The sequence below is a fragment of the Phyllobates terribilis genome, unplaced genomic scaffold (assembly GCF_046119375.1).
Source record: "Phyllobates terribilis strain yellow unplaced genomic scaffold, ASM4611937v1 Scaffold_12__6_contigs__length_324123572, whole genome shotgun sequence".
Classification (NCBI taxonomy): Eukaryota; Metazoa; Chordata; class Amphibia; order Anura; family Dendrobatidae; genus Phyllobates; species Phyllobates terribilis.
The window spans coordinates 258,310,327-258,454,505 of record NW_027362772.1 but is presented as its reverse complement, the minus strand read 5'-3'; positions in this window follow the sequence as shown (position 1 = coordinate 258,454,505).

Sequence of the window (144,179 nt, the reverse complement as noted above, 5' to 3'; positions counted from 1 at the left end):
AACGACCCTCAGCTAGAAACCGGAGGCTGTGACATTTTATGTGGCGCAGCCCCTCGCTACACCCGCTAGGAAGGCACCACATAGGGTCAGGGAAACTGGCGCCAAGTTTACCAAGAGGAGGCCCGAGGCAGCCGGACAGAAGTGTTGGTAAGAAAGGCCAGACAAAGGACACACAAATGGGGTCCTGTGAAGCGCTCCAAACTTATCTGGGAGTTGTCTGAGCCCCTCACCTGGTGAGCACTGTACGACATGGGCAACCGTTACCTGCAGACGTGGTCTGGATAATAAGAACTGTGAGTAAAGGCCCTGGACTGCATCACTGACTCCGTGTCGTTACTGCTGCTGCCCTGCACCATCACCCCCATCCTCCGCATACACTGCCCTGAGGCTATACTCCTCCCGTGGGGAGTTATGCTACGCTGTGCTGCACCCACAACAGCAGCCTCAGCGGTCTGCCCTGGAGCGGCGGTTCACTCTGACCGCAATCCACGGGTGGCGTAGTCGGACATTTAAACATCAAAACCACATAAATAGTTCCGCCACTGGTTTGACCGCCCTGAGCCACGGAACCGGGTCGCCGCCACGTAGACTACAACCACCAGCATCCACCAAAAAGGGTCCGGCTCCGGGTGTCCCAAGGCCCAGGGGGCGCGTCAGAACATTTTCATCACCTTTCACAATCACCAATGGGACAAGGCAGGGATGTTCTCTGTCCCCTCTCTTATACATCCTAGTGACGGAGCACCTGCTCTCATCAATTTGCCATAACCCCAATTTTAGGTGGATTGAGGTGGGAGGCACCGAGTACAAGTGCTCTCTATTTGCTGATGATGTCCTAGTATATATCACTCAATCACATATATCCATCCATGCTGTTATGGCTGAAATAGATCACTTTGTTACATGGTCAAATTTTAAAATCAATGCAGCGAAGTCTGAGGCCCTCGATGTCTCCCTCCCCAAATCCATATAGGATTCCATCCAGTCCAACTTTCCCTTTGCCTGGCCCTCACAGGGTATCAAATACTTAGGAATTCCTATTCATAGAGACCTCTCCCATCTATGTTATCTTAATTTTGGGCCCTTTATTGAACAACTCCATACAGACCACGGTTGGCAAGTTAGAACTGTAAGATTCACTACGTGAACCACTGGTGTTTTGTGGAAAAGCACATGTACACTGTGATCCAAATTATTATGCAAAAAGTGTTTAGGAGTGATAAGGGAAGAATTTGTTTGTTTGTCAGTTAAACTCATTGATGGTGATGTGTGTCAGGGCTCTTTATATCACTGTAAGCAATTGCAGACACCTGTGCAAATTAGTTTGGCAGGTGTGTCCAATGAAAGGCAAGACTACTTAAGAAGGCTGTCTCACATTATTAAGCAGCCTACATTTTCTGCCAAAATGGGAAAGAAAAAGGATGTGTCGGCTGCTGAGAAGCAACAAATTGTGGAGTGTTTAGGTCAAGGCATGACTACAATCAACATTGTGCAATGATCAGGATGAAGTGTCTTGGCAATCAAGAAGTATGTAGCTGATTCACAGTACACACGTGTGCGTGCTGATAAGGGCAAATTGAGGACTCTTTCCTACAAGCAATTACGTCAGGTTAAAAGAGCAGCGGCAAAAAAGCCTTGTCATAGCAGCAGACAAGTTTTTGCCTCCAACGTCCCCCGAACAACAAGATGCAGGGTCCTTCAGAGGTTTGCAGCTGTGCATACGCCATCCTGTCGAGCTCCTCTATCCACTTCACACAAGCAGAAACGGCTCCAGTGGGCCAAACATTACATGAAGACTGATTTCAAAACTGTTTTGTTCACGGATGAGTGCCGTGCAGCGCTCGATGGTCCAGATGGATGGAGTGGAGGATGGCTGGTTGATGGACACCCCACGCAAACACGGCTACAGCGCCAACAAGGAGGAGGTGGAGTAATGTTTTGGGCTGGAATCATGGGGAGAGAGATTGTCGGCCCCTTTAGGATCCCTGAAGGCGCTAAAGATGAACTCCATAATGTATGTGGATTTTCTCAAACAGCACTTCCTGCCATGGTTCAAGAAGAAGAACCGTGTATTTCACAGCAAGATCATTTTTTTGCATGATAATGCACCATCTCATGCTGCACATAAAACATCTGCATCTCTGGCTGATATGGGCATAAAAGGGGACAAACTTATGGTGTGACCCCCATGCTCCCCTGACCTCTACCCCATTCAGAACCTCTGGAGCATCATCAAAAGGAGTGTCTATGATGGCGGGAGGCAGTTCACATCTAAGCAACAGCTCTGGGAGGGTATTCTGTCCTCATGCAAAACAATTGAAGCAGAAACCATCCAAAACCTGACAAATTCAATGGACGAGAGAGTTCAGAAGCTCCTTTCGAACAAGGGGTCCTATGTGAAAATGTAACATCACCTAGAATAAAGTTTTGAGTTGAAAACTGTTTGATTTCAGTTTCTAATAACCTGCTAATGCTTATAATTTCAAAAATGACCATTTTTTTGGTCTTTATTAAAATGAAAAGGTTGATCGAAAAGTTTGGCGGATCTAAGAGTGTGGCAACCCAGTAGTCATGATTACTTCGAATTCTGACAATATGAGGGTCATGTTGCAGGTAGTGCAGCAAGAAGGCACTTATGTGTCTTGCGCATCTCGGAGCCCCAAAATTATTTTCCGAGCTAGATGCAGATAAAAATTATTATTAATTTTAAATCTGGTGGAGCTTAGTATAGATGGCCTAATAGGATCAGTGCTGCACACTGCTACAAAGCCCAAATTATTTTCCAGCCAAGATACAGATAAACATGATTAGTAATTTTAAATCTGGTGGAGCTTATTATAGATGGCCTAATAGAATCAGTGCTGCACACTGCTACAAAGCCCAAATTATTTTTCCAGCCAAGATACAGATAAACATGATTAGTAATTTGAAAGCTTAAAACGGTTGGTAGGGTGATTTTAACCAATCATCCATCTTTTACTCTCCCCAGGATGACACAGGGGTAGAAAAGTCGTTTCGGATCCATGATTTGTTCATCTTTATGAACGTGAGTCTGTCTACATTATCAGTGGAGAGCCGCGTGCGCTTATCTGTCAGCACACCACCAGCAGTGCTGAACACACGTTCAGACAGAACGCTGGCTGCGGGGCATGACAAGATCTCCAAGGCGTAAGTGGCTAGCTCCGGCCATTTATCCAGATTGGAAGCCCAAAAAGAGCAAGGGTCCAGTGACACAGTCATGGCTTCAATGTTTACTTGGAGATACTCCTGTACCATCGTCTCTAGGCGTTGACTATGTGTCAGACTTCTTGTCTCCTGTGGCCTTGCAAAGGATGGGCTAAAAAAGTGGTGAAATGATTGCGCAAAATTGAAGTTACCAGCAGATACTGTGGTTCTGTTATGGTTTGAGTGCTGAACACTTGACGATCCCACGGTTGGCAAGTTGGAACTGTGAGATTCACTACGTGCACCACTGGTGTTTTGTGGAAAAGCACATGTAAGATTCTGCAACAGTCTCTGCTGATACTCCTGCATGCGTGCATCCCTTTCTATGGCAGGAATAATTTCTGCAAATTTACTTTTGTACCGGGGATCTAACAGTGTGGCAACCCAGTAGTCAGGATTATTTCTAATTCTCCCAATTCGAGGGTCATGTTGCAGGTAGTGCAGCAAGAAGGCACTCATGTGTGTTGCGCATCCAGGAGCACCAAGTCCCTGTTGTGTTGGTGGCGAGGTAACAATCATGCTTCCTTCCTCTGTCCTCTCCCCCCAACCTCGCACAACAGAAATGTGATCAAGGTCTCCCTCATCTGATGAGTCTTCCATCAGTTCGTCCTCCACTTCTTCCTGGGATCCTGCACCTTCCTCACTAGTTTGGCTGCTACCATGCGCCCTGCTAAAACCATCTCCCCCACCCTCACATGCCTGCCGCCTTGGTGCTGCCGACCGTCTGGACCTTGCAGATGTTAGACCTTCCGCATACAACTCCTCCTCCTCTACTTCCTCCACCTCCTCTTGTGCCACCACCTGACTCCGAATTCTGTTTAACATGTGCTCCAGCATGTAAATCACCTGAATAGTCATGCTGATAATGGCATCGTCAGCATTAAACATCTTCGTCGCCATTTCAAAACTGTGCAGAAGGGTGCATAGGTCCCTGATCTGAGACCACTCCTCCAGCGTGATTTGCCCCACGTCTGGATCTCGTTGGCCCAGGCTATACGTCAGAACGTATTGCACCAGGGCTTGTCGGTGCTGCCACAGTCGCTGCAACATGTGCAGAGTTGAATTCCACCGGGTAGGCACATCGCATTTTAGCCGGTGAAGTGGCAGGCCCAACGACTTCTGTAGAGATGTAAGTCGCTGAGCTGCGGGATGCGAACGGCGGAAGTGAGCACACAGCGACCGTGCCCTCTGCAGAAGGCCATCTAGTCTGGGATAGTGGGCTAAAAATTGCTGGACCACCAGGTTCAACACATGAGCCATACAAGGCACGTGTGTGACATTGCCCCGGCGAAGGGCCGCACCCAGGTTTGCAGCATTGTCGCACACGGCCTTCCCTGGTTTCAGGTCCAGTGGAGACAACCATTCATGAAATTGGTTCTCCAGAGCTGACCAAAACTCCTCAGCTGTGTGACTCACATTTCCCAGACATTTCAAAGTAAAAACCGCCTGATGACGTTGAGCCCTACTGCCAGCATAGTAAGGAGGTGTGCAGGATCCCTTCTGCGCAGTTAGAAAGCTTGTGGCATGACCAGACAGGCTTTGGGTGCAGGTGGAAGACCGAGAGGAGGTTGAGGAGGCAGAAGCAGTGGAGGAACTTTGACATAAAGAGGATTGACGCACAACTCGTGGGGACGGCAAGACTTGGACAGCAGCCCCTTGTCCTGCTGTCACCATAGTTACCCAGTGCCCAGTCAGCGACATGTAACGCCCCTGTCCATGCCTACTCGTCCAAGTGTCTGTGGTGAAATGCACCCTGTCACACACAGAGTTTCTCAAAGAAGCGTTGATGTTGTGTGCGACATGCTGGTGGAGCACAGGCACACCTTTCTTTGAGAAGTAGTGCCGACTGGGCATCTGGTACTGGGGCACTGCGACGGACATAAGGTCTCGAAAATCCTCTGTGTCCACCAGGCGGAAAGGCAGCATTTCTGTAGCCAAGAGCTTGCAGATGGTGAAATTCAACCTCTTAGCTTTCTCATGGCTAGGAGGAAATGGTCTTTTACTTGTCCACATCTGAGGGACCGAGGGCTGGCTATTGTGCTTAGACGGGTTTGATAAGGGTGTCCCCGGCAAACTGCCGGTCTGTGAGGAAGATGCAGGCGGACATGTTAGGTTGCCTTGATCCAAAGGTGGTGCTATCGATGTCGGACAGCGCTCAACACCAGCTGGTGTTACCACCTCCAAAGAAAATGATGATCTGCCAATCACGCTGGCTGTTGCGGGTAAAGAGGTGGCAGGTCTGCGCCCCAAAACAGGTGTGACTGCTGTCCCCCCAGTCACAGAGGATGAAGAGGCCGCGGATGCACAAGATATGGCAGACGGTGGTTGGCCCTGCCGGCTAGGCCACATTGTAGCACAATGAGCTTCCCACTGCAACTTATGCTTCATGTCCATGTGCCGATTCATGCATGAATGACTCAAACTATGTATTTTTTGGCCTCTACTTAGCTTTTGCTGACAAATGTTACAGATAACACGAGTTGGGTCATCTTTATCGATCTGAAAAAAAGCCCAGGCTATGCAAGGCTTAGCACCCATGCGACCTGAAGAGCCACCACGACTTGTGGTGAGAGGCAGAGTTGTGTTTGAGGATGCAGTTGTTGACGTGCTTCCAGTACTACGTCTCTGTCCAGGAAGGCGCAACCTGACCTCGTCGTCACTAGCATCTTCCTCCACCTCCTCTGCTGACCTCATCTCTTGGCTGACTGTGGGTTTACAGTAAGTGGGATCTCCAACCTCATCATCATCACCCTGTGCGTTATCACACCCGTCGTCCTCAGAGGCAACCTGTTCCTGCCCTGACAAAAAACTAAAGTTGTCGCTCCAATCAGGTATTTGAGTCTCATCATCTACTTCCTCATTGTCTCCACCAACAGGAGTTACAGTTTGGGAATGAGGGTCTACATTATGGTCAGAACCTTCTGCGTCTGGTCCTGGATCCGACTCATAAAGATTCTGGGCATCAGTGCAGATCATTTCCTCGTCTGGATTCACAGAAGCGCTGGAGTCGACCTCTGATTCCCAGGCTATAGTATGAGTAAACAGCTCTGCAGACTCAACCATCTGTTCTACCTCATACTCAGACGGGCAGCTGGAGATTTGGGAGCTGTGAGGAAGCAAGTGCGATTGGGGTGACACCTTTGAGGACTGGAGTATTTGTGATGTTGAAGTTGATGTGGAGGAGAGCCCACTTAAAGGAGCACTTGATATCCGCTGAAGCACCTGCTGTTTTTGTGCCTCATCTGGAATTTGTAGCGATTGGCGTGGCCGTAAGAAAGGGATCTTATCACATTGTCCGCTAAAAGAAGTAGACATTTTAGTTTGGCTGGAAGATGGTCTTTCTTCTGCAGATGTTACTGTTGCTTTAACACCTACCCCACGGACACAACCTTTTTTCCCCTTCCCAACACGCCTATTCCCCTTTCCACCAGCAGCAGGCCTTTTTCCACTCATTTTGGTGGTTAACTAATTCACAACTCTGGAGTTGTTTGCACAAAAAAACAATGGATGGGAACCGAGCAGAGCTGAGTGGCCAAACTGTGGTATTAGGCCAAAACTATTGGCTGGGTTAGATGCAGAAAAAAATTATATTCAATTTGCAACCTGATGGAGGTCAGTATAGATGGACTAATAGAACAAGTCCCACACACAGCTAGAAGCCCAAATATTTTTCAGAGGTAGATGCAGAAAAAAAAATATTCAGTTTGCAACCTGATGTAGGTCAGTATAGATGGACTAATAGAGAAAGTCCCACACACTGCTAGAAGGCCAAATATTTTTTCAGAGCTAGATGCAGACAAAAAATTATTTAGAATTTGCAACCTGATGGAGGTCAGTATAGGTGGACTAATAGAACAAGTCCCACACACTGCTAGAAGGCCAAATATTTTTTCAGAGCTAGATGCAGAAGAAAATATATTCAGTTTGCAACCTGATGGAGGTCAGTATAGATGGACTAATACAACAAGTCCCACACACAGCTAGAAGCCCAATATTTTTTCAGAGCTAGATGCAGAAAAAAATTATATTCAATTTGCAACCTGATGGAGGTCAGTATAGATGGACTAATAGAACAAGTCCCACACACAGCTAGAAGCCCAAATATTTTTTCAGAGCTAGATGCAGATAAAAATTATTTTTAATTTGCAACCTGATGGAGGTCAGTATAGATGGACTAATAAAGAAAGTCCCACACACTGCTAGAAGGCCAAATATTTTTTCAGAGCTAGATGCAGAAAAAAATTATATTCAGTTTGCAACCTGATGGAGGTCTGTATAGATGGATTAATAGAACAAGTCCCACACACAGCTAGAAGCCCAATATTTTTTCAGAGGTAGATGCAGAAAAAAATATATTCAGTTTGCAACCTGATGGAGGTCAGTATAGATGGACTAATACAACAAGTCCCACACACAGCTAGAAGCCAATATTTTTTCAGAGCTAGATGCAGAAAAAATTATATTCAATTTGCAACCTGATGGAGGTCAGTATAGATGGAGTAATAGAACAAGTCCCACACACTGCTAGAAGGCCAAATATTTTTTCAGAGCTAGATGCAGAAAAAAAATATATTCAGTTTGCAACCTGATGGAGGTCAGTATAGATGGACTAATAGAGAAAGTCCCACACACTGCTAGAAGGCCAAATATTTTTTCAGAGCTAGATGCAGAAAAAAATTATATTCAGTTTGCAACCTGATGGAGGTCAGTATAGATGGACTAATAGAGAAAGTCCCACACACTGCTAGAAGGCCAAATATTTTTTCAGAGCTAGATGCAGAAAAAAATTATATTCAGTTTGCAACCTGATGGAGGTCTGTATAGATGGATTAATAGAACAAGTCCCAAACACAGCTAGAAGCCCAATATTTTTTCAGAGCTAGATGCAGAAAAAAATATATTCAGTTTGCAACCTGATGGAGGTCAGTATAGATGGACTAATACAACAAGTCCCACACACAGCTAGAAGCCCAATATTTTTTCAGAGCTAGATGCAGAAAAAATTATATTCAATTTGCAACCTGATGGAGGTCAGTATAGATGGAGTAATAGAACAAGTCCCACACACTGCTAGAAGGCCAAATATTTTTCAGAGCTAGATGCAGAAAAAAAATATATTCAGTTTGCAACCTGATGGAGGTCAGTATAGATGGACTAATAGAGAAAGTCCCACACACTGCTAGAAGGCCAAATATTTTTTCAGAGCTAGATGCAGAAAAAAATTATATTCAGTTTGCAACCTGATGGAGGTCAGTATAGATGGACTAATACAACAAGTCCCACACACAGCTAAAAGCCCAAATATTTTTTCAGAGCTAGATGCAGATAAAAATTATTTTTCATTTGCAACCTGATGGAGGTCAGTATAGATGGACTAATAGAGAAAGTCCCACACACTGCTAGAAGGCCAAATATTTTTTCAGAGCTAGATGCAGAAAAAAATTATATTCAGTTTGCAACCTGATGGAGGTCTGTATAGATGGATTAATAGAACAAGTCCCACACACAACTAGAAGCCCAATATTTTTTCAGAGGTAGATGCAGAAAAAAATATATTCAGTTTGCAACCTGATGGATGTCAGTATAGATGGACTAATACAACAAGTCCCACACACAGCTAGAAGCCCAATATTTTTTCAGAGCTAGATGCAGAAAAAAATTATATTCAATTTGCAACCTGATGGAGGTCAGTATAGATGGAGTAATAGAACAAGTCCCACACACAGCTAGAAGCCCATATATTTTTTCAGAGGTAGATGCAGAAAAAAATTATATTCAGTTTGCAACCTGATGGAGGTCTGTATAGATGGATTAATAGAACAAGTCCCACACACAGCTAGAAGCCCAAATATTTTTTCAGAGCTAGATGCAGATAAAAATTATTTTTAATTTGCAACCTGATGGAGGTCAGTATAGATGGACTAATAGAGAAAGTCCCACACACTGCTAGAAGGCCAAATATTTTTTCAGAGCTAGATGCAGAAAAAAATTATATTCAGTTTGCAACCTGATGGAGGTCTGTATAGATGGATTAATAGAACAAGTCCCACACACAGCTAGAAGCCCAATATTTTTTCAGAGGTAGATGCAGAAAAAAATATATTCAGTTTGCAACCTGATGGAGGTCAGTATAGATGGACTAATACAACAAGTCCCACACACAGCTAAGCCAATATTTTTTCAGAGCTAGATGCAGAAAAAATTATATTCAATTTGCAACCTGATGGAGGTCAGTATAGATGGAGTAATAGAACAAGTCCCACACACTGCTAGAAGGCCAAATATTTTTTCAGAGCTAGATGCAGAAAAAAAATATATTCAGTTTGCAACCTGATGGAGGTCAGTATAGATGGACTAATAGAGAAAGTCCCACACACTGCTAGAAGGCCAAATATTTTTTCAGAGCTAGATGCAGAAAAAAATTATATTCAGTTTGCAACCTGATGGAGGTCAGTATAGATGGACTAATAGAGAAAGTCCCACACACTGCTAGAAGGCCAAATATTTTTTCAGAGCTAGATGCAGAAAAAAATTATATTCAGTTTGCAACCTGATGGAGGTCTGTATAGATGGATTAATAGAACAAGTCCCAAACACAGCTAGAAGCCCAATATTTTTTTAGAGGTAGATGCAGAAAAAAATATATTCAGTTTGCAACCTGATGGAGGTCAGTATACATGGACTAATACAACAAGTCCCACACACAGCTAGAAGCCCAATATTTTTTCAGAGCTAGATGCAGAAAAAATTATATTCAATTTGCAACCTGATGGATGTCAGTATAGATGGAGTAATAGAACAAGTCCCACACACTGCTAGAAGGCCAAATATTTTTTCAGAGCTAGATGCAGAAAAAAAATATATTCAGTTTGCAACCTGATGGAGGTCAGTATAGATGGACTAATAGAGAAAGTCCCACACACTGCTAGAAGGCCAAATATTTTTTCAGAGCTAGATGCAGAAAAAAATTATATTCAGTTTGCAACCTGATGGAGGTCAGTATAGATGGACTAATACAACAAGTCCCACACACAGCTAGAAGCCCAAATATTTTTTCAGAGCTAGATGCAGATAAAAATTATTTTTCATTTGCAACCTGATGGAGGTCAGTATAGATGGACTAATAGAGAAAGTCCCACACACTGCTAGAAGGCCAAATATTTTTTCAGAGCTAGATGCAGAAAAAAATTATATTCAGTTTGCAACCTGATGGAGGTCTGTATAGATGGATTAATAGAACAAGTCCCACACACAACTAGAAGCCCAATATTTTTTCAGAGGTAGATGCAGAAAAAAATATATTCAGTTTGCAACCTGATGGATGTCAGTATAGATGGACTAATACAACAAGTCCCACACACAGCTAGAAGCCCAATATTTTTTCAGAGCTAGATGCAGAAAAAAATTATATTCAATTTGCAACCTGATGGAGGTCAGTATAGATGGAGTAATAGAACAAGTCCCACACACAGCTAGAAGCCCAAATATTTTTTCAGAGGTAGATGCAGAAAAAAATTATATTCAGTTTGCAACCTGATGGAGGTCTGTATAGATGGATTAATAGAACAAGTCCCACACACAGCTACAAGCCCAATATTTTTTCAGAGGTAGATGCAGAAAAAAATATATTCAGTTTGCAACCTGATGGAGGTCAGTATAGATGGACTAATAGAGAAAGTCCCACACACTGCTAGAAGGCCAAATATTTTTTCAGAGCTAGATGCAGAAAAAAATTATATTCAATTTGCAACCTGATGGAGGTCAGTATAGATGGACTAATAGAATGATGCTATGCCCAAAAGATTTTACTTCACTAGGTGCAGTAAAAAAATTGGTATTCTATACACAGGTGGTATATCTTGCAACACAGATAGGCTACTCCACTGACTAACACACTCTGCAATAGGCCAAAAAGGATTAGCTTTGCTAGATTCAGCCAAATGCTGTGAAAAAAACTTGCACAGCACTGGCACAGACCTGCCTGGCAAAAACTGATAGGAACTGATGTAACCTAGTCCTGAAAAGGACTCCAATTACAATTAGTCTTTACTCCCACAACCTATCTATTTAAGAGCACAGACCTGCCTGATAAAAGTCGTAGGAAATGCTGTAACCTAGTCCTTAAAAGGACTGCAATCACAACTATTCTCATCCTATCTCTATCCATCCTCCCAGTGGATGGCCATGGAACAATGAGGTGGAATAAGATTCTACAGGTGAACAACTGGCTACGTCGATGGTGCCGTCAACAAGGATTTGGATTTCTGGATCACGGAATGAATTACCTATACGATGGACTACTTGCTAGAGATGGGGTGCACCTTACGAACACTGGAAAACGTGTATTTGGAAGTCGCCTTGCTACACTCATCAGGAGAGCTTTAAACTAGAACAATGTGGGAAGGGAAGCAAAAGGCCAGAAAAAGCCATACAGCTGACAAATACTATTGAGATCTCTGCTACTGGAAGTGGAAAGGAAGAACAAAGACAAAACAATTTAAATAATAAAAATATGGGAGGAAGAGAAACCAATCACAAACTAAAATGTTTTTATACAAATGCACAAAGCATGGGCAACAAACAAGGAGAATTAGAACTACTAATGCAGGAAAAGGAATATGATGTCATTGGAATCACTGAAACTTGGTGGGACGATACACATGATTGGAATACAAGGCTAAAAGGATACAACTTATTTGCAAGAAACAGACTTGATAAACGAGGAGGAGGTGTCGCATTGTATGTTAGAAAAGCGTATATCTGCACAGAGATTGAAGCTTCAGAGACTGGGAGTTCTGTGGAAACTGTTTGGGTAAGAATACAAGGAGAGAACAACGGAAAGGACACCATTGTAGGCATTTACTACAGGCCACCTGGGCAAGCTGAAGATATGGATGAACTCTTTATGCATCAAATGACCAAGTTCTCCAAAAAATATGACGTAGTGGTCATGGGAGATTTCAACTATCCAGACATTTGTTGGGAATCTCTCTCAAGTAAAACTAACAGGTCAAGCAAATTCTTATCCTCTCTTGCTGACAACTTTATCTTCCAAAAGGTAGGGGAGAAAACAAGGGGATCTGCTACTTTGGATCTAATCCTTATAAACAGGGAGGAAATGGTTGAGGAGGTAAAGGCGGCTGGGACCCTAGGAGGCAGCGATCATGCTATTATAGAATTTTGGATAACTAGAGGAGGAAGACATGTGAAGACTCAAACTTCAAGGTTAGATTTTAGAAAGGCAGATTTTAAGAGACTCAGAAAGAGAATAGGAGGGATCCAATGGCTGGATGTCCTTAAGGACAAAAATGTCCAGGAAGGATGGGAAATTTTTAAAAATGAGATTCTCAAAGCACAATCGTTAACAATCCCGAAAAGTAGGAAGAATGGGAAGCATTTAAGGAAACCAGGATGGATGAACACAGAACTTAAACACATGCTAAAAAGAAAGAAAGAAATGTTTATTAAATGGAAAGAGGGAGGCATATCTAAAGAAGATAATAATGCAGTCTGCAGATCCTGCAGGGCACGTATCAGGTTAGCTAAAGCTGACAATGAATTAAGGCTTGCAAGAGATGTCAAAAGCAATAAAAAAGGATTTTGGGGGTATGTCAAAAGTAAAAGAAAAGTCAAAGATGCTATAGGATTTTTACAGGATGAAAATGGAGAAATGGTAAGAGAGGATGTTGAGAAGGCCGAACTTTTTAACTCCTATTTTGCATCTGTTTTCTCTCAGAAAGAAAATGTAACATCAACTAATCTTCACTGTCCTTTTAAAGGAATAGAGGAATCCAAGTTATCTGTAAACAGAAAGATTGTGAGGGAATATTTAGCTAACATAAATGAGTTCAAGTCTCCAGGTCCAGATGAATTACACCCCAGAGTACTGAAGGAGATCGTAGAAGAAATTTTAGAACCACTCTCCATAATCTTTGAAAATTCTTGGAGAACAGGAGAAGTCCCAGAAGACTGGAGAAGAGCAAATGTTGTTCCTATCTTCAAAAAGGGGAAGAAGGTGGACCCAGGGAACTATAGGCCGGTGAGTCTGACTTCTATACCAGGAAAGATCTTTGAACAAATTATTAAACAACATGTATGTAAGTACCTGGATAAGAATGAAGTGATTAACCAGAGTCAGCATGGGTTTGTAACTAACAAGTCATGTCAGACTAACTTAATTTCCTTCTATGACAGAATCACTGACTGGGTGGATCAGGGAAATGCTGTAGATATAGTATACCTTGACTTCAGCAAAGCATTTGACAAAGTATCTCACACCATCCTTATTGAAAAAATGACCAAGTATGCAATGGACCAGGCAACTGTTAGGTGGATTCATAACTGCCTTAGTGATCGGACTCAAAGGGTGGTTGTAAATGGCTTCACATCCAGCTGGATGAATGTCTCAAGTGGGGTACCACAGGGCTCCGTCCTGGGACCTGTATTGTTCAACATCTTTATCAATGATTTAGATGAAGGAATTGAGGGTAAACTGATTAAATTTGCTGATGACACAAAGCTAGGAGGGATAGCTAATACTAGAGAAGAGAGAGGGAAGATTCAAAAAGACCTAAATAAACTGGAGCAGTGGGCAGCAACCAACAGAATGGTTTTTAACAGGGAAAAATGCAAAGTACTACATCTGGGCAATAAAAATGAAAAAAGCATATACAGAATGGGAGGAATAGAGCTAAGCAACAGTACATGTGAAAAAGACTTAGGTATACTAATAGATCATAGACTGAACATGAGTCAACAGTGTGATGCAGCAGCAAAAAAGGCAAATACAATTCTGGGATGTATTAACAGAAGCATACAGTCTAGATCACGTGAAGTCATTATCGGTCTTTACTCCTCTTTGGTCAGACCTCATCTGGAATACTGTGTACAGTTTTGGGCACCACATTTTAAAAAAGACATAGACAAACTGGAGCAAGTTCAGAGAAGAGCGACCAGAATGGTGACTGGTCTGCAAACCATGTCCTATGAGGAACGGTTGCAGGATTTGGGAATGTTTAGCTTACAAAAAAGAAGACTGAGAGGAGACTTAATAGCTGTCTACAAATATGTCAAGGGCTGTCACATTGTAGAAGGATCATCTTTATTCTCATTTGCACAAGGAAAGACTAGAAGCAATGGGATGAAACTAAATGGGAGGAGACACAGATTAGATATTAGAAAAAACTTTTTGACAGTTAGGGTGATTAATGAGTGGAACAGGCTGCCACGAGAGGTGGTGAGTTCCCCTTCAATGGACGTCTTCAAACAGAGGCTGGACAGAAATCTGTCTGAGATGATTTAGTGAATCCTGCTTTGAGCAGGGGGTTGGACCAGATGACCCAGGAGGTCCCCTCCAACTCTACCATTCTATGATTCTATGATTCTATTCCCTACTCCCAAGCTATCTGTAGATTTGTGCGAAAATTGGCTTGAAATTAACAAGGTATAGCGCACACAGCAACAGCGGTGCCGTCTAATACGCAGCTGCAGCAGTGAGAAAATGGTGGCGACGGGGAAAATGGCTGGGTCTTATAGGGCAAGGACATGTGACATACACTGCCAATGACACATGCCCTTGCTTGTGTGAAAAAAAGCACTTCGCTCCGTGTGTGCGCTGCTGATAGGCTCTCAGATTGCACCTCCCCACTGTAAATGCGGGAAAGAGAAAAAAAAATGGAGATCTTCATTATTCCTGCAGAGATCCATCCCCTGCCCCTCCCCCCACCCCGCTGTACACTCAAACTGCGTATTAACATTAATTTTCATCATTACTGAGAAAAAATCCAGTTATGATTTTGGTGCACGAACAGTTATCGAACATAACCTCGAACAGCCGAATTTTTCTCAAATCGTTCGTGTTCGCCGAACGGCTCGAACACCGCCCAAAACAGCTCGAATTTGAGATTGGCGAACAGTTCGAGTAGAACAACGCTCATCTCTAGTGAACACCGTCGGGCCGTATGAGGCCTGCTTTATCTCCTTCCAGTTGTCGGTGTCGTATCACTACACTGCCTCTATCTCTTCTAAATTTTGCCATCCGAATATTTATTACCCGCCTTGTCCGTTCGATGGCCGTGTTGTCTCGCGCACCTTCCCATACCGCTATCGGCACAATCTCTGACCATACTATAGCTGTTATGTTCTGCTACCAGAGCTAAGGAAAGAGAGGAGATCTGTCCCCTATCCAAAGCTGCAATACGCCCGTTACAACACTTGTCATAACATTTATGGCTCCAGGATTTAATTTCACTGGTAGACCAATCCAATACAGGATTGTGAAATTTTAACCAGGGCAATCCCAATATTACTGGAGAAGGCAAGTTATTCAAAACTACCAAATCCAATTTCTCATGGTGAACACCATTAATAGTGAGAGGAAATTCACAGACCTTGAGAGTAATATTCTTCAAAGGGGAACCATCCACAGAAACCACAGCAATGGGGGATGATAAAGGTTCGGGTTTTAAATTGAGTCTTTCCAAGAATCCCCCATCAATTACATTCAGAGTAGACCCACAATCAACAAACACCCGAAATTCCATTAATTTTTCCTGAGCAATCGTGGAAGCAGCTAAAAATACACCCTTGGAATTTAAACAGGCAATACGGGCATGACTGACCATTTTTTTTTCTTTCTTCATACGAAGCTCACAGCCTTTAATCAAATGACCAGATTTTCCGCAATAGAAACACAAGCCTTCAGAAAATCTACGGTCTTTTTCTTGAGAGCGAGGTGCCACCGATCCAATCTCCATCGGTTCACGACTGTTAGTACACACATTCTCATAACCAGAAACTGACATAGCAGAGGATTTGCTCTCATTAACCCTTGCACGCAGTCTCCTATCCACCCGTATAGCTAATTGCATAGCCTGTTGCAAATCTTCAGGTGTAGGATAAGCAATTAGCAGGTCTTTTACCCTTTCATTGAGCCCAGCAAGAAATAGACTTTTCAGAGCAGAATCGTTCCACCCTGTTTGAGTAGACCAACGACGGAAATGAGTACAATATTTTTCCACATTACCTGATCCCTGTCTCAAACGTCTCAACTCAGTCTCAGCAGATGAGATACGGTCAGGATCATCATATAATAGCCCCAAAGCAGAAAAAAAACTATCCACTGAACTAAAGCATGTATCACTAGGTTGCAAAGAAAAGGCCCACTCCTGAGGCTCTTTGCGCAAAAGTGACATTATGAACCCTATGCGCTGGGATTCATCCCCAGAGGACTTGGGTCTCAAACGAAAATACAATAAGCAAGCATTTTTAAATGAAAAAAATTCTCGGTGTTCACCAAAAAATAAATCCGGCAAACATACCTTAGGCTCCAAGAAATGTGCTCCAGGACAGTTACTCACGTGCTGACGGAGCTCGGCCACCTCCAGAGAGAGTCCCTGCAGGCGATGAGCCAAATCCTGAACCGACACCATGATGGAACAGAAAAATCTTTCCTTAGAGAATTTGCAGGCTGGACTTACTGTTATGTTCTGCTACCAGAGCTAAGGAAAGAGAGGAGATCTGTCCCTACGATAGAACTCAGCTTAATCCCTATGATGTAACAGGGGACCTGATCCTGCGATCAGACCTGCTAAACTCCTAAGCTAGTCTGTACGGAGACCTATAGATGTGGGGAAGGAATCCCTACAAGTACTAAGGGCTGGGAGGAAAATGGGACACCTCCTAACAGAAATAGTAGCAGACAGACGAACAAACAAAATATATAGAACATAGAGGTCCGCAGACCAAGCAAACTAACAGAGTTAGATACAGAGCACAGGCTAGCTAGAAAGTAGTTATACAATGAAGTCCAGCAAAGCCAGAAGGGCGGAGCAGGATTAAATAGGCCAACAAGGTCATGTGACCAGCAAAGGAAAAAAACCTAAGAGCAAGGTTCTAACAATAGCTAGTTTTGTGAAAAATTCTCTGAAGCGCTCAATGTCTAGTTTCATTATTGCCATTAGTTATGCGCTCTTGTGATGACCTAGGTTGTTTCCCCCGGCCTGTATAACTAAGATGACCAGACCTCTTGCCTCTCTCCCAACCTTGATTACCTCCATTAGTACCTGTGGCCATAGCAGGCCTCTAATACCTCTCCAGTTGAAATATGTGTTATGAAACTCTAATTTCCTACCGCCTGGGCGGACTTTCGCCCTTTTTTCTGCCCAATATATATACGAGTGGCCTATCACCCACACTGTTGGCTTAGCGTCACCTGTAAAAGAAATAAACCACGTTAGGATAACAAGTCCGGTCTTATGTATCTCGCCAAACACGTGGATCGCCATCTCCCTATCCTCTGAACTTCCGTTTCTGACAGTCCTGCTCTTGCTGCTTCCGTGGCCGCGCCTATGCGGAATGAGTGTGTCCCGTAATCTTTGGGGTGGTTCCCTGCCGATGTTATGCATTTATTAAATATAGCTTGTAACTGGTATCTTGATAATGGCGTTCCATCAATGTGTGATAGGAAGAAATTACTTTGTGATCTGATGGTTAGATATGTTTTTACTATTGTTACCCGACTCAGTGTACCGTTTGTGGGTTGTAGAAGTACCCAAGTGCCCCTGCCCGCTGGAACCGTTTTCGATTGGCTTATGCGTAGACTTATTGCATTATTGGCTATGACTAGTTGACTACGTCCTGGTGTAATAAGCCTCCACTGGTGGTAATTTTGGATTGAGGGACTAATTCGCTTATGCATAGCGCCCCGAAGAAGGCGATCACAAATGCAGTAGACAGTAGTGTTGCTTCCAATTGTTAGTGTCATGTTAATGGTGTTAGGGATATGATGTGAGAAATCAGTTTTAGTGACACGGGATGGGACGTCTACACTCCTGACTTGGCTGACCCCTTTTCCACCCTTTTATGGATTGTCTGATGATGATTCTTTGTCACATCTCCCCAATTCAGTAGTTGGAAGTGAAATGCTACTCCGGTCAGACATCGCTGCGCTGACACCCCTGATATGCCCTTCATCATTAGCTGGTGGAGAAATTCTATGGTGACTTGTGATCTGGCTTGTTCACATTGGTCAACCCGTCTGCCTGCTACTAGTCGTGTCCACTCTTCCCATGCCTTACTGTATGCTTGCCACGTCGATGGGGCAACTGACGCTCTGATTAATGGCATCAACTATTCGCCACTAGATCCCATAGGGAGGGTGGGCAACTATTGCCCGATGGGTGTGCGTTGGGGAAGAGCTCTGTGAAAATCTGCCAATTGAATTGTTATAAAGCTTTAGCAGCAGCTTTAGACCTCTCAGCATAGTGGCTAGCGCGGACCCATACATTGTGTTTTAGGCACAGGAATGCTAGCCGGCGTAGTAGGCCTAGCACTGGGAGAGACGATGATGCCATCTTATTAATGCAATGCGCTAGGCTGGTGTTTTTTGTTATGAAGCGTATATTTCTGTTAGCCAGGCGCGCGCCCCATATTTCTATTGCTACCACTATTGGGAAAAAAAATTATTTTCAGGGCTAGATGCAGCAAAAAATTATTATTCATTTCAAAGCTGGTGGAGTTTGGTATAGATGGCCTAATACATTGAGTACCACACACTGCTACAAGCCCAAATATTTTTTCAGAGCTAGATGCAGATAAAAATTATTTTTAATTTGCAACCTGGTGGAGGTTAGTATAGATGGACTAATAGACCAAGTCCCACACACTGCTAGAAGCCTAAATATTTTTCAGAGCTAGATGCAGAAAAAAATTATATTGAATTTGCAACCTGATGGAGGTCAGTATAGATGGACTAATAGAACAAGTCCCACACACTGCTAAAAGCTGAAATATTTTTTCAGAGCTAGATGCAGAAAAAATTATATTGAATTTGCAACCTGATGGAGGTCAGTATAGATGGACTAATAGAACAAGTCCCACACACTGCTAGAAGCCTAAATATTTTTTCAGAGCTAGATGCAGAAAAATATTATATTGAATTTGCAACCTGATGGAGGTCAGTATAGATGGACTACTAGACCAAGTCCCACACACTGCTAGAAGCCTAAATATTTTTTCAGAGCTAGATGCAGATAAAAATTATTTTTAATTTGCAACCTGATGGAGGTCAGTATAGATGGACTAATAGAACAAGTCCCACACACTGCTAGAAGCTGAAATATTTTTTCAGAGCTAGATGCCGAAAAAAATTATATTGAATTTGCAACCTGATGGAGGTCAGTATAGATGGACTAATAGAACAAGTCCCACACACTGCTAGAAGCCGAAATATTTTTTCAGAGCTAGATGCAGAAAAAATTATATTGAATTTGCAACCTGATGGAGGTCAGTATAGACGGACTAATAGAACAAGTCCCACACACTGCTAGAAGCCTAAATATTTTTTCAGAGCTAGATGCAGAAAAAAATTATATTGAATTTGCAATCTGATGGAGGTTAGTATAGATGGACTAATAGAACAAGTCCCACACACTGCTAGAAGCCTAAATATTTTTTCAGAGCTAGATGCAGATAAATATTATTTTTAATTTGCAACCTGATGGAGGTCAATATAGATGGACTAATAGAACAAGTCTCACTCACTGCTAGAAGCTGAAATATTTTTTCAGAGCTAGATGCAGAAAAAAATTAAATTGAATTTGCAACCTGATGGAGGTCAGTATAGATGGACTAATAGAACAAGTCCCACACACTGGTAGAAGCCCAAATATTTTTTCAGAGCTAGATGCAGAAAAAAATTATATTGAATTTGCAACCTGATGGAGGTCAGTATAGATGGACTAATAGACCAAGTCCCACACACTGCTAGAAGCCTAAATATTTTTTCAGAGCTAGATGCAGATAAAAATTATTTTTAATTTGCAACCTGATGGAGGTCAGTATAGATGGACTAATAGAATGATGCTATGCCCAAAAGGTTTTACTTCACTATGTGCAGTAAAAAAATTGGTATTCTATACAGGTGGTGTAGCTTGCAACACAGATAGGCTACTCCACTGACTAACACACTCTGCAATAGGCCAAAAAGATTTGCTTTGCTAGATTTAGCCAAATGCTGTGAAAAAAACTTGCACAGCACTGGCACAGACCTGCCTGATAAAAACTGATAGGAACTGATGTAACTTAGCCCTGAAAAGGACTGCAATTACAATTAGTCTTTACTCCCAACCTATCTATTTAAGAGCACAGACCTGCCTGATAAAAGTCGTATGAAATGATGTAACCTAGTCCTTAAAAGGACTGAAATCACATCTCTTCCCTACTCCCAAGCTATCTGTAGATTTGTGCGAAAATTGGCTTGAAATTAACAAAGTATAGCGCACACAGCAACAGCGATGCCGTCTAACATGCAGCTGCAGCAGTGAGAAAATGGTGGCGACGGGGAAAATGGCTGGGTCTTATAGGGCAAGGACATGTGACATACACTGCCAATGACACATGCCCTTGCTTGTGTGAAAAAAAGCAGTTCGCTCCGTGTGTGCGCTGCTGATAGGCTGACAGACTGCACCTCCCCACTGTAAATGCGGGAAAGAGAAAAAAAAATGGAGATCTTCATTATTCCTGCAGAGATCCATCCCCTGCCCCTCTCCCCGCCCCGCTGTACACTCAAACTGCGTATTAACATTAATTTTCAGCATTACTGAGAAAAAATCCAGTTATGATTTTGGTGCAGGAACAGTTATCGAACATAACCTCGAGCAGCCAAATTTTTTTCAAATCGTTCGTGTTCGCCGAACGGCTCGAACACCGCCCAAAACAGCTCGAATTTGAGATTGGCGAACAATTCGAGTCGAACACCGCTCATCTCTATTTATAAGCTTCATTTTGTTAATTTTGTTTATATATTTCCACCCTCAGATGTCTGAACAGTTGGGACCCAGGTCCTGCCCTGCTCTTATCTGTTTTCACGCCTGCTGACACATAGTGAGGTGAACTAAAAGAGGTAGGTACCATCCCGATTGGGTCACCTTGTCGTGGTGGGATGGATTTTTTTTTTTTTTCATCAAAACAATGTTAACTATGTACCCTATGTTATTAACATGTACTATTACTATTTATTTATTTTCTACAGGGTATTTTCTCATTTTGTTTCAGTATTTATAAGTTGTAGCCACTATTTCATAACACTGAGAATCACCATTATATCCTACAGTCGATCAGCAGCAAATAATTGATTATTCAAAAACTTGATTCTAATTATCGCTGCGCTGACAAAATAATGAAAAGCAAAGATTTACAGAAGTTCGATGTAAAGGCACATATACATGAAAGACAAAAATCGTATGTATAAAGCCTCTACAAATATTCACAGTAGGCAGATCTGTCACCTGCAGATGTTTCACACTATCTATGTTTCATCAGAGCACAACAGTCTTATCAGAGAACTTTCTCTTGGGCTATATAACTGTGTTAATTGAAGTTCACAACCCTACACTAAATCACGCAAAACAGATATATCGAGAGAAAAAAAAAACAGCTAAAAGAACAAGCGTGCATGTAAAGTGCAATAGATACAATGCTAGGATAGATACAATATAACATAACATCATCACACTAGAAATATAGAGTCCAAACTAATTATGTAGAAACCTTCCCTGGAGGGGTTCTAAATAAATCTTAGGGCATGAAGTTGTGGTATCCAACAAGCTGTAGCTAAACCACAAATTAGAGCAAGTGGCTGCTACCTGTAATTAGTTAGATAGGTCCAAGTTTAAGTTTGAGTAGGAAGTGTCTGTGAGCAGTGGTGCCGTTTTGGGTGAACTATAGAAAAGGAGACTAAGGGACAAGGGAGAAGCGCGACCTTGAAGTGACCGAAGAGAAAGAGTGGCCTTCCACAGAAAAGTGGTCTTTGGAGAGGATGACGTGTCACTAGAAGGCTTGAGCTTGCTAAAGGCCGAATGTAATGGACCTAAACAGGACTTAGTTTGTGGGACTAGTCGGGGTCCCGAGCGGTAGATCCAGGGCGCCAGAAGTGGAAGAATTAGGACACAGAACCGCTGAGCGAGTAAGGAGACTTACTGATCAGAGCAGTGGCAACAAGCTTGGCTGTGACGAAGTAGGGCGAAGCAGTGTGCTTCACCGGCCCTGGAGTAGACTACAGTGGAAGGAAACTGTGTGTATGAAAATGCTTTATACTGCAATGGAAACGTCCATAAGAATTTGTACCTGCTACCCCTTGTACTTAACCCTTACCAAGTTACCGTTCAGTAAAGACTGTGTGTTAGAATGGGAGTCTCCTTTATTGAACTGTGGAACCTATGGTCCTCGCCAGCCAACACCATCGGATATAGGCGGCCTGCATGGGCGCAAGACCCTCACAGCACAAACATCAACACCCAGCCAAGACCCACTCTATCATGTAGTGCGCCAAGGCGAGAAAAGAAGAGACCAGTGCCTCGCCCGCAGCTGCCGCCCAGCGCCTTTCTATAGTGGGACCAGTCTGTTGCAGATTCTAGCTTTCAGCAGAATCATCGGCAATAATACATTATGGGAGATTGAACTGTTTCACTTAGGGCATACAGCAAACATTATCTTATTATTTTTATTTATTATGCTTTGCTTATATAGCGCCATCATATTTTACAGAGCGCTTCACAGACATTATCATTGCTGTCCCCATTGGGGCTCACAATGTAAATTTATGCTATCAGTATGTCTTTGGTGTGTGGGAGTAAATAGGAGAACCCTGAGAAAATCCAAGCAAACCTGGGGAGAACATACAAACTCCTTGAGGATGTTGTCCTTGGTGGGATTTGAACCCTGGACCCCAGAGCTGCAAGGCTACAGTGCTAACCACTGAGCCACCATGCTGCCCAGAATCATCATGATAAGGAGAATTACAGGAAAGAACTGACATAAACAAAACACTGAGAAATCATACAGTATGATATAGAGAGGAACTAGAACATATATCAATTAACTACCATGTTCAACACAGTGATCCTTATTTTCCACTCAGTATAAAGCCCCCGTCTCACATAGCGAGATCGCTAGCGAGATCGCTGCTGTGTCACGGTTTTGGTGACGCAACAGCGACCTCACCAGCGATGTCGCTATGTGTGACACTTTGCAACGATCAGGCCCCTGTTGTGAGGTCGCTGATCGTTGCAAAGTGTCCTGGACCATTTTTTGGTCGCTGCTCTCCCGCTGGTCAGCACACATCACTGTGTGTGACCAGCGGGAGCAGCGATCAGGCTGGTAACCATGATAAACATCGGGTTACTAGGGGCACACGCGCACCTAGTAACCCGTTGTTTATCATGGTTACGAGCCTGCTAAAGCTGTAGCAGAGTGGTAACCATGATAAACAACGGGTTACTAGGTGCGCGTGTGCCCCTAGTAACCCGATGTTTACCATAGCTACCAGCCAGCTCCTGCTTCTGCAGGCTCGTAACCAGGAGCAGGACATTGTGGAAAGATTCTTTCCATGATGTCGCTGCTCCTCTGATCGTTGGTGAGCCTGCCTGTTTGACAGCTCACCAGCGACCACATAGCGACGCAGCAACGATCCCTGACAGGTCGTATCGTTGTCGGGGTCGTTGCAGCGTCGCTAAGTGTGACGGGGCCTTTAGTCTGCAGCTGTTGTATATTCCAACAGACACAACCATCTATTGTTTATGGAGGCCGACCAACTCTCTCCCTTTGATGATGTCAGAGAAGATATGGATCAGGTAGTTTGAATCCACACACCTGATTCCTTTGTTCTGTCAGGCTATGAGCTATCTCTACAGGTGTCTGGCAGCATTTTACTCTGCTCTTAAAGGGATTGTCCAGGCTTGAGGTTAAAATCTGCATTGACTCTATGCAGTGCACACTCTGTGAGGATTCTCCGATGCTGGAGCTAAGAGCAGGCGATCATATGATTGCAAATATGTGATTTGCCTACATGCCGTCACGTGCCGACTAGACGTGCCTGGCTTTGTTCAATACAAGTGAATGGAGTGAGGCCAAGCATGTCTAGTCAGAATGTGACCGGAGGGATGAAAAACGCATAATTGTAGGCATGTGACCGCTCTCGTTGCTGGCACAGTGTGCAAGTAGCTCGACCCGAGCAACGAGCCCAATGTTAGTCTATGGGAGACCCGAGCATTTTTGCGGCTGCATCCCCGGCAGTCTGTAGAAAGCCTAAAAAGTGCCCAAAACGATAGTGACAGTGCTCAAATGACATGGGGACAGCATGGGGATCGCCCCAGGAAGCATTTCTGACCCCCAGGTCACTGCTGTCAACAATGTGGTCAGAGGTATTAAGCCACTTTTACGGGCTCACAATAAAACGTTCAAAAACGAAACTGAAATGGTTTTCCTGTGAAATATGTTAAGGAACATCCTTTCCAGGGTAAAGACTTGTGTATAAGGTAAAATAAATAACCAAAAACAAAAATACTCCTCCACACCTTGGGCTATGTTCACAAGTAGCATTTTTTATGCGTTTTTGCACTTTTGTATTGCTTTAAACCGTGACAAATGCATTCACCGGGAAATGTCATTTTAACATTTTACAATCTTATCTGGCCATGTGCTGTGTGACTCATGCATACAGTGCTGAAAAGACATGGGAACAGCATGGGGAAGACCCCTGGAAGCATCTCTGACACCCAGGTCACTGCCTAAAAGTGTGCCCATCAGAAGTAATCCTTTCCGCATCAGAAGATGCAGACTTGCAACTATCACCGTGCAAGTCCTTGTCCCAGGGCAGTTTTCAATTGTACCTCCCCCATTCCTTGCAATGCAAGCGCAAGTATGCAGCCTGCCACCCACCCACCCACCCCCAGGCTGCAATACCATACTGCTTGCTTGCTTGCACTTGAAATTGGGCCTTTTAGGCATGTGGAGGCGGAATCTGGCCACCTCTTCATGGCTGCTTTGGCGGCCTGGTATCCATACGCAGTCCCCAGCCGCCCGGTGGCCGGGTGTCCACGCTTGGTCCCCAGCTGCCTGGGGGTGGCCGGGTGTCCATAAACGGTCCCCAGCCGCCCCTATTTGTCCCGGTGCGCCTTATACACAAGCGTGCATACCAAAACATTACCTTTGCCCTCCCCAGTGCATTTAGTGGGAAGGACAGCCTAACCACAAGCACGTGGACAAGTGAGTGTGGCCAGGGATGGTCCATCTCACTGACGCCTTCACACTGGGTTAATATTGTGGAAGCCGGAACACAGTTGGACACTGGGATGCAACACGTCCTCCAGACATATCTGCCATATGCTGTGTGACACATGCAAACAGTGCTGAAAAGACATGGGAACAGCATGGGGAAGACCCCTGGAAGCATCTCTGACACCCAGGTCACTGCCTAAAAGTGTGCCCATCAGAAGTGATCCTTGCCGCATCAGAAGATGCAGACTTGCAACTATCCCCGTGCAAGTCCCTGTCTATCTGGGATGGATATTAGTCCTGAGAAGAACTGTTTGTTTGAGTTTGCAGGCTTTAGAGACCCTACACTACCTATTTTGCAGTATAAATCTCTCCCTAGCTCAGCAGCACTGACCCTACACTGTCTGATCCTGAGCAACTGTGTCCAAGATGGCGGCGTCCGGTTTTAAATAGGCGAGGTGACGCTGTGCGGCCAGCCAATAACTGTAATGCCCACAACCAATATGGCTGTGGCATTACAGTGACTGGCTGGCAATCCCTGCATGTTCATTGGCTCTGCAAAGAGCGCCAAACATGCAGGGTGGAGACCCGAGCTCCCGCCCGAGTAACCCGAAAATGCTCGGTGCTCGCCGAACATCCCGAGTAGTGAGATGCTCGGGCGAGTACCGAGCAGTGTCGAACATGCTCGCTCAACACTATGTGCAAGCTGTGAGGATTTGAAAATCTGCAGTCACACAGAGTCACAAGCCTGGACAACCCCTTTAATATAGAGAACACATGAATGATCTGCCAAGATTCATGTGTATGAGGAGTCAGGAAATAGCTCACTTCTATTAAATGTATATGGGCACTTCCTGCATGCAATCATGCAACATTCCAATACTAAGTCATAGATCTATCCATACTATATCTCATATAAGTCTGAAAATGATATTTGTGGGGTCCCAGAATTTAGGATTTGTGCCAATACCTTGAAGAAGGCTGGGTTGTGGTTCTGTGTCGTTTTGCTATTGATTTTTCTCATTACAACCCATTGGTTACTATTTAGGAAAAATTGCCAAGAATATATATCCATACCCAAACTGAATATCCGACCCATCAGTCTTGTTCTTATAATTGGCCAACGCTGCAATGTTGCCTTTCTCTGAAGAATGAGTATAGAATTCTTATTATAACTTCTCCATAAACAAAATAACCTCTGAGTATCAAAACGTAAACGGTTTATTCAAGTTTATCAGAGTGAAGAATACATTGCCGAGTGTTACTATAGTTATCTATGCAAAACAAATGTCGAAGAACAGAATCTCCTTTGTAGAAGCAGGGCTAATGGACAGACTGGATAAAGAGAACTGCGCATTGTAGCCCCAGTGGTTGCCCCGTGTGCTTGAAAATGATTTTAACATGGATATAAAGGACATCATGGAGGTCTTTTGGCTTGATTCGTTTGGCATAATTTTTTTGCATCTGATGCACTGCTAAAACAACAATAATAAAAGAAAAGCAGAAAAAAAAAGAAAAGAAAAAGGGTTTATTGAGAGCCAAAATTTAAATGAGAAAAGGGGAATTGACTGAATGAACTTGGCCTCATGCCATTTACTTGGAGGTGATAGAAAAAGACTACTGTTACAATGTGAGGCCATATGGATAGATAGATTACACACTTAACCCATTGGTATGAAAATGCTTTCAGCGTTACGCTTTGCCAATAATGAAAACCCCTTTTTTTCAACAATCTAGTGTCCGAGTAGGAAAAGCTTGAAGTGCAATCGTTCCTACATTAAGTGAATATATTTGAGGTCTCTTACATTTGTAAATCTTTAAAGTAAACTCTTGGCACAACTGACGGTAGGATAGATAATTCTGATACTTTCTTAAATTTTAAAAGGGTTATCTCATCAAAATAGGCCTTTACATGGACATCATAGACTATAAAGTTATCACAGTGGGAGTCCCCCAAGAGCACCTTGCCATAGTGGTCATTTTGGACAGCTGGTAACAAAGATGGTCAACATGTAGTACTACCTACCAAAGGTTTCTGAAGCTGAACCAATGGGAGCTGATCATTGGTTCTTCTTCAACCTAAGATGAGGTTGTCTTGATGAGATGATTCCATTAATAGTAATAGAAACAAAGCGTTTTTGCTAACTCTCATCACCCATTAGGATCAAATACAAATTATACAAGCTGCTTTTTCCTTTGCTCATTGTCAACCTTCTATAGTCTAAACATACAAAACCACCTTTGAGAGATTGACATCCAGAAGTTTTGCATCTTTAGGCACTAATGATTAGCTCCAAGTATCCAGCTGGTCTTCTAGATCAGGGTTCCCCAACTCCAGTCCTCAAGACCCACCAACAGACCATGTTTTCAGGATTTTCTCAGTATTGCACAAGTGATAATTCCATCACCTGCACAGGCAATAATTCCATCACCTGTGCAATAGTAAGGAAATCCTGAAAACATGATCTGTTGGTGGGCCTTGAGGACTGGAGTTGGGGAACACTGTTCTAGATCATAAGTAGTGTTTATTGGTCTGGTTCTCCAGCCAGTTTTTGGTTCTCATTGGTTTTATACCGCAGATTGTAAAGCCCCCATGCATATTAGAATATAGTTAGCCAAAATTGATGATTTCTGTGGGACTGATAGAACTTCTGATGCATGGAGGCCTCACGATTCCTGAGCTAAGAAACATCAGTTTGATTGTGAGACATCAGATTCTTCAGTTCTCTAGGTTGATAAGCTGCTAACAGATGAGTATGTTAGTGACTTACTCCATTCTCACCATAGAGAATACATCAATGCTCAGTCAAGAGTATGGGGTTGTTTAGAGGTAGCTGTCAGCTCAACATACGTTAGGCCAACACTCATATACGGTCTATGGGCATCTTTACTGCCCAGCTGATACGTGTTTCAAGCAAGTGATATGTTACTCCTTGAAATCCCTTATTGTCACATATTTGATCAAGGCTGATAAGTTTAGATGAAAATATGGTGTCTCAGGAGTTGGCATTCTGGCCTATATTTTGCCTATTTGTGTATCATGTGTATCAATTGTCTACCCACATCTCTTGGATGCTCTATCTGTTCATGTGTTCGTAAACCAAACAGGTTCCATAAATTACATACGTTAACTTTTAATACTTTCTTTGTAAATTGATGCTTTGCATTATATACTATGGATAACACAAGGTTCAGACATGGTTTTTGAATTCGATCAACGTATAACATCTTGTAGTCCCATGCAAGACTACAGAGATAATGCTCATAAAGGGCAGACAAATTCGCCTTTATTGTCTTCACCGTCATTGACTTTTTGGCAGCGTCTTAGGTTAGAAAATGATAACCCCACCGTAAACATAATAAGGACATAGTAAATAAGGCTGTTCACATTTTTTGTACAGCAGCAGTATGAGCCTCCTCCACATCTGTCTTCATCTCCATGGAAGTTAGTCTGCAATGCCTTTCTGGGACCTGAAAGAGACAGCTAATGAATACTGTCATTAAGAAAGGTCTCTTCATTGAAACAAATGGATTAGAAAGCAGGCTTCTTCTTTTGTATATGGAGAATAGCTCCAGAAATTGTGTTTCTATAAAACAGAACAATAATAATATATAAATTAATCATGGAAGGTCATATGTTCTTCATAATCCACACATTCAAAGGGGCTTTTACCAGAGAACTTGCCTTGCTCAAATACTTGCCGAAATTTAGCTATAGGATTCAGACCCCAATTTGCGGTATATGTGTTGTTGCCATTTATTGGAGAATATTGCTATTGTTGAACCAGGTCAGCATTTCCACTTGTTTTGCCAACTCTATGATTCCATTAATGTTTATAATTAGTGTTGAGCGAGCACTAAAATGCTCGGGTGCTCGAAGCTTGGGCCGAGTTCACCATGATACTCGGGTGCTCGACCCGAGCAACGAGCCCAATGTTAATCTATGGGAGACCCGAGCATTTTTGCGGCGGCACCCACGTCAGTCTGTAGAAAGCCTAAAAAGTGCCCAAAACGATAGTGACAGTGCTTAAATGACATGGGGACAGCATGGAGATGGCCCCAGGAAGCATTTCTGACCCACAGGTCACTGCTGTCAACAACGTGGTCAGAGGTATTAAGCCACTTTTACGGGCTCACAATAAAACGTTCAAAAACGAAACTGAAACTGTTTTCCTGTGAAATATGTTAAGGAACTTCCTTTCCAGGGTAAAGACTTGTGTATAAGGTAAAATAAATAACCAAAAACAAAAATACTCCTCCACAACTTGGGCTATGTTCACATTTTTTAATGCGTTTTTGCACTTTTGTATTGCTTTCAACCGTGACAAATGCATTCACCGGGAAATGTCATTTTAACATTTTACAACCTTATCTGGCCATGTGCTGTGTGACACATGCATACAGTGCTGAAAAGACATGGGAACAGCATGGGGAAGACCCCTGGAAGCATCTCTGACACCCAGGTCACTGCCTAAAAATTTGCCCATCAGAAGTGATCCTTGCCACATCAGAAGATGCAGACTTGCAACTATCCCCGTGCAAGTCCTTGTCCCAGGGCAGTGTTCAATTGTACCTCCCCCATTCCTTGCAATGCAAGCGCAAATATGCAGCCAACCACAAACCCGCAGGCTGCAATACTATACTGCTAGCTTGCACTTGAAATGGGGCCTTTTAGTTTGGAGGAGACCAAAGCTGGCCACTACCTCATGGCTGCGTCGGAGGCGAGGTCTCCATACTCAGTCCCCAGCCGCCACTATTTGTCCCTGGAACCTTCCCCACACTTTTCTTAGCCTGGCCTGCTTTAGGGAAGCATTGGACAAGCCCACCAGACAACCAGACTCCTCCGGTGGGCCCCGGCTTCTCCATCAGGGGAGTTGAGAGTGCCAAGGTGAGGAGCATGATGATGATGATAGAAGTTAGCATCTGCTTTGTTTTCTTGGAATGCAAGAGTAAGTGTGCAGCCTGCCACCCACCCACTCCCAAGCTGCAATACCATACTGCTAGCTTGCTTGCACTTGAAATGAGGCCTTTTAGGCTTGTGGAGGCAGACGCCGGCCACCATGTCATGGCTGCGTTGGCGGCCTGGTATCCATAATCAGTCCCCAGCTGCCTGGCGGTCGGGTGTCCACACTCGGTCCCCAGCAGCCCCAATTTGTCCCGGTGCGCCTTATACATAAGCGCGCATACCAAAACATTACCTGTGCCCTCCCCAGTGCATTTAGTGGGAAGGACAGCCTAACCACAAACACGTGGACAAGTGAATGTGGCCAGGGATGGTCCATCTCACTGACGCCTTCACACTGGGTTAATATTGTGGAAGCCGGGACACAGTTGGACACTGGGATGCAACACGTCCTCCAGACATAGAGGATGTGGTCAATCAGGCTTCAACACAAAGTTCAGAAGGTAGACAGCAGCAGTGGTCGGCCTCCTACACAATGAGTAAATTATTCATGATCGTGAGGCCATCCATCTCCTTAGCTTTCTGTTCCTTGGAATGCAAGCGCATGTACGTAGTAGCAGCTAGGCCTGAGGTGTTCAGAGTTTTGGCGCATATCCTACCTCCTCCGAGGATTGCTGGATGTTTTCCTGCTACTATCCCAGTTCTATGACTCCCATTAAAACAAAGCTTCAGGTGATGAATGATGGATGAGGTGGTGGCAAAGGAGTAAGAGCAGGAGGAACAGGGACCATTCACATCAATATCAGGCCAGTCAACCACACATGTCATGTAGGATATGTTTCTGTACCAAAAGGAGCGGTTCAGCTACCAAAAATTTTGAGGCACTGCAATGCCCCTTGGAAGTGACATGGGGGTCAGAGGGCCTTAACTAAACCGTTTTTTCCATTTATAGCAACTGGGTCTCCTGTACACTGTTGACCTAAGCAGTGAATGGAAGGCTTTCCAAAAATTATGAGGAACTGCAATGCCCCCTGAAACAGACATGGATTACAGCATACTAAAAACCTTCTACCCATTATTGAGGAGTGGTTCTCCCTTAGTGTTCTTTTTAATATAGACAGTATAGGTACAGTCCCAATTTAGGGTCACCTTGTCGCTGGTAGGACGGCTTGCATACTTTTTTTGATCAAAAATAGTTCACTAAGTACCCTATATTTAATATGCAACTTTGCTTTACATTTATATATAATGATGGTAGGGTATGAGATATATTTTTTGTCTTTTGTAGGTTTTGCTTCTTTTTGCTAGTGTGAACATGCTCCTATTTCTTGCATGTGTACCATCTTAGACCTCAGTTCACATTGCTTGGTTTTTTGTCTTGTTTGCATTCTGTGCAAATTAAGGGTGTGGCATCCCCTTTGTTGAGCTGATTAGTATATATGTAGCTTACCACGGGCCTAGGTGGTCTGAAGTTGGGACCCGGTCCTATTTGTCTACCCTTTTATATGCATTACTTCAACTTTGATATACAGTAAGGTTTTTAATATAGACAGTGTAGGTACCGTCCCAATTTAGGGTCACCTTGTCGCTGGTGGGACGGCTTGTATACTTTTTTTGATCAAAAATAGTTCACTAAATACCCTATATTTAATATGCAACTTTGCTTTACATTTATATATAATGATGGTAGGGTATGAGATATATTTTTTGACTTTTGTAGGTTTTGCTTCTTTTTGCTAGTGTGAACATGCTCCTATTTCTTGCATGTGTACCATCTTAGACCTCAGTTCACATTGCTTGGTTTTTTGTCTTGTTTGCATTCTGTGCAAATGAAGGGTGTGGCATCCCCTTTGTTGAGCTGATTAGTATATATGTAGCTTACCACGGGCCTAGGTGGTCTGAAGTTGGGACCCGGTCCTATTTGTCTACCCTTTTATATGCATTACTTCAGCTTTGATATACAGTAAGGTTTTTAATATAGACAGTGTAGGTACCGTCCCAATTTAGGGTCACCTTGACGCTGGTGGGACGGCTTGTATACTTTTTTTGATCAAAAATAGTTCACTAAGTACCCTATATTTAATATGCAACTTTGCTTTACATTTATATATAATGATGGTAGGGTATGAGATATATTTTTTGTCTTTTGTAGGTTTTGCTTCTTTTTGCTAGTGTGAACATGCTCCTATTTCTTGCATGTGTACCATCTTAGACCTCAGTTCACATTGCTTGGTTTTTTGTCTTGTTTGCATTCTGTGCAAATGAAGGGTGTGGCATCCCCTTTGTTGAGCTGATTAGTATATATGTAGCTTACACGGGCCTAGGTGGTCTGAAGTTGGGACCCGGTCCTATTTGTCTACCCTTTTATATGCATTACTTCAGCTTTGATATACAGTAAGGTTTTTAATATAGACAGTGTAGGTACCGTCCCAATTTAGGGTCACCTTGTCGCTGGTGGGACGGCTTGTATACTTTTTTTGATAAAAAATAGTTCACTAAGTACCCTATATTTAATATGCAACTTTGCTTTACATTTATATATAATGATGGTAGGGTATGAGATATATTTTTTGTCTTTTGTAGGTTTTGCTTCTTTTTGCTAGTGTGAACATGCTCCTATTTCTTGCATGTGTACCATCTTAGACCTCAGTTCACATTGCTTGGTTTTTTGTCTTGTTTGCATTCTGTGCAAATTAAGGGTGTGGCATCCCCTTTGTTGAGCTGATTAGTATATATGTAGCTTACCACGGGCCTAGGTGGTCTGAATTTGTGACCCGGTCCTATTTGTCTACCCTTTTATATGCATTACTTCAACTTTGATATACAGTAAGGTTTTTAATATAGACAGTGTAGGTACCGTCCCAATTTAGGGTCACCTTGTCTTTGGTGGGACGGCTTGTATACTTTTTTTGATCAAAAATAGTTCACTAAGTACCTTATATTTAATATGCAACTTTGCTTTACATTTATATATAATGATGGTAGTGTATGAGATATATTTTTTGTCTTTTGTAGGTTTTGCTTCTTTTTGCTAGTGTGAACATGCTCCTATTTCTTGCATGTGTACCATCTTAGACCTCAGTTCACATTGCTTGTTTTTTTGTCTTGTTTGCATTCTGTGCAAATGAAGGGTGTGGCATCCCCTTTGTTGAGCTGATTAGTATATATGTAGCTTACCACGGGCCTAGGTGGTCTGAAGTTGGGACCCGGTCCTATTTGTCTACCCTTTTATATGCATTACTTCAACTTTGATATACAGTAAGGTTTCTAATATAGACAATGTAGGTACCGTCCCAATTTAGGGTCACCTTGTCGCTGGTGGGACGGCTTGTATACTTTTTTTGATCAAAAAGAGTTCACTGAGTACCCTATATTTAATATGCAACTTTGCTTTACATTTATATATAATGATGGTAGGGTATGAGATATATTTTTTGTCTTTTGTAGGTTTTGCTTCTTTTTGCTAGTGTGAACATGCTCCTATTTCTTGCATGTGTACCATCTTAGACCTCAGTTCACATTGCTTGGTGTTTTCTGCCTTAGTGTTCGCCTATGCATTGAAAAGCAAAAGCTGACTAAAATTAGGAGGAAATGCAATGCCCATTGAAAGAGTCGTGGAGGTTAGAGGTAATTAAAAACAACATTTCAATGCCCCTTGGAAGAGCTGTGGAGTTCAGAGTGGTTTAACAAGACGGTTTTAATGCCCATTGGAAGAGAGGTGCAGGTCCCAGTGGAATAAAAAGACAATATCATTGACCCTTGGAAGAGACGTGGTGGTCACAGTAGCTTAACGAGACGATTTTAATGCCCCTTGGAAGAAACGTGGAGTTCAGAGTGGTTTAACAAGACGGTTTTAATGCCCCTTGGAAGAGACGTGGAGGTCCCAGTGGAATAAAAAGACAATATCAATGCCCCTTGGAAAAGATGTGGAGGTCACAGTAGCTTAACAAGATGATTTTAATGCCCCTTGGAAGAGACGTGGAGTTAAGAGTGGTTTAACAAGACAATATCAATGCCCCTTGGAAGATTGGTGGAGGTCCCAGTGGAATAAAAAGACAATATCAATGACCCTTGGAAGAGACGTGGAGGTCACAGTAGCTTAACAAGACGATTTTAATGCCCCTTGGAAGAGACGTGGATTTCAGAATGGTTTAACAAGACGGTTTTAATGCCCCTTGGAAGGGACGTGGAGGTCACAGTAGCTTAACAAGACGGTTTTAATGCCCCTTGGAAAAGACGTGGAGTTCAGATTGGTTTAACAAGACAGTTTTAATGCCCCTTGGAAGAGACGTGGAGGTCCCAGTGGAATAAAAAGACAATATCAATGACCCTTGGAAGAGAGTTGGAGGTCACAGTAGCTTAACGAGACGATTTTAATGCCCCTTGGAAGAGACGTGGAGGTCACAGTAGCTTAACAAGACGATTTTAATTCCACTTGGAAGAGACGTGGGGTTCAGAGTGGTTTAACAAGATGGTTTTAATGCCCCTTGGAAGAGACGTGGAGGTCACAGTAGCTTAACAAGACGGTTTTAATGCCCCTTGGAAGAGACGTGGAGTTCAGAGTGGTTTAACAAGATGGTTTTAATGCCCCTTGGAAGAGACGTGGCGGTCACAGTAGCTTAACAAGATGGTTATAATGCCTCTTGGAAGAGACGTGGAGTTCAGAGTGGTTTAACAAGATGGTTTTAATGCCCCTTGGAAGAGACGTGGAGGTCCCAGTGGAATAAAAAGACAATATGAATGTCCTTTGGAAGAGACGTGGAGGTCCCAGTGGAATAAAAACACAATATCCATGCCCCTTGGAAGAGTGGTGGAGGTTGCAGTGGAAAAAAAAGACAATATCAATGCCCCTTGGAAGAGTGGTGGAGGTCCCAGTGGAATAAAAAGACAATATCAATGACCGTTGGAAGAAACATGGAGGTCACAGTAGCTTAACAAGACAATTTTAATGCCCCTTGAAAGAGACATGGAGTTCAGAGAGATTTTAACAAGATGGTTTTAATGCCCCTTGGAAGAGACGTGGAGGTCAAAGTAGCTTAACATGACGGTTTTAATGCCCCTTGGAAGAGACGTGGAGTTCACAGAGGTTTAAAAAGACGGTTTTATTGCCCCTTGGAAGAGACGTGGAGGTCCCAGTGGAATAGAAAGACAATATCAATGTCCCTTGGAAGAGTGGTGGAGGTCCCAGTGGAATAAAAAGACAATATCAATGACCCTTGGAAGAGACATGGAGGTCACAGTAGCTTAACAAGATGGTTTTAATGCCCCTTGGAAGAGACGTGGAGTTCAGAGTGGTTTAACAAGATGGTTTTAATGCCCCTTGGAAGAGACGTGGATGTCACAGTAGCTTAACAAGACGGTTTTAATGCCCCTTGGAAGAGACGTGGAGATCAGAGTGGCTTAACAAGATGGTTTTAATGCCCCTTGGAAGAGACGTGGAGGTCCCAGTGGAATAAAAAGACAATATGAATGCCCCTTGGAAGAGTGGTGGAGGTCGCAGTGGAATAAAAAGACAATATCAATGCCCCTTGGAAGAGTGGTGGAGGTCCCAGTGGAATAAAAAGACAATATCAATGACCCTTCGAAGATACATGGAGGTCACAGTAGCTTAACAAGACGGTTTTAATGCCCCTTGGAAGAGACGTGGAGTTCAAAGTGGTTTAACAAGATGGTTTTAATGCCCCTTAGAAGAGATGTGGAGGTCACAGTAGCTTAACAAGAAGGTTTTAATGCCCCTTGGAAGAGACATGGGGTTCAGAGTGGTTTAACAAGACGGTTTTAATGCCCCTTGGAAGAGACGTGGAGGACCCAGTGGAATAAAAAGACAATATCAATGTCCCTTGGAAGAGTGGTGGAGGTCCCAGTGGAATAAAAATACAATATCAATGACCCTTGGAAGAGACGTGGTGGTCACAGTAGCTTAACGAGACGATTTTAATGCCCCTTGGAAGAGACGTGGAGTTCAGAGTGGTTTAACAAGACGGTTTTAATGCCCCTTGGAAGAGACGTGGAGGTCCCAGTGGAATAAAAAGACAATATCAATGCCCCTTGGAAAAGATTTGGAGGTCACAGTAGCTTAACAAGACGATTTTAATGCCCCTTGGAAGAGACGTGGAGTTAAGAGTGGTTTAACAAGACAATATCAATGCCCCTTGGAAGAGTGGTGGAGGTCCCAGTGGAATAAAAAGACGATTTTAATGCCCCTTGGAAGAGACGTGGATTTCAGAGTGGTTTAACAAGACGATTTTAATGCCCCCTGGAAGGGACGTGGAGGCCACAGTAGCTTAACAAGATGGTTTTAATGCCCCTTGGAAAAGACGTGGAGTTCAGAGTGGTTTAAGAAGACAGTTTTAATGCCCCTTGGAAGAGACGTGGAGGTCCCAGTGGAATAAAAAGACAATATCAATGACCCTTGGAAGAGACGTGGAGGTCACAGTAGCTTAACAAGACGATTTTAATGCCCCTTGGAAGAGACGTGGAGTTCAGAGTGGTTTAACAAGATGGTTTTAATGCCCCCTTGGAAGAGACGTGGAGGTCACAGTAGCTTAACAAGACGATTTTAATGCCCCTTGGAAGAGAAGTGGAGTTCAGAGTGGTTTAACAAGATGGTTTTAATGCCCCTTGGAAGAGACGTGGAGGTCACAGTAGCTTAACAAGATGGTTTTAATGCCCCTTGGAAGAGACGTGGAGTTCAGAGTGGTTTAACAAGATGGTTTTAATGTCCCTTGGAAGAGACGTGGAGGTCCCAGTGGAATAAAAAGACAATATCAATGCCACTTGGAAGAGTGGTGGAGGTCGCAGTGGAATAAAAAGACAATATCAATGCCCCTTGGAAGAGTAGTGGAGGTCTCAGTGGAATAAAAAGACAATATCAATGACCCTTGGAAGAGACATGGAGGTGACAGTAGCTTAACAAGACAATTTTAATGCCCCTTGAAAGAGATATGGAGCTCAGAGAGATTTTAACAAGACGGTTTTAATGCCCCTTGGAAGAGACGTGGAGGTCCCAGTGGAATAAAAAGACAATATCAATGTCCCTTGGAAGAGTGGTGGAGGTCCCAGTGGAATAAAAAGACAATATCAATGACCCTTGGAAGAGATGTGGAGGTCACAGTAGCTTAACAAGATGGTTTTAATGCCCCTTGGAAGAGACGTGGAGTTCAGAGTGGTTTAACAAGATGGTTTTAATGCCCCTTGGAAGAGACGTGGAGGTCACAGTAGCTTAACAAGACGGTTTTAATGCCCCTTGGAAAAGACGTGGAGTTCAGAGTGGTTTAACAAGACAGTTTTAATGCCTCTTGGAAGAGAAGTGGAGGTCCCAGTGTAATAAAAAGACAATATCAATGACCCTTGGAAGAGAGTTGGAGGTCACAGTAGCTACACAAGACGATTTTAATGCCCCTTGGAAGAGACGTGGAGGTCACAGTAGCTTAACAAGACGGTTTTAATTCCACTTGGAAGAGACGTGGAGTTCAGAGTGGTTTAACAAGATGGTTTTAATGCCCCTTGGAAGAGACGTGGAGGTCACAGTAGCTTAACAAGATGGTTATAATGCCCCTTGGAAGAGACGTGGAGTTCAGAGTGGTTTAACAAGACGGTTTTAATGTCCCTTGCAAGAGACGTGGAGGTCCCAGTGGAATAAAAACACAATATCCATGCCCCTTGGAAGAGTGATGGAGGTCGCAGTGGAAAAAAAAGACAATATCAATGCCCCTTGGAAGAAAGGTGGAGGTCCCAGTGGAATAAAAAGACAATATCAATGACCGTTGGAAGAGACATGGAGGTCACAGTAGCTCAACAAGACAATTTTAATGCCCCTTGAAAGAGACATGGAGTTCAGAGAGATTTTAACAAGATGGTTTTAATGCCCCTTGGAAGAGACGTGGAGGTCAAAGTAGCTTAACAAGACGGTTTTAATGCCCCTTGGAAGAGACGTGGAGTTCAGAGTGGTTTAAAAAGACGGTTTTAATGCCCCTTGGAAGAGACGTGGAGGTCCCAGTGGAATAGAAAGACAATATCAATGTCCCTTGGAAGAGTGGTGGAGGTCCCAGTGGAATAAAAAGACAATATCAATGACCCTTGGAAGAGACGTGGAGGTCACAGTAGCTTAACAAGATGGTTTTAATGCCCCGTGGAAGAGACATGGAGTTCAGAGTGGTTTAACAAGATGGTTTTAATGCCCCTTGGAAGAGACGTGGAGGTCACAGTAGCTTAACAAGACGGTTTTAATGCCCCTTGGAAGAGACGTGGAGATCAGAGTGGCTTAACAAGATGGTTTTAATGCCCCTTGGAAGAGACGTGGAGGTCCCAGTGGAATAAAAAGACAATATGAATGCCCCTTGGAAGAGTGGTGGAGGTCGCAGTGGAATAAAAAGACAATATCAATGCCCCTTGGAAGAGTGGTGGAGTTCCCAGTGGAATAAAAAGACAATATCAATGACCATTGGAAGAGACATGGAGGTCACAGTAGCTTAACAAGACAATTTTAATGCCCCTTGAAAGAGACATGGAGTTCAGAGAGATTTTAACAATATGGTTTTAATGCCCCTTGGAAGAGAGGTGGAGGTCAAAGTAGCTTAACAAGACGGTTTTAATGCTCCTTGGAAGAGACCTGTAGTTCAGAGTGGTTTAAAAAGACAGTTTTAATGCCCCTTGGAAGAGACTTGGAGGTCCCAGTGGAATAGAAAAACAATATCAATGTCCCTTGGAAGAGTGGTGGAGGTCCCAGTGGAATAAAAAGACAATATCAATGACCCTTGGAAGAGACGTGGAGGTCACAGTAGGTTAACAAGATGGTTTTAATGCCCCTTGGAAGAGACGTGGAGTTCAGAGTGGTTTAACAAGATGGTTTTAATGCCCCTTGGAAGAGACGTGGAGGTCACAGTAGCTTAACAAGATGGTTTTAATGCCCCTTGGAAGAGACGTGGAGATCAGAGTGGCTTAACAAGATGGTTTTAATGCCCCTTGGAAGAGACGTGGACGTCCAAGTGAAATAAAAAGACAAAATGAATGCCCCTTGGAAGAGTGGTGGAGGTCGCAGTGGAATAAAAAGACAATATCAATGCCCCTTGGAAGAGTGGTGGAGGTCCCAGTGGAATAAAAAGACAATATCAATTACCCTTGGAAGAGACATGGAGGTCACAGTAGCTTAACAAGACGGTTTTAATGCCCCTTGGAAGAGACATGGAGTTCAGAGTGGTTTAACAAGATGGTTTTAATGCCCTTTGGAAGAGACGTGGAGGTTACAGTAGCTTAATAAGATGGTTTTAATGCCCCTTGGAAGAGTCGTGGAGTTCAGATTGGTTTAACAAGACGGTTTTAATGCCCCTTGGAAGAGACGTGGAGGTCCCAGTGGAATAAAAAGACAATATCAATGTCCCTTGGAAGAGTGGTGGAGGTCCCAGTGGAATAAAAAGACAATATCAATGACCTTTGGAAGAAACATGGTGGTCCCAGTAGCTTAACGAGACGATTTTAATGCCCCTTGGAAGAGACGTGGAGTTCAGAGTGGTTTAACAAGACAATATCAATGCCCCTTGGAAGAGTGGTGGAGGTCCCAGTAGAATAAAATGACAATATCAATGCCCCTTGGAAAAGATGTGGAGGTCACAGTAGCCTAACAAGACGATTTTAATGCCCCTTGGAAGAGACGTGGAGTTAAGAGTGGTTTAACAAGACAATATCAATGCCCCTTGGAAGAGTGGTGGAGGTCCCAGTGGAATAAAAAGACGATTTTAATGCCCCTTGGAAGAGATGTGGATTTCAGAGTGGTTTAACAATACGATTTTAATGCCCCTTGGAAGGGACGTGGAGGCCACAGTAGCTTAACAAGACAGTTTTAATGCCCCTTGGAAAAGATGTGGAGTTCAGAGTGGTTTAACAAGACAGTTTTAATGCCCCTTGGAAGAGACGTGGAGGTCCCAGTGGAAAAAAAAGACAATATCAATGACCCTTGGAAGAGACGTGGAGGTCACAGTAGCTTAACAAGACGATTTTAATGCCCCTTGGAAGAGACGTGGAGTTCAGAGTGGTTTAACAAGATGGTTTTAATGCCCCTTGGAAGAGACATGGAGGTCACAGTAGCTTAACAAGACGGTTTTAATGCCCCTTGGAAGAGACGTGGAGTTCAGAGTGGTTTAACAAGATGGTTTTAATGCCCCTTGGAAGAGACGTGGAGGTCACAGTAGCTTAACAAGACAATTTTAATGCCCCTTGAAAGAGACATGGAGTTCAGAGAGATTTTAACAATATGGTTTTAATGCCCCTTGGAAGAGAGGTGGAGGTCAAAGTAGCTTAACAAGACGGTTTTAATGCTCCTTGGAAGAGACCTGTAGTTCAGAGTGGTTTAAAAAGACAGTTTTAATGCCCCTTGGAAGAGACTTGGAGGTCCCAGTGGAATAGAAAAACAATATCAATGTCCCTTGGAAGAGTGGTGGAGGTCCCAGTGGAATAAAAAGACAATATCAATGACCCTTGGAAGAGACGTGGAGGTCACAGTAGCTTAACAAGACAATTTTAATGCCCCTTGAAAGAGACATGGAGTTCAGAGAGATTTTAACAATATGGTTTTAATGCCCCTTGGAAGAGAGGTGGAGGTCAAAGTAGCTTAACAAGACGGTTTTAATGCTCCTTGGAAGAGACCTGTAGTTCAGAGTGGTTTAAAAAGACAGTTTTAATGCCCCTTGGAAGAGACTTGGAGGTCCCAGTGGAATAGAAAAACAATATCAATGTCCCTTGGAAGAGTGGTGGAGGTCCCAGTGGAATAAAAAGACAATATCAATGACCCTTGGAAGAGACGTGGAGGTCACAGTAGGTTAACAAGATGGTTTTAATGCCCCTTGGAAGAGACGTGGAGTTCAGAGTGGTTTAACAAGATGGTTTTAATGCCCCTTGGAAGAGACGTGGAGGTCACAGTAGCTTAACAAGATGGTTTTAATGCCCCTTGGAAGAGACGTGGAGATCAGAGTGGCTTAACAAGATGGTTTTAATGCCCCTTGGAAGAGACGTGGACGTCCAAGTGAAATAAAAAGACAAAATGAATGCCCCTTGGAAGAGTGGTGGAGGTCGCAGTGGAATAAAAAGACAATATCAATGCCCCTTGGAAGAGTGGTGGAGGTCCCAGTGGAATAAAAAGACAATATCAATTACCCTTGGAAGAGACATGGAGGTCACAGTAGCTTAACAAGACGGTTTTAATGCCCCTTGGAAGAGACATGGAGTTCAGAGTGGTTTAACAAGATGGTTTTAATGCCCTTTGGAAGAGACGTGGAGGTTACAGTAGCTTAATAAGATGGTTTTAATGCCCCTTGGAAGAGTCGTGGAGTTCAGATTGGTTTAACAAGACGGTTTTAATGCCCCTTGGAAGAGACGTGGAGGTCCCAGTGGAATAAAAAGACAATATCAATGTCCCTTGGAAGAGTGGTGGAGGTCCCAGTGGAATAAAAAGACAATATCAATGACCTTTGGAAGAAACATGGTGGTCCCAGTAGCTTAACGAGACGATTTTAATGCCCCTTGGAAGAGACGTGGAGTTCAGAGTGGTTTAACAAGACAATATCAATGCCCCTTGGAAGAGTGGTGGAGGTCCCAGTAGAATAAAATGACAATATCAATGCCCCTTGGAAAAGATGTGGAGGTCACAGTAGCCTAACAAGACGATTTTAATGCCCCTTGGAAGAGACGTGGAGTTAAGAGTGGTTTAACAAGACAATATCAATGCCCCTTGGAAGAGTGGTGGAGGTCCCAGTGGAATAAAAAGACGATTTTAATGCCCCTTGGAAGAGATGTGGATTTCAGAGTGGTTTAACAAGACGATTTTAATGCCCCTTGGAAGGGACGTGGAGGCCACAGTAGCTTAACAAGACAGTTTTAATGCCCCTTGGAAAAGATGTGGAGTTCAGAGTGGTTTAACAAGACAGTTTTAATGCCCCTTGGAAGAGACGTGGAGGTCCCAGTGGAAAAAAAAGACAATATCAATGACCCTTGGAAGAGACGTGGAGGTCACAGTAGCTTAACAAGACGATTTTAATGCCCCTTGGAAGAGACGTGGAGTTCAGAGTGGTTTAACAAGATGGTTTTAATGCCCCTTGGAAGAGACATGGAGGTCACAGTAGCTTAACAAGACGGTTTTAATGCCCCTTGGAAGAGACGTGGAGTTCAGAGTGGTTTAACAAGATGGTTTTAATGCCCCTTGGAAGAGACGTGGAGGTCACAGTAGCTTAACAAGATGGTTTTAATGCCCCTTGGAAGAGACGTGGAGTTCAGAGTGGTTTAACAAGATGGTTTTCATGTCCCTTGGAAGAGACGTGGAGGTCCCAGTGGAATAAAAAGACAATATCAATGCCCCTTGGAAGAGTGGTGGAGTTCGCAGTGGAATATAAAGACAATATCAATGCCCCTTGAAAGAGTGGTGGAGGTCCCAGTGGAATAAAAAGACAATATCAATGACCCTTGGAAGAGACATGGAGGTTACAGTAGCTTAACAAGACAATTTTAATGCCCCTTGAAAGAGACATGGAGTTCAGAGAGATTTTAACAAGATGGTTTTAATGCCCCTTGGAAGAGACGTGGAAGTCAAAGTAGCTTAACAAGACGGTTTTAATGCCCCTTGGAAGAGACGTGGAGTTCCCAGTGGAATAAAAAGACAATATCAATGTCCCTTGGAAGAGTGGTGGAGGTCTCAGTGGAATAAAAAGACAATATCAATGCCCCTTGGAAGAGACGTGGAGGTCACAGTAGCTTAACAAGATGGTTTTAGTGCCCCTTGGAAGAGACGTGGAGTTCAGAGTGGTTTAACAAGATGGTTTTAATGCCCCTTGGAAGAGACGTGGAGGTCACAGTAGCTTAACAAGACGGTTTTAATGCCCCTTGGAAGAGACGTGTAGATCAGAGTGGCTTAACAAGATGGTTTTAATGCCCCTTGGAAGAGACGTGGAGGTCCCAGTGGAATAAAAAGACAATATCAATGCCCCTCGGAAGAGTGGTGGAGGTCCCAGTGGAATAAAAAGACAATATCAATGCCACTTGGAAGAGTGGTGGAGGTACCAGTGGAATAAAAAGACAATATCAATGACCCTTGGAAGAGATGTGGAGGTCACAGTAGCTTAACAAGATGGTTTTAATGCCCCTTGGAAGAGACGTGGAGTTCAGAGTGGTTTAACAAGATGGTTTTAATGCCCCTTGGAAGAGACGTGGAGGTCACAGTAGCTTAACAAGACGGTTTTAATGCCCCTTGGAAAAGACGTGGAGTTCAGAGTGGTTTAACAAGACAGTTTTAATGCCTCTTGGAAGAGAAGTGGAGGTCCCAGTGTAATAAAAAGACAATATCAATGACCCTTGGAAGAGAGTTGGAGGTCACAGTAGCTACACAAGACGATTTTAATGCCCCTTGGAAGAGACGTGGAGGTCACAGTAGCTTAACAAGACGGTTTTAATTCCACTTGGAAGAGACGTGGAGTTCAGAGTGGTTTAACAAGATGGTTTTAATGCCCCTTGGAAGAGACGTGGAGGTCACAGTAGCTTAACAAGATGGTTATAATGCCCCTTGGAAGAGACGTGGAGTTCAGAGTGGTTTAACAAGACGGTTTTAATGTCCCTTGCAAGAGACGTGGAGGTCCCAGTGGAATAAAAACACAATATCCATGCCCCTTGGAAGAGTGATGGAGGTCGCAGTGGAAAAAAAAGACAATATCAATGCCCCTTGGAAGAAAGGTGGAGGTCCCAGTGGAATAAAAAGACAATATCAATGACCGTTGGAAGAGACATGGAGGTCACAGTAGCTCAACAAGACAATTTTAATGCCCCTTGAAAGAGACATGGAGTTCAGAGAGATTTTAACAAGATGGTTTTAATGCCCCTTGGAAGAGACGTGGAGGTCAAAGTAGCTTAACAAGACGGTTTTAATGCCCCTTGGAAGAGACGTGGAGTTCAGAGTGGTTTAAAAAGACGGTTTTAATGCCCCTTGGAAGAGACGTGGAGGTCCCAGTGGAATAGAAAGACAATATCAATGTCCCTTGGAAGAGTGGTGGAGGTCCCAGTGGAATAAAAAGACAATATCAATGACCCTTGGAAGAGACGTGGAGGTCACAGTAGCTTAACAAGATGGTTTTAATGCCCCGTGGAAGAGACATGGAGTTCAGAGTGGTTTAACAAGATGGTTTTAATGCCCCTTGGAAGAGACGTGGAGGTCACAGTAGCTTAACAAGACGGTTTTAATGCCCCTTGGAAGAGACGTGGAGATCAGAGTGGCTTAACAAGATGGTTTTAATGCCCCTTGGAAGAGACGTGGAGGTCCCAGTGGAATAAAAAGACAATATGAATGCCCCTTGGAAGAGTGGTGGAGGTCGCAGTGGAATAAAAAGACAATATCAATGCCCCTTGGAAGAGTGGTGGAGTTCCCAGTGGAATAAAAAGACAATATCAATGACCATTGGAAGAGACATGGAGGTCACAGTAGCTTAACAAGACAATTTTAATGCCCCTTGAAAGAGACATGGAGTTCAGAGAGATTTTAACAATATGGTTTTAATGCCCCTTGGAAGAGAGGTGGAGGTCAAAGTAGCTTAACAAGACGGTTTTAATGCTCCTTGGAAGAGACCTGTAGTTCAGAGTGGTTTAAAAAGACAGTTTTAATGCCCCTTGGAAGAGACTTGGAGGTCCCAGTGGAATAGAAAAACAATATCAATGTCCCTTGGAAGAGTGGTGGAGGTCCCAGTGGAATAAAAAGACAATATCAATGACCCTTGGAAGAGACGTGGAGGTCACAGTAGGTTAACAAGATGGTTTTAATGCCCCTTGGAAGAGACGTGGAGTTCAGAGTGGTTTAACAAGATGGTTTTAATGCCCCTTGGAAGAGACGTGGAGGTCACAGTAGCTTAACAAGATGGTTTTAATGCCCCTTGGAAGAGACGTGGAGATCAGAGTGGCTTAACAAGATGGTTTTAATGCCCCTTGGAAGAGACGTGGACGTCCAAGTGAAATAAAAAGACAAAATGAATGCCCCTTGGAAGAGTGGTGGAGGTCGCAGTGGAATAAAAAGACAATATCAATGCCCCTTGGAAGAGTGGTGGAGGTCCCAGTGGAATAAAAAGACAATATCAATTACCCTTGGAAGAGACATGGAGGTCACAGTAGCTTAACAAGACGGTTTTAATGCCCCTTGGAAGAGACATGGAGTTCAGAGTGGTTTAACAAGATGGTTTTAATGCCCTTTGGAAGAGACGTGGAGGTTACAGTAGCTTAATAAGATGGTTTTAATGCCCCTTGGAAGAGTCGTGGAGTTCAGATTGGTTTAACAAGACGGTTTTAATGCCCCTTGGAAGAGACGTGGAGGTCCCAGTGGAATAAAAAGACAATATCAATGTCCCTTGGAAGAGTGGTGGAGGTCCCAGTGGAATAAAAAGACAATATCAATGACCTTTGGAAGAAACATGGTGGTCCCAGTAGCTTAACGAGACGATTTTAATGCCCCTTGGAAGAGACGTGGAGTTCAGAGTGGTTTAACAAGACAATATCAATGCCCCTTGGAAGAGTGGTGGAGGTCCCAGTAGAATAAAATGACAATATCAATGCCCCTTGGAAAAGATGTGGAGGTCACAGTAGCCTAACAAGACGATTTTAATGCCCCTTGGAAGAGACGTGGAGTTAAGAGTGGTTTAACAAGACAATATCAATGCCCCTTGGAAGAGTGGTGGAGGTCCCAGTGGAATAAAAAGACGATTTTAATGCCCCTTGGAAGAGATGTGGATTTCAGAGTGGTTTAACAATACGATTTTAATGCCCCTTGGAAGGGACGTGGAGGCCACAGTAGCTTAACAAGACAGTTTTAATGCCCCTTGGAAAAGATGTGGAGTTCAGAGTGGTTTAACAAGACAGTTTTAATGCCCCTTGGAAGAGACGTGGAGGTCCCAGTGGAAAAAAAAGACAATATCAATGACCCTTGGAAGAGACGTGGAGGTCACAGTAGCTTAACAAGACGATTTTAATGCCCCTTGGAAGAGACGTGGAGTTCAGAGTGGTTTAACAAGATGGTTTTAATGCCCCTTGGAAGAGACATGGAGGTCACAGTAGCTTAACAAGACGGTTTTAATGCCCCTTGGAAGAGACGTGGAGTTCAGAGTGGTTTAACAAGATGGTTTTAATGCCCCTTGGAAGAGACGTGGAGGTCACAGTAGCTTAACAAGACAATTTTAATGCCCCTTGAAAGAGACATGGAGTTCAGAGAGATTTTAACAATATGGTTTTAATGCCCCTTGGAAGAGAGGTGGAGGTCAAAGTAGCTTAACAAGACGGTTTTAATGCTCCTTGGAAGAGACCTGTAGTTCAGAGTGGTTTAAAAAGACAGTTTTAATGCCCCTTGGAAGAGACTTGGAGGTCCCAGTGGAATAGAAAAACAATATCAATGTCCCTTGGAAGAGTGGTGGAGGTCCCAGTGGAATAAAAAGACAATATCAATGACCCTTGGAAGAGACGTGGAGGTCACAGTAGCTTAACAAGACAATTTTAATGCCCCTTGAAAGAGACATGGAGTTCAGAGAGATTTTAACAATATGGTTTTAATGCCCCTTGGAAGAGAGGTGGAGGTCAAAGTAGCTTAACAAGACGGTTTTAATGCTCCTTGGAAGAGACCTGTAGTTCAGAGTGGTTTAAAAAGACAGTTTTAATGCCCCTTGGAAGAGACTTGGAGGTCCCAGTGGAATAGAAAAACAATATCAATGTCCCTTGGAAGAGTGGTGGAGGTCCCAGTGGAATAAAAAGACAATATCAATGACCCTTGGAAGAGACGTGGAGGTCACAGTAGGTTAACAAGATGGTTTTAATGCCCCTTGGAAGAGACGTGGAGTTCAGAGTGGTTTAACAAGATGGTTTTAATGCCCCTTGGAAGAGACGTGGAGGTCACAGTAGCTTAACAAGATGGTTTTAATGCCCCTTGGAAGAGACGTGGAGATCAGAGTGGCTTAACAAGATGGTTTTAATGCCCCTTGGAAGAGACGTGGACGTCCAAGTGAAATAAAAAGACAAAATGAATGCCCCTTGGAAGAGTGGTGGAGGTCGCAGTGGAATAAAAAGACAATATCAATGCCCCTTGGAAGAGTGGTGGAGGTCCCAGTGGAATAAAAAGACAATATCAATTACCCTTGGAAGAGACATGGAGGTCACAGTAGCTTAACAAGACGGTTTTAATGCCCCTTGGAAGAGACATGGAGTTCAGAGTGGTTTAACAAGATGGTTTTAATGCCCTTTGGAAGAGACGTGGAGGTTACAGTAGCTTAATAAGATGGTTTTAATGCCCCTTGGAAGAGTCGTGGAGTTCAGATTGGTTTAACAAGACGGTTTTAATGCCCCTTGGAAGAGACGTGGAGGTCCCAGTGGAATAAAAAGACAATATCAATGTCCCTTGGAAGAGTGGTGGAGGTCCCAGTGGAATAAAAAGACAATATCAATGACCTTTGGAAGAAACATGGTGGTCCCAGTAGCTTAACGAGACGATTTTAATGCCCCTTGGAAGAGACGTGGAGTTCAGAGTGGTTTAACAAGACAATATCAATGCCCCTTGGAAGAGTGGTGGAGGTCCCAGTAGAATAAAATGACAATATCAATGCCCCTTGGAAAAGATGTGGAGGTCACAGTAGCCTAACAAGACGATTTTAATGCCCCTTGGAAGAGACGTGGAGTTAAGAGTGGTTTAACAAGACAATATCAATGCCCCTTGGAAGAGTGGTGGAGGTCCCAGTGGAATAAAAAGACGATTTTAATGCCCCTTGGAAGAGATGTGGATTTCAGAGTGGTTTAACAAGACGATTTTAATGCCCCTTGGAAGGGACGTGGAGGCCACAGTAGCTTAACAAGACAGTTTTAATGCCCCTTGGAAAAGATGTGGAGTTCAGAGTGGTTTAACAAGACAGTTTTAATGCCCCTTGGAAGAGACGTGGAGGTCCCAGTGGAAAAAAAAGACAATATCAATGACCCTTGGAAGAGACGTGGAGGTCACAGTAGCTTAACAAGACGATTTTAATGCCCCTTGGAAGAGACGTGGAGTTCAGAGTGGTTTAACAAGATGGTTTTAATGCCCCTTGGAAGAGACATGGAGGTCACAGTAGCTTAACAAGACGGTTTTAATGCCCCTTGGAAGAGACGTGGAGTTCAGAGTGGTTTAACAAGATGGTTTTAATGCCCCTTGGAAGAGACGTGGAGGTCACAGTAGCTTAACAAGATGGTTTTAATGCCCCTTGGAAGAGACGTGGAGTTCAGAGTGGTTTAACAAGATGGTTTTCATGTCCCTTGGAAGAGACGTGGAGGTCCCAGTGGAATAAAAAGACAATATCAATGCCCCTTGGAAGAGTGGTGGAGTTCGCAGTGGAATATAAAGACAATATCAATGCCCCTTGAAAGAGTGGTGGAGGTCCCAGTGGAATAAAAAGACAATATCAATGACCCTTGGAAGAGACATGGAGGTTACAGTAGCTTAACAAGACAATTTTAATGCCCCTTGAAAGAGACATGGAGTTCAGAGAGATTTTAACAAGATGGTTTTAATGCCCCTTGGAAGAGACGTGGAAGTCAAAGTAGCTTAACAAGACGGTTTTAATGCCCCTTGGAAGAGACGTGGAGTTCCCAGTGGAATAAAAAGACAATATCAATGTCCCTTGGAAGAGTGGTGGAGGTCTCAGTGGAATAAAAAGACAATATCAATGCCCCTTGGAAGAGACGTGGAGGTCACAGTAGCTTAACAAGATGGTTTTAGTGCCCCTTGGAAGAGACGTGGAGTTCAGAGTGGTTTAACAAGATGGTTTTAATGCCCCTTGGAAGAGACGTGGAGGTCACAGTAGCTTAACAAGACGGTTTTAATGCCCCTTGGAAGAGACGTGTAGATCAGAGTGGCTTAACAAGATGGTTTTAATGCCCCTTGGAAGAGACGTGGAGGTCCCAGTGGAATAAAAAGACAATATCAATGCCCCTCGGAAGAGTGGTGGAGGTCCCAGTGGAATAAAAAGACAATATCAATGCCACTTGGAAGAGTGGTGGAGGTACCAGTGGAATAAAAAGACAATATCAATGCCCCTTGGAAGAGTGGTGGAGGTCCCAGTGGAATAAAAAGACAATAGCAAGGACCCTTGGAAGAGACGTGGAGGTCACAGTAGCTTAACAAGACGATTTTAATGCCCCTTGGAAGAGACGTGGAGTTCAGAGTGGTTTAAAAATACGGTTTTAATGCCCCTTGGAAGAGACGTGGAGGTCACAGTAGCTTAACAAGATCGTTTTAATGCCCCATGGAAGAGACGTGGAGGTCACAGTGGAATTAAAAGACCATATCATGTCCCTTGGAAGAGAGGTGGAGGTCCCAGTGGAATAAAAAGACAATGTCAGTGACCCTTTGAAGAGACGTGGAGGTCACAGTTGCTTAACAAGACGATTTTAATGCCCCTTGGAAGAGACGTGGAGTTCAGAGTGGTTTAAAAAGACGGTTTTAATGCCCCTTGGAAGAGACGTGGAGGTCACAGTAGCTTAACAAGATGGTTTTAATGCATCATGGAAGAGACGTGGAGGTCACAGTGGAATTAAAAGACAATATCATGCCCCTTGGAAGAGAGGTGGAGGTCCCAGTGGAATAAAAATACAATGTCAGTGACCCTTTGAAGAGACGTGGAGGTCACAGTTGCTTAACAAGACGATTTTAATGCCCCTTGGAAGAGACGTGGAGTTCAGAGTGGTTTAAAAAGACGGTTTTAATGCCCCTTGGAAGAGACGTGGAGGTCACAGTAGCTTAACAAGATGGTTTTAATGCCCCATGGAAGAGACGTGGAGGTCACAATGGAATAAAAAGACAATATCATGCCCCTTGGAAGAGACGTGGAGGTCCCAGTGGAATAAAAACACAATGTCAATGACCCTTTGAAGAGACGTGGATGTCACAGTAGCTTAACAAGACGATTTTAATGCCCCTTACAAGAGCCATGCAGTACAGCATATTAAAAACATTATTCCCATTATTGGGGAGTGGGTCTCCCATAGTCTTTGCCTATGCCTTCCAAGCAAAAGCTGCCAAAAATTAGGATGGAGGAACTTGCAATGCCCCTTACAAGAGCCATGCAGTACAGCATATTAAAAACATTATTCCCATTATTGGGGAGTGGGTCTCCCATAGTCTTTGCCAATGCCTTCCAAGCAAAAGCTGCCAAAAATTAGGATGGAGGAACTTGCAATGCCCCTTACAAGAGCCATGCAGTACAGCATATTAAAAACATTATTCCCATTATTGGCGAGTGGGTCTCCCATAGTCTTTGCCTATGCCTTCCAAGCAAAAGCTGCCAAAAATTAGGACAGAGGAACTTGCAATGCCCCTTACAAGAGCCATGCAGTACAGCATATTAAAAACATTATTCCCATTATTGAGGAGTTGGTCTCCCATAGTCTTTGCCTATGCCTTCCAAGCAAAAGCTGCCAAAAATTAGGACGGAGGAACTTGCAATGCCCCTTACAAGAGCCATGCAGTACAGCATATTAAAAACATTATTCCCATTATTGGGGAGTGGGTCTCCCATAGTCTTTGCCTATGCCATCCAAGCAAAAGCTGCCAAAAATTAGGACGGAGGAACTTGCAATGCTGGCAACACAGACAATGGTCACCCTGGTGGTATAGTGGTGGTGGAGGCTGAGGATAAGGAGAAGAGCAAAAAACAGCCGAAATGAGGAAGCGTATACCCATGTGTGGGTGTGAAGCATGGGAACGCACCTCCCGAAATAACACAGTGGATTTGACTTTATGTTACTCTGCTGTCATTTGGTGGCGATGAGAAGTTTGGCCCAATCCAGCCCTTGTTCATTTTGATAAGGGTCAGCTTGTCAGCATTGTCAGTTGACTGGCGAGTGCGCTTATCAGATGTAATTCCCCCAGCGGCACTAAAAACACGCTCCGATAACAAGCTAGCGGCAGGGCAGGCCAGGACCTCCAATGCGTACAGAGCGAGTTCATTCCAAGTGTCCAGCTTGGATACTCAATAATTAAAAGGCACAGAGGAATCACGGAGGACGCTAGTACGGTCGGCAAGATACTCCGTCACCATCTTTTGAAACTTTCCACTCATTGTGAGAGTACCCCGCGCCTCAGGGCCTGTAAGCTGGGCGAGTCTCAGAAAACTGTCCAGGAACGTTGACAGTGCTCCCCTGCCTCTGCTGGATTGGAGTTGCGTCTCTCTCGCATGTACGCCTTGGTTGGGCAACGAACTGTGACCTCTGCCGCTAGCGTGTTCAGATGGGAATTTTTTTAACAGTTCTGCAGCAAGGGCCTTCTGGTACTGCCCCATTTTTGTAGACCTCTTCACCTCAGGAATAAGAGAGTGAAAGTTCTCCTTGTAGCGGGGGTCTAAAAGTGTCACCAACCAGTAATGACTGTCACCCAACATTTTGACAACGCGAGGGTCACGGTTAAGGCCGCGTAACATAAAGTCAGCCATGCATGCCAGACTGGTAACAGGCAAGACTTCCGTGTCCTCACCAAGATGACGACTGACCATGCTCTCCTCCTCCTCCTCCCCCCTGTCCCCAGGCCACCCACGCTGAACCGACGGTATGACAGTTGTATAGGTACTACCGTCTACAGCGCATGATACCAGCTCCTGTTCTTCTTCCTCCTCATCCTCCTCTCCCTCAGTCCCCCAATGCACGTTGGGTTGAGATGAGGCTGGGCTGTGTGTAATCGCCCGCTATGGCTTCTTGATCCATCTCATCATACTCTGGCTGCAATGCCTCCTCTTTAATTCTCTGCAGTGAGCATTGCAAAACACAGACAAGTGGGATGCTGATGCTAATGATGGCGTCATCGCCACTCACCATCTTGGTGGACTCCTCAAAGTTTGTCAGGATGGTACACATGTCAGACATCCAAGTCCACTCCTGAGGTCTTATGTGTGGAGTGTGACCTGAATATCGATGGCCTTGTTGCAGCTGGTACTCAACAACTGCTCTCTTCTGCTCACAAATCCTTTGCAACATGTGGAGGGTAGAGTTCCAATGTGTGGGGACATCACACACCAGTTGTTGTGCCGGAAGCTGCAAACGCTGCTGCAACACAGCAAGGGCGGCGGAAGTTGTAGCCGACTTCCGAAAATGAGCAGACAGGCGGCGTACCTTGATGAGCAGATCTGGCAACTCGGGATACGATTTAAGAAACCGCTGAACCACGAGGTTAAGCACATGAGCCAGACATGGTACGTGCCTCGCCTCAGAGCCGCCACCAGGTTACGGCCATTGTCACACACGACCATGCCTGGATGTAGGTTCAACGGTCTCAGCCACATATCTGCTTGCTATTTCACAGCTGTCCACAACTCACAAGCAGTGTGAGGTTTATCACCTAAGCTTATGAGTTTCAGCACAGCCTGTTGCCGCTTGGCTGAGGCAGTACTGCAGTGCTTCCAGCTTGTAACTGATGTGGTGATATCTGAGATGGAGGCTGAACATGAGAAGAAGGAGGAGGATGATGTGCAGGAGCTGTACACTGTGGGAGAAACTCTGACTGACATATGGCCCGCAATCCTCGGTGTGGGGAGGATGTGTTCCGTCCCAAGGTCCGACTGGGTCCCAGCTTCCACTATGTTTACCCAGTGTTCCGTCAGCGAGATGTACCGTCCCTGGCCACAAGCACTTGTCCACGTGTCTGTTGTCAGGTGGACTCTCCCAGTAACTGCGTTGTTGAGGGCATGGCAGATGTTTTGGGACACGTGCTTGTGTAGTGCGGGGATAGCACACTGGGCAAAATATTGTCGGCTGGGGACCGAGTACCGAGGGACGGCCACCGCCATAAGATTGCGGAAGGATTCCGTCTCCACCAGCCTAAAAGGCAGCATTTCCAACGCAAGCAGTCGTGAAATGTGCGAATTTAGGACTGTGGCCTGTGGGGCGTTGGCTGCGAATTTGCGCTTTCGTTCAAAGGTCTGGGATATGGACAATTGAATGCTGCGGCGGGCCGTGAACGTGGACGTTGATGTTGTTTCTTGAGAAGCTGCCATAACAAGTGAAGACTGAGAGGAGGGGGCATCTGTGCATGCAGTATGGACAGGGGATTGTCTTGCACCCACAACAGGGGGTTCTCTTACACGCACCACAGCGGAATAAGCAGTGGTGACTCCCGCTGACACTGGTCGTGGACCCTGGGGTTCGCCCCACAAAGTCGGGTGCTTTGCTGACATGTGCCTGATCATGCTGGTGGTGGTCAGGCTGGTAGTTTTGTCACCCCTGCTGATGCTGGCCTGGCAGGTGGTACAAATGGCCTTTTTGGGGTTATCAGCAGAGTGTTTAAAAAAATTCCAGACTCTGGAAGACCTACAGGCTGTACTGGCAACGTCCCTCGTGTTACGGGGAACGGTTGTCCGCCTTCTGTCTGCGGCCACCACACTGCTTCTTCCTGCCTGTTGGGGTACTCTGCCTCCCTCCCCCTGTGTGCTGCTGGCCTCGCTCTGCGTGTTCTCCTGCCACGTTGGGTCAGTTACTAGATCATCCACCACCTGCTCCTCTTCCACTTCCGCACCACGGTCCTCCTCCTCACTTCGTGGCAATTGTGCCTCGTCAACGTCCACCTCTTGTGACAAATTGCCAGCGTCGCCTTCCTGTGGCTGTGGCTGTTCAAATATTTGGCCATCGCTACATGGGATCTCGTCTTCCACCACTTCAAGCGGAGCAGGCGTGGGGCACAAATATGGAAATGGACCAGTGAACAGCTCTTCAGAGTGTCCAACTATGGGATCAGTTGCTGTCTGACGACATTCGGCATGGTGGGAGGAAGGAGCATCAGGGTGAGGAGGAGTATGCGGTCGAGACTCACGGCTACTAACACTTGACCGTGTGGAAGACAGACCGGAGGTGGTGGTGCCCAGGTGACTGGAAGTATTATCTGCTATCCAATTAATAACCTGTTCACACTGATCAGTTCGCAATACTGGTGTTGTTGTGTGCTTCCCTAGTAATTCGGTCAAGAACTGGGAGTGAGAAGATGTGGCTGCTGGTAGTGGCACATTTTCACCTTGTCCACGGCCCCATCCTCTGCACGCACCATCACCAGAACGTCCAGTTACATGTGCCTTGCCACGCGCCTTGCCCATTTTAAATGAAGTAAAATAGCTTACACTCGAACTATCAATGGCAAAAGGGTAATAAAGAGGAGATTAGAACCATGGAAGAGGAAAACCACAGTTCTATTTCTCTGGCCTGCACCAGAATCTTTTAAACAGATATATTTCTGTCTGAACAGTCAGCGAGACACTCAAATTGTTTTTTTTTATGTAAAAAGGGCAAAAAGGTGGATTACACCCAGATTTGAACCGTGGAAGAGGAAAACTACAGTTCTAGTTCTCTAGCCTACACCAGAATCTTTTAAACAGATATATTTGTGTCTGAACAGTCAGCGAGACACTCAAACTGTTTTTTTATGTAAAAAAGGCAAAAAGGTGGATTACACCCAGATTTGAACGGTGGAAGAGGAAAACCACAGTTCTATTTCTCTTGCCTACACCAGAATCTTTTAAACAGATATATTTGTGTCTGAACTGTCAGCGAGACACTCAAACTGTTTTTTTTTATGTAAAAAACGCAAAGAGGTGGATAACACCCAGCTTTGAAACGTGGAAGAGGAAAACCACAGTTCTAATTTCCTGGCGTATAGCAGACTTTTTTAAATATATATATTTTTGTCTGAACAGTCAGCGAGACACTCAAACAGTTTTTTTTTATGGAAAAAAGGCAAAAATGTGGATAATACAGAGATTTGAACCGTGGAACTGCAAAACCACAGTTCTAGTTATCTTGCCAAAACCAGACTCTTTTAAACAGATATATTTGTGTCTGAACACTGACAGACACACTCCATTTTTTTTTTTGGGGGGGGGGAATACCAAAAGGTTAATAAGACGGGTATTTGTACAGTCTGACTGAGGGAAAAAAAAGAGGATTTAGATGAAAAAAAAAGGATTTTTCCTGGCCCCTGAGACCTGGGGCTAAGTCTAGCAATTTGAGCAGCAGCACACAGGACTGTAATGCAATGTTTGTTGGTATAACCACTGCATACAGCCTGCCTGCCTGCCTGATATCTGGGATGGATATTAGTCCTAATAAGAACTGTTTGTTTGATTTTGCAGGCTTTAGAGACCCTGCACTACATATTTCGCAGTATAAATCTCTCCCTAGCTCAGCAGCACTCTCCCTACACTGTCTGATCCGAAGCGACTGTGTCCAAGATGTCGGCGCCTGGTTTTAAATACTTGAGGTGACGCTGTGCGGCCAGCCAATCACTGTAATGCCCACAACCAACATGGCTGCGGCATTACAGTGACTGGCTGGCAATCCCTGCATGTTCATTGGCTCTGTAAAGAGACCCAAGCTCCCGCCCGAGTAACCCGGAAATGCTCGGTGCTCGCCGAACATCCCGAGAAGTGAGATGCTCGAGCGAGTACCGAGCAGTGTCCAGCATGTTCGCTCAACACTATTTACGATGAATTTATACATTCTGATTACCATTGTGAGATTATTTTTTGCATTTTCTATTACTCGTATCTTTTATTGCTCCTTCTGTCATTCACCTTCTCTTTTTCTTTCTATGTAGTATCGTAGTTGTATTCTCTAAACATTTTGTTTTATTTTTTTTATTGACTTCTATTATGTGTATCTGTAAGGGGGAAGACCGGGTGTAAGTACTTTCAGAACAAGGGATCCGGAACTGCCGCGGCTGTGCCTCCGGTTTCAGGGAGAAGACAGACTGCGAGCACGGGAGTCAGGTGACCGGAAAGCTGGGGGCGTGTCCAGAGCGAGAGCTCAAGAGTCAGGTGACCGGGGAACTGGGGGCATGTCTACGAAGAGGGATAAAAAGGAGGTTTGCGTGGGAAAGCAGGCAGTTGACAGTTGGAGTCAAGCCCGACTAGAGGGAGAAGAGACGCAGGGTCCGTGGAGCCGAGCAAGTGAGGTGCAGAGTTATGGACTAGGGGCCCAGCTGGTCAAACTGGAGACTGCCCGCTGCTGCGAGAAGACGGAGCATTGTTTAGGCGGGGAAGCCAGAAGAAAACAACACCGGCATCAGCCGCCAACTGCCTTGTGGGGAACAAGAGTCAGCTAAGTGTAAAACTGCCGATTACAACTGTTTCGACTCTGCTACATCTAGCCAAACTGTGGATTGTCGGCTATAGCCTGTTACCTGCTACTTCCCTTGTTGTCCCCATATTTCCCCTGTTACTCCCTGCGAGGAGATTGACCCTGTTACAATAAATCTCCCCTGTTTATTAACCCTGTACTGGCTGCTCTGTGTTTCTGTGTCACTGCATGTAAAGTACCTGTGTCGCATATCTACCCAATGTTAGATCGGGTTTTCTTCGAGAGATGTTAGAGATGATTTTGAGACCTACCTTTCATTTGTGCAAATCATGTAAATGTTGATCTGTTGTAAAACAACCCATAGTATATAGTTTCTTGTAGCAAGAAATTGGTTTTAAAGTCAGTTCCAAGTTGGGTTGTTCTCTGCAGACCTCTGGGCCTTTTTGCACTTCACAGCTTGGCAGAGCGCTGTTCTCTTTTCAACTTTTATTTCACATATTTTCTTTTATTCTCTGTTTTCTCATCTATCTTGTCTCCCTCTTCTGTATCAACTTGTTGACCATCTAATGGGAATCGGGACCTCCCAACATTCCACTGAAATATGAGGTCAGGAGATGTCCAATTCTTTTGTTTTCAGGCAAGACAAGATTCTGGAGGTGTTTGGCAGTAACTTTCTCCTCTCTTTCACTTAAAACACATGAATGTTCAGCCGAGCTGAGTTTTCCTGTGTACTGGGGAGTCGGGAGAGATAGCTGTCTGTTCTACCAACAGTTATCTCATGCATATGGCCAGATTAAATACACAGCAAATACACAGCAAGGTTCAGAAGTAGGACTTTCCTATTTCACAATTTTGAAACTATCAAAAAATGGTCAAAAGAGTATATAATATACTTTTGTAGAGCATCAAGCAAGCGTGAGGAGACGTATAGGCCATGCAATGCTCCTCTGGGAATTGAAAGAGGAAGCGGTCCAGTCTTCTACTCCGAAGAGGCTATTTGCATAAGTACCATATTTTGTGGATTATAAGACTTTTTTTTTTAAATAAAATGGTGCGCCTTATAATCCTTTTCACCTGGGAGGCAGCGGTGGTGGAGCAGGGGTCACACATACCAGAGATTGGCGGCGGAGACAGGAGGCGGATAATGCTGTGGGCCCCATCCTCCGAAGTCGGTGGAGAGTGGAGGTAGGTGGCGGCTGCGGCGGTGGCTGGGCGATGCTGCGGGCCCTGGTGGTGGTGGGGTGATGCTGCTGGCCCCGGTGGTGTCGGGGCGATGCTGCGGCCTCGTCCTCAGAAGCCGGCGGTGGGCGGAGGAAAGGTTCCCTATCCCGTACATAGCACTGTTTTCCGGTAAAATGGCCGCACCCCCCAGGTAAAACTGTAAGTTCGCATTATAAGATGCACACCCTTTTTTCTCCCAAATTTTTGTCACTGCAATAATTATACAAAAGCCACCAATTTTCCATATTGGTGCAATCATCAAGGCTTATGAATTGTAAATGTAAGACAATCGCATTTACCAATATTTGCAATGATGGGGATAATTTTTAGGCCTTCCTCAAACGTTTTGTGCAATGACGTCAATAAATTTTAGGTTCTGCTCAAATGTTTTGTACAATGATGGTGATAATTTTTAGGTTCTCCTCAAACATTTTGTACAATGATGGCGATAATTTGTAGGTTCTCCTCAAACATTTTGTACAATGATGGCGATTATTTTTAGATTCTCCTCAAACATTTTGTGCATTTCACTAGCTATCGGAGCTAGGCAGAACAAATGCTGATCTTGGAAGAAAGCAGCCATGCTTTTATAATCCTGTACAACTCCTTTCCATCAGGTGAATTAAATTGCACACACACAAGAGAACATTTGTGCAAATGCTGCACAATGCAACCTGGCAGAAGTGTGTAATACCTGTGGGTCAGCAAGGAGCCCGCAACCATTGTCCCCAGGGGTCTAGACTGTGCTCACTTCAATGCTGCTCTTTTTCTATTGTATAATGCAAATCACTGCCATATACTGTATTTTGATTTTTTCCATTCACTTTGCCTCTGCATTGTTAGCGTATAGCTAAATGGAATTGGTTATTGTGTTGAACAGTCATAAACAATTTCAGGGAACTGTACAAGCAGCATAATTTGAATTTTGCATTAGGACATTACATTTATTGTATCTGTGTGGTTAGTAAAATGAAAGCCAGCAGTCAATAACTCGATGGATAAACACAACATATGTTATCAATTTTGGTGCCTCACTGGTTTGGAATGAAGAATACCACTGGATGTTTTATTGATATTCGTTATTTTTCTTTTCTTATTTTTGCTGAGTTTACTGCATACAAGACATATTTTTTGCTGATGATATTTTGGATGAAGTTCACTACAGAACAATGGACTAGTGACTTACTGCCAGAGCCACAAACCTTTACACCCACCATATAAGCAATAGTTACGTTATAATACAATTACCGAAGTGTCTATGTGTTTCTTAAATATATCTACACTTACTGCTCCAAGACTCTGTCATTTCACAACTGAGCTGTAAGAAAAAAAATGGATGGATTAAAAATGAGTGCAAAGTCATGGAGTCATCCATGGAAATCTGCTTAGCAAAACTGGTGGTTATAATCTGATTGCTAGCTGCCGGACACCACTGCTTGATTTGCATTCTTTTTTTTTTTAAAGCACCACTCTTTTTTTTTTTTGATTTCGGCACTGGAGTGGTGCCACTAATCTAAGTTCTCTGACCATAGTATTATATTCACCAGCTGCCGTCTTCAGCTGTTCCCAGTGCCACTTCGGTTTATCACTGTCATCTTGTGATCGCAACTTCCGATTCACCGGAATTCAGAGGTAACAGTCACAAGATCTCAATACAAGTCTATAAGAGCCTTATTCTGGCCTCATTCTGGCTCTCATAGACTTATATTGAGTTGTGACTTTCAGGTCGCCCAGCAAACACTGGAGCGATCCAGCAGGTCACGAAGTGGAGAAGACTGACCGGAGTGTCAGCGATAGAAGGTGAAGACTTCGGCTGGTAAGTATAAGACAAGATGTAGGGAATTTAGATTAGTTGCGCCACTCCAAAAAATACTGGAGTGGTGCTTCAATTAGTGGCAAGTCTGAGGTAAGAAAAATGCACTTCCTAGAATGCAAAAACATTAGGGATTTGTCAGTCTGCATTTACCATAAAAGTAAACCATGCTGGGGCCTGGCCATGGTTTGTCTGAACCCCTTTGGTACTGGGCAACAGGAACCTGTGCAGGACTCCACTCTCCAGAATAGTGATGAGCAAGGACTAAAATGCTTGGGTACTCATTGCTCGGGTTGAGCAAATTGGAATACTCGGGTGCTCGACCCGAGCAACGAGCCCAATGTAAGTCTATGGGAAACTCAAGTATTTTTCAGGCGGCTCCCCACGGCGGTCTGCAGATGGCCTAAAAATTGCCCAAATCGATGGGAACAGTTTTCAAATGACATGGGAACAGCATGGGGAAGACCCCTGAAAGGATTTCTGACTCCCAGGTCACTGCTGTTAACAACGTTGTCAAAGTATTACGCTACTTTTACAGACTCACAATAAAACATACCAAAACGAAACCAAAATGGATTTTCCTGGGAAATATGTTAAGGAACATCCTTTCCATGACATGTACAATGTATATAAAGCAAAATAAATAACTAAAAACAAAAACACTCCTCCACACCTTGGGCTATGTTCACACGTAGCGTGTTTGATGCGTTTTTGCACTTTTGCATTGCTTTCAACCAAGACAAATGCATTCACCAGGAAATTTAATTTTAACATTTTACAACCTTATCTGGCCATGTGGTGTGTGACACATCATCTGACACATGCATACAGTGCTGAAAAGACATGAGAACAGCATGGGGAAGACCTCTGGAAGCATCTCTGACTTCCAGGTCACTGCCTAAAAGTGTGCCCATAATAAGTGATCCTTGGCGCATGCGAAGATGCCTCCCGCCATGCACCTGTCGTTGCAGACTTGCAACAATCACCGTCCATGTCCTTGTCCCACTGCAGCGTTCAGTTGTTCCTACCCCATTCCTTGGAATGCAAGCGCAAGTATGCAGGCAGCCAGCCACCCACCCACAGGCTGCAATACTATACTGCCAAATTTTTGACAGCTGCTTGCACTTGAAATGTGGCCTATTAAGCTCGTGGAGGCGGAAGCTTTTCACAACCTCATGCCGGCGGCGGCCGGGTGTCCATACTCGATCCCCAGCCGTCACTATATTTCCCGGTATCGCCTCCGCCTTCCACAACCACGGGTCCCACAACATTACCCGTGCCCTCCCCAGTGCACTTACTGGGAAGGACCGCCTAACCACAAACACGTGGACAGGTGAATGTGGCCAGGGACGGTACGGAGCCAGTCCACAACTTTTTTTTGCTGACAGTTGTATTTAGCTTTGTGAAAGGACTGGCATAGAGGGAAACCCTATCTACCGTGCGTGTCATTTCTCACAGGAAGTCCTGTAATGCAGCTTGTTGCAGAAGCAATGGCAGCCCATCCAACATCAACTCGCCCTTGTCGGTGGTGCTTTGATGCACACACACATCTTTCTTTCCGCATTTAATTTCTTGAATACAGAGATGGACAATGGCCTGATCTGTAATGCGGTTTGAGAAATAACATGCAAAAGCATGGCCGATCCACATTAAAAAAGCAACCATAGAGTGTCCGGGAACCTTCCCCCACACTTTTCTTAGCCAGGGCTGCTTTTCGGCAGGGTTGGACGGGCCCACCAGAGAACCGGAGACTCCTCAGACGGGCCCTGGCTTCTCCTTCAGGAGAGTTCATAGTGCCGAGGTGAGGCCATGATGATGATAGAGGCCACCATCTGCTTAGTTTTCTGTTACTTGGAATGCAAGTGCAAGTATGCAGCCAGCCACCCACCCACAGGCCGCAACATTAAACTGCCAGATTTCTGGGCAGCTTTTTGCACTTGAAATATAGCCTTTTAAGCTCGTGGAGGCGGAAGCTTTTCACAACCTCATGCCGGCAGCGGCCAGGTGTCCATACTCGGTCCCCAGCCGCCACTATATTTCCCGGTATCGCCTCCGCCTTCCACAAGCACGGTTCCCACAACATTACCCGTGCCCTCCCCAGTGCACTTACTGGGAAGGACCACTTTTCGTAACCCAGGACTGCTTCTCGGCAGGGTTGGACGGTCCCACCAGAGAATCCTCTGGTGTGCCTTGGCTTCTACCTCAGGAAAGTTCATGATAACGCTAACTTTGCAGCTGTTATGGGGCTCTTAAGCGGGGGAGAAAGGTTAGCCCTCAGAATCAAATCCTCTGGTGGGCACAATGTTTTTCAATATGAAACAGCTTCTCAGTGGGAGTCGTATTTTACCACAGCCATATTCTTTAGCTCGGTGAAAGGACTGGCATAGAGGGAAACCGTATCTACCGCGACTGTCATTTCTCCGTCACCAGGTTCCGCCCATTGTCACACACGACCATGCCTGGCTGTATGTTCAGCGGTGAGAGCCACAGATCAGGCTGCTGTGTCACAGCTTTCAACAACTCGGCATCGCTGGGCGGTGTGTCAATTAAGCATTAAGCATGTTATCTTCAGCACAGCCTGTTGCCGCTTGGCCAAGGCAGTGCTGCAGTGCTGTCAGCTTGTGACTGATGTGGTCATTTCAGAGATGGAGGAGGAGGTGCATGAGCTGAACAATGTGATTACATTGTTGTTAAATTGGTGACGCTGTTTTTTATACTAAAGAAAGATCCAATTGTTTTGTTTTTTTTTTAAGACAAATGCATTCACCGGGAAATATCATTTTAACATTTTACAACCAATGTGGTCATCAGACACTTCCTGTTTTATTTATGATGGAGGGACTCTGAAAGTCATAAAGCCTATTTTTATAGAGACATCAGACGACCCTTACTATTCTTAAAAGGCCGGCAGTCGGCCCTAGCTATTGTTAGAGAGCCATCAGCCGGCTATGCTTTGTTGTTCCCATTATTAACAAGTGGGTCTCCTATACTGTTATTGCGTATCCAGTGACTGCAAGGGCTGCCAAAAATTTGGACGCAACCCAATACCCCTTTGAAGAGACATAGAGGAGGGTCTCAGTAAAAAAAATGTTCCCATTATAAAGGAGCGGGTCTACTATAAGTGGTAATGCCCATGCTGTGACTGCAAGGGCTGCCAAAATTTGGGAAAAACCCCACTAAGAATTTAAAGACACACAGAGCAGGGCCACAGTAACAAGATACGACATGTTCCCATTAGAAAGGAGAGAGTCTGCTATACAGTTATAGGGTATGCAGTGAGTCCAACGGCTGACCAATTTTAGTAAAAACACCACTAAGAATTTAAAGACACATGGAGCAGGGCCACAGTAACAAGTACGACATGTTCCCATTAGAAAGGAGAGGGTCTGCTATACAGTTAAATGGTATGCAGTGAGTCCAACGGCTGACCAATTTTAGTAAAAATACCACTAAGAATTTAAAGACACATGGAGCAGGGCCACAGTAACAAGTACGACATGTTACCATTAGAAAGGAGAGAGTCTGCTATACAGTTATAGGGTATGCAGTGAGTCCAACGACTGCCCAATTTTAGTAAAAACACCACTAAGAATTTAAAGACACATGGAGCAGGGCCACAGTAACAAGATACGACATGTTCCCATTAGAAAGGAGAGAGTCTGCTATACAGTTATAGGGTATGCAGTGAGTCCAACGGCTGACTAATTTTAGTAAAAACACCACTAAGAATTTAAAGACACATGGAGCAGGGCCACAGTAACAAGTACGACATGTTCCCATTAGAAAGGAGAGGGTCTGCTATACAGTTATAGGGTATGCAGTGAGTCCAACGGCTGACCAATTTTAGTAAAAACACCATAAGAATTTAAAGACACATGGAGCAGGGCCACAGTAACAAGTACGACATGTTACCATTAGAAAGGAGAGAGTCTGCTATACAGTCATAGGGTATGCAGTGAGTCCAATGGCTGACAATTTTAGGAAAAACCCCACTAAGAATTTAAAGACACACAGAGCAGGGCCACAGTAACAAGGTACGACATGTTCCCATTAGAAAGGAGAGAGTCTGCTATACAGTTATAGGGTATGCAGTGAGTCCAACGGCTGACCAATTTTAGGAAAAACCCCACTAAGAATTTAAAGACGCATAGAGCAGGGCCACAGTAACAACAAATTCCCATTAGAATGGAGAGAGTCTCCCATAGTGTTGGCCTATGCAGTGAATGCAAGGGCTGCCAAAAATTTGGAGGCACTTCAATGCCCCTTGAAAGAGACGTGGAGGAGGGCCTCATAAAAAAATGTTCCCATTAGACTTGCAATGCCCATGCACTAAGTGTATGGACTGACAAACATTTACCCCAGGGGGGTATACAGTACAGACCAAAAGTTTGGACACACCTTCTCATTTAAAGATTTTTCTGTATTTTCATGACTTTGAAAATTGTACATTCACACTGAAGGCATCAAAACTATGAATTAACACATGTGGAATTATATACTTAACAAAAAAGTGTGAAACAACTGAAAATATGTCTTATATTCTAGGTTCTTCAAAGTAGCCACCTTTTGCTTTGATGACTGCTTTGCACACTCTTGGCATTCTCTTGATGAGCTTCAAGAGGTAGTCACCGGAAATGGTTTTCACTTCACAGGTGTGCCCTGTCAGGTTTAATAAGTGGGATTTCTTGCCTTATAAATGGGGTTGGGACCATCAGTTGTGCTGTGCAGAAGTCAAGTGGATACACAGCTCATAGTCCTACTGAATAGACTGTTAGAATTTGTATTATGGCAAGAAAAAAGCAGCTAAGTAAAGAAAAACGAGTGGCCATCATTACTTTAAGAAATGAAGGTCAGTCAGTCTGAAAAATTGGGCAAACTTTGAAAGTGTCCCCAAATGCAGTTGCAAAAACCATCAAGCGCTACAAAGAAACTGGCTCACATGAGGACCGCCCCAGGAAAGGAAGACCAAGAGTCACCTCTGCTTCTGAGGATTAGTTTATCCGAGTCACCAGCCTCAGAAATCGCAGGTTAACAGCAGCTCAGATTAGAGACCAGGTCAATGCCACACAGAGTTCTAGCAGCAGAAACATCTCTACAACAACTGTTAAGAGGAGACTTTGTGCAGCAGGCTTTCATGGTAAAATAGCTACTAGGAAACCACTGCTAAGAACAGGCAACAAGCAGAAGAGACTTGTTTGGGCTAAAGAACACAAGGAATGGACATTAGACCAGTGGAAATCTGTTCTTTGGTCTGATAAGTCCAAATTTGAGATCTTTGGTTCCAACCACCGTGTCTTTGTACGAGGCAGAAAAGATGAATGGATGGACTCTACATGCCTGGTTCCCACCGTGAAGCATGAAGGAGGAGGTGTGATGGTGTGGGGGTGCTTTACCTGGTGACACTGTTGGGGATTTATTCAAAATTGAAGGCATACTGAACCGGCATGGCTACCACAGCATCTTGCAGTGGCATGCTATTCCATCCGGTTTGCGTTTAGTTGGACCATCATTAATTTTTCACCAGGACAATGACCCCAAACACACCTCCAGGCTTTGTAAGGGCTATTTGACCAAGAAGGAGAGTGATGGGGTGCTACGCCAGATGACCTGGCCTCCACAGTCACCAGACCTGAATCCAATCGAGATGGTTTGGGGTGAGCTGGACCGCAGAGTGAAGGCAAAAGGGCCAACAAGTGCTAAGCATCTCTGGGAACTCCTTCAAGATTGTTGGAAGACCATTTCCGGTGACTACCTCTTGAAGCTCATCAAGAGAATGCCAAGAGTGTGCAAAGCAGTCATCAAAGCAAAAGGTGGCTACTTTGAAGAACCTAGAATATAAGACATATTTTCAGTTGTTTCGCACTTTTTTGTTAAGTATATAATTCCACATGTGTTAATTCATAGTTTTGATGCCTTCAGTGTGAATGTACAATTTTCATAGTCATGAAAATACAGAAAAATCTTTAAATGAGAAGGTGTGTCCAAACTTTTGGTCTGTACTGTACATGAACATACTGTATCAAAAAAATTTTTTTTACGGGCATCATAAACACCCTTTAAAAAAATTAGGTGGGTGTTGCATCACGGACCACGGTCACCCTGGTGATATGGTGGTGGAGGATGAGGAGAAGGAGGAGGACAAGAGCAAATAGCCAATATCAGGAAGCATATACCCATGTGTGGGTGTGAAAAGGTGCATGGGAATACACCCCACAAGAAAAGACACTGGATTGGAGTTTATGCTACACTGCTATCATTCGGTGGTGTTGAGAAGTCTGGCCCAATCCTGCCCTTGTTCATTTTTATAAGAGTCAGCCTGTCAGCATTTTCAGTTGACAGGCTGATGCGCTTATCAGTTATAATTCCACCAGCGGCACTAAAAACCCGCTCTGATGAAACGCTGAGGGCAGGGCAGGCTAGGTCTAGAGATGAGCGGTGTTCGACTAGAACTGTTCGCCAATCTCAAATTCGAGCTGTTTTGAGCGGTGAACGTGAATGATTTGCAAAAATTCGGCTGTTCGACGTTATGTTTGATAACTGTTCGTGCACCAAAAGTGTGTGCTGCATGTCTGGCGCTTATTTAGAGCACCAATCATGCAGGGATTGTCTGCCACTCACTGTAGTTCCACAGCCATGGTGGTTGTGGCATTACAGTGGTTGCCCAAATCGATGGGAACAGTGCTCACATGGAACATGAAAAGCCGGCAATTCAGCAGCGGCATACACCGGTACCCGACAATTTAGAACAGAAAGAATAGAGCATCACACATAGATTAGATAGATATAAACATGTCAGTCACATATATAAGAAGTACAGTGTCAGTGTTGGTTACTGTACTTGTCATTTAGTGTTAAAGGATTTATTAAAAAAAAAAAATAGTGTTTTCATGCACCGTCTCTTTAAAAAAGCCGGCCGGCAATTCAGCAGCGGTACCCGACAATTTAGAATAGAAAGAATAGAGCATTACAGATAGATTAGATAGATAGAAACATGTCAGTCACATATATAAGAAGTACAGTGATAGTGTTGATTACTGTACTTGTCATTTAGTGTTAAAATAAAGGATTTATTAAAAAAAAAATTGGCGTGGGGTTCCCTGTAATTTTAGTCTCTAGCGGAGGTTAAGCAGATGGCTGGGGCAGATGTTTGAAGCCTGGGAAGGGGGTAATACCCACTGAGCTTCCCAGGCTACTAATATCAGCCCCCAGCTGAATACCTAGCCTTTACTAGCTATTAAAATGGGGGACCCCCCAAAAAATGACGTGGGGTCCCCCCTATTTTAATAGCTATCAAAGGCTAGGCAGACAGCTGGGGGCTGATATTAATAGCCCAGGAAGGGTGCCATGAATATTGGCCCCCTCCCAGGCTAGAAACACCAGCCGTCAGCCGCCCCAGAAATGCCGCATCCGTAGGATGCGCCAATTCTGGCACTTTGCCTCGCCCTTCCCACTGCCCTGTAGCGGTGGCAGTGGGGTAATAGGGCTGGGGTTGATGTCAGCTTAAAATGCCAGCTGACATCAAGCCCAGGTTAGTAATGGAGAGGCGTCTATAAGACACCCCCATTACTAACCCCATTGTCAAAGTTGAAAAAAAAAAAAAAAACACAGAGAATAAAGTCCTTTAATTGAAATAAACACACAATTCTTTATTGTTCTAAATTAAACCATACTTACCATCACGCTCATTCCAGCTGAAGCCAATGTCCTCTGCAATAAAAGTAAAATAATAAACCAACATCACCCTTACCTTTCCATGGTTCCCACAACGGCTCCAGCTCTGCTACATTCACATGACAGGCTGGATCGCAGTCGAAAGTTGCCATCCAGCTTGCCATGCCGCAGACACTGAGAAGCGCAGGTGACGCGCCCCCTGGGCCGAGTGTACATGCGTGTGGGATACCCGCAGCCGGGTCTATGGGGGTTGTAGTCTCCGTGGCGGCGACCCGGTCCCGTGGCTCAGGGTGGTCAAACCAGTGGCAGTCTTTCAGGGGTTTTAGGTTAATTGTCCGACTACGCCACCCGTGGATTGCGGTCAGGGTGTACCGCCGCTGTGAGGCAGTCCGCTGAGTCTGGTGTGGTGTACGCAGCAAAAGATGGGATAACTCCCCACGGGAAGAGTGTGGCCTCAGGGCAGAGAATGTGGATGATGGGAGTGATGGTGCGCGGGTGTCCCAGTACTAATAGTGCTATATGCGGCGAGAAAGCAGGAACGACTCAGAGTCTTTGCAGTGCAGTTCAGGGTCTTTACTGATGATATTAAGGCAGACCCTCCCGGGAGTACTGGCTAGCATACGGGGCCTGGTCAGTCTGCGAGCAAGCAGGAGTTCCCCTGGCCAGGTGGAGTTGTAGGCCTCCCCGTCTATTTGCACTCTTCCTGGCTACCTTGCTGTAAGCGAGTGGAAGTAGCCAACGTCCCTGAGTATACCGTGCGGTGCTCACCCGTATGGCTGGTGACTTGGGGCCTTCTGATAGCCTCCGCTCCTCGATGGCGGTGCTGCTCCCTTCCTTGTGACTGAGCCTCTGGGCTTCTATGGCCAGAGGACCTGGAATCCCCTGCCGGCTGGGTTCTGCTGCTGAGTGAATATACGTCCCCACAGCCTCGGACTCCGGTGTCCGGTACTTGGATTCTTCTGCCAGGGCGAGCTCTGCTCAGCTCCAGCCCCTGGTCTTCAGCTCCTGCTCCTACAGAGCTCCTGCTGTAACTCTCCCTGTGTCTGAAACTGTCTCCAAGCTCTGACTGACTAACCCCGCCCCAGACCCAGTTTATAAGGGCAGATTCCTCCCCTCCCAGGTCTGGGCAGTAGGTGTTGCATGCTTAAGGGCTCCTGACCAGGAAACCTCCCACTTGCTCTCAGACGTAATATTTCTATTACTGTGGTAACCAGACCCCTGGGGTGCCACATTCCCCCCTAGTAAATTTTAGTACTCCGGGACTAAACACATTTTTATGAAAACACAAGTACAGGGTATAAACAATAATACAACAACATATGTACAAGAAGCTTTAGTCTTTAGAGGTAACGGCGTGTCCGTATCCAGGTGTCCATATCACTCAAGGTGAAGTTTTTAAGCAGAGTAGGGGACCTGTCCAAAGCAAACCCCAAACGTTGGCCCTGGGCGTGGCTGCAAGGCTGAGGCTAGCTACTTTGGGCCACAAGGAGGCCACGCCAGACTGGTTTTTCTCTTCCGCGGCCATCTTCGCAAGAGGCACCAAGGTGCAACTATCTACAATGTAGTTCCTGTTACTCAGCGTCCATAACCTGTCAGTCCAAATAAACCTGAAGGGCAACTAGAGAAACATAACTAGTAACCAGGTAACAAAAGCATAAACCTTTTTCAACATTTACGTATGTACAGGTAAATATATACTTGGCATTAGATTCTCCAGCGAGCGGGCATCTGTCCTCTAGTGCTCCTGGTGGACCTACGTAACCCACTATCTGGTTCAGCACTACAGGGTGTAGAAGGTGTTACAGGCAGGCCTGGCAGCTTTCTGCGTACTCTTTGGATCACTAGGGGCACGGCAGGCTCACTACTAGCAGAGGGTTGATTCTCCTGGGCTGTTGGTATGGATTCTTCTGCCCCTTGGGCCGGCTGCTCTTCTGACACTACCTGTTCTTCTGTAGGCCCTAGAGGGGCTGGCTGGAGAAAGGTGAGGACGGGTACCACGACTGCGTTGTTGATTTGAGTCCAGGACCGGGGAAAGTCTCCGAGTACGGTACTGATCATTTCTTCCCTTTTCTCTGCGGGTTGAGTGTTCTCTTGATCTTCATCAAGGCTTTGCAGCTGCTCGGAACACTTTTTCAGGTGGTCTCTGGAGACAATGGCTGTGGTCTCTCCTCCATCCTTACTGATTACACAGACTTTTGGGTTATCATGACTTGAAGGCAGTACTGTGTACGGGTCCTTCTCCCACTGGTCGTCCAACTTGTGGAGCCGCCTCTTTCTCTTCAAGACCTGCTCTCCAGGTACCAGGGGAACAGCGGGAGCATGCTGGTTATAAGTCTTCTCTTGCCTTTCTCTTGCTTGAGACAGACTTCGCTCGACGCTCTCCTGTACTTTCCGATACTGCTGCTGCCGTTCTGTATCCCAGTCTGCCTCTGGCGAGGTGTCCTCAGGTGTCAGGACTCCCATATCCAGGTCAATAGGCAGCTTACCAGGTCTTGCTCTCATTAGGTAAGCCGGGGTACAGTTGGTGGAACCTACAGAAATGTGATTATATAAGTCCACCAGATCAGGCAGTTTTTCAGGCCAGAGACTGCGTTCTTCCAGGGGCAACGTTTTTAGCAAGTCTATCACCACCTGGTTCATTTTCTCACATTGTCCGTTGGTCTGAGGGTGATAGGGAGTTGTTCTTATCTTCCTGCAGCTATACAGATTGCAGAACTCTTGGAAGACCTCCGCTTCGAAGGCTGGTCCTTGGTCCGTCAGCACTTGCTCCGGATACCCGTGTGGACGGCAGAAGTGCTGCTGGAAGGCTCTAGCTGCTGTTTGAGCCGTTAAGTCCTTGACAGGGACCACCACCAGGGACCGGGAGTAGTGATCTACGATGGTGAGGGCGTAGACGTACCCAGATTTGCTTGGAGCCAGTTTCACATGGTCCAGAGCTACCAGTTCCAGTGGCTGTCTGGTGATGATGGGCTGCAGGGGAGTCTTCTGGCTGGCGCGGTCCTTCCTTCTTGGTTGCACGGGCCACAGTCTCTACACCACCTCTCGATGGCTCCTCTCATGCCTACCCAGTAGAACCGTCCACGCAACAGTAACTCCCGCTTCTTCCATCCGAAGTGTCCTGCTCCGTCATGGTATGCCTCCAGAACCATAGCCGCGTCTCGTCTTGGGACCACTACCTGCCAGGTCAGCTCATGTGTTCTAGAGTTGACCATTCTCCGCCACAGCTTCTCTTTGTAAAGAAACAGTCTACTTTTCTCCTTCCACAGTTGCTTGGTCTCCTCCGGAGCATCTGGGTCAAGACGGGCATCAGCCTGTGTCAGCATTTCCTTCACCAGACGGACTGCGGGATCACTGTCTTGAGTCTCCACCCAGCTGTAGTGGGGTAAGGGATTGAACGTGGCAGAGCGCCTGTCCCTTACACAGTGGGAATACAGGGTAATCCCATGACGGTGGAACGCAGGGAGTTCGACTTCTTCCAGTTCTTCTGGATCTTCTCCTACGTCCGGTAAGTTTGGCATTCTGGACATGGCTTCCGCGTTGGCATTTGAGCGTCCCGCCCGGTATTTGATGGTGAATTCATAGTTGGACAGGCGGGCCATCCATCTCTGCTCCAGGGCACCAAGTCTTGCAGTATCCAGGTGTGTCAACGGGTTGTTATCCGTGTACACGGTGAACTTGGAAGAGGCAAGGTAATGCTTGAAACGTTCGGTCACTGCCCACACCACTGCCAGGAACTCTAGCTTGAATGAGCTATAATTTTCAGGGTTTCTCTCTGTGGGCCTTAGTTTTCGGCTGGCGTAAGCGATTACCCATTCTTTCCCCTGCTGGATCTGGGACAGTACGGCTCCTAGCCCGATGTTGCTCGCGTCCGTGTAGAGGATAAAGGGCTGGCTGTAGTCAGGGTACGCCAGGATTTCATCCCCCGTGAGGGCCATCTTCAGCTGGCGGAAGGACTCTTCTTCCAGCTTTTCCCATCTGAAGGGCGGCTTCTGGTTTTTGGCCTTCCTGGATTGACCTATCAGGAGGTCCTGCATAGGAGCTGCCATTTTGGTGAAACCGGGAATGAATCTTCGGTAGTAGCCTACCAACCCGAGAAACTGCCGCACTTCCTTTATGCTGGAGGGTCTCGGCCAGTCTTTAATCACGGTGATCTTATCGGGGTCGGGAGCCACTCCGTCAGCACTCACCACGTGTCCCAGGTACTGCACCTTTGGTTTCAGCAGGTGACACTTGGATGGTTTCACCTTTAGGCCGTAGCTTGCCAGGGCGTCAAACACTTCTGCCAGGTGTTTCAAATGGTCCTCGTAGGTTTTGGAATAAACGATGACATCGTCCAGGTATAACAGGACCGTCTCGAAATTCCGTGTCCCAGACAGCATTCCATCAACCGCTGGAAGGTTCCTCGTGCGTTGCAGAGCCCTAACGGCATACAGTTGAATTCGCTGAGACCCATCGGGGTGGTGAATGCAGTCTTCTCCTTGTCTGCCTCTGCTACAGGAACCTGCCAGTACCCGCTAGTAAGATCCAAAGTGGAGAAGAAGTTAGCAGATTTTAATGCAGCTAAAGATTCTTCTATTCTAGGTAACGGGTACGCATCTTTGTGCGTGATACGGTTGACCTTTCTGTAGTCTACACACATTCTCATTGTGTTGTCCTTCTTTTTCACTAGAACTAGTGGAGCTGCCCAGGGGCTATAGCTGTCCCTGATTACCCCAGCCTCCTTCATGTCCCGCAACATCCCCTTTGCATGCTGATAGTGTGCAGGGGGTACAGGTCGGTATCTTTCCTTTATGGGTGGATGGTCTCCTGTGGGGATGTGATGCTCTACCCCCTTTACTCGCCCGAAGTCTAGCGGGTGTTTACTAAAGACTCTTTCATACTCCTGAACCACCCGGTAGACTCCCTGTTTTTGGTGTGAGGGAGTGGAGTCAGTACCCAAATGCAGTTGCTGACACCAGTCCTCCATTTGTTTCTTAGAGCCGTTACCTTCCTCTGGTTGAGATGGAGGCAAGGGTTCTACGGCCTTTACAGAATTTTGGTTTATGGTGAACAATTTGGCTAGCGTGGCATACCGGGGCAGGTGTACTTCTCTCTCCCCGATATTTACGATGCGGACAGGTACCCTCCCATGGCGTACATCGACCACCCCCCGTGCTGTCAAAATGGTGGGCCTACTGTCTGAGTAGACGGGCTCTACCATTGCTTGGTAGTCTCTACCTCTCAGACCAATAGCTGCCCGGCACCATATCATCATCTCACTTTTCGGGGGCATGGCAATAGGGAACGGGTCACACATTCTCACGCTACCAATTTCACCACCAGATAATTCCACCTGTTGCCGTTTCATCAGTGCCCGGATTTCTTTTTGGAGGACACGCTGCTGGCTGGAACTGGCGTTCTTGGCAACCTGCTGTAAAATGAGAATCACCTCTGCAAGACAATTTTCAATCATGTTAGTGCCCAAGGTTATTCGTGGGTGACTCTCATGACGGTCAATGTCCACAATAATCAGTCCTTGTGCCGCCAGTTCGACTTTACCGATCTTAATGGTCACCTCTTTGAATCCCACCTGGGGCACGGGCTGACCATTGCTGGCGATGATACTCAGGTCGTCATCTGGGTAGCGGGTTATGTCCGAGTCATTCCAGTACCGCTTAAAGAACACGTACGGGATGGTAGTCACCTGTGACCCAGTGTCTAGTAGGGCACTCATAGGAATGCCATCCAGTACCACAGGCAAGACCGGACGTCCCCCTACGTATTTATCACGCCAGTTCGATGGGCCTGATGATCTTATGCCTGGGGGTTGGCCCTCTGCCCCAGGTTGTGCCCGTTTAAATGAAAGTACCTTGCCATATGTCCAGGTTGATTGCAGCGGCGGCAGATGGGTTGTTCGTCCTCGTTGTATCTGTCGCTGGGTCTTCCTCTGGACGATGGGATCCTCCTGTGTCGGTGCCACGGGACGTCCTCCGGACTGGTGGCTAGCTTGATCCTTCCTGGAGGAGAGACCTGTAAAGAGTGCACAGTTCGGGTTAGCGCGGCTACGCTTTTAGTTAGCTCTTGGACCTGATGGTGCAGGTCTGTAGCCGGGTTGTTGTCCAAAGCCTGCGCACCAGCTCCTATAGGCTCTGCAGACAAGGGCGCCGCCTCTTGATGATAGGTAATAGCAGGGCACCGGTGGGTTACAGCGCTACCCGGTGCCAGTTCTCGAAGCACCCGGATGGCCCTGTCTTTGAACTTTGCAAAGTCTAAACCAGGGTTCTGCAAGGCCATTGCACGTAACTGGGTTCAGTGGGCGTTGGACAGCAGACCCTCAATGAATTGCTCAGTTAACAGTTCATCTGCATTCCGCACACTGTCAGGGTCTGCCTGTTTAATGGCTCCCAGGGCCTCTTGCAAACTCAAAGCATAGTCTCTTATACTGTCTTGGGCCCGCTGCTTGCACCCATAAAATCTCATTTTGATCTCGGCTGAGGTGCGGGTGTCAAAAGTGTCCTTCAGACGGGCCAAGATCTCTTTTACGGTCTCCTTGTCCCGGACTGACCAGGACTTTACTTCACGCTGGGCTGCGCCTGTTAACTGGCCTATCAATATGCTCACTTTCTGTCCCTCCGTCAGGGGGTATACTTTAAATAGGCTGTACAGTCTCTCTTTAATGTTGCTTAGGGTATGCGACTTCCCTGAGTATTGGGGCAGCCAGGCCGCTCCAGGGATGTATGGCATTGTGAACGGCATTACTGCGGCAGTGGCCGCGCTGGTGGTAGAGGGTCCCTCCGTGTCCGTCATCTTCCTCCCCCCTAGTTAAGTGTGGCCTACCTTCCGACGATCCTCTTCTGTAGGCCGCGGCTCCGCTGGTGCTGCTCCGGACGAGGACCTTGCGTCGCGTCCTGGTGACGTCAGCGTCGCTCTCTCTCCCTTCCAGGACCTTGCGCAGCGTCGGTGCGTGGGGCGGAGCTTCGGGTCTCGTGCGCTTTCGGCGTCCACGCCCCTCTTCTTCCCGCGCAGCGTCCCGAAGATGGCGTCCGATGGCGGGAAAACGACTGCGGATGGCGGGAAAACATCTGCGGATGGCGGGAAACTTCTGAAGATGGCGGGAAACGGCTCCGGATGGCGGGAACCTTCACCATGGCAGGTATGACAGTCTTTTGAAGGCACGCAGTACCCGGTGGTTGTGGGCACGAAATCCTGCCGACTACGCCAAAGTTGACGCGCCCCCTGGGCCGAGTGTACACGCGTGTGGGATACCCGGAGCCGGGTCTCTGGGGGTTGTAGTCTCCATGGCGGCGACCCGGTCCCGTGGCTCAGGGTGGTCAAACCAGTGGCAGTCTTTTAGGGGTTTTAGGTTAATTGTCCGACTACGCCACCCGTGGATTGCGGTCAGGGTGTACCGCCGCTGCGAGGCAGTCCGCTGAGGCTGGTGTGGTGTGCGCAGCAAAAGATGGGACAACTCCCCACGGGAAGAGTATGGCCTCAGGGCAGGGAATGTGGATGATGGGAGTGATGGTGCGCGGGTGTCCCAGTACTAATAGTGCTGTATGCGGTGAGAAAGCAGGAACGACTCAGAGTCTTTGCAGTGCAGTTCAGGGTCTTTACTGATGATATTAATCCAAAGGCGGTGAAGGTAGAGATATACGTCCGCGCCGCTGAAAAATCCTCAAATCAGAAACATATAATAAAATCCATGTTTATTGGTAAATGCCTACGCGTTTCTGGGTGTTCCACACCCCTTCATCAGGGCACCAACAGATATATCAATGTATGCACTGAAACACTCCATTTATATACAGACATAAAGTGAAAAAAAAAAAAAGTGTGTTCAAAAAGGAAGAGCAGAAAAAAACAAAATAAACTTTGCACCTGAGGCCGTGTGCAAAAAACTTTCAACAAAACTTTATCAATGAGTGTCACCAATATAAAAAGTGAGTATCAAAAACATGTATTAAGACACGTATTACAAATAATGTAGTGAAGAGATGTATAAATAATCAATATACAGAATAGTCAAATGTATCAGTCAAATGGAGTAAATACATGAAAGGAATATTACTTACTAATAAGTAAGCGTTCACATTAGGTAAGAACAATATAAATATATATATAACATTAAAATCTCTAATGAGAATTCACCCATCAGCTGTCGTTCCATAAAGGGAGATAGAAAACGAAGGAACAAAATAAAAATAAAAAGTACCCCCATGTAAAAAATAGCCCGTAATAACCTCTATCAACGGAGGAATGGTACAAGGAACAGGTTATCTGACCTATATCATGTAGTGACATAGAGACCTAGTGTGTAGTAATAGGACCCAAAGAAAACGCCGCGATGTAGTGCAAAGGCTGTGGCACAGATAAAGGAGATACACAAACAGGTAGTGAATCACCTGATGTGCGGTGGCGTAGAAGGAGAGAGGTGTGTGATTGTAGCAACCAGCAGAGTGCTGCGATGTGGGTTCGAGTTGTACTGGTCCAAAAAGGAAACCATAAAAGAGGGAATATTTATAATAGCGTGCAGGATTTTAGAGGAACACAATATGTGTGTCAGTAAAAACTATGATAAATGTAAAAACACAGATTTATGTGTGTATATATAAAAAACAATATTAACTATTCAGACTGAATACTCTTAAACCCTTTGGTCTGAATGATGTCTCTGAAGTTTTTTTTATAGTTAATATTGTTTTTTATATATATACACACATAAATCTGTGTTTTTACATTTATCATAGTTTTTACTGACACATATTGTGTTCCTCTAAAATCCTGCACGCCATTATAAATATTCCCTCTTTTATGGTTTCCTTTTTGGACCAGTACAACTCAAACCCACATCGCAGCACTCTGCTGGTTGCTACAATCACACACCTCTCTCCTTCTACGCCACCGCACGTCAGGTGATTCACTACCTGTTTGTGTATCTCCTTTATCTGTGCCACAGCCTTTGCACTACATTGCGGCGTTTTCTTTGGGTCCTATTACTATACACTAGGTCTCTATATCACTACATGATATAGGTCAGATAACCTGTTCCTTGTACCATTCCTCCGTTGATAGAGGTTATTACGGGCTATTTTTTACATGGGGGTACTTTTTATTTTTATTTTGTTCCTTCGTTTTCTATCTCCCTTTATGGAACGACAGCTGATGGGTGAATTCTCATTAGAGATTTTAATGTTATATATAAATTTATATTGTTCTTACCTAATGTGAATGCTTACTTATTAGTAAGTAATATTCCTTTCCATGTATTTACTCCATTTGACTGATACATTTGACTATTCTGTATATTGATTATTTATACATCTCTACACTACATTATTTGTAATACGTGTCTTAATACATGTTTTTAATACTCACTTTTTATATTGGTGACACTCATTGATAAAGTTTTGTTGAAAGTTTTTTGCACACGGCCTCAGGTGCAAAGTTTATGTTGTTTTTTTCTGCTCTTCCTTTTTGAACACACTTTTTTTTTTTTTTTCACTTTATGTCTGTATATAAATGGAGTGTTTCAGTGCATACATTGATATATCTGTTGGTGCCCTGATGAAGGGGTGTGGAACACCCAGAAACGCGTAGGAATTTACCAATAAACAAGGATTTTATTATATGTTCCTGATTTGAGGATTTTTCAGCGGCGCGGACGTATATCTCTACCTTCACCGCCTTTGGATTTATTCTGGTCCTGTGGGACACCTATTGGAGATCCGCTGCAGCTGCCTTTTATATGTTATGGTAGTTGTGTCCTCACACAACCCAACCAGGTGAGAACCACCATTTTACTATTATTCCCTATGTCTACAGGTGTAACCCTATTGGGCGTTGCGCTCTCTATCTCTCTCTGATGATATTAAGGCAGACCCTCCTGGGAGTACTGGCTAGCATATGGGGCCTGGTCAGTTTGCGAGCAAGCAGGAGTTCCCCTAGCCAGGTGGAGTTGTAGGCCTTCCGTCTATCTGCACTCTTCCTGGCTACCTTGCTGTAAGCGAGTGGAAGTAGCCCACGTCCCTGAGTATACCGTGTGGTGCTCACCCGTATGGCTGGTGACTTGGGGCCTTCTGATAGCCTCCGCTCCTCGATGGCGGTGCTGGTCCCTTCCTTGTGACTTAGCCTCCGGGCTTCTATGGCCAGAGGACCTGGAATCCCCGCCAGCTGGGTTCTGCTGCTGGGTGAATATACATCCCCACAGCCTCGGACTCCGGTGTCCGGTACTTGGATTCTTCTGCCAGGGCGAGCTCTGCTCAGCTCCAGCCCCTGGTCTTCAGCTCCTGCTCCTACAGAGCTCCTGCTGTAACTCTCCCTGTGTCTGGAACTGTCTCCAGGCTCTAACTGACTAACCCCGCCCCAGACCCAGTTTATAAGGGCAGATTCCTCCCCTCCCAGGTCTGGGCAGGAGGTGTTGCATGCTTAAGGGCTCCTGACCAGGAAACCTCCCACTTGCTCTCAGACGTAATATTTCTATTACTGTGGTAACCAGACCCCTGGGGTGCCACACAGGCATGCTTGTACTCCTCAGTGTCTGGCTGGGACGGCATCCAGATGAGCCGAGTTCATGTCCAATGAACTCAGCTCACCTCATGCACGTCACTGACAGCGTGGGAAAATTCTCCTGCGCTCAGCGCTTCAACAGGACAATTCTCCCACGCTGGGATGGCATTCAGATGACAGGCTGGAACGAAGCTGAACGCTGCCATCCAGCTTGTCATCCTTCAGAGACACTGCAGAGCGCAAGCATGCCTGCGCTCTGCAGTGTCTATGAAGGATGGCATGCTGGATGGCAGCACTCAGCAGCGATCCAGCCTGTCATCTCAATTCCATCCCAGCGTGGGAGAATTCTCCTGCTGAAGCGCTGAGCGCAGGAAAATTTTCCCACGCTGTCAGTGACGTGCATGAGGTGAGCTGAGTTCATTGGACATGACCTCGGCTCATCTGGATGCCGTCACAGCCAGACACTGCAGAGCGCAAGCATGCCTGTGCTTCTCAGTGTCTGCGGCATGGCAAGCTGGATGGCAGCTTTCGGCTGCGATCCAGCCTGTCATGTCAATGTAGCAGAGCTGGAGCCATCGTGGGAACCATGGAAAGGTAAGGATGAGGTTGCTTTATTATTTTACTTTTATTGCATAAGACATTGGCTTCAGCTGGAATGGGCGTGATGGTGAGTATGGTTTAATTTAGAACATTAAAAAATTGTGTGTTTATTTCAATTAAAGGACTTTATTCTGGGTGTTGTGTTTTTTTAAATACTTTACTAGAAATTCATGGCGGTCATGTCTAATATTGGCGTGACCCCATGAATTTCGGGCTTAGGGCAAGCTGATAATGCCAAGCTGGCCCTAACCCCTTATTACCCAGTGAGCCACCGCACCAGGGCAATGGATGAGTTGGGTACAGCACCAGAAGATGGCGCTTCTATGAACGCACCATTTTCTGGGGTGGCTGCGGACTGCAATTTGCAGCGGGAGGGGGGCCCAGAAAGCTTGGGCCTCCCTGTGCTTCGGATTCCAACCCCCAGCTGCCTAGATGTACCTGGCTGGACACAAAAATAGGGCGAAGCCCCACGTATTTTTTTTTTAAATTATTTCATGATATTCATGAAATAATTTAAATATAAAGGGCTTCCCTATATTGTTGTGTCCAGCCAGGTACAAATAGGCAGCTGGTAGTTGGGGGCAGCCCGTTCCTGCCTGCTGTACCTGGCTGGACGCAAAAATAGGACGAAGCCCCACGTATTTTTTTTTAAATTATTTCATGAAATTCATGAAATAATAATAATAAAAAAAAAAGGGTTACCTATATTGTTGTGTCCGGCCAGGTACAAATAGGCATCTGTTGGTTGGGGGCAGACCGTTCCTGGATGCTGTACCTGGCTGGCATACAAAAATATGGCGAAGCCCACGTCAAAATTTTTGGGAAAAATTAATTAAAAAATAATAAAAAAAAATAATAATTTAGGGACTGGATCTTTATTAACCCCTTACTTGGAGGGGTTAATAAAGATGCAGTCCCTAAATGTGTTTTTTTTTTTTTTTAAATTTATTGAATTTTTCACCAAAAATTTGATGTGGCCTTCACCATATTTTTGTGTCCAGCCAGGTACAGCAGGCAGGAACGCACTGCCCCCAACCCCCAGATGCCTATTTGTACCTGGCTGGAAACAAAAATACAGGGAAGCCCTTATTTTAATTATTTCATGAATTTCATGAAATAATTTCAAAAAAATTGCCGTGGGGCTTCGCCCTATTTTTGTCTCCAGCCAGGTACACCAGGCAGGAACGGGCTGCCCCCAACCACCAGCTGCCTATTTGTACCTGGCCGGACACAACAATATAGGGATGCCCTTTTTTTTTTAATTATTTTATTGAATTTCATGAAATAAAAAAAAAAAAATACGTGGGGCTTCGCCCTATTTTTGTGTCCAGCCAGGTACATCTAGGCAGCTGGGGGGCTGTAATCCGCAGCGCAGGAAGGCCCAAGCTTTCTGGGACCCCCCCGCTGCAAATTGCAGTCCGCAGCCACCCCAGACACTGAGGAGCACAAGCATGCCTGCACTTCTCAGTGTCTGTGGCATGGCAAACTGGATGGCAGCTTTCGGCTGCGATCCAGCCTGTCATGTGAATGTAGCAGAGCTGGAGCCGTCGTGGCAACCATGGAAAGGTTAGGGTGATGTTGGTTTACTATTTTACTTTTATTGCAGAAGACATTGGCTTCAGCTGGAACGGGCGTGATTGTAAGTATGGTTTAATTTAGAACAATAAAGAATTGCGTGTTCATTTCAATTAAAGGACTTTACTCTGGGTGTTTGTGGGTTTTTTTTAACTTTGACTATGGGGTTAGTAATGGGGGTGTCTTATAGACGCCTCTCCATTACTAACCTGGGCTTGATGTCAGCTGTCATTATAAGCTGACATCAACCCCAGCCCTATTACCCCACTGCCACCGCTACAGGGCAGTGGGAAGAGCGAGGCAAAGTGCCAGAATTGGCACATCCTATGGATGCGGCATTTCTGGGGCGGCTGACGGCTGGTGTTTCTAGCCTGGGAGGGGGCCAATATTCATGGCACCCTTCCTGGGCTATTAATATCAGCCCCCAGCTGTCTGCCTAGCCTTTGATAGCTATTAAAATAGGGGGGACCCCACGTCATTTTTTTGGGGTCCCCCATTTTAATAGCTAGTAAAGGCTAGGTATTCTGCTGGGGGCTGATATTAGTAGCCTGGGAAGCTCCGTGGGTATTACCCCCTTCCCAGGCTTCAAACATCTGCCCCAGCAGTCTGCTTAACCTCCACTAGAGACTAAAATTACGGGGAACCACACGCCAATTTTTTTTTTTAATAAATCCTATATTTTAACACTAAATGACAAGTACAGTAATCAACACTATCACTGTACTTCTTATATATGTGACTGACATGTTTCTATGTATCTAATCTATGTGTGATGCTCTATTCTTTCTAATCTAAATTGTCAGGTACTGATGCTGAATTGCCGGCCGGTTTTTTTAAAGAGACGGTGCATGAAAACACTATTCTTTTTTTTAATAAATCCTTTAACACTAAATGACAAGTACAGTAAGCAACACTGTCACTGTACTTCTTATATATGTGACTGACATGTTTCTATCTATCTAATCTATGTGTGATGCTCTATTCTTTCTGTTCTAAATTGTCAGGTACTGATGCTGAATTGCCGGCCGGCTTTTTTAAAGAGACTGTGCATGAAAACACTATTCTTTTTTTTAATAAATCCTTTAACACTAAATGACAAGTACAGTAAGCAACACTGTCACTGTACTTCTTATATATGTGACTGACATGTTTCTATGTATCTAATCTATGTGTGATGCTCTATTCTTTCTATTCTAAATTGTCAGGTACTGATGCTGAATTGCAGGCCGGCTTTTTTAAAGAGACGGTGCATGAAAACACTATTCTTTTTTTTTTAATAAATCCTTTAACACTAAATGACAAGTACAGTAAGCAACACTGTCACTGTACTTCTTGTATATGTGACTGACATGTTTCTATCTATCTAATCTATGTGTGATGCTCTATTCTTTCTGTTCTAAATTGTCAGGCACTGATGCTGAATTGCCGGCCGTTTTTTTTAAAGAGACTGTGCATGAAAACACTATTCTTTTTTTTAATAAATCCTTTAACACTAAATGACAAGTACAGTAAGCACAATTGCTGGCCGGCTTTTTTAAAGAGACTGTGCATGAAAACACTATTTTTTTTTTTAATAAATCCTTTAACACTAAATGACAAGTACAGTAAGCAACACTGTCACTGTACTTCTTATATATGTGACTGACATGTTTCTATGTATCTAATCTATGTGTGATGCTCTATTTTTTCTATTCTAAATTGTCAGGTACTGATGCTGAATTGCCGGCCGGCTTTTTTAAAGAGACGGTGCATGAAAACACTATTCTTTTTTTTTTAATAAATCCTTTAACACTAAATGACAAGTACAGTAAGCAACACTGTCACTGTACTTCTTATATATGTGACTGATATGTTTCTATCTATGTGTGATGCTCTATTCTTTCTGTTCTAAAGTGTCGGGTACCGGTGTATGCCGCTGATGAATTGCTGGCTGCTTTTTTAAAGAGAGTGTCTTCTGAGCAGTTTGTAAGCTTTTGGACACCTTTGAAGGTGTTTTCTATGTGTTTTCTATGTGTTTCTATGTGTTTTTGTTTGCCTGCCATTTGTTTTAACGGTGTTCGACGGTGTCCTAAGGTGTTCGACGAACAGTTCCACGAACATTCCAGTGTTCGATGAACGGAACCGAACCCGAACACTAGGGGGTGGCTCAACACTAGCTAGGACCTCCAAGGCATAGAGAGCCAGTTCATTACACATATCCAGCTTGGATACCCAATAATTATAAGGCACAGCGGAATCACGGAGGACGTTGGTACGGTCGGCAAGGTACTCCCTCAGCATCTTCCCAAACTTTGCACTCCTTGTGAAAGTACCCCGCACCTCAGGGCCTGTCCGATGGGAGGGTCTGAGAAAACGCTCCCAGAACTTTGACAATGTTCCCCTGCCTCTGCTGGATTGAAGCTGTGTCTCTCTCGCCTGTACTCCTTGGTTGTCCAACGAAGTGTGCCCTCTGCCGCCAGTGTTTTCAGATGGGAAATTTTTTTAATAGTTCCGCAAGAAAGGCCTTCTGGTACAGCCCCATTTTTGTAGACCTGTCTGCCTCAGGAATAAGAGATATAAAGTTCTCCTTGTAGCGTGGGTCTAGAAGTGTCACCAACCAGTAATGGCTGTCACCCAAAATTTTGAGAACTTGAGGGTCATGGGAAAGGCAGCATAACATAAACTCAACCATGCATGCCAGACTGCTAACAGGCAAGACTTCCGTGTCCTCACCAAGAGGATGACTGACTCCTCTTCCTCATTGTCACCCAATCCACGTTGGGGTGAGATGAGGCTGGGCTGTGTGTAATCACCCTGTATGGTTCCTTGCTCCATCTCATCGTGCTCCGCCTGCAATGCATCCTCTTTGATTGTGAGCAGAGAGCGTTTCAGAAGACAGAGAAGCGGGATGGTGATGCTAATTATGGCATCATCGCCGCTCACCATCTTGGTGGAGTCTTCAAAGTTTTGGAGGAGGGTACATATGACTGACATCCATGTCCACTCCTGAGGTCTTATGTGTGGAGTCTGAACTGAATACCGACGGCCTTGTTGATGCTGGTACTCAACAACTGCCCTCTTCTGCTCATAAATCCTACCCAACATCTGCAGTGTAGAGTTCCAACGCAAGGGGACATCACACACCAGTATGTGAGCCGGAAGCTGCAAACGCTGCTGAAACACTGCAAGGGTGGCGGAAGCTGTAGCTGACTTTCTAAAATGAGCACACAGGCGGCGTACTTTAACAAGCAGATCCGGCAGCTCCAGGTAGGATTTGAGAAACTGCTGAACCACGAGGTTAAGCACATGGGCCAGGCATGGTACGTGTGTGAGCTTGCCTCGCCTCAGAGCCGCCACCAGGTTCCGGCCATTGTCACACACGACCATGCCTGGCTGTAGGTTCAGCGGTGTGAGCCACAGATCTGCCTGCTCTTTCAGAGCTGTCCACAGCTCTTCAGCATTGTGCATTTTTTCACCTAAGCATATTAGCTTCAGCACAGCCTGTTGCCGCTTGGCCGAGGTAGTGCTGCAGTGCTTCCAGCTTGTGACTGATGTGGTCATTTCAGAGATGGAGGCTGAAGAGGAGGAGGAAGTTGAGGAGGATGAGGTGCAGGAGCTGTAGACTGTGGGGGCAACCCTGATTGACCTAGGGCCCGCAATCCTTGACGTCGGGAGGACGTGTTCCGTCCCAAGGTCCGACTGGGTCCGGGCTTCCACTACGTTAACCCAGTGTGCCGTCAGCGAGATGTACCGTCCCTGCCCACAAGCACTTTTCCACGTGTCCGTGGTTAGGTGGACTTTACCGGTAACTTCCTTGTTGAGAGCACGGCTAATGTTTTGGGACATGTGCTTTTGTAATGCGGGGACGGCACACTGGGAGAAATAGTGGCGGCTGGGGACCAAGTACCGAGGGATGGCCGCCGCCATCAGGTTGCGGAATGCTTCTGTCTCCACGAGCCTAAAAGGCAACATTTCGTGAAATGAGAGAATTTAGTAGTGTGGAATGTGGGGCGTTGGCTGCATATTTGCGCTTGCGTTCCAAGGACAGGGGTATGGACAACTGAACGCTGCGCTGGGACAAAGACATGGACGTGCTTCCTGATGCTGCTACTTGAGAGTGTGAAACGATAGGTGCAGGGCAGGAGGCATCTTCGCATGCACCATGGACAGGGGATTGGCTTGCATCCACAACAGCGGAAGAAGCAATGGTGCCACCTGCAGACACTGTTCCTGGACCCTGGGGTTCGGCCCACAAAGTCGGGTGCTTTGCTGCCATGTGCCTGATCATGCTGGTGGTGGCCAGACTGGTAGTTTTGCCACCTCTGCTGATGATGGCCTGGCAGGTGGTGCAAATGGCCTTTTTAGGGTTATCAGCAGAGTCTTTTAAAAACAACCAGACTCGGGAAGACCTAACAGTTGTATTGGCAACTTCCTTCGTGTTGGTGTTACGGGGAATGGTCGCCTGCCTTCTGTCTGCGATCACCACACTGCTCCTTCCTGCCTGTTGGGGTGCTCTGCCTCCCTCCCCCTGTGTGCTGCTGTCCTCGCTCTGCATGTCCTCCTGCCAGGTTGGGTCTGTTACTATATCGTCCACCACCTCGTCTTCCATTTCCGCACCCTGGTCCTCCTCCTGACTTTCTGGCAATTGTGTCTCATCATCGTCCACTTCTTGTGACACTTTCCCACCGTTGCCTTCGTGTGACCGCGGCTGCTAAAATATTTGGGCATCGCTACACGCGATCTCCTCTTGCCCCGCTTCAAGTGGACCGGGCGAGAGGCCCGAATCTATAAATGGAAAAGTGAACAGCTCTTCAGAGTGTCCAAGTGTGGGATCAGTTGTCTCTGGGTACTCGGCATGGTGGGAGGAAGGAGGATCAGGGTGAGGAATGCGGTCCAGACTCACGGCTACTGAGACTTGACCGTGTGGAAGACAGGGTGGTGGTGGTGGTGGCTAAGTGACTGGAAGCATTATCCGCTATCCAACCAACAACCTTTTGACACTGCTCTGGGTTCAATAGTGGTGTGCTGCGGTCACCTAGAATTTGGGACAGGAAGGTCAGGCGAGAAGATGTGGGTGTTTGTTGTGGCACAATTTCGGCTTGCCCACGGCCTTGTCCTCGGCCTCTGCATGCACCATTACCATTACGTCCAGTTCTCCGTCCCTTGTCACGTGCCTTGCCCATTTTAAATGGAGGACAGTATCTTCCACGCTCACTACAAATGACTGAGTTTGGAGCGAACTTATATGTGATCCATGTGACGGAGAAAACAGAGTTTTAAATACCTGGCCTGTAGGTAAGTAGTTTGAACAGCAAACTGCTGTGAATTGCTTCACTGACACACTGAAAACATTTTTTAATGGAGGCCAGAAATGGCAGTATTTTCTGAAAACGTATATATGATCCATGTGACGTAGAAAGCACAGTTTTAAATACCTGGCCTGTAGGTAACTGTTTTGAACAGCAAACCAGTGTCAAAAACTTTGCTGACACACTGAAAGAAATTTTTAATGGAGGCCAGAAATGGCAGTATTTTCTGACAACGTATATGTGAGCCGTGTGGCGAAGAAAACACAGTTTTAAATACCTGGCCGGTAGGTAACTATTTTTAACAGCAATCTGGTGTCAATTGCTTCACTGACACACTGAAATTTTTTTTTAATGGAGGCCAGAAATGGCAGTATTTTCTGACAACGTATATGTGAGCCGTGTGGCGGAGAAAACACAGTTTTAAATACCTGGCCTGTAGGTAACTATTTTGAACAGCAATCTGGTGTCAATTGCTTCACTGACACACTGAAATTTTTTTTTAATGGAGGCCAGAAATGGCAGTATTTTGTGAAAACGTATCTGTAATCCGTGTGACAGAGAAAACACAGTTTTAAATACCTGGCCTGTAGGTAACTGTTTTGAACAGCAAACCAGTGTCAAAAACTTTGCTGACACACTGAAAAAAAAATTTAATGCAGGCCAGAAATGGCAGTATTTTCTGACAATGTATATGTGATCCGTGTGACGGAGAAAACACAGTTTTAAATAGCTGGATTTCTAGCGCTGTAATATGGAAAGGACCTGGCTGTATTCTGCAGTGCCAACAAGCAAATGGCGCAGAAAAACAGTGTTCTCTGGATTGCTTTTTAAGCAAATAATGAGGATTAAGATCCAAAAAAAATTATTCCTGGCCCCTGAGACCTGGGCCTATTTCTAGGAATATAACAGCAGCAGAAGGCAAAACTGGAATGGAGCCTGTTGTCCTATGTGCACTGCAGTCTGTTATATACCCTGCCTGCCTGCCTATATACACTGCCTGCCTGATCTCTCTGCAGATGGATTAGTTAGTCCTCAAAAGGACTGTTTGTTAAGATGGATATGTGTAATGTACGGTTTTTCTCCCTACACTACCTAATACACGATTAAATCTCTCCTTGACACAGCAGCAGCTCTCCCTACACTGTCTGATCCAGAGTGACTGTGACGAGCATGGCGGCGCCAGGTCTTATATAGACCTGATGACGCTGTGCGGCCAGCCAATCACTGTAATGCCCACAACCAACATGGCTACGGCATTACAGTACATGGCAGGCAATCCCTGCATGTTCACTGGCTCTCTAAAGCGCGCCAAACATACAGGGAGGGGACCCGAGTTCCCGCCTGAGCAACCCGGAAATGCTCGCCGAGCGCCAAGCTTGTCGAGCACCATGATGCTCAGGCAAGTACTGAGTAGTGGCGAGCGCGTTCGCTCATCACTACTCCAAACAAAACTACATTGATAGCAAAAATGTAGGATGTAGCAGTGTTCCGAAAGTCAACAAAGGGTTGTGAAGGGGAAAACAAAATGCCAGGTCCTACTGTCTTGGATGGGTCACAGCTAGAGATAGACGAATATTTTAAAATTCAAAATAATCACCATCTTCGCTGAATTTTCCCCCAAAATTTAATTTGTGGCGAATAAATTTGTACGTATTTCAATTCTCAAAATCTTGCAATTGCTTGTAAAATACATGAGGGGGAGGGTAAATGTGGCGCCCCTGTGGGTTCAGTCGCCACAGAGGTACTGCATCTCACCCAGAGGTGTGGTATCTCACTCTCAGGTAAGGAAGGAGTACTGCCCGGGACCCTAACACCTGCATCCAACACTACACTACTCCAGACCAGCAGGAGGAGCAAGATGCGTCGCTTCCCTGCTGAGCCCTAGCCCTGGCTGGAGTGGGGGGAACCAAAGTAGGGGGAACCATGTAGTGGGTGTGGGTGGAGGAAGAAGATCAGGGGAGCATCGAAAGAAGTGATATAAAAAGGGGAACCATCTTGAAAGGACAGATCAGTCTGAGAGGAGAAGTAAAGGGAGCAGGAGCTCTGTAGGAGCTCTGCTCGGGAGGAGGAGGGCCTAGCCAGAGAGGCCCGAGACTGAAGAGAGAGAGAGGAGCAGGAGAAAGGCTCCAGGAACGTGGAAGGGACCCCAGGGGTACTGGTAGTGCTGGAGGCCACCCGTACCCCCGAATCTGCCAGGAGGTGGAGGGGTCAGGTCGCACAGAGGGGCCCGGTCCCTAAACTAGCAGAGTTCTTAAGCCTCAACTAGGAAACCGGAGGCTGCAGTATTTCAGGTACTGCAGCCAAAAAGCCACATCTAATCACCAGAAAGGTGGCCATAGAGGACCCAGGGGACAGAGAAGACGTCGCCCGGCAAGGTCCGCGGCCACTGGCCTGAGACACTGGGTGTGAGGTGCAGGGAGACGACCGGAGGGAATACACAGAAGGGGGTCCCGTTACGTACTCCGGAGAGACCTGGGAGTTTGCTGAACCCCTCCCTGAGTAAGCACAGGACACTGTGGGAAGTTACTCTAGTACTGGTAACTGGAAGTCTAAGAAACCGTGAGTAAACGCTGAGGACTGCACCTTACTGTCTCTGTGATCATTATCTGCGCCATCCTCTGCACTACACCATAACAGCAACATCTACACTGCCCTGGAGCTAAGCTCTACCTGTGGAAAGCTAAACCAACTCTGCTGCATTCACACCAGCTCCAGAGGACCTGCTCCGCAGTGGCGGCTCCCTTTAGCCGCATACCACAGGTGGCGTCACGAACTGTATATAAAACCTATAAATCCCCTGTAAATATCCCCCTTTTGATTGACTGCCCTGGGTCACGGACCGGGTCACCGCCTCTGTGACATCTCCCCTAGCAATGACCGGTCCAGCACCGAATACCCCATGGCCCAGGGGGCGCGTCAGAAAGAGAGGGGGAGGGGAAAGAGAGAACTTTGCTGACCTTAAGAGCTTACAATTTACAGGCAAGAGAGAAAGAGGATCCTGTTCAACATGAGAGATCACAGTCTATAGCCAGTGACTAAAAAATCACTCTGCCGTACAAACTGTGCTCCACAGGGAACCGCAGATTTCTCATGTCCGGGGCACTATCCACCACTATACAAGCTAGATGTCGTAGCTGCAGGGTATAATGTGGGACGCCCACCGGCAATGCAAAATGACGTTTGCCTCCTCTGTGATGCTTCAACAGTGTGGAAAATGGTGCCGTCAAGTTTCAGCTCATCTCTATTCACAACCAAGCATCATAATGGCAGGCCCATCTATCGAGTGGAAGAATGGAGTTATAATACCGTAGCTGATAACACAGCGACGTTAAATCTTCAGTCAAGGTTTGTCGGTAATATCATGTCCTGAGAAGCCATGGAGCCAAGCTGAGTACTGACTGCATTTCTGGTATTCTTGGAAATATCTATAGGGAACTTATTGTTTGCAACTTTTACTAAGAGGTCATATGGTGGCACATGCCTTCTAGAACAGGTCTCAAAGCGTTGACACTAGTGTAGATTGGACTTGAACAGTGAAAGTCCATACTTGGACTTGGCCCCATTTGTATTAAAACCTTTTCTTAAATGAGTTTCCTCCTTTTGGGATACAATCCTTAGATTGCAATGGGTAACGGCAGGTCCTCAAGGACCCACATAAGTAATGATGATTTTTATAATATAGCTGACCTCATATGATAATCAAGGTCTGAGAGAGTAGACTTAACCCTTGGGGATTCTATGTGGTAGTGGGTTGCTTTAGCTGCTACCCACAAAGGCAAAGTTGCCCAAATCGGGATGGTCTGCTGACACATAGTGAGGTCAACTACAAGAGTTAAGGACCATCCCGATTGGGTACACCTTGTCGCTGTGGGATGACATTTATGCTTTTTTTGATCAAAACAGTGTTAATCAAGTACCCTATGTTATTTACATGTACTATTGCTATTTATTTCCTTCCTACAGGGTATTTGTTCATTTTGTTTTTATCTTAGGTTCTTCTTGTTAAATGGCCACAGTGTGAATGCACACCTCTGTATTGCGCTTATACCAACATATGCTTTGGCTCATTTTTGGGGGTTTTGTTACAGCTTAAAAGCAAAAACATAATGATGTGCTTAATAGCACAAGTCAAGGTTTTGAACAAGTGAATAAATGGACTTTGTTGAACATGCTTGTTGAGTAAGGGATCTTCCTGGTGTGATGTAAGAGCTGTCTTATGTGCTCTTAGCCATTTGCACGTGTCCTCCCTGCTGCTCTTCCTCCCCTCTCACAGCATGCAGTTTCAAACACTCACAGTAAGGGAAAGATACTGCAATTATTTCATGTGAAAATCAATGTTAAGTTATCTAGTATAACACAGCAAATCTTGAACTTAGGCTTGAGCGGTATTACATGGGTATAGCATAGACATAAAATCAAATACTGTTCTGTATTCCCCTAAGGCGTACTCAAAAAAAGAAGACTACTGATACTGACTACTGTATATGTCTTTTACGAGCTATATTGGCTTTTACAAGCTCAGTATGTTGCAACTTAAACTATTATCCATGTCCTCTACGTTAGCAAATCTTACCCCATCCATAGTAACATCCCCCCATGAGTACAAAGCTGTCAGCCTACAGCGAGGATCGTCTTCTTTACAAAACCATGCCGATAAAGATACCTCTGATTTCTTAGTGAATGTTATTAATGTCTATTATTTCTTCCAGAAAACCTGGCTTTTCTGCTATTTTCTGCTGTGGAAAACATACATAATATTCTTCAATCACCCTGTTCAATATTCATAAGCTTTAATGGAAGTAGAAGAAGAAAAAAAGATTAGCAACCTATACTTTACAGACTTTACCAAGTCTGTAACCTTGTTGTACTTACATAAAGTAATTTCATTTTGATTGCCTATTGAGTAAGTCTGATTATTCTTTAAGAGTCACTTTGGAATGGAGCCTGAAGGTACAATATAAAATAATTGAATTGAGTGTTAAGTCCCAGCTGGTGACCTTGTCTGCCATTTGAACAAAGATCCAGTTACCTGGTTGCAACGAGCTGTAGGATGATGGGGATCCATAGTCTAATATTTACTTCTCGGGACTGTCCATTCCCTTCCGGCTCCCCATTTGTCTTGCTTTAATCAACCGGCTTGTTACATTCGTCCCGTTGCCTTTGTATTTTTTAAGATAAATAAAATGTTGCTTGAAGTGATGCATTTTTTACATAAGTGTTTTGCTTTCTATGACACATTTTCAGGATGAATGTTCTCTTTTATTTATTAGGGTTGTTGAAATCTTTCAAAGATCCAAGACCTCTACTGCGCTAATTTCACTAGGTATTCAAATTGTGTTCCTACTGCCAGAATTGTGACTTTTGCATTGAAGATGATATTTTTTTTCCAATCTATTCATTGGAGCCGGATTTATAAGTAAAGTAAAAGAAATGTGTTTTTCTCACTATTATTGTTAAAAAATAATCTCCTATTTAAATAAGGATATAATTTAGAGGTCTCATTAACAATAAGCTTCTTTCTTCAAATTTCTTCTATTTAGGAGCTTTAAAAAGTTTGTCCACTACTTTTATCATTGATGATCTATTCTTTGGGTAGGTCATCAATGTCTGTTCGGTCAGACATTGATGACCCGGTGTCTCAGTGTCGGCGGCAGCGGCTGCTAGTCGGAAATGCTCCATTGTGGAACTACTCCATCATCTGAGTACTACAGCTATGTACTGCACATCACACAGAGAACAGCTGATCGACGGGGGTGCCGGGTGTCAGACCCCGACCAATCAGACATTGATGACCTATCCTAAGGATAGGTCATCAGTGATAAAGTTGTGGACAACCTCTTTAAAACCACATATTATATGCTAAGCAGCCCAACCTGTACCAGGTGCCATCACTGTCCCCATTGGGGTTCACAATCTACATTCTCTATCTGCATGTTTTTGAAGGGTGGGAGCAAACCAGAGAACCCAGAGGAAACCCACGCAAACACGGGGAGAACATACAAACTCCTTCCAAGTGTTGTCCTTGATTTAAACCGAAGACGCCAGTGCTGCTAAACAATAGTGCTATCCACTGAGCCACCATCCTGACCATTTTTATGGACTTTTATGGACTTTCTCACCAGTTTATCAGTGTAGGGATCTGCATTGGATCGCACTGATGCTTGGCATCTCTTTCTAAGTCTCCTGGTGCAAAGCAACATGGGCAGAGTATGGTGGCATCTCTATATACAGTGGCACAGCAAGAAAGAAGCACATACACTCAATTTTTTTTAAGTAAGGTCAATGGGGGGTGGTAGATGCCAACTTTGTAATTTTTTTCTAGGAACACTTTAGCTTTGACCAGATGTGTTTTATGGTAGTGTGGCTTGTCATGTGGTTCATTGGGGCGTTACTTGCTGTAAGATGGGGTTTGCCACAATATTTTTTTCCAATGTTCCCTGTATATTGTCCTCATGGCAAGGAGGTTCTAGAGGAAAGGATTTTCCCACCACAATGATTTCCAACACTATTTACTGTAAAAGTTAAACCTTTTTAAAGCCTTAATTTAGACCTCTGATTAAGCCCCAATTTTAAGACTTTTTAAGACTTCAGACCATAATTTAGACTCCAATATAAAAGAAAATACTCAGACGCCAAATCCATTCTCCATAACCCTAAGTTGCCATTTCTCTGGGAGGGACTTATACGCCCAAGACCCAACTGCCATACGTTAGTTTCCATTCACCTAGCACAAAGCAGATTCATTGGGGGAATGAGTCCAGAGTCCCTGCAACAGTAGGACTTATTATAGGATGTTACATTTTGGATTAATCCAGTATGTAACACATATAGCCAATTAAATTACCAAACAAAAAGGAAAGAAATAAAACAATGTCACCCTGGGACTGTAGACAAATATGATGTTATAAAAATAATCCATTGGGTCAGGGGCGGGCAATGACAACTTGGGAACCCAGGGAAAAAATACGTCTGGGCCCTCCTCCCTGCCCGACATACACAGATAATGAAGAGAGCAGAGGCCAAGCATGCACAACTCTGCTCCATTCAGGACGACACTGCAGACCACTGTTCTCAGAATCTCTGGGGACCCAGTGGTTGGATCATATGGATTGGATATACCTTGATTATTTGGTGAATAACCCTTTAAAGAGTCTTGTTGATTTTCCTATCCTTTACAATTACAGTGTCATGCATGAACCAAAAACAAAATATGTTCACACATACATACATATAAAAACACACACATATACATACATGCACACACATACATACATACATACACTCATATACATACATGCATAAGCACAAACATACATACATACACATATACATACACACATACATAAACACATACATAAACATACGTGCATAAACACATACATACATACACACACATGCATAAACACATAGACCCATGCATAAACATACACATACATACACACATGCATAAACACATACACACACACATTCATAAACTCATACATACACAGACAAACACATGCATAAACACTATTGTCCCCAGTGTTCTGTGCGGCCAGGGCCCCTTAACTCTACAGATGAATACTCAACATTGGGGCGCGCCATGCAGGAAGCCAGAGACAGAAGTCAGTGATCGCTCTCATCAGTCTGGCTGGGAAAGCGCTCATTGGTCAGTGTCTCTCTTCCTGCATTACACGCCCCCATTTTCAGTAGAAGCACTCAGCGCACTGCCTTCTCCCCAGCTCTGGGTATCAGAATGATTACAGGCTAGAGAGAGGGAGTGACTGAGGGGCCCCATAGCAGCTGCATGGGATGCTGATTTGGGCAGTACGCCCCTGCCTGCAAGGGCCCCCCTCCACCTCCGGGCCCCGGTATGTCCGCCCCTGCATTGGGTTTATGGAATGAGTTATTGTGAGAAGACAAGTCCTTCACTGATATTGCATGAAATATATGAATGATTAACAAGTGGTTTCAACCTTAAACAACTGTTTAAATTGGATCCACATAGTGTCAGGTTCTTCTTGTAAGTTTTGGTATACACTGTCACGATTCCACCACTCACTGTGCCCTAGGAATGCAGTGAATGACTTATGGATTTCAGGGGCATGCTGGGCTGTCACTTTTGTGAGTGGGACAGCCCTACTGTCCAATCAAGGGCTAGAGCAGGCTGAACTATTCACATGCAAATTAAGGATTGTCCAGCAGCCCAATCTATCCAGGCCTGAGTTTCCTCCAGGTGTCACCCTTTCTGGATGATTGCCTGTCTATTTAGCCAGCTTACAATGGTCAGACCATTGCCAGTCGTAACTTTGCTCGGTGCTCTGTGTTCCGCTGTTCTGACCTTTGTTGCCTGACCTCTGACTTTGCTTTTTGACTATTGGCTTATATTTCCCTTTTGCCACTGATGTACTATAATCTTTGTTGACTGACCTCGGACTTTGCCATTTGACTATTCGTTTGTCTTGCCCCTTTGCCTTTGACGTACACACCTGCAATTTGACCCCGGACTCCTTGACTCCCCTGTCTCACGGCTTGTCTGTGAGAAGTGACTAGCCAGTGTCACATCCATGACAAGATAAATATTGTTGATCAACATCATTTCTACTTACATGTGACTGCAAATGTTATTTTTAGTCGAATTTGAGAGGGCGCCATAGGGGACGAGAAAGGGGGAAACTTAAAGCACCTTATGTGTCAATGTACTTGTGCGACTTTTTTTCTATGAATAATATTTTCTATGGAGAACAAATATGCTTTGCAGCATCTTTCACCTTTCAAAAACCTCTTGCCATAAATTAGGAAAATAAGGGTTGGACCATAGGCACAACATGACTGATCACTTCTGACAGTTTTGGAGGCTCTTCTCTTGTGACTTGCTGCATTTCTATCCTCTTTGTTTGATATTTTTCAATGTAGAATACTTCAATTTTCTTCTCATTATTTTTCTCTACTTTTGTTTCCATATTTATCGTGGCTCATTGAACCCATTCTATATATACAAGTTGTAAAGAAAATACAGGATTTTCACTGTATTGAATGTGTAGGAAAAAAAATGTATTGTTGTTAATCGGAGCTTTGTACATATCAGATGATATTTTGTATCTCATCAGTTTATCAAATTTGCCCTTAAATATGAATTTGTGTATGATTTATGGACCTTAGTGTCCCTGCTGCTGGCGTAGGAAATATAATCAGACTGTAATTTATTATTTAGCCCTCAAACACAGCATAATCAGGTTGAATGCGTCCACCTTTAACTATTGTCTTGACACATATGTCTGAATGAATAAAATACATGATGTTCACTGACATACAAAAGACATGGCAATCATACAAGACATGCAAGTCTATTGTCAGTCTTAGATAAAGGGTAATGAGCCATATCATAGGAATGCATATAGTTCAGTCTTTTCATCTTAGGCCAACTGAGAAAATATATCTCCTCAATAATGCGTCTCTATCTCGGTCTGTTCATATGTTTTCAATAGTCAATTAGGCATCTGAGGAATGTAAACCAAACGAGATGATCCCTTTGTTATCTGATTATTCTCTCCAATTTGGCTACATTTGGCACATGGGAGTCTATCAAAAGCTTAGGCATGACTAATATGTGCAACAATCCATCAGCCCATGGTCAGGTTTGGCACTGGCCATTCCTTCTAGGGTCTAGGAGTAGCTCCTGTAGAGGGACCTTGACTTTTCTGCATGGCCCACTAGGTTGTGTCTGCGGAGTAGCTACTGACTAGTAGAGCAAGAGAAAAAACAGAATCAAGGACAAGGACTAAATGTTATCCAGATGTGTAGTCAGGGATAGCCAGGTAGCAGTCCACGAGGTCAAATACAGTTAATGACAGACAGGAAATCCAAGGGTCAAATTAGTGATGGCATCTAGGGGACAATAAGGAGAATGGTGAGGAAATCAGCAGTCAGAACACTAAAGAGCAATCCAAAGGTGCATCAAGGTAATATCTAAAATGTTTAGCTAGCACTGGCAACAGAACAAAGAGTGTGGATGAAGCCTATTGGCAGTCAAACCTGTCTTCTGGCTGGTCAATAGACCAATTCCTGTCATGATGTGGTTGATCAACCAGACCGCCTAATTCACCCTAGGAGCTATCAATTATTTGGAGCTTGCACATAAAAATGTATTCTAGTGCACTGAATATTAAAATGCAACATCGTCAGCAAAAGTTCCTTATTGGGCCCCCCTCCCAAAAAAAGATACTGTCAATGAAGCCATATTAAAGTGAAAAAAGGAATAAAAACATTATTTTGCTGTTTTGATTATTAAAAGTAATACAACACGCAAATAAATTTACTTACTTGGCTTTAGGGCGCAGTCAAGCGGCTGTATAAGTCGGACCGAGATCGGACTGCAATGCACGGATTGGCAGGCAGGTCTCCTGACCTGAACCTGACAGGTGCATAGAAATATATGAGGCCTGGAAGACCTGCCGGACTGTCCGTTCAGGGCGTTCCGATCTCGGTCTGATTTATATGGCCATCTGATTGGGTCCTTACTTGTAATTGTAATGATCTATTTACAAAACATAATTAACAATGAACAAGAAAACTAAAACAAAGAAATCTTAATTGTCTTTGTCAAAAGGGTAAAAGTAAAAAAAACCACAACAGAATATATAAAGAGTTCTTTAGGGTTAAACTAAGAAATGCATAATAGAATCTGTGCAAATTTACAATGATGAGGAAACGCTCTCGAGTTTCTATTACTTCAGGTAATCTTAATAACATTGTGCAGATTTTGTAGGGTTTTCACCGGCTTAGTGAAAAAATTGCAGGTGCGAGCCAAAAAAAAAATGTAAAAAATTCCTCCGTTCCACGGGAGCATCCGTAGTTTCACAGCCAACCTGTCTATTTCTCTCACGTACTCAGTGTAAAGAGGCTGAAAGTCATGATAGCTCCTGGGCATGATGGGGCCTGTGTTGTACTGCTGTGTTATGATTAGCTTCAGGTGGGCCGTGAAGCGTGAAGTTCAAGACTGAAGAAATTCAACCACCTGAGAAATGTAATTATACGAATCACACCGTGGAGAGATCTCAAGCAATGATGTATAGTGCCCTTTCCAAATCCTGCTACTGGGCAAATTATTTAGAATACCATGTTAATATAGATCTAATTATAGGCTCAGAACTTATTACTTGGTGCCCGTAGTGATATCTGAGTGCAATTCCGATCATGAGTGTAAGTGGAGAACCATTTCCTCGTAGGGCTTCCAGATTAAAGTATTAAGCAATTTAGCGGTTATTTTTTTAAAAAAATGTTGCCGACACTATTTTGGAATTTTGGATTCGATTTAGTGACCTGATCTATTCTGTAATTCTTGGTAAGTTCTACAACTCTACGCTGTAGCTGGTCTATGGTGCAACTGTGTGTCATTTTGGTAAATGTGGGGTCTGTCCTATGAAGCTTGTTTCATTTTCACCCATACAAAAGTAGTCAAAATTATAATTTTTTGAAAGTCGGAGAGAAAGCATCACTAACTTGGAAATTTAGAATTTGCCTAAGGGCTTAATGACACCTTCGATTTTCTCACGTATGAGAAAAACTGACCGACTATTTTGATCAGAGTTTGATCAGAGTGTCATCAGTTTTTATCATAAGCATTCACTGGGAAATGTCTTTTTAACATTTTACAATACAACCTTATCTGTGACACATCATCAGACACATCCTGTTTCATTTATGATGGAGGGACTCTGAAAGTCACAAAGACTATTTTTATAGGGTCATCAGACGGCCCTTAATATTCTTAAAGGGCCATCAGTTGGCTATGCTTTGTTTTTCTCCTTTATTAACGAGTGGGTCTTACCTTCTCTTTAGTGACAGTTCGTGAAAATCGAACCACACTTGGATGTCATTCAAGTGCGGCACAATTTTTCACTGATCCATAGTGGATCAAAGTTAAACCTGTCTCTGCAATGTTCTGCAGACCTCTTGGTCTGCGAAAAATCACATACATGTGAAAGGTCTCATAGACCATAACAGGTATGAGTGCTATTCATGAAAACCTTTGATAGCACTCATTGATACACAAAAATCGGATGTCTGAATGAGACCTTAATTAAATAAATAGTTTACAACAGAAATTTTTAAGAATCCTAGCACATTCTACTTATTTTCTTAAATGAGTTAACTTTTTCAAATGAAATGGAAAATTGTCTAACATTCACCTTCTGATCTGTGTTCAAATGAGTCAAAGGGAGCTGACAGCAATGGATCTTGATGAATTGCCCAAGTGCCTTCAGTGTGGCAGAACATTCCTCAGCCGATTATTAATTACTTAATTGATAGCAGTCGAGGCTGTAAGTGCTGGGATTTCTGTAGCATGGTGCTCATACTTGATACAAAATAAATTGAGATGTTTTGAAACTTTTGCTTCCATTTTTTCATCATTTGCAGATCGGTGACATGTCTTTCCATCTAGTGATTTGCACGACTTTTCCTCCTTTCTGTTGGAATCTCAATTTGAAGAAGTATATATAATTATACAGTATATATATATATATATATATATATATATATATATATATATACTTTTATTTATATATATAATAGAATGGAAGCAGCCAGTGCTGGACTGGGTTTCCAAGGGCCCACCAGTAACCAACTCCAGGGCCCCACTTTTCACCTACATATAAATGTGACATTATCCTCAATCACAAATTTATAAAACAATGAACTGGGTAGGTGGTTAAATTAATAAGATGCCACCTTTGTCTGTACATAGTGACAAGTACTGCTCATATAAGAAGGTGGTAGCCCACCAGAGGATTCCCCTGTTCTCATGTGGGTCAGTCCAAGCCTGGAAGCAGCACTCCAAAGGAAATAAATGAAAAAAGTGAACTTTATTCATCCAGATACATGCAACATTTCAGCTTCTGATTTTAAGCCTTTCTTGCTTAAAAGGCTTAAAATGAGAAGCTGAAACAACGCATGTATCTGTCTGAATAAAGTTCACTTTTTTTCACTTATTTCCTAAGGAGTGCTGCTTACATTCTATTTTTCCTGTATTTTAAGGCTTTTGGATGGTTGCTTGTGGAAGTATTGCACCCACAACAATAGGACCGTGCTGCTAATTAACCTTGCAAATAAATATATATATATATACATATACCGTGTATATATATATATATATATATATATATATATATATATATATATACAGGGTGGTCCAAAAGTAGGTGGACAGAAAGTGTAATAAGGTTATGAAGGGGGAGATTTGGCAAACAAAATCCAGTAATTTTAGATAACATTATGTGGAGTGATGAAGCTTCTTTCAGATTATCCGGCCATATTAACAGACATAATTGTATTTACTGGTATAATGAGAACATGTATTTAATATTAGAGCAACAACTAAATGAGCCTGGTGTCAATGTTTGGGGTGGTATTTCAAGTTTTGGTGTTTTAGGACCAATATTTTTTGATGGAACAGTCACAGGAGATAAGTATCTCGAAATTCTAATGAATCAAGTTGTTCCCCAGTTACAGCAACAGCCTAATTCAAATGACCTTTATTTCCAACAAGATGGGGCCCCTCCACATTATTCAAGAGTAGTCCGCGAGTATCTTGATGAAACATTTCCTAATAAATGGATTGGCCAAAGAGGCTCACTTGATTGGCCGGCACCTTCACCAGACTTGACCCCAATGGGTTTTTTCTTTTGGGGAGTACTCAGGGACAAAGTTTATAGTCGAAAACCAAATCAAAATATATGTTATTATTTTCTGTCCACCTACTTTTGGACCCCCCTGTGTATATATATATATATATATATATATATATATATATACATACAGGGTGGTCCAAAAGTAGGTGGACAGAAAGTGTAATAAGGTTATGAAGGGGGAGATTTATCAAACATGGTGCAAAGTGAAACTGGCTCAGTTGCCCTTAGCAACCAATCAGATTCCACTTTTTATTCCTCACAGACTCTTTGGAAGATGAAAGGTGGAATCTGATTGGTTGCTATGGGCAACTGAGCCAGTTTCACAGATCTAGTTTTCACAGACAGATCTCCCCCAAATCTTTTTTCTTTTCAGATAATTCAGATAACACATAATGGCAAATAATTTAAATACAGATAAAAGAAAATGGATTTTAACAGAGTATTGGAAATCTGAAAATGCTGAAACCGTTAGAGCAAATTGGGTTGAAACATTTGGTACTCAAGCCCCAAAGAGACAAACCATTTACCGCATTCGTGACAAATTCAATGCCACTGGCTCAATCCTTAATGCTCCAAAAACTGGTCGACCCAAAACAGTCTGTGCAGAAGATAATAAACAACTTATTGCTGAAACATTTGTTCAGAGTCCAAAAAAGTCCACCAGAAGAGCCTCTTTGGAATTGGGAATTTCACGAGCTTCTATCATGCGAATCCTGAAATCTATTGGGTGGAAAGCTTATCGTCCACGTCTATTTCATGGCTTATTGGAGGAAGATCCAGACAGGCGGCTGCAATTTAGTGTTTGATAAATCTCCCCCTTCATAACCTTATTACACTTTCTGTCCACCTACTTTTGGACCACCCTGTATATAAAGTAATGTTATATGGCTGCAGTGGATTATACATCTATGCAAAATATGTAACCGAAATTCTAATGTTTTATTATTATTATATCTTTATTTCACTGTAGTTTTAGAAACCGAAATTGGAATAATTTGAATTCTACCATTTGAGTTTCTTTACATGATGCAAAAAAGCAACAACAACACTTTGCATGGCTTAAATCAAAATTTATGGTAATTAAATGCAGGTTGAATTAGACTTTTTTTACACTAAAGTAAAAACAAAAACACACACAGAAGGAATGTGATTTAATGAGTGAAGTGAAGTATGTCTAGTACCATAATTCTTGGAAATTCTGCTGGCCAGTAGACAGCGATAACCTGGGTTAATTGATACTGTAACTCTCCTAGGGGTAGTATCACCAGAGATAACAGGACCTCTGCTAATAAAGGTACCGCACATACTTCTTCTGTCTTGCTACAAGAGAATAACGTTTCCATGGAGATTTATTGTTTGCCCCCAGATAGAAATAACACATAAGTAGCACCTCGTCCTGAAACAAAGGAATGTAGGAACACCAGTTCTACCATTCTCTTGGTTTGAAAGAATAAATAATACGTGGTCCTTGGGGTTCTTCAATGAATGTCTCGTATTTTCTCGCAGGTGAAAAAAAATTCCACTTTACTATAAAAAAAAAAGAAAGAAAGAGAAGAAAAGACAGAATTGAATAATGAATGTGGGGAATGATAGTAATGTAGCAGAGTTGGCCTGGCTCGCTTTCGTTACTTCTTTCAATCGGCAACGAGCAAACATGCACAACGCTTGTCAACAGCACGTCCATACTCACAGCTTGTACACAGGCAATTTGTGCCTAGCCTGAAAACACGCTCTTAAAAGGAAAAAAAAATGTTTCACCCGTTAGTAGAAATGTTGTTCTGAGCTCAGAAGCAGCGGAAAGTAACAAGAGAACATTAGTTTAATCGGTGACAATTAGTTTGGTCGTATGTTTTGCCAGAAATAGAAGAACAAGTATCCTACAGGGGCCGCGTGTGATTATTTTAATACAACAGATCTGAGCCTGTGCCATTGGGACGCTGACTTGCATGCTCAAAATACTCCTTTAAAGGACCAAATACTTATTTATGAAAAAAATAATCAATTTTTGTAGTATTTTAGCTAATGGCATGACCAGATGTTGGCAAATTGGCTTTTGAGAACTCCCATCCATGCATTGTCAGTCTGTTCTGCTGCAGTGCTTTTTGAGTATGCTATGCTTTCGGAAAATTTTGCGGAGTTTTTGAAGTAAGTCGACTATGTGATGTCCTCTTGTAATCACAGGAACACATGATGCAAAAGTTAGATTCATCTTGAATGGAAATAAAATCTTGAACTTTTATTAGTAGCTTATAAAATCATGGTTACGTCCAAGGACTGTCCATAAGAAATATACTAAAGCATTTCTGGTGCAAAAGTGTTACACCAGAAATGCGTTGGTGACATTTCTTATGGATAGTCCTTAGTTTCAACCATTATGTTATAATCTACTAATAAAAGTTCAATATTTTATATCTGTTCGAGCTGAATTTATCCTTTTATCCTGAGTTGTTTCCATCCATGGTAGTGGCGTTGTTCCGAGCTCCGCAGGAGGATACTCTTTTGGTGAGCTGCCTTTCCTCTTCTACTGCTGGTAATCATACAGTAGCAAATGAGACTTGGAGTATTACTGGTCTTAATTAGAGATGAGCGAACCCGAACATTAAAGTGCTGACCGGACACGGACTTCTCCCAGAAGTCTGTTTTAGTGTTCTGAGTTCAGGGGGAGAGAGATAGACCCCTATCCCTTACTATGACCATTTTACAGCATCAAAGTTTGGGTCCCCATTGACTTATATGGTGTTCAGGTACTGATTCAAGTTTGTGTTGTGTTCTGGTACCCGAGCTGAACTTTGGACAAAAGTTTGGTTTGACCCGATGAACCCGAACATCCACGGGTCCACTCATCCCTAGTCCTAATGTATTGATGACAGTACTTCTTCAAGGAACATTGCCCAAGTTGCCCTCTGGGTCTGTGCATGGAACGGTGGCTAAGTGCCCTTGGTCTGGATATCTGCTGGATGAATGGGTTCAATGGAATGCAAATGGGTTCAATGTGGGCATAATAATGGGGAATCCTCAGGAATAATGTTTTCAGGAATAGTCCTGGAGACCCTCTTATCTATAGATTTAATTCTAAAGTTGACTTAGCCCATTTGGCTTATAGCAACTTTATCATAATCTTTAGTATCCTTCATGGATAATCAGTATAGAACAAAAATCCATAACCGTCCATTGATAGCTTTGATTTTTGTCAAATATTTCCATAGGCGGTTACCCTAAAAGGATGTCCTTTCTGGATATGCTGGACTAGTATGCACTGTACCCGATGACTCAGTGAGGGACACAGGCAGAAGAGGACCCTGTGCAAGAACAATATATGGGCCCTTTGCAGTCCAATAAATCATCAAAATGCACAATTCCACCTGTTTTGGAGATGGTAGTGGCCCCCTTACCTCCTGGGCCCTTGTGCAGCTGCACAGGTTGAACCAATGGTATGTCCGCCCCTCTCATGACTGTCAATGGGGTTCATTGGATTCCATTGGTATCCATCAAGTGATCGATCCAGGTCTGAAAGTGTTTTCTTCACTTTCTTCTATGAAATAACAACATAGGCGTGATTTTACCCAGACTGTAGTCTGTTACACTTTCCGAGTGGTATTATTTTTAATTTTCAATGAGAAATAATGTATCATTAATATATCATAATAAGAAGAAAAAATTTGTGGAGTTTTCCCCGCTGTTGAAAGAATGAAGGAAGTTCGGTGCCAAAAGATATATTAATATGGTTTTAAGTCGACGCGTTTCGAAGTATAATGCACATCTTCTTCAGTAAGCAACCCCATAAGGACACGTGGACAAAGAAGACAGTTTTAAATGAATGGGTTTCATTTAATTGATATTCATTGACTATTGATATATCATTGACTTCTGTTTGGGGAATACATCAGAGAATACTCCAGAAATATCAGTCTCTAATGGAATAAAAAAAGAAACGTGAACACACTCTTGGTAGCACCAAATGCATAATATGGTGTAAATAAAATAAGCAAATTCCTCTTGCTCAAGAATCAACATCTGTTTTTGGCAATTGGGGCCTTTTGGGCACCAGGTCCCTCTCTTCGTCAACTATTCTCATAACTGGAATGCTGAGCTATATGGTGCTCTCAGGGAGATTTTAGCTTGACTCTAGACCTGGTAAGAAGCATTGTGCTGTTTTTGACTGCTATAATGGATGTACAGGTGAAGAAGAAAGGGAAATTTAATAGGAGGAGGAAATCTAAAGTGTTCTGTCAAAGGTGTCCTCCATTGGGGAATGGTGATGTAGATATTTAATTTCTCTATAGACCCTTCTCTCCACAATGTGCACCTTCAGACTGCTTCTAAAAAGAGAGCTTTCCTCCATTGCAAAACTGTTTTTTTTACATCATCCAGGTGGTACACTATGTCACCATCGTAAAATACCGAGTGGACTTGGCTTCCCGAAACTGTGCACCTTCTTCTCACTTGACATTTTGTAGTGTAGCTGCAGGGAGAACACTAGAGAATATCCAGCGTGGTGTAATCACAGTGACAAACCGCTAGATTTTCAGTGTAACCCATACAAAGCTTTAATTGGAGCAGTCATCAGCGTCAGCAGATTGTAGAGATGTGTGGGAACATTATCTACTGCATTTGCTCTCCCGGTATTCCCAAGATGCTTGGAAAGGAAAGGTCTTTCTTTTTGCAAGTGTCCAAGTAAAACATTTTGCACCTGAATTTATGACAGTTTGTACATATCCGTGCACCAGAAAGATTTGGACGACTAATATTGATTGCATGTAGTAATATTAGAGTTTTTTTCTGTGTGTGTAGAGTTGTTGGCAAGTGGCCATTAAGCTTGTCCAATGACGGCACCAGTTTGATTCACTGTCTCCTAGCAGCTCAGTCTCTCATTTCATAAACCACTCCAAATTAAGAGTGCCAAGCATTCCATAATGTTATCAATCCCCCACCATCTCCTCCTTTCTCATCACTCATCTTTAGTCCCCCCCTATTCCCCCACCCCTCCGCTCCATCCTTATGCCCCAGATGGCAGTCTTTGGAGCGCTGCCTTTGGTAAGCTGCCATATATTATTCAGTTATATATTTTTCTTTTTGCAGATGCCTGGAATTAGCTGCTTTTGTTGCACAGAGCACTAATGTGATCTCACTACTTCCACCTTATTGCCAGGATTTCCAAGGTTGTATCTTCAAACCTGTATAAAAAATTGCAATCATTCTGAAAATGATGCTCAGTTTACACCATGCAATGTGCATATATATACAGTACAGACCAAAAGTTTGGACACACCTTCTCATTTAAAGATTTTTCTGTATTTTCATGACTATGAAAATTGTACATTCACACTGAAGGCATCAAAACTATGAATTAACACATGTGGAATTATATACTTAACAAAAAAGTGTGAAACAACTGAAAATATGTCTTATATTCTAGGTTCTTCAAAGTAGCCACCTTTTGCTTTGATGACTGCTTTGCACACTCTTGGCATTCTCTTGATGAGCTTCAAGAGGTAGTCACCGGAAATGGTTTTCACTTCACAGGTATGCCCTGTCAGGTTTAATAAGTGGGATTTCTTGCCTTATAAATGGGGTTGGGACCATCAGTTGTGTTGTGCAGAAGTCTGGTGGATACACAGCTGATAGTCCTACTGAATAGACTGTTAGAATTTGTATTATGGCAAGAAAAAAGCAGCTAAGTAAAGAAAAACGAGCGGCCATCATTACTTTAAGAAATGAAGGTCAGTCAGTGCGAAAAATTGGGAAAACTTTGAAAGTGTCCCCAAGTGCAGTTGCAAAAACCATCAAGCGCTACAAAGAAACTGGCTCACATGAGGACCGCCCCAGGAAAGGAAGACCAAGAGTCCCCTCTGCTTCTGAGGATAAGTTTATCCGAGTCACCAGCCTCAGAAATCGCAGGTTAACAGCAGCTCAGTTTAGAGACCAGGTCAATGCCACACAGAGTTCTAGCAGCAGACACATCTCTACAACAACTGTTAAGAGGAGACTTTGTGCAGCAGGCCTTCATGGTAAAATAGCTGCTAGGAAACCACTGCTAAGGACAGGCAACAAGCAGAAGAGACTTGTTTGGGCTAAAGAACACAAGGAATGGACATTAGACCAGTGGAAATCTATGCTTTGGTCTGATGAGTCCAAATTTGAGATCTTTGGTTCCAACCACCGTGTCTTTTTGCGACACAGAAAAGGTGAACGGATGGACTCTACATGCCTGGTTCCCACCGTGAAGCATGGAGGAGGAGGTGTGATGGTGTGGGGGTGCTTTGCTGGTGACACTGTTGGGGATTTATTCAAAATTGAAGGCACACTGAACCAGCATCGCTACCACAGCATCTTGCAGCGGCATGCTATTCCATCCGGTTTGCGTTTAGTTGGACCATCATTTATTTTTCAACAGGACAATGACCCCAAACACACCTCCAGGCTGTGTAAGGGCTATTTGACCAAGAAGGAGAGTGATGGGGTGCTACGCCAGATGACCTGGCCACCACAGTCACCAGACCTGAACCCAATCGAGATGGTTTGGGGTGAGCTGGACCGCAGAGTGAAGGCAAAAGGGCCAACAAGTGCTAAGCAGCTCTGGGAACTCCTTCAAGATTGTTGGAAGACCATTTCTGGTGACTACCTCTTGAAGCTCATCAAGAGAATGCCAAGAGTGTGCAAAGCAGTCATCAAAGCAAAAGGTGGCTACTTTGAAGAACCTAGAACATAAGACATATTTTCAGTTGTTTCACACTTTTTTGTTAAGTATATAATTCCACATGTGTTAATTCATAGTTTGATGCCTTCAGTGTGAATGTACAATTTTCATAGTCAAAAAAGTACAGAAAAATCTTTAAATGAGAAGGTGTGTCCAAACTTTTGGTCTGTAAAGTGTATATATATATATATATATATATATATATATATATATATATATATATATATATATATATACATATATATATATATATATATATATATATATATATATACGTATATGAGGCATCCGGGGTCACGGGATTAAGAGCAACACAATACTTTAAGCCAATCTAAAGCTAAAATATGACAATACACAAATGCTAACCTGTTGTGATGGAAAATTGTGCACAAATGGTGTCTAACTAGAGGATCGATTTGTTGCCCATGGAATTGAGCTAGGCACAGGGATATTAGTTGGTAAACTCCACAGGGGCAAGATAGGAATTGTGGGGCCTGTGAACTAAAAATATCCAGGAATAATTAAATGGAACCGGTCAACAGTTATGCACAGGGAGCCTGGGGCACTACTCAGGAAGGGACTATCTTGCGCGATCGTGGAGTTTGGTACATTAAAACTTTAATTTAGTTATGTGCATGGAAGCATGGGGACTGCACATGAAGGAGCCACTTTATGCAATCACTGTGATGGATACACTAAAACATGGATTTAGTTATGTGCAGAGAGTCTGGGGCGCTACAAGTAAAGGGACCATCTTATGCGATCGCTGTGTTGGATACACTAAAACATGGATTTAGTTATGTGCAGAGAGCCCGGGGCACTGCACATGAAGGAGCCGCTTCATGCGATTGTGGTGTTAGGTACACTAAAACATGGATTTAGTTATGTGCAGGGAGTTCTGTTCATTGCACTTGAAGGAGCCACGTCATGCAATCACTGTGTTGGATACACTAAAACATGGATTTAGTTATGTGCAGGAAACTCAGGGGCACTACAAGTAAATGGACCATCTTGTGCGATTGCTGTGTTGGGTACATTAAAATATGGATTTAGTTATGTGCAGGAAGCTCAGGGCACTTCACATGAAGGAGCCGCTTCATGCGATAGTGGTGTTGGGTACACTAAAACATGGATATAGTTATATGCAGGGAGTCCAGGGCACATGTACATGTGTACATGAAGGAACCACCTTATGTGATTGTGGTGTTAGGTACACTAAAACATGGATTTAGTTATGTGCAGGGAGCTCAGGTCACTGCACTTGAAGGAGCCACATCATGTGATCATTGTGTTGGGTACACTAAAACATCGATTTAGTTATGTGCAAAGAGCCCGGGGCACTACAAGTGAAGGAGCCACCTGATGCGATTTTGGTGTTAGGTACACTAAAACATTGATTTTGTTATGTGCAGGAAGCTGGGGGCACTACAAGTGAAGGAGCCACCTCATGCGATTGTGGTGTTAGGTATACTAAAACATTGACTTAGTTATGTGCAGGGAGTCCAGGGCACTGCACATGAAGGAACCAACTTGCGCGATTGTGATGTTGGGTAGACTAAAACATGGATTTTTTAGTTATGGAACCTGCATGTAAAGTTACATGTTAAGTAATCACAGGACAGTTGACACACTTTTGTGGGTAGTTTATCTGCAGAAATGACTGATCAAGCACATGGTGGTTAAATTTGTGTATAATATAAATATATACATGTTTAATATGCATAACTGGCTGAAAATGGATTTTTCAAAATCACAAGCTATTCCTTTTCCATGGGATAGGGGAACACTAGCTGGTCGCTGGTGGTTCGGCCAGTAGGTCTTCAAGAAATGGTCTCCAGAATAGAGTTGAGCCACCCCCGTAGTGTTCGGGTTTGGTTCGGTTCGCCAAACACCGGTGTGTTTGCCGAACTGTTCGTCAAACTGTTCGTCGAACACCGTTAAAACCAATGGCAGGCAAACAAAAACACATAGAAACACATAGAAAACACCTTCAAAGGTGTCCAAAAGCTGACAAACTGCTCAGAAAACACAACTAACACATGGAAAAGTGACAAGTACATATAGTCATGCGAAAATAAAAGAGGTGGAGGAGTAAAAGGAGGGGGAGACACAGATATAGGCATGTCATGCCCTTCTAAAATCAAGAAAAGCTGGAGTAAAAATCTAAAATCAGCCTACCAACACCCAGACGTCGTGACAAGAAAATTAAAAAAATAAATATCTTTAGGCAGAATGGCAGTTCCATTCAGAACACTTTCCTTACAAGACGTAGTGGTATCCCCGTTGTGAGTTGTGCCAAAAACGGAACCCAATACATTCGGACTAATCCACCATTTGTCATATCCAAGAGGCAGGTCAGTAAACGACAACATCGACGCTTAACCAAGTACAGTAGTATATACTGTACATCCTTTGACAAGGCAATCAAGCGGATCAAGAAGTTGGGAAGGGTCACCCTAATGGCCAAAACAGACATTGATGCGGCGTTCCGGTTACTTACTACCTGTGCCTCCGAATAGTGTCCACCTATTGGGCTGATTCTGGGAAGGAGCATACTATATACATCGCTGTTTGCCCATGGGGTGGTCCATATCCTGCTCACTATTTGTGGCGTTTAGTTGCTTCCTCGAATGGGTTGTAATGGACGTTTCTAAGGGGGCACATATTATCCATTACCTCGACAACTTCTTATGCCTGGGCCCAAAAGATTCGCCACAGTGTGAATACACGCGGTAGTCCACCTGTGAGAAGGAGAGAGCTGGAGGGAGAGCGGACACCACAGAGCCGAGGGGTTAGATGGAGAACGGAAGATGGAAAGAGGGCGAGGGAGTTAAGGGAGTACAGTGGAAGGCCGACCTGAGCTCCCCCATGTTCCTGCTGGGCGGGGAACAGCCCTGGGAAGAAAAGCCGCTTGCGCATCCCTTTGAGGTTACGGGCGCGAGCAGGCAGAGGGACTACGCTGGAGTGCGAAGCCAACACGGCCAGTCCATTCCTGCCTGTGCGACCTCCGTGTCGCCGGTGTCTTCACTGAATTTTGGGTCTTCTATCCTTTGGATTACGAGCTCGGAGAGAATGAAGACACAGGACAGGATGTTTGTGTCTAAACATACTCTAAAAACTTTATTACAAAACACAGGGCTAATATACACCCTAAAGGCAGGAAACGGATTTGCCATATATGGTTCGATTGTACAGTTTAGCTGAACAAGTGAAAAAAGCTAGTTTCTGTATGCTTTAAAATATTTGATTAGACTTATCTAGTTAGCAAGGTCATTTCATCTTTCTGCAAGAACACATTATTGCTACAAGAAGAAACATCTGGCCAGGGAGAATCACTTTATCTACTCCCAAGGACACGCTATTGATACAAGAAGGAACATTCATAGCTGTTGTTTTCACCTAAAATAACTGTCAGACTTATATAGCATAGATTGGGCCTTTAAACTTGAGGGACTCCATCTTCTGCTATAACATTCCATCCTTTTGTTCCTTCATTTATCAATACGAATTTCTATGTTTTCTTTTAGTACAACGCTGAATGCACATTAAAAAAAAAGCTTAAAAACCAAATAAACCGCAAGACACATTAGCAAAACCTGTAAAATAGCTTGTACTATACCAGCCAACCACCCACCAATACCTTTAAACCAATTTGCGGGATTTAGAAAGGAAAATCTCTGTGTGGAATTATTGGCCAAAGTATCTGAACAGTTCACTCAAAAGTTTATCTCTTCCCATGAGACAGGGACAGCGAGAAAGGGTATGCTAGTGGACGTCACAGGGGCATGTGTACATATCCAACAATTAGCAATGGTCTGGTTTTGCTCCTTTAGTCCATCGATTAGAGCAAGATGGTGTCTAATGAATCTATTGTCGTCTCCATCCATGGTGCCTAACCTAGTCCATGCACCTGTGGTCGCAAGTATGCAGGTAAGTATAAACAATGTCATCATTCTTTGTCCGCTGGTTCTCCTAGTATCCTTTTGCAATGGGACGCGTGGATCCAGGTCTCTTTTCCCTCTAGCTTAACGGCTGTACTTGTGGTCAGCAGAACTTGAAAGGGTCCGTCAAACCGTGGATCTAGGCTTTTCCTCACGTGTCTTTTTATAACCACCCAGTCTCCAGGTTGCAGCGTATGGCTGCTAGAGTCTTGATCTGGATCTGGAAGAGAACTGAAGACATTATCATGTACTTGCTTAATCTTTTTGTGTAAAGCCCTCACATAGGAACTTAGCACATGGTTGTTCATTTCTAATGCTTGCGGATAGAAACACCCTAGGCTGGGTACGTTGCCAAACAATATCTCATATGGAGAGAGTTCAGTCTTTCTATTAGGCGTGTATCTTACTGAAAACAGAGCAAGTGGTAAACAGTCCGGCCATGGTTTTCCTGTCTCAGCCATGGCTTTCTGAATTTTTAATTTCAATGTCCCATTCAGTCTTTCCACTTTACCACTACTTTGTGGGTGATATGGGGTATGGAATGCTTGTTGAATTCCTAGAGCTGACATGACTTCATTCATTATTTCACTTGTGAAGTGTGTACCTCTGTCACTCTCAATTACCTCTGGTACCCCATACCTGCAGACCACCTCCGCAAGCAGTTTCTTTGCGGTTGCCGCAGCCGTGGCTTTGGCAATCGGGAAAGCCTCTGGCCATCCTGAGAACAAATCAATACAGACCAACACATATTCCCATGATCCTGACTTTGGCAGCTGAATATAATCAATTTGCAGTCTCTGGAATGGATAGAGGGGCCGGGAGGTGGGTTTGGGTGGTGTTTTAACTACTCTACCCTGATTATGTGTAGCACATATCATGCACCCTTGTACCAGGTTTTCAATACAGGTGGAGAATCCTGGTGCCACCCAATGTTTCTGCATCACACTCATCACACCCGTTTTAGATTGGTGTGTCGGCCCATGTAGTATCTGGGCAGCTGCTGGGTACAGTGCCCTTGGAAGGCATCGTCGTGTCCCTTTCCTCCATACCCCATTTGCTTCATTCAGGCATGCACCTTCCTTTAACCACTTATCAACCTCCTCCTTTTGAGCCTGAGCCTGCATTTGGGATAAGATGTCCTCCGACACAAAGGGGTTTTTAGGGGCACTTAACTGACGTACTGTTGACCCTTGTTGCGGCTTACAGGCTGCTGTTTTTGCCGCTGCATCTGCCATCGCGTTTCCTCTGCTTACCTGGTCGGTGCGTCTGGTATGTGCTCTTACCTTTATGACAGCTACTTGTTTGGGTAGTTGTAGCGCATCAATTAACTGCTGGACCACATCAGCATTCTTAATGGGGTGTCCTGCTGCCGTCAGGAAACCTCTTGACTTCCATATTGGAACAAAATCATGCGATATACCGAATGCGTACCTAGAATCTGTGTAAATGTTAACAATACTACCTTCCGCTAGTTTACAGGCCTCGGTTAGGGCCCTAAGTTCAGCTTCTTGAGCCGACTGGTGTGGGAGCATTGGTTCTGCCTTGATTACTGCATTGAGGGAGACAACTGCATATCCAGTATGGAAGGTACCTGAATCGTCCTGATGACGGGATCCATCTACAAAAAATTCAAAATCTGCATTTTGTAATTCATGTTCAAATACAGTAGGTAAACCTGCAGTTTCTTGTGCCATCATTTGTACACAGTCATGAGGAACTTCCTCTCTTGGATCTTCCTTAAAAAGCACAGTACCTGACTCCTCCTTTAGATCTGAGAGAGGTAACAAAGTTGCTGGATTCAGGGTAGTACACCTCTGTAAAGAAACATTGGGAGGCATTAACAGTGCACATTGTAACCTGAGATGACGTGCTGCTGAGAGGTGAGCGGGTTGCACTTGATTCAATATAGTGTAGACATCATGAGGTGTTAGAACGGTGAGCGGGTGATCTAGAACAGTGTCTGCGGATTTATGGAGTAATAGTCCAACAGCATGCAGAGCACGTACGCAGGATGGTGCACCTCTGGCTACCGCATCCAATCTGCCACTAAAGTAGGCAACAGGTCTCTGATTATCACCGTGTGTTTGAGGTAAAACTCCTGCTGCATGTCCAGCTTGTTCATGAAGGTACAGAGTAAATGGGAGCTCATAATTAGGGGTACCCAAAGCTGGAGCGGCCAAAATACGGTTCTTGAGAGAATAAAAACAGTCTATTGCCTCTGATGTTAGTACAAAAGGTGTTGGGGTAAGACAGTCATAGAGGGGCTGCATTAAAACAGAGACGGCATGAATCCACTGTCTGCAATAGGAAACAAGTCCAAGAAAAGTTCTGAGGGCTGCAACATTAATGGGGACGGTGAATGCCTGTACTGCTTGTTTGCGTGCATTTGTTAAATGACGAGCTCCTGGTGTAATGCAATGTCCCAAAAAGGTGACTGAAGATTTACAAAACTGAAGCTTATCTTTCGATGCCTTGCAGCCAGCGTGATAGAGAAACAACATAAGCGATATAGTTGCACTATGACATTGTTTCCTGGAGGGGGCACAAATGAGCAGGTCATCGACATATTGCAGAACAACGATATGTGGTTCAGACCATCCCTCCAGTATTTCCTGCAGACTTGCAGTGTACATTGTGGGTGAATTCTGGGCACCCTGTGGCAACACTGTCCATGTATACTGACTACCCTGGAATGTGAAAGCAAACAGGTACTGGCAGTCAGGATGTAATGGTACACTGAAAAATGCATTTGCCAAATCAACCACTGAAAAGCAAAGAGAGTTAGAAGGTATCTGTGACAGAAGAGTATGCGTGTTGGGCACAACAGGTGTTAGAAGTTCTGTGGCTTTGTTAACCAACCGGAGGTCATGGACCATTCTATATGCGGTTGGTTGTCCTGGCACACTCTTTTTCTTTACTGGGAACAGGGGAGTGTTGCAAGGGGACTGGGTTTTGACTAGGACTCCTCTCTGTAGTAATTTTTGGACCTGCTGGGCTATGGCATTCTCCTGAGCCGAGCTAAGGGGATACTGCCTCTGTTGAGGCAAGATGGCTCCTGGTTTTAATTTCACCATTACTGGTTGAACTCTTAACCTACCAACATCTGTTTTGTCTGAGGCCCAAAAATCATGTGGTACAGCCTGCTCCAATATCGGGGGAAACTCATTTGTCTCTTCTATGCTGGCAATATCTAGTGACATAATTTTGCAAAGGGTACTTGGTTTTAAACCTGGGGTCATGGTGACAGTGCCATTGGGATGATACTCTATATGTGCTTGTAATTGGGACAACACATCATTTCCCAAAAGGTTACATTGGCCTCGGGGCGATACCATGAGCTGGCTATGTACAGTAGCTCCTTGAATTTGCAGGGGAATTCTTTTAGTGACAGGAAGCAGGACAGACGGGGAATTGAAGGGGGTGGCAATGACATGATGTGAAAAATCAGTGTCAGAGTATGGCCAATCACCTTGCGTAATTACTGAATTGTCGGCCCCCGTATCTACTTGGAAATCGATTTCATGTCCCCCTGGTAGGTTCACCTGCACTATACAACTGGGAGTTGGGGGTAAGGAGATGAGGGGGTTCATGTGCAAGCTACCCTCATCCTATGGGGGCGTTGTTTGGTCGGCTGGAGGACCCGTACTCTGAGCATTTGGATACGGGTTGGTCCTACAGTTCTTTCTAAAATGTCCTGGCTTTTTACATCCGTAACACAGTTTCTGTCCTCCTCCTTCAGTCCGTCCTCTGCCTCTGTTGTTTCTGGGGGTCGTCTCTACTATATGTATTCTGGCAGCTCTTTTTGCCTGCGCTATGTCATGCTGTGCCCCCTGAGCTATTCTAGCTAAATCTTCTGCCTTCACTGATCTCCAGTCCGGTCTACTTGCTTTTACCTTCTCTGCAATCTCTTTCTTTAGTCCATTCATGAAAGTGTAGCACCCTGAGGATTCGGCTGCTACAGGGGTGTTGCACCTCAACCCAGAGGTGTGATATTCCACTCCCGGGTAAGGATGGAGTGTGGAACTGAGCTCAGTCAGCTGCATGCACTACACACATCCCATTTCCGAGGAACAGACCAACGGTACTCCCACTTAGAAATGTGCAGGTACGACCGAGTCTGTTCCTGGCTGGAGTGGGAGGGGGGTGGTACATCCCAGTAGTGTAGGGGCAGATAGGGGGAGCAGCCTGGGTAAAGATAGGAGCTCATTGGGTGCTGGTCACCTGAGCTCACACATAGAGGGAGTATTTAAGGTGGGCACCATCTAAGATCAGGGTCAGTCTGTGAGAAGTCAGAGGAAGAAGAGCAGCTCCAAGGCCCAGAGAGAGAGTGAGAGTGGAGCAAGAAAGACCCAGAGAAGGGGAGACAGAAGGAACTCTGAGAACCCACATACAAACACAGGGTGAAGAGTTGGCAATAGGGTACCGGATCCCAAACTGGTGGGGGCTAAAGCATACCTCAGCCAGAGACCGGAGGCCGTGGGCAGGATCTGCCACGGCCACCCACCACATCCACCCTGAAGGCAAACCACGTGTAGGGTCAGGGAACCCAAGGCCAAGGGTCTCCCAACAGAAGGCCCGAGGGAGCTGGACCTAGGTGGATCCCTGGTGGGGACGGCCAGAAGAAAGGACAAGAAGGAGGGCTCAGGGACACGCTCCGGACTTGCTTGGGGGTTGGCTGAATCCAGGACCTGGTGGACGCAGCACGGCTCGGGTGGTCACTCAAGGCCGGAGTGACCGGAATATCTGCAGTAAGTAAACACCCTGAACTGCACAACCCGACTCTGTCTTTAATTACCATCATCCCTGCACCACCACAACCCCCATCCTCTGCACCTGACCCCCTGAGGCCATACCCCTCCCGTTGGGGGTTATACTATCTAAAGCTGCACCAACACCATCAGCCTCAGCGGACCCTGCTGCAGCGGCGGCCGTAGTGACCGCAATCCAACGGGTGGCGTAGTCGACATAAAGAACTTTGTAACATCTGTAGGACTGCCACATACTCTGAGCTTGACACCCTGGGCACGGACCGGGTCACAGCCACTCGGAGACTACAACCCCCATCTGATCCGGCTCCGGGTATTCCCCTAAAGAATATGGCCCAGGGGGCGCGTCAACTTTGGCGTAGTCGGCAGGATCACGTGCCCGCAGCACCCGGGTACTGCGTGCCTGAAGAAAAGAACAAGTTTACCTCAAAAAGAAGTCTCCTGCCGGTCCCGGAGGGTCCCCGCCATCGGACTCCATCACAGATCGATTCCCGCCGGTTGTCCGCCATTAACAGCTTTTTCCCGCCATCTGCAGAGTTTCCCGCCACTGGGAGACGATTCCCGCCATTTCCAAAGGTTTCCCGCCTTGTCAGAGCGGACGCCATTATGGGCGTGCCAGAGGGTGGCAAGAGGCCGCCTCCCATCGTGGGCCAGGACCGAAAATGGCGCCAAAAGTGGAAACCGCCCCCACCAACAGAGACTGTGATGCTAGAGGTGTCTGTCAGCGTGAAAGAACTGCCCCTGGAGCTGACAATCACCAAGTGGCCCCGGGACCGCCCTCGAAGTGGGAGGACTGAGAACAAGAGAACAAAGATGGGTGTCGCCTGGAGCAGTCTGGAGAGAGCGCACCCGGAGACAAGAAGCCTAGAGCTGAGTCCAGAAGAAGCTTACCCGGAGATGGGAGAAGAGCAGAGCAGCACCGGCCCGCTGGCCAGGAGCCTGCTGGAGACAACGGAAGGAGAGCAGAGCAGCACCGACCCGTTGGTCAGGAGCCTGCTAGAAGCAACGACCCCACTAGGCTTAGTGGAGGTCCTGGCACAGCTCCCCCGAGATCGGGAGTGTGCACAGACTGCGCTGGAGGGCCTCGCACGGAGGATGGCCCAGGTGCAGCGAGAGACGTTGGCGGAGTGGAGCCGTAAGATGGCCCAGCGGGCCGAGACTCGTCAGCGGAGCACGCCACCCGAGACGAGGAGACAGACCGCCTCTGAGGATGGCGCAGGAGGACTCAAGGCCGGAGACGGCGCCGAGAAGGGAGCCGAACGAAAGGAGGCAGGTAAAGGGGACGTCTCTACCCCAAACCGGGAAACCGCGTACCTGCCCCAGCTCCCCGTCGCAGAGCCCGAAGTACCCCCTGCCGTGCCCGTAACCGCAATGTCACCGCCGCAGACTAGGCCTCAAACGGGAGCCGCGACCCCTGTGACGTCATACGCCTCGACCCCGAGCGTGACCAAGCAGGAAGTACCACCAGCCTGGTCGCAAGGCCTAGTACCCCCGGGCGCCGCAATACCAACAGCGCCCCCTACCTCCGCGGAGCCACCGGCCTGGTCGCAGGGCCAAGTAGCCCAGGGCGCCGCCGTCCTTACGGTGCCCTTCACTTTCCAGGTGCCCCAGGCCTGGCCGCAAGGCCTTGGCAACCCGGGCGCCACCACCACCGCGCCCATAAAACCAAGAGTGCCGCATCTGGGAGAAGATCTGTTCGCCCAACATACGTGCCCGGATGGGCAGCCCTTTATATGGCCACCGGAGTTTCACCATCCCCGACTTCGGAAAGAGAGGCCCCTAGATGAACCCCTGATCCCGGTTCCAAAGCCCGTAAAAAGGACCTCGCCCCCGCTAGAGGAGGCACAGTTTGAGTGGGACCCCACCGGAGAAGACCTCATGGGGTTCACTCAGGAGACCCGGGCAGCTGCAGCGGAGCGTGCAGAGTGCTGCCGGCAGAAGCTCGAGGTCTTTGAGAGGGAGCGGAGAGAGAGGCGGGTCCGGGAACAACAAGCCCAGATAAGGAGCGCGGAGCAGAAGAGCCGGGCCAGGAGGAGTCCCCGTGCAGCTCATGGTCCCCCTTCCACCGGGACTGTGATCAAGTTTAATATGCAGCACGGGTGGGGCTTCATCCGAGATCACCGCACCCCAGGCGACGTCTTCGTGACAAGAAGAGACGTTGAGTCCCACCTACCGGAGGGACACAGAGGACGTGACCTGTATATAGGGGACGAGGTCACCTTCACCCGGCACAAGTGTGCCAAAGGACCCTACGCCCTCCATGTGCATCGCCTGACGGAGGAGGAGCTGCGGTGTGAGGAGGAGCAAGAGGACCCGGACGGGTCTGAAGTTAAAGGTAACCACAAAGAAAGAGCAGGAGGACGTCGTCGTTGAGTACAGCAGAGTACAAGCTGTATATAGTTGCCCGTCGGGGCACAGTGAACTGTTGTTGCTATTATAGTCCCCGTTGGGACCAGCAAATTGAACTGTTACCCGTATTTCCCTTAACCCCTCTGACCGAGGACTGAGAGCGGTCATCCCTTTCCTAAATACCTGGCCGAGGACTGAGAGCGGCCATATCCCCTTGTAAATAGTTGCGCTTCCTAAAGCGCCCCCTACCGGTTTTATAGGAAGACCATTTTTCTAGAGAAACTGTTGCACTTTTCCCGGGCACACGTTGCACAGTGTCCGGAGGAGGAGTTAGAAGCAAGAAACGACTACGAGAATGTTTTATATGAAAAGTTTTATGATGCTGCTAATATATGTTGTTTTATATGTTTTATTATGTTGTTTATGCAAAATTGTATGTTTTGGTGTTGTTTTATATCTTACAGCCCGAGGACGTGCTGTGATTTACCAGGGGGGAATGTAGCACCCTGAGGATTCGGCTGCTACAGGGGTGTTGCACCTCAACCCAGAGGTGTGATATTCCACTCCCGGGTAAGGATGGAGTGTGGAACTGAGCTCAGTCAGCTGCTTGCACTACACACATCCCATTTCTGAGGAACAGACCAACGGTACTCCCACTTAGAAATGTGCAGGTACGACCGAGTCTGTTCCTGGCTGGAGTGGGAGGGGGGTGGTACATCCCAGTAGTGTAGGGGCAGATAGGGGGAGCAGCCTGGGTAAAGATAGGAGCTCATTGGGTGCTGGTCACCTGAGCTCACACATAGAGGGAGTATTTAAGGTGGGCACCATCTAAGATCAGGGTCAGTCTGTGAGAAGTCAGAGGAAGAAGAGCAGCTCCAAGGCCCAGAGAGAGAGTGAGAGTGGAGCAAGAAAGACCCAGAGAAGGGGAGACAGAAGGAACTCTGAGAACCCACATACAAACACAGGGTGAAGAGTTGGCAATAGGGTACCGGATCCCAAACTGGTGGGGGCTAAAGCATACCTCAGCCAGAGACCGGAGGCCGTGGGCAGGATCTGCCACGGCCACTCACCACATCCACCCTGAAGGCAAACCACGTGTAGGGTCAGGGAACCCAAGGCCAAGGGTCTCCCAACAGAAGGCCCGAGGGAGCTGGACCTAGGTGGATCCCTGGTGGGGACGGCCAGAAGAAAGGACAAGAAGGAGGGCTCAGGGACACGCTCCGGACTTGCTTGGGGGTTGGCTGAATCCAGGACCTGGTGGACGCAGCACGGCTCGGGTGGTCACTCAAGGCCGGAGTGACCGGAATATCTGCAGTAAGTAAACACCCTGAACTGCACAACCCGACTCTGTCTTTAATTACCATCATCCCTGCACCACCACAACCCCCATCCTCTGCACCTGACCCCCTGAGGCCATACCCCTCCCGTTGGGGGTTATACTATCTAAAGCTGCACCAACACCATCAGCCTCAGCGGACCCTGCTGCAGCGGCGGCCGTAGTGACCGCAATCCAACGGGTGGCGTAGTAGACATAAAGAACTTTGTAACATCTGTAGGACTGCCACATACTCTGAGCTTGACACCCTGGGCACGGACCGGGTCACAGCCACTCGGAGACTACAACCCCCATCTGATCCGGCTCCGGGTATTCCCCTAAAGAATATGGCCCAGGGGGCGCGTCAAAAGCACTTGCTAATACCCTCTTACTAGTCTTATTCCCGGGGTTGAACCCCATTTCTGACCAGGTTTTCTTTAGTGCACAGAAATAATCCTTAGGATCTTCCTCCTTTCCCTGCACTCTATCTTCTAGTGTAACTTGCTTTTCTGCTTGCCTGTCTTGACATGCTTTTACCAACGCTGCTGCGAATAGGACTCCAGCTGCTGCATCATTAGATTCTGCATCTACGGGTCCGGTCCTATTGGCATACTGTTTTTTTGTCTCATCTATCAACCTATCATAGCGGGCTTCATCTGCCAATTTTCCCTTAATTACCCCCTGCAGATCTATTCTAGTGGCATGGTACGTATCCTGTATGGTGGTGATCATTCTAGCAAAACCCATAGGGGACTGGGATGGGTCTGGCAGCTGGGAGATCAGTGCCAACTGCTCTGAAGGACTCCATGGTCTATACATTAACATTGTGCGAGCTTCCTGACCTGGAACCACTGCATCCCCCCCTGCTGCTGCTGCTGCTCCCGGTGCTCCCGGCACAACTACCGTCCTCATTGGGAATTGTCTAGCTGGATGGTGTCTCGGTCCTCCACATGCCACAGAGATGTCTACTGTCAAGGGATTCTGCTGTCCACATCTGGGGCAAACCCAACATTTAGGTTCCTGGGAATTCTGGTACTGGGGTGGGGGTGACGTCGGGAGCGGACAGGGAGGAAAATCTGTCATTCCAGTTTTTGTCAGTCTGTAACGTCCGTCTCCTAATTCTTCAATCTTTCCTTCAAAATAAGCGCATGCATTCATCCATACATCTACTGTCCCCAACAGACCCTTATCTTTCAACCATCCATGATAGGAGTTAAAGAAGGATTTCCATTTCTCTCCATTCTCATTCATTCCCGCTTTACACAATATTTTGTCAATTCCAATCAGTGCCTGTTTCCCTTCTCTGCGTACCACTAAGTCTTTGGCTATAATGCCTTCCTTGGCATTTTGGTTCCCCATTTTTTCGGTTCTCCTCACCTAGAAGAGACTCCTCAGTCACTTAGACCAGAGGTCCCCAACCTTTTTTGCACCAGGGACCGGCTTTAAGCAAGACCAGTTTTCCACGGCCCGGTGGGGGTGGGGGCGGGGCTTTGGTCATATGGGGGTGGGGTTATGGAGGGGTGGAGCTGTATGGGGAGGATGCTGGCGGGACCTCGGTGTACAGCGCTGCTAAGTAGCAGCATTGTACATTGAGCGTCAGTGTATACAGCGCTGCTGCTTAGCAGCGCTACACACTGAACACCGGTACCGGGAGCCGCGTCACTGAAGCCAGTCTGCTGCCCCAGCACGCCCCACATAACATGTTCTGCCGGGGGCGTGTCAGTGAGGAGAGCCTGCCACCCCACCCCGTCAGGAACACACCATGCTGTGCAGGAGGGCCGCGTCACTAAGACCCGCCCGACGCCCCACCCCGTCCTGCATAATGTTCTCTGCCGGGAGCTGCGAGCTGTCACGGCTATGGCAGAAAACATTATAAATCCACACAGAGCGAGCTCTGACCAGGCACAGGGCCGCGGAGCTAGCTGTCAGCGGCGCCGCGGACCGGCTGAAAAACCCCAACGGCCCGGTCCTGGTCCGCGGACCGGCGGTTGGGGACCTCTGACTTAGACAATGGGCCACAAAGGTTTCTGAACCATTCCACTACTAGCCTCTCTAGGACTTATACGCCAACCAGAAAAACAGACCAAAAACATCAATCCCGGGACACATCCACAACACAATCATTGGATCCATACTTTCATTCTTAAATTCTCCAAAGGATAGAAGGCAGGACTGTCAATTTATCTGAGGGATTCTACTGGTTCAAAGGGACCCGAGCCAGACAACAATCTGTTGAATTACCTGGGGAGCCGACCGCTCGGGGGTGAGGGAGTCTCTTCTATGCAGTGATATAATTAGGTAGAATATAACAGTTATTCTTACATCAGCGCTGTATATATCACCAACAGAGAGCTTCACTCGTCCCACGTCTCGGACCGGTCGAGCACCCCTGGGTAGATTAACTCAAGGTCCCTGTTCGAGGCGCCAGCTGTCGTCACTGAATTTTGGGTCTTCTATCCTTTGGATTACGAGCTCGGAGAGAATGAAGACACAGGACAGGATGTTTGTGTCTAAACATACTCTAAAAACTTTATTAAAAAACACAGGGCTAATATACACCCTAAAGGCAGCAAACGGATTTGCCATATATGGTTCGATTATACAGTTTAGCTGAACAAGCGAAAAAAGCTAGTTTCTGTATGCTTTAAAATATTTAATTAGACTTATCTAGTTAGCAAGGTCATTTCATCTTTCTGCAAGAACACATTATTGCTACAAGAAGAAACATCTGGCCAGGGAGAATCACTTTATCTTCTCCCAAGGACACGCTATTGATACAAGAAGGAACATTCATAGCTGTTGTTTTCACCTAAAACAACTGTCAGACTTATATAGCATAGATGGGGACTTTAAACTTGAGGGACTCCATCTTCTGCTATAACACCGGGTTTGTGCCAGAGCCACGGTGGAACCTGACGGCCAGCCCCCCTCTCCCAATACTGGTGCCTGTCCGCTGGTGGGCCGAGCCCCCCCGCGGTGGGGGGGGAGTAACATCTGCAGAAGAAAGACCATCTTCCAGCCAAACTAAGATGTCTACTTCTTTTCGTGGACAATGTGATACGATCCCTTTCTTATGGACACGCCCATCGCTACAAATTCCAGATGAAGCACAAAAACAGCAGGTGCTTCAACGGATATCAAGTGCTCCTTCAAGTGGGCTCTCCTCCACCTCAACTTCAACATCACAAATACTCCAGTCCTCAGAGGTGTCACCCCAATCGCACTTGCTTCATCACAGCTCCCAAGTCTCCAGCTGCCCGTCTGAGTATGGGGTAACACAGATGGTTGAGTCTGCACAGCTGTTTACTCATACTATAGCCTGGGAAACGGAGGTCTGCTCCAGAGCTTCTGTTAATCCAGATAAGTAAATGATCTGCACTGATGCCCAGAATCTTTATGAGTCGGATCCAGGACCAGATGAAAAAGGTTCTGAGCATAATGTAGACCCTTGTTCCCAAACTGTAACTCCTGTTGGTGGAGACAATGATGAAGACGATGATGAGACTCAAATACCTGATTGGAGCGACAACTTGACTTTTCGGTCAGGGCAGGAAGAGGTTGGCTCTGAGGACGACAGGTGTGAGAACACACAGGGTGATGATGATGAGGTTGGAGATCCCACTTACTGTCAACCCACAGTCAGCCAGTCGATGAGGTCAGCAGAGGAGGTGGAGCAGGATGTTGTTGACGACGAGGTCAGGTTGTGCCTTCCTGGACAGAGACGGAGTACTGGAAGCACGTCAACAACTGCATCCTCAACCACAACTCTGTCTCTGACCACAAGTTGTGGTGGCTCTTCAGGTCGCATGGGCTCTAAGCCTTGCACAGCCTGGGCATTTTTTCAGATCGATAAGGATGACCCAACTCGTGTTATCTGTAATATTTGTCACCAAAAGCTAAGTAGAGGCCAAAAAATCCATAGTTTGAGTACTTCATGCATGAATCGTCACATGTATATGAAGCATAAGTTGCAGTGGAAAGCTCACTGTGCTACAATGCAGCCTAGCGGGCCGGGCCAAGCACCGTCTGCCCCATCTTGTGCATCCGCGGCCTCTTCATCCTCTGTGACTGGGGGGACAGCAGTCACACATGTTTTTGGACCTGCCACCTCTTTACCCGCAACAGCCAGTGTGATTGGCAGGTCATCATTTCATTTGGAAGTGGAAACACCAGCTGGTGTTGAGCACTCTCCGACATCGAGAGCACCACCTTTGGATCAAGGCAACCTAACTTTTCCACCTGCATCTTCCTCACAGACCGGCAGTTTGCCGGGGACACCCTACTCAACCCCGTCTAAGCACAACAGCCAGCCCTCGGTCCCTCAGATGTGGACAAGTAAAAGACCATTTCCTCCTAGCCATGACAAAGCTAAGAGGTTGAATTTCACCATCTGCAAGCTGTTGGCTACAAAAATGCTGCCTTTCCGCCTGGTGGACTCAAAGGATTTTCGAGACCTTATGGCCGTCGCAGTGCCCCAGTACCAGATGCCCAGTCGGCACTACTTCTCAAAGAAAGGTGTGCCTGCGCTACACCAGCATGTCGCACACAACATCACCGCTTCTTTGAGAAACTCTGACAGAGTGCATTTCACCACAGACACTTGGACGAGTAGGCATGGACAGAGGCGTTACATGTCGCTGACTGGGCACTGGGTAACTATGGTGACAGCAGGACAAGGGGCTGCTGTCCAAGTCTTGCCATCCCCACGAGTTGTGCGTCAATCCTCTTTATCTAGAAGTTCCTCCACTGCTTCTGCCTCCTCAAGCTCCTCTCGGTCCTCCACCTGCACCCAAAGCCTGTCTGGTAATGCCACCCGCTTTCTAACAGCGCAGAAGGAATCCTGCACACCTCCTTACTATGCTGGCAGCAGGACTCAACGGCATCAGGCGGTGTTTACTTTGAAATGTCTGGGAAATGTGAGTTACACAGCTGAGGAGTTGTGGTCAGCTCTGGAGACCCAGTTTCATGAATGGTTGTCTCCACTGGACCTGCAACCAGGGAAGGCCATGTGCGACAATGCTGCAAACCTGGGAGCGGCCCTTCGCCGGGCCAATGTCACACACGTGCCTTGTATGGCTCACGTGTTGAACCTGGTTGTCCAGCAATTTTTAGACCACTATCCCGGACTAGATGGCCTTCTGCAGAGGGCACGGTCACTGTGTGCTCACTTCCACCGTTCGCATCCCGCAGCTCAACGACTTACATCTCTACAGAAGTCATTGGGCCTGCCAGTTCACCGGCTGAAATGCGATGTGCCGACACGGTGGAATTCAACTCTGCACATGTTGCAGCGACTGTGGCAGCACCGACAAGCTCTGGTGCAATACGTTCTGACGTATAGCCTGGGCCAACGAGATCCAGAGGTGGGGCAAATCATGCTGCAGGAGTGGTCTCAGATCAGGGACCTATGCACCCTTCTGCACAGTTTGAAATGGCGACGAAGATGTTTAGTGCTGACGATGCCATTATCAGCATGACTATTCCGGTGATTTACATGCTGGAGCACAAGATAAACAGAATTCGGAGTCAGGTGGTGGGACAAGAGGAGGTGGAGGATGTAGAGGAGGAGTCGTATGCGGAAGGGATAACATCTCCAAGGTCCAGACGGTCAGCAACACCAAGGCGGCAGGCATGGGAGGGTGGGGGAGAGGGATTAACCAGGGCGCATGGTAGCAGAAAAACTGTTGAGGAAGGTGCAGGAGCCGAGGAAGAAGTGGAGGACGAACTGGCGATGGGCATGGAAGACTCATCAGATGAGGGAGACCTTGATCACATTTCTGTTGTGCGAGGTTGGGGGGAGAGGGCAGAGGAAGGAAGCATGATTCTTACCTCGCTACCAACACAACAAGGACTTGGTCCTCCTGGATGCGCAAGACACATGAGTGCCTTCTTGCTGCACTACCTGCAACATGACCCACGGATTGTCAGAATTCGAAGTAATCCCGACTAGTGGGTTGCCACACTCTTAGATCCCCGGTACAAAAGTAAATTTGCCGAAATAATTCCTGCCATAGAAAGGGATTCACGCATGCAGGAGTATCAGCAGAGGCTGTTGCAGATTCTTACATGTGCTTTTCCACAAAACACCAGTGGTGCACGTAGTGAATCTCATAGTTCTAACTTGCCAACCGTGGGTCTGTCGAGTCTTCATCACTCAAACCGTAACAGTAACACAGTATCTGCTGGTAACAGCAATTTTGTGGAATCGTTTCACCACTTTTTTAGACCATCCTTTGCAAGGCCACAGGAGACAAGAAGTCTGACACATAGTCAACACCTAGAGAGGATGGTACAGGAGTATCTCCAAGTGAACATCGAAGCCATGACTGTGTCACTGGACCCTTGCTCATTTTGGGCTTCCAATCTGGAAAAATGGCCGGAGCTCGCCACTCACGCCTTGGAGATCTTGTCATGCCCTGCAGCCAGCGTTCTCTCTGAACGTGTGTTCAGTGCTGCTGGTGGTGTGCTGACAGATAAGCGCACGTGGCTGTCCACTGAGAATGTAGACAGGCTCATGTTCATAAAGATGAACAAATCATGAATCCGCAAGGACTTTTCTACCCCTGTGTCATCCTGGGGAGACTAAAAGCTTGAGGATTTGGTAAAATCACCTCACCAACGGTTTTAAGCAACTCTGGGGCAATTGATGCCACTTAAGTGGTGTCTGTGCCACAATTTTTGGAAAAAATGGAGACTCTTTTTGGAGTCCCCTTGCTGTGTTTTACGAGACGTTGGCATCGTCAATTCCAGGTGGGTTGGGTCGCTCCCCCCCCCCTTTTAACCGTAAGAAACTACATACACTATGGCTTGGGGTAACGCAGATGGTTGAGTCTGCAGAGCTGTTTACTCAGAGGTCTGCTCCAAAGCTTCAGTGTCTGCTAGTCAACGTAGTAGCCCAACTCTGAAGCAAGCTACACCGCCTGTGTATCTAATAAGAATTTTTAACTGCATCGAGCCTAGGCAGACTGTGGGGACCCCCAACCAAACCCAGACGCTCAGCCCCCCTACTACCCCCCTTTCCTTGACAATACAATAATGTAACTCTTACAACTGGATGGATGAGAATTGGTCACAGCTTTATTAACTCTTTATACTCATTCCATTAGAAAGGCATTTTATTTCTAAAATAATTCAGCTTGTTGCAGCATGCCCTGTGTCTCCACACCGGCAAGTTGGCCAAAAAGTGTAACTCTCCAACATGTCCTTTCTATTTCCAGGCCACGGAGGATCCTGCATACTCGTATGCAGGACTCTGACCCCCATCCATCACTCTTAACGCTTGTTCCACTCCATCCTGGTGTCCTGACAGGAATATGTCCAGTCCAATATCCATTAAGTGAACACCGTCGGGCCGTAAAAGGCCTGCTTTATCTCCTTCCAGTTGTCGGTGTCGTATCACTACACCGCCTCTGTCTCTTCTAAACTTTGCCATCCGAATATTTATTACCCGCCTTGTCCGTTCGATGGCCGTGATGTCTCGCGCACCTTGCCATACCGCTATCGGCACAATCTCTGACCATACTATAGTTAGTTTTGTGAAAAATTCTCTGAAGCACTCAGTGTCTAGTTTCATTATTGCAATTAGTTATGCGCTCTTGTGATGACCTAGGTCATTTCCCCCGGCCTGTATAACCAAGATGACCGGACCTCTTGCCTCTCTCCCTACCTTGATTACCTTCATTAGTACCTGTGGCCATTGCAGGCCTCTAATACCTCTCCAGTTGAAATATGTGTTATGAAACTCTAATTTCCTCCCGCCTGGGCGGACTTTCGCCCTTTTTTCTGCCCAATATATATACGAGTGGCCTATCACCCACACTGTTGGCTTAGCGTCACCTGTAAAAGAAACAAACCACGTTAGGATAACAAGTCCGGTCTTATGTATCTCGCCAAACACGTGGATCGCCATCTCCCTATCCTCTGAACTTCAGTTTCTGACAGTCCTGCTCTTGCTGCTTCCGTGGCCGCGCCTATGCGAAATGAGTGTGTCCAGTAATCTTTGGGGTGGTTCCCTGCCGATTTTAGGCATTTATTAAATATAGCTTGGAACTGGTATCTTGATAATGGCGTTCCATCAATGTGTGATAGGAAGAAATTACTTTGTGATCTGATGGTTATATATGTTTTTACTATTGTTACCTGACTCAGTGTACCGTTTGTGGGTTGTAGAAGTACCCAAGTGCCCCTGCCCGCTGGAACCGTTTTCTATTTACGTATGCGTAGACGTATTGCATTATTGGCTATGACTACGTCCTGGTGTAATAAGCCTCCACTGGTGGTAATTTTGGATTGAGGGACTAATTCGCCTGTGCATAGCGCCCCGAAGAAGGCGATCGCAAAGGCAGTAGACAGTAGTGTTGCTTCAAATTGTGAGTGTCATGTTAATGGTGTTAGGGATATGATGTGAGAAATCAGTTTTAGTGACACGGGACGGGACGTCTACACTCCTGACTTGGCTGACCCCTTTTCCACCCTTTTATGGATTGTCTGATGATGAATCTCTTTGTCACATCTCCCGAATTCAGTAGTTGGAAGTGAAATGCTACTCCTGGCAGACACCGCTGTGCTGATGCCCCTGATATGCCCCTCATCATTAGCTGGTGGAGAAATTCTATGGTGACTTGTAATCTGGCTTGTTCACATTGGTCAACCCGTCTGCCTGCTACTAGTCGTGTCCACTCTTCCCATGCCTTACCGTATGCTTGCCACATCGACGGGGCAACTGACGCTCTGATTAATGGCATCAACTATTCGCCACTAGATCCTATAGGGAGGGTGGGCAACTGTTGCCCGATGGGTGGGCGTTGGGGAGGAGCTCTGTGAAAATCTGCCAATTGAATTGTGATAAAGCGTTAGCAGCAGCGTTAGACCCCTCAGCATCGTGGATAGCGCGGACTCATACATTGTGTTTTAGGCACAGGAATGCTAGCCGGCGTAATAGGCCTAGCACTGGGAGAGATGATGATGCCATCTTATTAATGCAGTGCGCTAGGCTGGTGTTTTTTGTTATGAAGCGTATATTTTTGTTAGCCAGGCACGCACCCCATATTTCTATTGCTACCATTATTGGGAAGAGTTCCAGGAGTGTCTGTTTGTTTGTCAGCACTTGTTCTGCCCAATAGGGAGGCCATAAGCTTGTGCACCATTGGTTATTTAGTATCGCTGCATATCCGTACAGATGGGCTACTCCAATGAGTAACAGACACTGCTACAGGCCCAAAAGGTTTTACTTGGCTAGATGCAGTAAAAAATTGTTATTAAATACAAAGGTGGTGTAGCTTGGTACAGATGGGCTACTACAATGAGTAACAGACACTGCTAAAGGCCCAAAAGTATTTACTGGGCTAGATGCAGTAAAAAATTGTTATTAAATACAAATGTGGTGTAGCTTGGTACAGATGGGCTACTCCAATGAGTAACAGACACTGCTACTATGTCCCAAAAGGTTTTACTTGGCTAGGTGCAGTAAAAAATTGGTATTAGATACACAGGTGGTGTAGCTTGCAACATAAATAGGCTACTCCACTGACTAACACACATTGCTAGAGGCCCAAAAGGATTGGCTTAGCTAGATTTAGCCAAATGCTGTGAAAAACACTTGCACAGCACTGGCACAGACCTGCCTGGCAAAAAGTGCTAGGAACTCCTGTAACTTAGCCCTCAAAAGGGCTGCAATTACAACTAATCCCTACTCCCTAAACCTGTCTATTTAAGAGCAAGTTCGCTTGCAATTCACACAGTTACAAAGTATAGCGCCCACAGCAGCAGCGGTGCCGTCTAACACTCAGCTGCAGCAGTGAGAAAATGGTGACGACGGGGAAAATGGCTGGGTCTTATAGGGCAAGGACATGTGACATACACAGCCAATGACACATGCCCTTGCTTGTGTGAAAAAAAAGCACTTCGCTGCGTGTGTGTGACGCGCCCCTGGGCCTGTGTCGCGCTGCGTTGTGCACGCGGGAGCTTACCCGGAGCCGGATCTCTTGAGGGTTGTAGTCTCGTGGCGGTGACCCGGTCCGTGCCCAGGGAGTCAAACTGAGCGGCGATGTTTTAGCAGTAGATGTAGGACGACTACGCCACCCGTTGAATGCAGCTATGGAGCTGCCGCTGCAGGGCAGACCGCTGAGGCCGGTGGTAGGATAGTGCAGCGTAGATGGTATAACCCCCAACGGGAGGGGTATGGCCTCAGGGCAGCCGACGTGGATGATGGGGGTAGCAGGAACCACTCAGAGACGATGCGGTGTAGTTCAGGGTCTTTACTGGTGACAAAGATAGACCCTCCCGGAGTACTGGCTAGCGATTGGGGCCTGGTCAGTCCTTGAGCAGATGAGATCTCCCCTGGCCAGGCGGAGTTGTAGGCCTCCCAAACTAACTGTACTCTTCTGGCTACCTTGCTAGAGGCGGTATAAGTAGCCCACGTCCCTGAGTGTACCGTGTGGTGCTCACCCGTATGGCCGGTGACTCGGGGCCTTCTAGTAGCTTCCGCTCCACGACGGCGGTGCTGGTCCCATGCGTGTGACCGTGCCTTCGGGCTTCTTGGCCAGAGGACCTGAAATCCCCTGCCTGACGGATTCTGCTGCTGGGTAGGAGTTAGTCCCCACAGCCTCGGACTCCGGGTCCGGTGATAGCTTCTCAGTCAGGGCGAGCTCTGCAGCTGCCAGCCCCTGACTCCTTGTAACACTGCTCCCACAGAGCTCCTGTTGTTTCTTCCTATGCTGCTTCTCTGTCTCTACTTCTGGCAGGGCCCAGGAGCTGGGCCCAGCCGGAGCCACAGCTCCCTGCCAGCCCTCCTGGCTGAACTCTCCCTCTGAACACTCTAACCCTGCCTCAGCCCCAGGTTTATATAGGGGAAGTTCTTCCCCTCCCAGGACTGGGCAGGAGGTGTGGCATGCATAGGATTCCTGACCAAGAGACCTCCCACCTGCTCTCAGACATAACATTGCTTGTTACTGTGGAAACCAGACCCCTGGGGTGCCACATTCCCCCCAAGTGAAATTTAGTACTCCGGGACTAAACATATTTATAGAAAAACATAACAAGGTATAAACAATAATAATACAATAAGAAAAACACATAAAGATGGTTACGGCGTGTCCGCAACCGGGTGCAGTCTTTGAAGAAAAGCAAGGTGTCCATTTCACCAAAACAGGGAGACGTAACCAGGTAGGGGTCTGTCCTGCCCCGAGTCCTTAACAGTCTTTAGTCCATTCCTGGGTTACGCTCCAACCAATTGTACAAGGATTCCCGGTAAATCCACCAAGGACTCCTAAAAATAACTAGAAACACATAATTATTTACAGGATATGGCCGCTCTCAGTCCTCGGCCAGTGGGGATAAGGAATGGCTGTTCACAGTCCTCAGCCTGTTAAGGGATAGGGACACACAGGAAACAGTTCTTTTAAACAGTTCCACACTAGTCCCAACGGGGACCATATTTTAATTAGCAGCAGTTCTTGTACCCTTACGGGTAACTATTTACAGCTCTTTATTCATGCTACTTCCATTCAGTAGCTATGTCCTCTTTGTGCTCCCTCCTGAGGGTAGTCCTCAGACCCGTCCGGGTCCTCTTGGCTTTCCTCGTATTGGTAGTACTGCAGCTCCTCCTCGGTTAGCTGGGTTCGTATCCCTGCGACAGTCCTCCTCCCAGGTGGCCAGGACTTTACCTCCCTTTGGGCTGCTCCGGTTAATTGGGCCACCAGGATGCTCACTTTTTGCTCCTCTGTGAGGGGGTACACCTGGAAGAGGCTATCCAGCTTTTCTCTAAAGTCATGCAGGGTATGCGATTCCCCTGAGTACTGGGGTAGCCAGGCTGCCCCCGGGATATAGGGCATGGTGAAAGGCATGACCGCAACAGCGGTGGCGCTGGCGGGGGTTGAAGCGGTGAAGCTCTCCTCCGTATCCGACATCCTTCTCCCCCCTAGTGGACCGTGGCCTACCTTGCGATGAGCCTCTTCCGTAGGCCGCGGCTCCGCAGTGGATCGTCAGGGTTGAGGACCTTCCGTCGCGCTCCTGTGACGTCGGCGTCTGCTGGGCTCCTTCCAGGACCTTACGCAACGTCCGGACGTGAGGCGGGACTTCAGTTCTCGCGCGCTTTCGGAGTCCACGCCCCTCTTCTTCCCGCGCGGCGTCCTCAAGATGGCGTCCAACGGCGGGAAAACTCCACGGAAGGCGGGAAGAAGGCAGAAGATGGCGCCGGATGGCGGGAAAACTCCACCGATGGCGGGAAGGAAGCGGAAGATGGCGCCGGATGGCGGGAATCTTCACCACAGGTAAGTTTGAACAGTCTTTTTCAGGCACGCAGTACCCGGTGGTTGCGGGCACGAAATCCTGCCGACTACGCCAAAAGTTGACGCGCCCCTGGGCCTGTGTCGCGCTGCGTTGCGCACGCGGGAGCTTACCCGGAGCCGGATCTCTTGAGGGTTGTAGTCTCGTGGCGGTGACCCGGTCCGTGCCCAGGGAGTCAAACTGAGGGGCGATGTTTTAGCAGTAGATGTAGGACGACTACGCCACCCGTTGAATGCAGCTATGGAGCTGCCGCTGCAGGGCAGACCGCTGAGTCCGGTGGTAGGATACTGCAGCGTAGATGGTATAACCCCCAACGGGAGGGGTATGGCCTCAGGGCAGCCGACGTGGATGATGGGGGTAGCAGGAACCACTCAGAGACGATGCGGTGTAGTTCAGGGTCTTTACTGGTGACAAAGATAGACCCTCCCGGAGTACTGGCTAGCGATTGGGGCCTGGTCAGTCCTTGAGCAGATGAGATCTCCCCTGGCCAGGCGGAGTTGTAGGCCTCCCAAACTAACTGTACTCTTCTGGCTACCTTGCTAGAGGCGGTATAAGTAGCCCACATCCCTGAGTGTACCGTGTGGTGCTCACCCGTATGGCCGGTGACTCGGGGCCTTCTAGTAGCTTCCGCTCCACGACGGCGGTGCTGGTCCCATGCGTGTGACCGTGCCTTCGGGCTTCTTGGCCAGAGGACCTGAAATCCCCTGCCTGACGGATTCTGCTGCTGGGTAGGAGTTAGTCCCCACAGCCTCGGACTCCGGGTCCGGTGATAGCTTCTCAGTCAGGGCGAGCTCTGCAGCTGCCAGCCCCTGACTCCTTGTAACACTGCTCCCACAGAGCTCCTGTTGTTTCTTCCTATGCTGCTTCTCTGTCTCTACTTCTGGCAGGGCCCAGGAGCTGGGCCCAGCCGGAGCCACAGCTCCCTGCCAGCCCTCCTGGCTGAACTCTCCCTCTGAACACTCTAACCCTGCCTCAGCCCCAGGTTTATATAGGGGAAGTTATTCCCCTCCCAGGACTGGGCAGGAGGTGTGGCATGCATAGGATTCCTGACCAAGAGACCTCCCACCTGCTCTCAGACATAACATTGCTTGTTACTGTGGAAACCAGACCCCTGGGGTGCCACATGTGCGCTGCTGATAGGCTGACAGATTGCAGCTCCCCACTGTAAATGCGGCAAAAAAAAAAAATGGAGATTGGCATTATTTCTGCAGAGATCCATCCCCTGCCCTTCCCCCCGCCCACTCTACACTGAAACTGTCTATTAACACTGATTAACAGTATTACTGTGAAAAAATGCAGTTACGATTTTGGTTCACGAACAGTTATCGAACATAACCTCGAACAGCCGGATTTTTTGCAAATCGTTCGGGTTCGTCGAACGACTCGAACACCGCCCAAAAGAGCTCGAATTTGAGATTGGTGAACAGTTCGAGTCGAACACCGCTCATCTCTACTCCAGAATACTGAGAAACAGTTCTCACTAAGTGCACTTCTGCTCCATGCAAGACAGGGATCTACACAGCCTCCTTCTTGGGGTTCCAGAGCCTAACTCCCAGGATCTCTGGAAGGTGCTTACAGTTGTACCATCAGCAATTTATCCTCTATGTTATGGATAGGGGATAACTTATGATTTGTCATTACCCATTTACGGCATAACTGTCATTTCAGGTTACTTTTCACAATAAGATGTCTTGTGTGTACACAAAAAAACAACACAATTTCTGGCCATTATATTGCTTATATCCTGCATTTTTCACTAGATTACTCTTTGAAGGCTCTATCTTTAGTTTTCAGTTGTCTTTGAGCTAGAGGGTGGAGACTAATGATTATCTTTCCCATACACTGAACACATAGACATGAGGGTTTCCTGCTCTTCTGTGTCGCTGTAGCTTGTGGTTAGTAGCAACAGTGGCATTGAGGACATTATTTAGAAGTACTAAGCAGTGTAGTTGTGAATCAAGCACTGGGTGAGATGAACACTTACTAGAAAGCAGCAGCATCATCTGTATGCCTCTATGCTTCTCTCTATGCTATTCTGATCCTTCCACCTCCTCCCTCTCTCAACTTTATTCGTGATGAGCGAATGTGCTCACCACTTGTCGGTACTCGCCAGAGCATCACGGTGCTCAACAAGCTCGGCGAGTATTTCTGGGTTGCTCGGGCGGGAACTCGGGTCCCCTCCCTGCATGTTTGGCGCTCTTTAGAGAGCCAATGAACATGCAGAGATTGCCTACCATGCACTGTAATGCCGTAGCCATGTTGGTTGTGGCATTACAGTGATTGGCCACTGTGCTCGTCACAGTCTACCCCGGAATCAGGTCGAGCAGGGAGAGATGCTGCTGAGTCAGGGAGAGATTTGCTTGTTTAGAGTTAGTATACGTATTCCACAACACACACATATATATATATATATATATATATATATATATATATATATATATATATATATACAACCCCTGTCAAAAATTATGGAATCACCGGGCTCGGAGGATGTTCATTCAGTTGTTTAATGTTGTTAAAAAAAGATCACATACATGGCACAAAACTAAAGTAATTTCAAATGGCAACTTTAGGGCTTTAAGAAACACTAAAAGAAATCTATATTAAAAATGTGGTACTCAGTAAGGGTAATTTTTTTCAGACCAAGCAGAGGGAAAAAATTATGGAATCACTCAATTCTGAGGAAAAAATTATGGAATCATGAAAAACAAACACACAAAAGAACACTCCAATACATCACTAGTATTTTGTTGCACCACCTCTAGCTTTATTAACAGCTTGCAGTCTCTGAGGCATGGACTTAATGAGTGACGAACAGTACTCATGGTACGGAGAAAGTCCACAGCTTTTTGCTGAGTTGTATGTAGCTCGGTGAAAGGACTGGCATAGAGGGAAACCGTATCTACTCTGGGTGTCATTTCTCCCAGGAAGTTTGTTGCAGAAGCAATGGCAGCCCGTCCAACATCAACTCGCACTTGTCGGTGGTGCTTTGACACACACACATCTTTCTTTGCGCATTTAATTTCATGACTACAGAGTTGGGCAATGGCCTCATCTGCAATGCGGTTTGAAAAATAACATGCATAAGCATGTCCAGGGGTGGATTAAGAGTAGCAAGGGCTCCGGGCAGTTTTGAAGGCGCGGGCCCCCCCCTCCCCTCCCCCCCACACACACCTGATGTATAACATGTCACATGATCCCCTGTGATAGATCATGTGATAGTTCACGTGAAATTAATTTGGCACAATAATTTGCTGCAGAAACGCTTAAAAAATGCTTGGTAGAAGGTCTGCCATGTTCCCCAATGATAATCCGCATGTACTGTGCACATGCTGCGGAAATTTCCGCTGCGGATTATCATTGCGGAAAAATCCGCAGCATTACCAATTATTTTGCGGAAGCGCGGCGTTTTCGCCGCCATTGACTTGCATTGGAACGCATGGAATCCGCAATCACTGCATCTGTACATGCGGAATACATGTGTTTCAATGTGCGGATGGTACTCGGGTCTGGAGAAGAGGAGACTCTCCCCCGGACCCGGGTACCATAGAATAAAATAAAAAATAAATATACTTACCTTCTGATGGCCCCTGGTGTCTTTATCCGATGCATTATGGCTTGCCGGCAGCTCGCGATGGTCTGAAAAGGACCTGCCGTGGCTTCATTTAGTCATGTGACGGGTCACGCGACCACTGACGTCGGCAGGTAATTATATATTTATTTTTTATTTTTTACCATTCTTTTACGGTCACACTATATAAATCCATGCTGGTTGCATGGATTTATATCGTGTGACCAAGTTGTCAAGCACTTTCCAAGTGATGCTAAAATCGCTTGGAAAGCGCTTGTCAACCCGCATGCGGAAATGCACGTGAAGAACGCTTCACTTCCGCTTGTCCCTGGCAGGAAAAACTCATGTACAATCTGCATGTAAAATCCGCATGCATTTTTTCTGCCAGGGAGATGCAGAAACACTCAGGAAAAAATCCGGAGCATTTCTGCATCGTGGGTTCATAGCCTTACCATAATTGTATGACTCAATATTGAGCACATGTAGCCATCTATACGCAGCGGTAGGCCACACAGCGCCATCTATACACAGCGAGAGGCCGCACGGTGCCATCAATACACAGCAGGAGGCCGCACGTAGCCATCTATACACAGTAGGAGGCCGCGCATAGCCATCTATACACAGCGGGAGGCCGCACATAGCCATCTATACACAGCGGGAGGCTGCACGTAGCCATCTATATACAGCGGGAGGCCGCACGTAGCCATCTATACACAGCAGGAGGCCGCACGGTGCCATCTATATACAGCGGGAGGCCGCACATAGCCATCTATACAAAGCGGGAGGCTGCACAGAGCCATTTATATACAGCGGGAGGCCGCACGTAGCCATCTATACACAGCGGGAGGCCACACGTAGCCATCTATACACAGTGGGAGGCCGCATGGCGCCATCTATACACAGCGGCAGGCCGCACATAGCCATCTATACACAGCAGGAGGCCGCACGCTGCCATCTATACACAGCAGGAGGCCGCACTGTGCTCCCCCCCAGAGACAGCGGGAGGCCGCACGCAGTCACGCACCCACAAACATATACAGACGTATACATACACGCATGTAACATACCTGGCGGCGTCTTTGCATAGTGGTCCATCTCCCACTGTGCAAGAGCGCGCACTTGAGAATGTCTCTCTGGCTTCCCTCCATGCTGTCTGTTTGTGTCTGTTTCTGCTGCTTAAGGGCGGCGCCCGATCACTTCCTGCTCTTTGTACCTGCTGTGGGTCACACCCCTTGTGCGTCCTCAGCCTATTGCTGTCTGTCACCTGGTATTTAACCCAGCTGCTCCAATCAATCCCTGCCTGAGCATCTTGCCCTGTCAGTTGGCTTTTGTCTCTGACATGCCAGGTCCTGTCTATGTTACCTGTCTTGCAGTATCTGTTCCCATGTCTGTACTGTGTCCTATCTGTGTATCCTAACCTGCAGTCTGTACACGTTCCTTGCCTGTTTGTTCCGCCTTCCTGGAGGCTGTATTTCCAGGCCAGTCTGAACACGCTCCTTGCCTGTTTGTTCCGCCTTTCTGGAGGCTGTATTTCCAGGCCAGTCTGAACACGCTCCTTGCCTGTTCGTCCCGCCTCTCTGGGGGCCGTATTCCCAGACCCGCTCCTGTATCCCGCTGCAGTGTCGGTCTCCTCCGTACACTCAGTTCCAGTCTGAACTCTCTCCTATCTTTTACCTGTTTTGCCTCTATGTCCGTCCCTTCCCTTTTCCTGCATTGTCTGAACCTGTACCTAACTCCCTCTTGTTGTCGCTGTACTTCAGTTGTGAGTTTTGTGCTCTCTCATTACTTCTTTGTAAGTATCTAGTTTGTTTCTGGTTCCGCCTTTCCCTTCTTGCCTGTCCTGTGTGAACAGTGTCCTGTCTCCTCTGCCCAGCTCTGACCCTTTGCTTGCTGCTCCGGCAGTCTCGCTCTGCTCCCTCTTTCTCACTGCTCCGGCAGTCTCGTTCTGCTCTCTTCCTTTACCTCACTGCTCCGGCAGCCTCGCTCAGCTCCCTCTTTCTCACTGCTCCGGCAGTCTCGTTCTGCTCTCTCCTTCTTTCTCACTGCTCCAGCAGTCTCGCTCTGCTCCTTCTTTCTCACTGCTCCAGCAGTCTCGTTCTGCTCTCTCCCCTTTGCTCGCTGCTCTGGCAGTCTCGCTCTGCTCCCTCTTGCTCGCTGCTCCGGCAGTCTGCTCTTACCCTTTGCTCGCTGCTCCGGCAGTCTCGCTCTGCTCTGACCCTTTGCTCGCTGCTCCGGCAGTCTCGCTCTGCTCTGACCCTTTGCTCGCTGTTCCGGCAGTCCTACTCTGCTCTGACCCTTTGCTCGCTGCTCCGGCAGTCTCGCTCTGTTTCCTCTTGCTCACTGCTCCGGCAGTCCTACCCTGCTCTTACCCTTTGCTCGCTGCTCCGGCAGTCTCGCTCTGCTCAGACCCTTTGCTCGCTGCTCCGGCAGCCTAGCTCTGCTCTGTCTCTTTGCTCCGCTCCTGGCGGTCTCAACCTGCTGTGTTTGTATACCGATTCCGCGGTTCTGTTCCAGAAGTCCCAGTCTGTACTGGGTCCTATCCTCTCGGTGCTCCAACCTGTTGTACCTGCCAGTACCTCCCCGTCTGCATACCAGTGTGCCAGCCTAAACCTTCCAGTTCCTGTATTCCCCGGTGTGTCCGGAGTCTGACCTGGAGTAGACCCTGGTCCCTCTGCTCGGTTCCTCCCTGGTGCACTGGCGTCGTATGCCGTCGTGCGATCTTGGTCGGATCGGGCAGACACTTAGTTACGCCCCTCCAGGCACTCTCCGGTACGGTACAGTGGATTCACTACAATCACACGCACACGCCGCTCAGTCCGGGCGTGTGCATTACAGCATGCTCAGGCCATGGTTCCCGTTGAGCCCCACGGCCTTCGCTCTCTGAGACGTTTTCTAGTGAATACATGCATTAAAAATAAATAAATAATTTTTTTTTTTCTTAGCTGAGTTCCAGGCGAATTACGCACCCGTCCAGATGGATCTATCAGCTCTCGTTCCTGCGGATCCGCCACGTTACTATGGGGATCCAAGACAGTGTCGTGCATTTGTGGAGCAATGCATGCTACACTTCAAGTTCTACCCTCTATGTTTTCCCACAGATCGGGCTAAGGTGGGATTCATGATGTCTTACCTAGCGGGTGATGCCTTGAATTGGATCACCCCCCTATGGGACGCACAGGATCCTATCGTCCTGGACATAATGGCCTTCCTGGTGGCCTTTCTAATGGTCTTCGATGATCCTAACACGGAGGCTCCTGCTGAAGCTTCACTTCCCAATATCCCGGAGCAGCCCCGATGGGTAATGTGTGTGGGTAGTGCAATAGTCCTCCAGCCCAATGAGACTACTGCCCACCCAGAATCCTCACAGGGTGACTACGCTCTCCGGAATACTTCTCCCAACCTCAAGAGGCAGTCCAGACGTGCTAGACGTAGAGGCAAGCCGTCACGCCAGGGTCTGTCCTCCCTGAGACCTCCTGACCCCAACCTTGAAGTCCCTACTGAAGCTTCATCTCCCTGTATCCCGGAGAAGCCCCAACGGGTAATGTGCGTGGGTAGTGCACCAGTTCTCCTGCCCGAAGAGACTGCTGCCCACCCAGAATCCACACCGGAGGACCCCCTGTTGCCTCCTGAATCCCCCGGGATACCACTTGATGACAATTGGAGAGAGACTTCCCTATACTCTGCACCTGATACCTCGCCCGCTTCGTCCAGTGAGTCCGACCTGGTGTTCTCCGAAGCAGAGGTTACCCCCGAGTCTCTACACCCCTCCGATCAGGCGGAGGATCTCCAGTTGTCTCCTGAACCCTTCGGGGTGCTACCTGGTAGCGAATGGACAGAGACTTTCCTATACTCGGTACCTGATACCTTGCCTGCTTCATCCAGTGAGTCCGACCTAGTGTACTCTGAAGCAGAGGTTACCCATGAGTCTCTTCACCCCTCCGACCTGGCGGAGGACCTCCAGTTGTCTCCTGAGCCCTTCGGGGTGCTACCTGGTAGCAAAAGGACTGAGACTCTCCTATACTCTGTACCTGATACCTTGCTCGCTTCGTCCAGTGAGTCCAACCTAGTGTACTCCGAAGCAGAGGTTACTCCCGAGTCTCTACACCCCTCCGATCAGGCGGAGGACCTCCAGTTGTCTCCATAACCCTTCGGGGTGCCACCTGGTGGTGAATGGACAGAGACTTTCCTATATCCTGGATCTGATACCTCGCTCGCTTCGCCTAGTGAGTCTAACCTAGTGTACTCCGAAGCAGAGGTTATTCTTGAGTCTCTACACCCCTCCGACCAGGCGGAGGACCTCCAGTTGTCTCCAGAACCCTTCGGGGTGCCACCTGGTGGTGAATGGACAGAGACTTTCTTTTACTCGGCACCCGATACCTCGCCTGCTTCGTCCAGTGTGTCCGACCTAGTGTACTCTGAAGCAGATATTTTCCCCGAGCCTCTGCACTCTTCTGACCCGGCGGAGGTCCTCCAGTTGTTTCCTGAATCCTCCGGGGTACCACCAGATAACAAAGAGACAGTGACTTTTTCTCACCCTGTACCTGATAACCCGTCTATTTCTTCCTGTGAGTTTGACAAGATGTACCTCGAAGCAGAGATTACCCCCAAGTCTCTGCTCCCCTCCAACCCGGTGGAGGACTTCCAGTTGTCTCCTGTACCCTCTGGGGTGCCACCTGAAAATATGTGGAGAGAGACTTCCTTGTGTGCTGTTCCTGGTACTCCACCCGTTTCGTCTGTTGCTGAGGAAGGCTGGATAGGAGGTAGCATCCTAGCTAACCAGATGAGACCAGTTTTTCCTGTGGACAGTGGAAGTGATCTCCTTGAAGTGAAGGATTGGCCCTCGAATTCCCTGCGGAAGATTCTGGCAGGCCTGAAGAAGAGGGGGCGTAAGGGGGGGGGGGGACTGTAACATACCTGGCGGCGTCTTTGCATAGTGGTCCATCTCCCACTGTGCAAGAGCGCTCACTTGAGAATGTCTCTCTGGCTTCCCTCCATGCTGTCTGTTTGTGTCTGTTTCTGCTGCTGAAGGGCGGCGCCCGATCACTTCCTGCTCTTTGTACCTGCTGTGGGTCACACCCCTTGTACGTCCTCAGCCTATTGCTGTCTGTCATCTGGTATTTAACCCAGCTGCTCCAATCAATCCCTGCCTGAGCATCTTGCCCTGTCAGTTGGCTTTTGTCTCTGACATGCCAGGTCCTGTCTATGTTACCTGTCTTGCAGTATCTGTTCCCATGTCTGTACTGTGTCCTATCTGTGTACCCTAACCTGCAGTCTGTACACGTTCCTTGCCTGTTTGTTCCGCCTTCCTGGAGGCTGTATTTCCAGGCCAGTCTGAACACGCTCCTTGCCTGTTTGTTCCGCCTTCCTGGAGGCTGTATTTCCAGGCCAGTCTGAACACGCTCCTTGCCTGTTCGTCCCGCCTCTCTGGGGGCCGTATTCCCAGACCCGCTCCTGTATCCCGCTGCAGTGTTGGTCTCCTCCGTACACTCAGTTCCAGTCTGAACTCTCTCCTATCTTTTACCTGTTTTGCCTCTATGTCCGTCCCTTCCCTTTTCCTGCATTGTCTGAACCTGTACCTAACTCCCTCTTGTTGTCGCGGTACTTCAGTTGTGAGTTTTGTGCTCTCTCGTTACTTCTTTGTAAGTATCTAATTTGTTTCTGGTTCCGCCTTTCCCTTCCTGCCTGTCCTGTGTGAACAGTGTCCTGTCTCCTCTGCCCAGCTCTGACCCTTTGCTTGCTGCTCCGGCAGTCTCGCTCTGCTCCCTCTTTCTCACTGCTCCGGCAGTCTCGTTCTGCTCTCTTCCTTTACCTCACTGCTCCGGCAGTCTCGCTCAGCTCCCTCTTTCTCACTGCTCCGGCAGTCTCGTTCTGCTCTCTCCTTCTTTCTCACTGCTCCAGCAGTCTCGCTCTGCTCCTTCTTTCTCACTGCTCCGGCAGTCTCGTTCTGCTCTCTCCCCTTTGCTCGCTGCTCTGGCAGTCTCGCTCTGCTCCCTCTTGCTCGCTGCTCCGGCAGTCTGCTCTTACCCTTTGCTCGCTGCTCCGGCAGTCTCGCTCTGCTCTGACCCTTTGCTCGCTGCTCCGGCAGTCTCGCTCTGCTCTGACCCTTTGCTCACTGTTCCGGCAGTCCTACTCTGCTCTGACCCTTTGCTCGCTGCTCCGGCAGTCCTACTCTGCTTTGACCCTTTGCTCGCTGCTCCGGCAGTCTCGCCCTGCTCCCTCTTGCTCGCTGCTCTGGAAGTCTCGCCCTGCTCCCTCTAGATTGCTGCTCCGGTAGTTTGCTCTGACCCTTTGCTCGCTGCTCCGGCAGTCTCGCTCTGTTTCCTCTTGCTCACTGCTCCGGCAGTCCTACCCTGCTCTTACCCTTTGCTCGCTGCTCCGGCAGTCTCGCTCTGCTCAGACCCTTTGCTCGCTGCTCCGGCAGCCTCGCTCTGCTCTGACTCTTTGCTCCGCTCCTGGCGGTCTCGTCTTGCTCTGCTTTTGCCCGCCGCTCCGGGCGGTCTCAACCTGCTGTGTTTGTATACCGCTTCTGCGGTTCTGTTCCAGAAGTCCCAGTCTGTACTGGGTCCTATCCTCTCGGTGCTCCAACCTGTTGTACCTGCCAGTACGTCCCCGTCTGCATACCAGTGTGCCAGCCTAAACCTTCCAGTTCCTGTATTCCCTGGTGTGGGCCAACAGCCGTGTCCGGAGTCTGACCTGGAGTAGACCCTGGTCCCTCTGCTCGGTTCCTCCTGGTGCACTGGCGTCGTATGCCGTCGTGTGATCTTGGTCGGATCGGGCAGACACTTAGTTACGCCCCTCCAGGCACTCTCCGGTACGGTACAGTGGATTCACTACAATCACACGCACACGCCGCTCAGCCCGGGCGTGTGCATTACAACGCATAAACACATTTAAAACACAAAAATACATATAAGCAGACATCACACAATGATATCTGCCTGCACACACACACTCACTCTATCACTCACTCACTCACACACACACACTCTCACACACACACACACTCTCACACACACACACACTCTCTCACACACGCTCTCACACACACTCACCATCCCCCGGCTCCAGTCCTTCTGCTCCTCTCCGGTGCAGCAGTGCAGCCAGGTCGGGCGCGCACTGCGTGACGTCACAGCTAGGAGACACGGCCGCGCACAGGGCCGTGTCTCCTAGCAGTGACGCGGCCGGGCCAGCACAGGGAAGTTAACAGCTGCAGTGCTGGCCCGGCTGAAGAAGAGTAGCGGCCGTGAGCCGCTGCTGGGGGAGCGGTTCGGGGGCCCCCCCGCCACTGTCTGCCGGTATGTGCCGCGGCACCGCACATATAATGAGGGCAATCTGGCCATAGACACCCCGGAGCCCCGGGCCCCCTGGAGGTAGCCCAGATTGCCCTCATTATAATCCGCCTATGAGCACGTCCGATCCACATTAAAAAAGCAGCCATAGAGTGTCCGGGAACCTTCCTCCACACTTTTCTTAGCCAGGAGTGCTTCTCGGCAGGGTTGGACGGTCCCACCAGAGAATCCCCTGGTGTGCCTTGGCTTCTACCTCAGGAGAGTTCATGATAGCGCTAACTTTGCAGCTGCTATGGGGCTCTTGAGCGGGGGAGAACGGTGAGCCCTCAGAATCAAATCCCATGGTGGGCACAATGTTTTTCAAACTGAAACAGCTTCTCAATGGGAGTTATATTTCACCACAGCCATATTCTTTAGCTCGGTGAAAGGACTGGCAAAAGGGAAACCGTATCTACTCCGGCTGTCATTTCTCCGTCACCAGGTTCCGCCAATTGTCACACACGACCATGCCTGGCTGTATGTTCAGCGGTGAGAGCCACAGATCAGGCTGCTGTGTTACAGCTTTCAACAACTCTGCAGCGCTGGGGGGTTGGTCACCTAAGCATTAAGCATGTTATCTTCAGCACAGCCTGTTGCCGCTTAGCCAAGGCAGTGCTGCAGTGCTGTCAGCTTGTGACTGATGTGGTCATTTCGGAGATGGAGGAGGAGGTGCAGGAGCTGAACAATGTGATTACATTGAGGCTAAATTGGTGACGCTGTTTTTTATACTAAAGAAAGATCCTATTGTTTTGGGGGTTTTTATGTTATTTTTAAAGACAAATGCATTCACTGGAAAATGTCATTTTAACATTTTACAACCTTATCTGGCAAAGTGGTTTGTGACACATCATCAGAAACATCCTGTTTTATTTATGATGGAGGGACTCTGAAAGTCATAAAGCCTTTTTTTATAGGGCAATCAGACGGCCCTAACTATTCTTAAAAGGCCAGCAGTCGGCCCTCGCTATGGTTAGAGAGCCATCAGCCGGGTATGCTTTGTTGTTCCCATTATTAACAAGTGCGTCTCCTATACTGTTATTGCATATGCAGTGACTGCATGGGCTGCCAAAAATTTGAAAGCAACCCAATACCCCTTTGAAGAGACATAGATGAGGGTCTCAGTAAAAAAAATGTTCCCATTATAAAGAAGCGGGTCTCCTACAGTGGTAATGCCCATGCTGTGACTGCAAGGGCTGCCAAAATTTGGGAAAAACCCCAATAAGAATTTAAAGACACATAGAGCAGGGCCACAGTAATGACAAATTCCCATTAGAAAGGAGAGAGTCTACTATAAAGTTATAGGGTATGCAGTGAGTCCAACGGCTGACCAATTTTAGGAAAAACCCCACTAAGAATTTAAAGACACATAGAGCAGAGCCACAGTAATGACAAATTCCCATTAGAAAGGATAGCGTCTGCCATACAGTTATAGGGTATGCAGTGAGTCCAACAGCTGACCAATTTTAGGAAAAACCCCACTAAGAATTTAAAGACACATAGAGCAGGGCCACAGTAATGACAAATTCTCATTAGAAAGGAGAGGGTCATACATAGTGTTGGCCTATGCAGTGAATGCAAGGGCTGACAAAAATTGGGAGGCACTTCAATGCCCCTTGGAAGAAACGTGGAGGAGGGCCTCATAAAAAAATGTTCCCATTAGAAAGGTGCGGGCTTCCTATACTTCTAATGCCCATGCACTAAGTATATGGGCTGACAAACATTTACCCCTGGGGGTATACATGAACATACTGTATAATTTTTTTTTTTTTACGGGCATCATAAACACCCTTTAAAAAAATTATGTGGATGTTGCATCACGGACCACGGTCACCCTGGTGATATGGTGGTGGAGGATGAGGATGAGGAGAAGGAGGAGGACAAGAGAAAATAGCCAAAATCAGAAAGCGTATACCCATGTGTGGGTGTGAAGAGGTGCATGGGAATACACCTCCCAAAAAAAGGATTTGAGTTTATGTTATGCTGCTATCATTCGGTGGTGTTGAGAAGTCTTGCCCAATCCAGCCCTTGTTCATTTTTATAAGAGTCAGCCTGTCAGCATTTTCAGTTGACAGGCGGATGTGCTTATCAGTTATAATTCCACCAGCGGCACTAAAAGCCCGCTCTGATAAAACACTAGCGGCAGGGCAGCCCAGGATCTCCAAGGCGTAGAGAGCCAGTTCATTCCACATATCCAGCTTGGGTACCCAATAATTAAAAGGCACAGAGGAACCACGGAGGACATTGGTACGGTCGGCAAGGTACTCCCTCAGCATCTTCCCAAACTTCGCACTCCTTGTGAGAGTACCCCGCACCTCAGGGCCTGTGCGATGGGAGGGTCTGAGAAAAATGTCCCAGAACTTTGACAGTGTTCCCCTGCCTCTGCTGGATTGCATTTGTGTCTCTCTCGCCTGTAGTCCTTGGTTGTCCAGCGAACTGTGACCTCTGCCGCCAGCGTTTTCAGATGGGAATTTTTTTAATAGTTCCGCAAACAGAGCCTTCTAGTACTGCCCCATTTTTGTACACCTGTCCGCCTCAGGAATAAGAGATATAAAGTTCTCCTTGTAGCGTGGGTCTAGAAGTGTCACCAACCAGTAATGACTGTCACCCATAAAATTAGCCATGAGTGCCAGACTGCTAACAGGCACGACTTCCGTGTCCTCACCAAAAGGATGACTGACCATGCTCTCCTCCTCCTCCTCTCAGTCCTCTGGCCATCCACGCTGAACAGAAGGTATGACAGCTGTGCAGGTAGTACCGTCTATAGTGCAATAAACTAGCTCCTGTTCTTCCTCCTCCTCCTCCTCTTCCTCATTGTGACCCAATCCACGTTGGGATGAGATGAGGCTGGGCTGTGTGTAATCACCCTGTATGGTTCCTTGCTCCATCTCATCATGCTCCGCCTGCAATGCATCCTCTTTGATTGTGAGCAGAGAGTGTTTTCAGAAGAAATAGAAGCGGGATGGTGACACTAATTATGTCGTCATCGCCGCTCACCATCTTGGTGGAGTCCTCAAAGTTTTGGAGGATGGTACATATGTCTGACATCCATATCCACTCCTGAGGTCTTATGTGTGGAGTATGAACTGAATACCGACATCCTTGTTGATGCTGGTACTCAACAACTGTCCTCTTCTGCTCACAAATCCTTCCCAACATCTGCAGTGTAGAGTTCCAATGCGTGTGGACATCACATACCAGTCTGTGAGCCGGAAGCTGCAAATGCTACTGAAACACGGCAAGGGCGGCAGAAGCTGTAGGTGACTTTCTAAAATGGGCACACAGGTGGCGTACTTTAACAAGCAGATCCGGCAGCTCCGGGTAGGATTTGAGAAACTCCTGAACCATGAGGT